Source organism: Hyaena hyaena, unplaced genomic scaffold (genome assembly GCF_003009895.1).
Source record: "Hyaena hyaena isolate Hyena2069 unplaced genomic scaffold, ASM300989v1 scaffold_187, whole genome shotgun sequence".
NCBI classification, from domain to species: domain Eukaryota; kingdom Metazoa; phylum Chordata; class Mammalia; order Carnivora; family Hyaenidae; genus Hyaena; species Hyaena hyaena.
In genome coordinates this window covers 1,059,912-1,188,885 of record NW_024080820.1, presented here as the reverse complement: position 1 = coordinate 1,188,885, position 128,974 = coordinate 1,059,912, and the positions used below count along the sequence as shown (strand labels likewise).

At 38.7% G+C, this 128,974-nt stretch overlaps 1 protein-coding gene across 3 annotated transcripts; it reads right to left on the bottom strand.

Moving 5' to 3' along the window:
• Nucleotides 1-48,224: 48,224 nt before the first annotated feature.
• Nucleotides 48,225-127,303, bottom strand: SLAIN2 (SLAIN motif family member 2). Of its 3 annotated transcripts, none has more exons than XM_039241079.1 (9): nucleotides 126,591-127,267; nucleotides 92,543-92,691; nucleotides 85,104-85,268; nucleotides 82,974-83,132; nucleotides 79,317-79,676; nucleotides 78,469-78,606; nucleotides 69,310-69,387; nucleotides 52,866-53,184; nucleotides 48,225-51,272 (listed from the first exon to the last, which is right to left on the bottom strand). In XM_039241079.1, the coding sequence occupies exons 1-9, from the start codon at nucleotides 126,977-126,979 to the stop codon at nucleotides 51,206-51,208; spliced, it is 1,824 nt and encodes a 607-aa protein (XP_039097010.1). In that variant the 5' UTR covers nucleotides 126,980-127,267; the 3' UTR covers nucleotides 48,225-51,205. The 3 variants fall into 3 exon arrangements, with proteins under 3 accessions (XP_039097010.1, XP_039097012.1, XP_039097011.1); XM_039241080.1 differs by lacking the exon at nucleotides 48,225-51,272 and adding an exon at nucleotides 51,909-52,077 and having other exon boundaries at nucleotides 126,591-127,303; XM_039241081.1 differs by lacking the exon at nucleotides 69,310-69,387 and having other exon boundaries at nucleotides 126,591-127,257.
• Between the last annotated feature and the right edge of the window lie 1,671 nt (nucleotides 127,304-128,974).

Genomic DNA, 128,974 nt, shown 5'->3' with positions numbered 1-128,974 from the left:
AAGTAAGAGCCCAGCACAGAGCCCATGTCAGGGCTTAAACTCACTATCCTGAAATTAAGATCTGAGCTGAGATCAAGAGTCGGTCACTTAACCATCTGAACCACCTAGGTGCCCCAGACTCCCTCTTAAGTAATCAAATATAAGTGACTGTTCTCCAAAATCTGGTATTTTAGAATATATATGATACACATAGGTATGCATGCAAAGTGTGCATATATATATATATAGTTTCTTCTATTTCTCTAGATCTTTCAGAGTTGGCTGTGATTAACAGGCATGAATCCATAAAGTTTCAGAGTTCTTTTCATAATATTGTGTTATAACAACTCAATTCAAACACTGTGTATTAATCTCCCAATGTTTTTCTAGACAGGAGAAGGATAGAGGTGGAAATGAGGTTTGTGTCGTGTTCTCAAGGACTTGGCAGCTCCATCAGACTGTACGGCTGAGGGTGCAAATGCAAGGCACATGGTCATGAACTTTATATATTCAGGCTCACGTGAGATGAGCGAGATGAGTTCTGGCTGTGGAGTCTAAGTCTAACTAACCAATGAGTACTAGGCTTTCACCATGTAAAGGAGGGCAAAGGATATTCTGGGGAAGGAGAACAACTTGAGCAAAGTCATGGGAGCACATTACTTCCCCTGGGATCACAGGGGAAATGGAGCAGGCACCCACAGTGAGGAGGTCAGGAAACAAGACTGGGCAGGGTGGGTAATGAAGGCAAGTTTTTTAGGGTCTCTATTGCCATGTAAAGAGCTCGAGCTTTATTCTGTGACCGCAGAAAGTTAGCTGAGTTTTCCATACAGGGAAGTGACATATCCAGATTCAAGACTCAGAAAGACAGATCTACAACCTCAGGGTAGATGGACAGGAACATCGTAAAGAATAGGGAGAGAGTCAAGCAGGAAGATGACTATGGACATGGTAAATAATGGCAGCTTATAGCACAGAATAAGCATGGAAATGGAGAGGAGAAGGTACATTCGTGGTGAGAGAGAGAGAGGATTCAAAGTAAACCTAGGCTCTAATTTGAAGATAGGTGGATGGTAATAATAGGAACTGAGATCTAGAACAAATCTAGAATAGGCAAAAGAGCAAATTTGAGACTCAAGTAGCAAAGTTTTAGATGTGTTGGGTATAGGATGTTTGGAATGTCCAGTTGGAATCTAATATGCAAATGAACTTCAGTTTGAAGCCCGTCGCAGAGATCTGGGGCACAGACATAAACAGTTCAGGTCATGATCTCGTGGTTCATGGGAATGAGCCCCACATTGAGCTCCATACTAAAGGGATTGAGCCTGTTTTGAATTCTCTCTCTCCCTCTCTCTACCCCTATCCTACCTGTGCAGGTGGCTATGCATGTCCTCTCTTTCAAATAAATAAATAAACTTTAAAAAAATGTTGCTCTTCCTAGGATTTCGTCATGGACTTTTTTTTTTTCCTTCTCCCTCTGCACTTTCCTAGGTTATTTCATTAACTCATCTGGCTTTAGCTATGAACTATAGATACTTACTCCCAAATCTCCATTTCTAGTCCCAAATCTCATCTGAGCTCTAAATCCACCACGGATACTGCAAATATTCCTAAAGCAGAATTCATTCCATCCAGCCCAACCCCGTATTTCCTTTTCTTTACCTTGGTTAATGGCACTGCCATCAGCAGCCTCCATGTTTCTCTGGGAATACATCTGTCCCTTTCCTTCACTGGAAATACCAATCCATCCCTTAGCATTTACCTCAAATCTTACCTGCCCTTGTAAGTCCCTTTCATTCATCTTTCATTTCCCTCTTAGAGTCAGGTGCTGTGTTCTTTGGTTTCCCAGATCATAATTTTGGACCTCACCCACGCCTGTACATATTTTTTGGAAGTCTACCTTCTCCAGTGCACCACAGGGATGTCCGTAGCAGGAGCGGTGCTCGCGCTGTTGTGTGTCCTATGCATTCATTGCCTTTGCATACTTCCTATCTTTCAATAGGCCCACTTTGCATATAGTTGAATGAACGGCAGATGGATTAATGAATGGGTCTTAGCCAACCAAGGCAGAGGGAATCAAGAGGGTGACTTTAGTGTCGAATTGTCATCTGGTGACAGCATTCCCTTCCATTAAATTGGCTCTGATTTGTAGTCTGGTAAAGAACGTGGAATTACTGCACTTAGCCCACCAGCTGGTTTTCTGCGGTCTGGGTCGCAGCAGCGGGGGGTTGCCAATCATTGTCATAAAGCTGTCTCAACAGCCCTGCTCCAAATGACCTGATGTGAAGCTGTCTGGGCTGCGGGTTGGCATATTAAGTGACGCGGTGTTTCTGCATCTAGCTGAGCCGCTTGAGTCACAGCCACAGTACAAACATTTTAACGAAATTAAAATCTCTGTGGAGGAGAGAAAGCAGAGGATAAACAAGGCTGGAGAACACACTGAGATGGGAGTGAAGGCAAGAGACAGACACAGTGGAATATGGCGTAAATCACACTCTCCGCTGTAGTAGGAAAATAGAGACTAAGTCAGAGGTCTACACGTGTGATTTAAAGTAGTCTAAATTTTCCTCCCTGTTGAACTGCAAAAACAAAATAAAATAATAAAATAAAGGAAACTTTTCTAGAAAATACATACAGTAAATTGAAAGGGGCCCCGGGGCAAATAAATAAAGGCTATCTCCCGTGAGAGCAAATTGAAATAGATCAATTACCTCTTGTCACTTCCTATTCCCAAATGAATGAATTACTTTCTAAAAAGCCTGTGCACTGCTGGGTTTGACACAAAGAAGGAGATTCCTGTTGTGCATCTCACGCAAATGGAAAATGATTGGGGTGATAAAGTACCTCTGCGTCTTGAGGAAATTGACATAAATAATTCTTGCTAATATAGGAAAACTAGAACTTCAAAAATCTCTATGTGTAGTTAGAGCCCTGAGTAGCACATTGTATTTTGCTTTGACTTAAAGAAGTATTGCCAGTGTCACCTGGAGCAAGGGAAAGAAAAGGGGATCTAAAAGCCCTAAAATGTAAGACAGCTTTCTTTTCCTGGTTGGCTCTACTTAGAAAGGCAGAGTGAACTTGTCCCACTGCCTTCCTGACTCTGCGGGTACAGAGGTAGTAAGAGCAGATCTCTGCATCTCACAGACAAATGTAGAAGGACCAGATAGACCCGACGATGTCAGGGTATCAAAGAGCCCAAAGGCAGAAGAACAGCTGGACCCCAGGAGGGACTAGAGGCAGGCTCCGAAGGTCAGGAATTTGCTTTTCTCTCTGTTCCTTTTCCTACTTCCACTGACAGCAGAGGGAAGAGGACCTGTGTGGACGGAGATTCCTGGAAGGTCTAGTTTAGGATGAGGGACTGGAGTCCTGGAGGGGTTGAGGGAGGAACGACAAGAGGTGACAGAGGTAAACAGAGGTTGGTAGATTGATCTCAATTCTGTAGGCTGAGCTGATAAGCAAAGAGGGTGATACCAGGCTCTGAGTTATCAGCACAGAGCTTGATGTGGGGCTCGAACTCACCAATCGTGAGATCAGACGTGAGCTGAAGTTGGACCCTTAACCGCCTGAGCCACTCAGGTGCCCCCAAAGAGGGTGATACTTTTAAGGAAACTCTCTGCCAGCAACATGGAGGCTAACCAAAATCCATGACTCTTAGTCATTTTCCACTATGGCATCTGTGTTCATGTCTTCCTATCTCCCCATGTGTAACTACAGAGGTTTCCATCCTCGAGAAAACAGAATGACCTCAAGACAGAGCATGACTTGAATCCACTCCAAGTTCTTGTAAACTAAATTTATCACAAACTTCGGTCCTTGAGTTATTACTAAATTATGTGCAGTGCACCTCATAATTGATCATGAAAGAGTCATGATGCCATGGTTGAAAACCACTAGAGCAAAGATGGTCATCGGTGCTCCATGGACAGCTGGGGGTTCATGGGAGGTACCTTGGGGACTAGGGGAAAGATAAAAGGATAGAGCTCTAACAACCTCCCCTCCTGCAAGATCCCACACTTCAACTGGAGAAGCTTCACTTTTATCTTATCATTGTAGGCCTTTTGCCAAAGTTTTATTTCAATAAGGTATCCCACTACTTGAAAAACATGTCTTGCAATGGATAGAAGATAGGAGAGATGGGAGGCAGATAAATCAAATAGGAGATCGTTGTAATAGTTCGGGTGAGAAATGATAAAATTAGTTCCGCTAAATCTAGTTGAATGGATAAATTAAAGCTCATAACTCAACATGAATCACAATGTACAAGATGTAAGGGATTTCTGGGGTGCCTGGGGGCTCAGTCAGTTAAGCATCCGGCTCTTGATCTCAGCTCAAGTCTTGATCTTAGCTCAGGTCTTGATCTCAGAGTCGTGAGTTCAAGCCCCACATTGGGCTCAAGATCAGAAGGCATTTCCATAATATATATACAATAGGAAACTATATTGCTAATTTATTTTGGCATGTAATGGGGTACAAAGAAATAAATAAGTAAAATATATTATAACAGTACTTCCCAGACTTTAATGGATAAGAACTTTACTTGGTAGTCTTGTTAATATGTAGATACTTATTCACAGGGTCTGGGGCAGGGCCTGAGTTTCTTTCTACATTTCTAGCAAGTTCCCAGGAGATGTGTGCTCCAAGGAGACACTGAGTAGCAAGGTATCAGAGAATCCTACAAATAATTGTAAGATTTCAAAAAATATCCCTAACCCAATGAAAGAGCAGGGGATCTAAAGTCAGAGACCCTTAGATTTAAATTCAGGGTTTACCACTTACACATCACAGCTGATCTCTCAGCCTATTTCCACATCTAATGATAGTGCTTGATTAACTGCTGAGCTGTTGTGAGGATTAAGAACTAACACAACATAGGGCGACCTGGGTAGTTCAGTCGGTTAAGCGTCTAACTCTTGATTTTGGCTCAGGTGATGATCTCACGGTTGTTGAGATCGAGCCTGGAGTCAGGCTCTGAGCTGGGCATACAGCCTTCTTGAAATTCTCTCTCTTCCTCTCTCTCTGCCCCTCCCCCACTCATGCACACACTTGTGCATGCATGCTCTCTCTCTCTCTCTCAAAAAAAGAAAAGAAATAATACAACATAAAGTATTAGTACAGTGCCTGGCTCCTAGCAAAAACTTAGTAAATAGTAGCTTATTATTATTTTCTAAAAGCCAATTTTATAAGAGTGATCCACAAACTGCCTTTAGCGGAACCACTGTGGCACTAGTTTGCAACATACTCCTGGACCCTGTGTCAAACCTGCTGACCCAGAAATTCTGAGGAGGATGGGGATTTTTAACCAACCCCTTCGTACACTAGGCTGAGGGACTGCTGTCTTCTCCCTCATCGATAGTCCCATGCAGCTAGCCTGGCCAAACCACTTCCAAAGAGCATTTATTTAGCCTGCAGAGCCAAACCTTGGCTCACACCATGACCTGACTTCCTGTAGCAGGCGGAAGGTGAAGGGCAGTGTGGTCACTGGGCTATAGAGATTATAACATCTTTAGAATCGAAGAAGATATCAATGTCCTGTCTCACTGTACTCTTTATCCAGTAAGAAGCTCAGGTCCTAGGACAGAGAAGTACCATCCTGAGCCTCCTTCCTTCCCCCACTGTCACACAGGTTTCTTACTTATGAGGAACTGTATCTTTTCAGACCAATTCTGGGCAACGCTGACCCTGGACTGAGTATCAAAGTTGGTCTAAGTTATTTCTGAGAGCTTTTTACTCTGATTCCTGCCCCCACCCAACACCCCATCGTATCCCACATTTTAGGCCTCCCTTCTCTTCTAACTCTTGGTACCCTGTGCCATCTAGTTCTTCCAAATCTTTACTTAGAGGTGTCTTCTCCCTCATCGATAGTCCCATACTCCCTTCCTACCTAGCCAACTACTTTGGTAGAGGTGAGCATCCTTTAGAAGAAAATGGTCGGCTGAAGCGAAATCCCGTCTGGAAGAATTTGACCCATGTCCATGACAAGTGGGACCAAAACCAGCACTACCTACAGACAAAGCCAGGACCTTAGCTAGGAAGCGAGATTCAATCTGCTCTAATACAGGATTACATGACCATTGGGGTCCCCAGAATTACAGAGTATAACTTAGAGAACTTCAGCCCTAGAAAAAGACAGATGGGACTAGGTGTCTGCCATATCTGCCAATCTCAAAAATGATCCACAGGAGGGGCACCTGGATGGCTCAGTTGCTTAAGCATCTGACTTTGGCTCAGGCCATGAGACTTTTGCTCAGGTCGTGATCTTGTGGTTCCTGGGTTCAAACCCTGCATCAGGTTCTGTGCTGACAGCTCAGAGCCTGGAGCCAGCTTTGAATTCTGTGTCTCCCTCTCTCTCTGCCCCTCCCTGACTTGTGCTCTGTTTCTCCAAGATACATAAACATTTAAAAAAAAATGGTCCACGGGAATATCTATTTTTGATCTAATGAACTTTTCAATGAACCTGTAAGGGCCAATTATTCATTTAAAAAAAAATAAATGTTTGTTTTTGATAGAGAGAAAGCATGAGTAGGGGAGGGGCAGAGAGAGGGAGACAGAGGATCTGAAGGGGGCTCTGTTTCTGACAGTGGAGAACCCGATGCGGAGCTCAAACTCACAACCCCATAAGATCATGACCTGAGCCAAAGTTGAACGCTTAGCCAACTGAGCCACCTAGATGGCTCCCAATTATTCGTTTCTAAAATCTATTGCACTTGTACATATTAGGCAGTCAATCAACAAATTACTTATTGGATACCTATCATGTGACAGGCTTAATTTAGGTTCTGGGGAAGCTACCGCATAGATTTCACTTATATGTTTTTTTAAAAAACACATAAATAAGTTAATTTTAGGTGATTATACAGTCATATGCTGTAATACATGCTATGAAGAAGAGAAAATAGAATAATGTGGAATGCAGGTGGGGTGGTTAGGGGAGCCTTCTCCCTGGAAGTAGCATTCACGTTGAGATCTACATAAGGGAAAGGTGGTAGCCATGCAAACGTCCAGGGTAACAGCATTCCAAGAAGGACAGCAATGCAAAGACCTTCAGCTAGGAAAAACTTGACAGGTTTTCAGGGACAGAATGAAGGCAGCAATACATGTTTACATTAAATATGTGGACAAATATCTCCTAACAGATATGATTGGGAGCTTCAGCAGAATCTGAACTATGGCATTAGCACATTATCGGTTACTTTTCTTTGAATCCAATAAGCATTAACACCCCCACCCCCAGCTGGCAGGCTTTCTGCTAGATGCAGAAGATAAGAGAGGCATCTAGAAGTGTCTGCCCTGAGTCTGAGTAGCTCAGAACTGGTGGTGGAGACAGATATGTAGGTACACCGTTAAAGCCACCTTCCAAGTGAGTTATAGCAATGGAGTAGGAGGGTCATGAGGGGCTGTGAAGGCTTAAAGAAGAAGGTCTCACTCCTCCAGAAATACAGAAAGCTTTTATATAAGACGTGACCTTTGAGTTGAGCCCTTAAAAATGAATAGGATTTAATAAGATGAATCGTTCCCAGCAATATTCTGCTAGATATCCTGAAAAATCCTCCAGTTACAAAACACAGAAACCACTGAATTAATTACAGTAAATATCCTTTGAAAACCAGGAATATATCATGGTGAACTAATGCCAAAACCCCATGTGGCCCTGAGGGCAGTTGCCAGTATGAGGAACCCAGAGTTCTCGGGCGGAGGGGAGGCATGCGGGAGACAGGACACAAGACACGGAGCATCAGACGCCAATGCCTGGGACACTGGAAGTGAGACACCCCACAGAAAGTCAGGAATCCTGAAGAGCCACGCCCTCTTCGGAAAGGCAGGGAAGGAAGCTATCTGCCCCTGAGTAAAGGTGAAGCATGTAAAGATTAACTTGTTTATTTCAGCCTGGTGCCGGGGCCAGAAAAAAAAGAAAAGATAGGTCTCCTGAGAGAATTAATGACCACAGTTGGCCCTCTCTCACTCCTACTGATTATACTACTAACTCCATTTACACCACAGAATTCCCCAAGGCTCAAGAATGGGCTGTGCCACGTACTTCAGGAAGTTAGTGTGAAGGATGGGCTAAAATTAGGATTTTTTAAAAAATGTTTATTTGTTTGTTTATTTTATTTATTTTGAAAGAGAGACAGAGACAGAGTGTGAGTGGGGGAGGGGCAGAGGCGAGACACAGAATTCGAAGCAGGTTCCAGGTTCTGAGCTGTCAGTACCAGAGCCTGACAAGGGGCTCGAACTCACAAACTGAGATCACGACCTGAGCTGAAATTAGACGCTTAACTTACTGAGCCGTTCAGGCGCCCCTAAAATTAAGGTTGTTTAAAATTAAAGTTGGGTCCACCCTGGAAGTCTGTACATTTCTTGGTATGTAAATTACATTTCAATAAAATGTTTTTCAAAGAAGATGAGAAGGAGGAGCAGGATGAAGAGAAGGAGAAGGAGCAGGAGTTAAATGTCCAGATCTACTCCCTAGTTTATGTCTGGACAACCTCCCCTAGGCCGCAGATTTCCTCCCTGGAGAGGCTAAAAGGTTCTGTGTACTGGAGAACACCAGATGTAGTTGAGGGTACATATAAAATAAGCAAAGATAATAGGTGAATGTGGGCACACAAGATACTGCGACTGACTGCCCTAGCCTTCTTCCCCCGACTTGGCTCTAGAACTTGGCATATAGGGTAAAAAGAGCACAGTGGAGTCTCCCTAATAAAATTGCCCATCATGAAGGGTGTTCAGATCTTCCAGCCAGCATTTTAGCCTCCTTAAGAATGAACACACCACCGAAGATCACTAGGCACCAATGGAAAACTCCCTCTGTGGACTATAAAGACCCATACACACACAAAAAAACAAACAAGCAGGCAACCTATAGAAAGAGAGACCAAGCCAGGGAAGTAAAAGCCTTTTAAAGTTAAAAAAGCCCCTTTCAGACATGGGTATTCCAATCGCAAAATGAGAACGGATGCCACCAAAAGACCATTTAGAAAACAACAAAAAGAAGAGGTCTTAATGTTCCATATGAAAGCAGGAGTGAAACACTCAGTCACAGAATTAGACCCTAGAGTAACATTTTCTATAAAATAAAGCAAAACACCAGAGGCAGAACATAGGAGAGAAAGATTACAAAAATTAAAGGGCGTCTTAGTCAGTTCAAGAACTATAAACAAGTGCCATAGACAGGGGGCTTTTCAACAACAGAAACGTGCCTCTCACAGCTCTGGAGGCTGGAAGTCTGAGATCACAGTACAAGCAGGGTCAGCTTTGAAGAGCTCTCTTTAGGGTTGCACGCTTCTATTTGCATCCTCACGTGGGTGGAGCAGCTGGCTCTCTGGTCTCCTCTGCTAGGGACACTGATCCCATTCATGAAGGCCCCACCCTCCTGACCTAATTACCTTCCAAGGATTCCAACCTCCTAATACCATTGCATTGGATTAGATGGGATGTTGGCCTATGAGTCGTGTGGGGACACAAACATTCAGTCTGTAACAGAGGGCCGGTCCCCAAGGTACAATATCCAATACACGTTCCTGGAGAGATGGAGAAAACTGAGCAAAGTGAATCTTCAGTGCAGGGTTTTGAGGACATTGCTCAGAATCTAAGGATGGGATTTCAGACTGAAGGGACGCACTGACAGGGCCCCGTACAGTGGATAAAACAGGCTCCCACCGAAGCACCCATTTCTCAGTGTGGTCTCCCACCGGGGCATGGCTTCCTTTTGGTTTGGCTTTTATAACCACGTGAACGTCACCTTGTCCCGCCCTCTGTGTCCTTTTCTGTTCCCCAATGTCCACTGCACTTCTGAGACTGTGAAATGTTAAGCTAATTTTAAACAAAACTAGCATCCAGGTTTATTAGCTTCAGAGAAAGTAAAACCAACAACCACCCTGATTGTATATAAAGGATGGCTTTGGATTTTGGATTACTTCACAGTAATACTGGAAACAAGCAAGAAATCAACAAGGCACTTGGGTTTCCAGTAAAGGCAGGCTAGAAAATTTAGTAATCCTCCTGCTGAAAACAGTGAAAAACACCGGATAAAATAACTTAATGAAGATAAAAATACCTCAAAGCATTAAAGACATAGACACTTAGGAAATTCAGGGCTAGAGCTTGTGACCAGAGAGGCAAGTGGAACAGTAATGGCAAACCCGAGGTAGACTGGCCCTCCTTCCCCTGCACTGCGGGAAACCCTTGGGGGGAGGGGGGGAGGGGGAACCGCCTTGGTGGTACCCTGGGGAACAGGAAGGAAAAAGAGGAAAAGAAGCTGATGTAGGGGGGTTGTGCCCACGGATGGTCCTGACACGAAACTGCATTCTGAGCACACACAACCCGGGTGGGTCAGGAGCTCCCACACCTTGATGTGGCCCTTCGGCACCTGAAAGAAACAAAGGGAAAGTTTTGCAGAAAGGCACATCCAACCTGGACCTCAGGGAACCACCACAATCATTTTTCAAAGGTCATACCTAGCAGACAGCAGAAGCACACAGGGAAATAAAACCTGAATCTGAAGGACAACAGATATTGGAATGATCAGACATGAACTTTAAACAACCAGGCTTACCAAGTTCAAAGAACTAAGGAATTGAACTTAAAAATATCTTCACCAACAAAGTAATTGTGAGAATGACATAGCAGTTGTCTTTTTTTTTTTTTTTAATTTTAGAGAGCGGGTGAGCAGGGGAGAAGGCAAAGAGAGAAAAAGAGAGAGAGAATCTTAAGCCCAACAGAGGTCTCAATCCCAAACCCTGAGATCATGACCTGAGCCGAAATCAAGAGACAGATGCTCAATAGACTGAGCCAGCCAGGTGCCCCTGACATGGCAGTTTTGAAAAAGAACCAAAGAACATTTCCAGAAATGAAAAATACATGAAATTAAAAAACAAAACATTACAGCTCGATGCTTTCACAATCTAGAAGGAAAAGGATTGCTGATCTGAAATTCTATACCCCGCTAAACTATTAATAAATCACCAGGTTTGGATAAGAGAGTTTTTATTGACAATCTTTTGAAAACCTTACCTCCCAGGTGCCCCTTCTGGTGACGTTACTGTAGGATGTGCCCATCAACAGCAAACAGTAAGCCAAGCAGACGTGGAAAACAGGAGATCCAACAGAGAGAGGCGGAGGGAATTTCAAGGAGGAAATTGGAAAAGAGGTACCAGAATGATAGCTGTGCACAAATACAGGGGACACCTATAGTGGAGCAGTGTGATTCAAGGACACACTGAGAGCTGTCATTACCAAGAGCCCTGCCATCATTCTCTGTCTCTTTTTCTTTACCTGAAGACAGAATACCTGCTCATATTCTTTCATGGGCTCAACTTTTCTTTGCTGTTGCCATGAAAATCTATGTTTCTCCCTCTATATCCTGTTGCTTGGATCAACCTTAAGAAGCTCATTTATGCCAAGATATTTTGATATACTCCTGAGGGCTGAAGTCAGGTCATGTGATTATAGAAACAAGAAACACAGGGCTTTCAGCTCCCTTTGATACTATTGATACTATTTTTTTTAGGACAAACTCTATGTTCCACCCAAGCAGCCCGCCGGCTGCTCTGCCTGTGGTCAATCAGCTGTCTGGTTTCCAGAACTCATTCTTTTCCTGCAAGTTTCCAAAAAATCAGTTTCCTAACATAAAACTTAGTAAATCACTGACACACTTACATGTAGTAACGAACTCCCATATTAGGATGTGGCATGATTAAAATACCACTTACTGGGCACCCTTAAATGAATAAGACTGTTACAAACAGCTAACGGGTGGGATCTGGCAACACTGAAGCCTGCACGCTTGGCGCCCCTTTCAACCAGCCTCTCGTCATTCTGACATCTCCTACTTTGGGACGTAACTTGAGACTTTACCCATGTATCGCTTTGTTTAAAATGTTGGATTTGAGGGGCCTGGGAGGCTCAGTCGGTTAAGCGTCCGACTTCGGCTCAGGTCATGATCACACGGTTCGTGGGTTCAAGCCCCGTGGTGGGCTCTGTGCTGACGGCTAGCTCAGGGCCTGGAGCCTGTTTCAGATTCTGTGTCTCTCTCTCTCTCTCTGACACTCTCCTGCTCACGCTGTCTCTCTCAGAAATAAAATGTTGGATTCGAGGACATAAATCTTAAAAATTTCTCTATAAACTTCAGCTGCACTGTGTGAAGATGGGGGTTAAAAACCAAGGGGTCAGGGCGTCTGGGGGGCTCAGTCAGTTAAGGGGCCGACTCTTGATTTTGGCTCAGACCATGATCTCAGTTCGTGAGTTCCAGCCCTGCACTGGGTTTTGCACAGACAGCATGGAGCCTGTTTGAGATTCTCTCTCTCTCTCTCTCTCTCTCTCTCTCTCTCTGCCCCACCCCTACTCACACATGTGCTTTCTCAAAATAAATAAATAAACATTAAAAAAAAAAGGGGGGGCTCCTGGGTGGCTCAGTAAGTTAGGTGTCCAACTTCAGCTCAGGTCATGACCTAGCAGTTTGTGGGATCAAACCCCGTGTCCAGTTCTATGCTGACAGCTCAGAGCCTAGAGCCTGCTTCTTATTCTGTGTCTTCCTCTCGCTCCATCTCCTGCTCACGCTCTGTCCCTTGTTCTCAAAAATAAACATTAAAGATTTTTTTTTTAAGTCAAAGGATCTTCTAACAAGAACATATCACTAGAGAAATGTTCTGCTAGTCTCCCCATAGCCTGGAAATCTTTCTCTCAGTGGTGCCACCCCCGAGCTGAATGCCAAGTGAGCCATGGAAGCCCCACTGTCTACTTTGTTCATGGGAATTTCCACCATTCAAACTAATGAGGGAGAGGGGACGCTTAGTAAGTTGTGCAGGATAGCCATCTGTTGTTGAAAATTATACGCTAAAAGGATGGTCTCCCCCTCTTGTCTGATTGGTCCCTTAGAATTTGATGATTCAAGTAGCTCCAGGAAACAGGATTCATGACGTCAGCCCGTGCTAACTTTCGTCTTCCCCATTCCATTCTTCTCTGGTAACGGACTGTACTTAGCAGCGTTACAAAGCCAGGTGGCGTCAATTACAGCATAAATTTCACTAGATACTTCTTTAGAGCCTATTCCATTAGAAGAAATTCTGCCGAGAAATTGTCCTGCAGCCTTCGATGGATTAATAGGACCCTGACATGTGCGGTTGGCACACCATTATTATGCCTCAGGTTGGGAGGAGTTTGCCAAGAAAATAGTTCAAGGCATATCTGTTTGTAGCTATACTCTCAAGGGTGAAACTGAATTGAATGGTCATTTACTAATTGATACCAAGCTATTAAAAGGATTGAAATGATTGGGCTATTATTTCAGGCTTTTTAATTTGAAACTCAATAAAATGTATCTTACTGATGTTTTCCTTAAAGTCATTTATTACAATTATGAAGCATTCACTTTGCTATCTATTAAAAACCTACGATAATGGTTATTTAAATGTGAAAACTTCTTTTCTTTATGTTTTTTCATTTTTATTTTATGAGAGAGAGAGAAAGAAGCAAAGGGGGAGAAAGAAAGAGAGACTCCCAAGCAGGCTCCACACTCAGCATAGAGCCCGCAAGAGGGCCAGCATGGGGCTCAATCCCACAAGTCCGGGATCATGAACTGAGCTAAAATCAGGAGTCAGATGCTCAACTGACTGAACCACCCAGGCACCCTAAGACTTCTTTTCTTAAAGCAAGATCAACAATTGTAGGTGATGATATTGATTACCACTTCTGAGATGGTGGTGGGTTTACACACCTCCAAGCAGTTCTCCAACACCAGCTGAGCGGTCTACAACTCCACCCAGTTCTGACACTGTCTACTTGCAAAGCATCAAATTCCACAGATTAAGGGCTCATTACTGTGAGACTGCACCCTCACCTCCTCCACCTTGGTTACTTTGTTAGATCAGTTCACAGAACTCAGAAAAAAACCAGTACTTACTAACTAGATGATTGGCTTGTTATAAATGGATATAACTCAGGAACAGCCAGATGGAAGAGCTGCATGAAGTGAGGTGTGGGGAAAGGATCCCGAGTTTCCATGCCTTTTCCAAGTGCGCCATTCTCCAGAATCTCCATGTGTTCATCATCCAGGAAGCTCTCCTACCCCCATCCCCTTGTGTTCTGATGGAGGCTTCATTACATAGGCACGATTGATTGAATCATTGGCTGCTGGTGACAGAATTTAAACTCCAACCTCTCCTCCCTCCTCAGAGGTCAGGTGTCAGACTTTTAGTCTGATTACGTGGTTGGTTCTCCAGGCATCCAACCCTCAACCTTAGGTGACCCTGGAGCAGGTGCAAAAATCACCTCGCTAAGGTAACAATAGACACTTTTATCACTCAGTCAATTAGGGAGTTCCAACAGTTTTAAGAGGTCCTTGTCCTATTTAAGAGGAATAGGACAAGACCAGGGGCGCCTGGGTGGCTTAGTCGGTTAAGCGTCCGACTTTCGTTTAGGTCATGATCTCGCGGTTCGTGGGTTCGAGCCCCGCGTCGGGCTCTGTGCTGATCTGCCAGCTCAGAGCCTGGAGCCTGTTTCGGAGTCTGTGTCTCCCCCTCTCTCTGACCCTCCCCTGTTCACACTGTCTATATCTCTCTCTTCTAGAAATAAATAAAAAAAAAATAAGAGGAATAGGACAAGACCAAATATATATTTCTTATTATAAATCACAATATCACATAAGGTATATAACTTAAATGATTGTATCCTTGGTTAGAGTTCGAGTTGAAGGAAGACATAAAATTGATAAAAATGAGATATTAGTAGTTGCAGTTTCTCTAAAGGCAATATATTAGTTAGGAGAGGCTAATTGCTTTAACAGTTTTTAAGATATCTTCATCATTTTTCCATCATAAAAACGTAAGTGCTCTTTGGTCTCTTTGAAACTTCTTTTTTTTTTTAAGTTTTAAATGTTTTTATTTATTTTTGAGAGAGAGACAGAGCATGAGCAGGGGAGGAACAGAGAGAGAGGGAGACATGGAATCCGAAGCAAGTTCCAGGCTACGAGCTGTCAGCACAGAGCCCTGATGAACCGTGAGATCATGACCTGAGTTGAAGTTGGCTGTTTAACTGACTAAGCCACCCAGGCACCCCGGCCTCTTTGAAACTTCTGACCAACTTTGAATATGTGATCAACATCTGCCGCTATGAGAGACCATTTGTCTATTTCTCCTTGTAATGTGTCCAAGTTTGCTTTATGTATTTTGCGGCTATGTTTTCAGGTGCCTAAATTTAAAATTTTCATATTTGTATGATGACTTGCTTTGTCATCATGAAGTGATGCATTTGTCTGATATTAATACAGCTACTCCAGCACTCTTCTGATTAATACAATTTTTTTAATCGTTTTACCCCAATCTTTAAATATCTTTATATTTTATTTTTTAAGTGTTTATTTTTGAGAGACAGAGAGGGACAGAGCATGAGTAGGGGAAGGGTAGAGAGAGAGAGGTAGGGAGACACAGAATCTGAAGCAGGCTCCAGGGTCTGAGCTGTCAGCACAGAGCCTGATGTGGGGCTTGAACTCATGAACTGTGAGATCATGACCTGAGGTGAAGGATGCTTAACTGACTGAGCCATCCAGATGCCCCTGAATATCTTTATATTTAGATGTGCCTCTTAGAAAAGCCACACTTGGTTTTTTTTCTCAGTCAAAAATTTACTGTTGCCCTTTTTTTTTTTTTTTTTTTTTGGAGTATATTGTCTCTCTCTCTCTCTATGTAATATGATTATTAACATATTTGGGTTTAAACCTGTCATCTTGTTTTACGCCTGATTTTCTCTGGTTCTGTGTCCATCTGTTCTCTTCTTCTTCTTCTTCTTTTTTTTTTTTTTGTCCTTTCCATTTTCCTGCCTTCCTTTGAATGAACTTTTCTAAATCATTCAATTCTCAGATTCCTTAGTGTAACTCACAGCTTCCACCTGGGATGATTTTCCTTTTGCCTGAAATATATCCTTTAGAAATTCTGTTAGTGATAAATTCTGTTTCTGTTTGTCTAAAAGTATCTTTGGGAAGCCTGGCTGGTTCAGTCGTGGGAGTGTGCAGCTCTTGATCATGAGTTACAGCCCCATGTTAGGTATAAAGATTACTGAAACAAATATATGTTAATAGATAAAAGATGACAAATAAATAAATACATAAATAAATCTTTGTTTGGCTCTCATTTTTTTATAAGTAAACTCTACCTGATTAGGGAGGCTAAGCACAACTACAAAACACCTTCACAGCAACCCCTAGATTATTATTTCTACCCTCAATATGGGACTGGAGCCCTTGACCTTGAGATCAAGACTTGGATGCTTTATGGACTGAGCCAGCCAGGTACTCCTATTTGGCTCTAATTCTTTTTTTTTTTTTTTAATTTAATTTTTAAAAATTTAAGTCCAAGTTAGTTAACATATAGTGTAATAATGGTTTCAGGAATAGAATTTTAGTGATTCATCACTTCCATATAATATCCAGTGCTCATTCCAACACATGTCCTCCTTAATCTGCATGGCCCACTTATCCCATCCTCACACCCAACACCCCCCAGCAACCATTTGTTCTCTGTATTTAAGAGTCTCTTATGGTTTGCCTCCCTTTCTGGTTTTGTATTATTTTTGTTTCTCTTTCCCTATGTTCACATGTTTTGTTGCTTAAATCCCACATATGAGTGAAGTCATATGATATTTGTCTTTCTCTGACTTATTTTGCTTAGCATAATATACTCTTGTTCCATCCACAGTGCTGCAAATGGCAAGATTTCATTCTTCTTGATCACCGAGTAATACTCCATTGCATATAAATAACACATCTTCTTTATTCATTCCAGCTGATTGATATTTGGGCTCTTTCCATACTTTAGCTATTGTCGATAGCACCACTATAAACACTGGCGTGCATGTATGGGCCCCTTCAAATCAGCGTTTGGATAAATACCTAGTAGTGCAATTGCTGCGTTGTAGGGTAGTTCAATTTTGAATTTTTTGAGGAACCTAGCTCTCCTTCTTGAAAGAGATTTTCACTGAGTATAAAATTCCAGGTTGCAGGGCTCCTGGGTGGCTCAGTCAGTTAAGTGTACAACTTCGGCTCAGGTCATAGTCTCGTGGTTTGTGAGTCCAAGCCCCATGTCGGGCTCTGTGCTGACAGCTCAGAGCCTGGTCCCTCCTTCAGATTCTGTGTCTCCTCCTCTCTCTGCCTCTCCCATGTTCATGCTCTGTCTCTCTCTATCTCTCAATAATAAATAAAAACGTTAAGAATTTTTTTTAAATTTCAGGTTGGCAGTTGTGATGTTCTTTGGATGTATCAACCTGTCTAGTTCACAGTTACTGATGAAACAGTAATCTAGGAGTTGTGTTCTGTAGTTGTTCTTAGCCTCCCTAATTGGTGAACTTTAAGTAAGGAAAAGTATCCTATGACGTGAGTGGCCTAATCCAACAATAGAAAGGCCTTATAGAGCAGAGCTGAGGCGTCACAGAATGGAATAGGAATCCTACCTGTGGCTTGTAGCTCCAGCCTGTGCCATTTGAGTTCCAGTCTGCCCTCCAGATTTCGGACCTGCTTTGCCAGCCCCCAGAATGTCATAGCTGATTCTTCGCAACAAGTCTCTTCATATGTATCTCTTCCTGATTCCATTTCTCTGCTTGAACTCTGACTGAGGCACATTTTCTTTCCGCTTATCTAAGACACCACAGTATTGTCTTCTGGCTTCTCTTCTTTCTTTTGAGAACTCAGTTGTGTGTCTAGCTGCTTACTTTGAAAATACCCTCTTCCTCTCACTCTCTGGCTGCTTTCAAGGCTCTGCCTTTGGTCTTTGTCTTTCCGAAGTTTCACTGTGATGCATTTAGGTGTGAAAATCCTAAGCAACATAAATTCCTCTGGAATCTGTGAATTGGTGTGTTTCATATTTTCCTCAAAAGTGCTCTGCCGTTATCTCTGCAGACACTGTGTCTGCTCCATTCTCTCTCTCCTCTCCTTCTGGGATTCGATTTCCAAGAGTTGCTCAGGTAGTCTTTCTGCCTGTCTCCTGCCTGCCTCCCGTATTACACGTTGTGAGTAATTTCTTTTGATTGATCTTTCAGCCCACTGATTCTTCTGTTACCAGACATGTTTTTCAAGTTTTCATTTTGGTTGTTATAATATCCGTTTCTAGAATCTCTATTTCGTTCTTTCCAAAATCTGCTTTGTTACTTTTAATGGTTCTACAGATATTTTCAAGCTTGTCATTTATATATTTCGCTCCTGATAATTCAAATATCTAAAATTTAGATGGGTCTGTTTTAGCTTTTTATGTTTTTCTACTGGTTTTTATTCATGTTGTCTTACTTTCTTGTGTATTTTTATTTGCTGATTATTGCCCTTCGGAACAGTTTGGTGGTTTGCTGGTGCCCAGGATAAATGAGCCCTATTTCATAGAGGTGTTGCATTTGTTTCCGCCAAGTGCAAGGTCATACCAGTTGTCAGCTATCTCACTTTGAGGTTCTCTGGTTCACCCAGGCTTTGCTTCTCTCTTTTTTCTTTCTTAAGAAAAAAAAGTTTATTTACTTATTTATTTTGAGAGAGGGAGAGCGCATGCATGGGGGGGGGGGAGGGGACGGTGCAGGGGAAGGGTGGAAGCAGGAAGAGGGAGAGAGCGAATCCCAAGCAGGCTCTGTGCTGTCAGCACAACCCTGATGGGGGGTTCAATCCCACAAATCATGAGACCATGACCTGAGCCAAAACCGAGAGTTTGTTGCTTAACCGACTGAGCCACACAGGCACCCTGAGTCCAAATGCTTTTAAACACAAATGTACAGCCATAACTTCTTAGAGACTTTTCCCTTCTTAGCTTTCTGTTTTTGTTTGCTTGTTTTCTCCCGTTCTGTTACTGCAGGGAGGTAGGGGGAGTCTCGTGCTGGTTTACCATTTCTTTTTTAGTGTAGCTAATATTCTGCCTCCAATTACAATGTGTGGGTTCCCTCCACCCCCTTGCACCAACTCAGTTGGACACTCCTCCCCCAGAGATAGCATTAGATCCACAGGCTAAGCACTCAGTTCCACAAAACTGATCCCATTTCAGATGCCAACTCCAAGTCCAGGTTGTTACCTGTGCTTCTGATCGACTGGCTAAAATTAGAGGTTCCCACAACTTCCTCTTTGGGTTTGATTAATTTGCTAAGCAGCTCATAGAACTCAGGAAACCAGTTTATTCACTAGATTACCGGTTTATTAAAAAGGATTTGAAGGGTTCCTGGGTGGCTCAGTCAGTTGACTGTCTGACTCTTGGTTTCAGCTCTGGTCATGATCTCATGGTTCGTGAGTTCAAACCCCGAGTTGGGCTCTGGGCTGATGGTGTAGAGCCTGATTGGGATTCTCTGTCTCCCTCTCTCTATGTGTCTCCCCGACTTGTGCTCTCTGTCTCCCCCAAATAAATAAACAAACTTTAAAAAAAAAAAACTATGTGAATCAACAGCCAGATGAAAAGATGCACAGGGCCAGACACAGGGAAAGGGTGAAAAGCATTCAGCCCCTAATCTTGTGTTCACAAACCCAGAAGCCCTCCAAACCCATACTTTTGCTTTTTTTTTTTTTTTCTTTTAATGGAGGCTTTAATAGGTGTGGTTGATTAAATCCCTGGCCATTAGTGATTGCTTGACCCCCCAGCTCCTCTCCCCTCCCCAGATCACAGTTGGTGGGACTGAAAGTTCCAGCCCTCTATTCCTGCTTGGTTCTCCTGGCAACAAATCACAATCTCACAGCAGCCTTTGGGGGTCCCTATGATGTAAGGAATGTTATTCCCTCAGTTTCCCCTTTTTGGGTGCGTTCTTGGCTTTGACTCTGTCTCCTCTTAGCGAGGAGGCTGGAGACCTCAGGATGAAGTGTTCAGCATCAGCATTTTTAGCATGAGATGGTTCTGGTGCTCAGATGCTTTCCCCTGACTTCAAGGTTCAGGCCTTCCCCCAAATTCAGATGGCAGGTCCCACTACCTTTTCACTTCCTTACTGTTTTTACCAAACTTTTTGGGGGTGGGGAGAGGCAGAGAGACAGGGAGTAAGAGAGAATCCCAAGCAGGCTCCATACTCAACACAGAGCCTGATGCGGGTCTCAACCCTGGGATCATGGCCTGAGCTGAAATCAAGAGTCAGACGCTAACTGAGCCACCCAGGTGTCCCATCAATACTTCATATGTTTCATTTTAGAGGATAGGTCGGTCCTTATTATCTAGCTCAACATTAACGGAAGCTGAATCTCTGTATAGAATGTTCCAACATACACACACACTGTCTTTCTACTTCCTCTTATGACTCTAGTCAGCTGGTGTGGTGGTGCAGATTCCCAGACCTGCTTGCGGCATGTGGACTTCATCACATCTTGTCCAACAGGCAATACATCTTCTAAAATTAGCTCCCAGGTGCCCAAACCCTGACCATGAAAATAAACAAGGGCAGTTGTGAGCTAATCCGCAAGGATGTTCTGTCAGAAAGACACCACACGGGGTGGGGTTTCCCTGACAGCTGCACTCTGAGGTGGTGTGGGGCTTGCAGAGAAATTTAAAGGGGGAGAAGCAGGGATAGGACCTTGTCCTGAGGGTCAAGACATGTGGGTTAGCCGGCCAAACGGTCAGATGAAGGGGTCTAGGTGTCCAGTGTTTGAAGAAGTTAGCTCACTTCAGTCAAAATTAAGGATATTGGTTTCTTGGGGGCACCTGGGTGGCTCAGTCAGTTAAGCGTCTGACTTCGGCTCAGGTTATGATCTCGCAGTCTGTGGGTTCAAGCCCCATGTTGGGCTCTGTGCTGACAGCTTGGAACCTGAAGCCTGTTTCAGATTCTATGTCTCCCTCTCTCTCTCTGCCCCTTCCCTTCTCACACTGTGTCTCTGTCTCTCAAAAATAAATAAACATTAAAAAAAAAAAAAAGGATATTGGTTTCAGGGTCACCTGGGTGGCTCAGTGGGTTAAGCATCCGACTTCAGCTCAGGTTGTGATCTTGCACTTGTCGGGTTTGAGGCCTACATTGGGCTCTGCACTAACAGTGCAGAGCCTGCTTGGGATTCTCCCTCTCTCTCTCTCTCTTTTCCCCTCCCCCACTTGTGCTTTCTCTCTCTTTCAAAATAAATAATTTTTTTTAAATGTAAAAAAAAAGATATTGGTTTCAGGGGTGCCTGGGTGGCTCATCTGGTTACATGACCAACTCTTGATCTCGGCTCAGGTCTGATCTCACTGTTCGTGAGATTGAGCCCTGTGTCATGCTCTGCACTGACAGCACAGAGCCTGCTTGGGATTCTCTCTCTGCCCCTCCTCCCTCCCCCACGCCCACCTCATGTGTGCACTCTCTCTCACAAAACAGACAAACATTTAAAGAAACAAAGGATATTGGTTTCAGTTCAAGACAGACTTAATAGCAGGAGACTTGAGCCTTCTTTTTGGGGACATGAGTGTGGGTCAGGCCCAGAAGCTAGGCCTGCGAGAAGTATTTGCTTACGGCAGGGGTGGAGCACTGGGGGCTACGTGAGGGGAGTGTGCAGCAGTGTGTAACGTTTTCAGGAGCAGAGGACCTGGGAACAAGAGTCTGAATAGCTGAGGGGAGACTGAGGGCTTGGTGGGTCAATTTCTCTTCTGGTCCCTTTTCTTACCTCTCAACGGCTTTTCTTCTCTCCCACTTCTGTTTCCTGCCCATGTGGGTCTCCTTCTCTCTGCCTCTCTGATGCATGAAGAGGTGGGTTGTGATGGCAGACCCTATAATTAGGGTGACCTAGTCCCATGCTTCTCAAAGAATCTACAGAATTCTGGTAAGAGGTACAGAAACCTACAGGATGAGGGAACATCTTTCTCAAGTTTTACTTGTCTTTGGAAGATTTAGGAAACAAAGTATTTTTTCCTATTCAAAGAAAAATAAGTTTTCTCCTTACACGTTTCCAAGGGCTCGTTTCATGACCAGGGAGGGCTTCGCTTACCAAATATATGCACATTACTCCCTGGTCTATACTTACAACCTTGATGTCTTTCTTGGATTCCAGCCTCCTACATACAACTTATGCCTCAAGGTTTACATGTCTAAAACTCAGCTCAATAGCTTCCCCCCAAAGCATACGCGTTCTTCTGTATTCATTCATTTGCTCATTCAAACAGCTGTGGGATTCTAAGTCCTGTGCTACACTAGGCATCATACATGAATCAATGAACAAGATATTTATGGTCCTGCCTTCCTTCACAAAGCTTCTTGTCCAATGAAGTATATTTATAGGTAAAGAAGAAAATTTCCCAGAATAGAAGAACATGAATCTCTGTGTTGGAAAGTCCCATACTGGGGCCTAGCACAACATGTTTTTAAGGCCCTAAACAAATAAAATCAAACCAAACCAAAAGAAGTAGAAAATATTAAAGACAAAGAAAAGGACAAAGAAAATACTTTTTTTTTTTTTTTTAAAGAGAAGTGAGACAAGTCCACCTTCAAAGGAACAGGAATAGAATGAATATAAGACTTTCAGTAGCAGCTCTAACCATCTGAGGCTGTAGAACAGTATCTTCAGTGTTCTGAGGAACTGTTGTTTCCAAGGGAGAATACGGTATCATTCAAACTATCAATTATATATGAACGATTTAGTCAGTTTCCCCAGAGAAACGAGACCAATAGGATGTGTATCCATGGGGAAAAGTATTTATGTTAAGGAACTGGTTCATCTGATTATGGATTCTGGCAAATCCAAAATGTGCAGGCTGGGCCGGCAGGCTGGCGACCCTGGGAAGAGCCAGTGTTGGAGTTCAAATCTGAAAGCCATCTGCTGGCCGCATTCCCTCTTGCTCTGGGGAGGTGAGTCTTTGGTTCTGTTTAGGCCTTCAGCTGATTGGATGAACCTCTAGAACGTGGGAGTCATAAATCTTGCTCTTCGAAGTTCTACCATGGTTTTTCACTTATGTGCATCTTCTGATCATAAGAACCACAAGAGCCCGGCCGACCATAGCAGTGGCGCCAGCCAAGGGAATGTCCGTGGGAGGTTGTCACAGCGGTACAGCCCCAGCCTAGTGTCTTGAGCATTCCCAGCCAAGAGTATCAGCATCTGCTGAGACCGACGGAACATCCACCTATGTGAACGCTAATCTCACGCAAAGACACTCTCATAGGAGCATCCAGAATAATGTTTGACACGTATCTGGGCACCGTGGCCCAGCCAAGTTGACATGTAAAATTAACCATTCCAGGGGCGCCTGGTGGCTCCATCAGTTAAGTGTCTGACTCTGGGTTTCAGCTCAGGTTGTGATCTCCCAGTCTGTGAGTTCGAGCCCCGTATCAGGTTCTGCGCTGACAGCACGGAAGCTGCCTGGGATTCTCTCTCTCCCTCTGTATCTCTGCCCCTCCTCTGCTCTCTCTGTCTCTCAAAATAAATAAACTTAAATTTAAAAAAATTAACCATCCCAATGAGGGAAGCATAAAATGTTTTCAAAAATTCAAGGCCTCCCGATGTTAACCTTCCATGTGCTTTTCCTGTGAGCCTCTTAGAAAGCTTCAGCAGAACAAGAGAGTAAACTAAGAAAGAAAATCCAGGGGCGCCTGGGTGGCTCAGTCAGTTAAGCGTCCGACTTCAGCTCAGGTCATGATCTTGTGGTTTGCGAGTTCGAACCCCGCGTCGTGCTCTGTGCTGACAGCTGGCTCAGAGCCTGGAGGCTGTTTCAGATTCTGTGTCTCCCTCTCTCTCTGATCCTCCTCCACTCATATTCTGTCATCTCTGTCTCAACAATAAATAAACTATAAAAATTAAAAAAAAAAGAAAGAAAGAAAATCCATAGATCTAGGAAAAGGCTCTAACACAGGCCAATCTAAGGACAACAGCTATGCAGCAGGGTGAGGAAACCACCTGGGCTGGATGGAGAAAGGAAAGGAAAACAGATGTTTTCTTGTATTATATCTCTGGGCATCACTAAGGGTGGTTATGAAGGGCACATATACTGGAGCCATAATTCCTGGTTTGTTTTTTTTTTAATGTTGATTTATTTTTGAGGAAGCGTGAGTGGGGGAGGTACAAACAGAGAACAGAGAAGGGACAGAGGTTCCGAAGTGGGCTCCTTGCTGACAGCGGACAGCCAGATGCGGGGCTCGAACTCACAAATTGTGTCTGACTTCGGATCAGGTCATGCTCTCAAGCAGCCGACTGAGCCACCCAGGTGCCCCACTTCCTGGGTTTAAATCCCAGTTTACTCCTTTGGAGCTAGGTGACATTAATCTGCCAGTGCTCCAGCTCCCGCTCATGTAACATGGGGAAGATTATAGTATGTTTGCTTGGAGCGATGATGGATGGTCAGGGCACTCTACCCTATGTTGCTCAAAAACCCTAACATCTCAGTGGTTAAAACCACAGAGAGATTTTTCTTTCTTATGTTGTATGACCCCGAGTTTAAGCTGGGGGCTCCACACTCTCCTCGCTTAAGTGTGCAAGCCGAGGGAGACTCCATCGCCTGGGATGATGGTGTTTCTGGTAGGAGGAAGAAGAAGCGGGGAGTTACAACTCTTACAGGCTGGAATATTCCTTTGGCTGAAGCAAGGGAACGGGCAGGGACATGCAATTCGACCTTATGCCCAGGAGGAGGAGAAACAGAATGTTGACAGACCCCTCATGTCTACCGCAGAGCCCCACGCCTTCCCACCACTGGGAAAGAATCCACGGCTCTGGTCAAGGAGTGGAGCCACCAGAAGGGAGCAGCAACTTGAGGAGTAAATGGGTCCTCAAGGAGCGGATAAGGGGGAGTTCAGAGAAGGGAAGGGAGCCAGGAGCCCAGGAACTGTGGGTTTGAATTGTGAGGGAGAGAAGAGGAAGGAGAGAGAGCTCCCATGAGAGGTAGAATCTTGGAGAGCCCGAGAGAGGTCCCAGGAGCTCCTGTGAGGTGGTGTGCCACATAAAACCACACGCCTTCTCTGCTAGCTCCTCAGGAACTTTTAGCGGACTTTTGTTATGTTTCTTTGAGATGGAACATCAGGCTGAAGCAGGCCTCAAGGGCGCCGTGTATGGGAGTTAGAAAGCGAACACAAGGAACTTCTCGGACACTTGACTCTTGAAGCAGGGTTGCCTCTGCTTGGTCCTGGGAGACCCTCCTCCTTCATCTCTGCTGGCAGGGGTGCTTTGCTAGGAATTTGCTCAGATAACAGATATTTTTTTTATATTTCAGTATTTTAAATGTATCTAATCCTATTTAATTATATCTTTCTATACTTAAAGCTCATTTAGCAAAGTTCTTCTTTCTAATATTCAAATTATCCTGCCAATATATTGTTTTAAAACTGTTTTCCATGGTTCCAAAGAGAAAAAGAATGGAAACTATGTTCTGGATTCACTTTTTTTAAAGCTTATTTATTTTGAGAGAGAGTGAGCTGGGGAGGGGCAGGCAGAGAGAGAGAGGCGGAGGGTGGGGGAAGAGTGGGTCCCAAGCAGGCTCCACATGGTCAGCGCAGAGCCCAACCTGGACTTGAACTCACAAACTGTGAGATCATGGCCTGAGCCTAAATCAAGAGTTAGATGCTTCACTGACTGAGCCACCCAGGTTCCCCTGGACTCACTTTATACATGAAATTTTTTAATAAAAATAATTTTATTTTTATATTGGCAGTTTAGACTTGTAGAAAACTTGCAAAGATAGTTAAGGACAGAGTTCCCACATTCCTTATGCCCAGTTTCCCTATTGTTAACATCTTACCTTAGTATGGTATAGTTGACAAACCAATATTGATACGTTATTATTAGCTAACATCCGTGCTTAATTCAGATTTCCTTAGTTTTTGCCTAATGTCCTTTTTCTGTCCCAGGATCCCACGCACGTTACATTTAGTCACCATGTCTACTCATTTTACTTTGATAAATATGAAAAATCTCATACTGATTCACTTACACTGAGTGAATTCAGAGCCAGCGGAGGGCGAGTTGGGATTGAAAAACACTCCAAGAGAAAACAAGATTTCCCCCTAGTGTTCAGAATAGAAAATTGCATCTTGACTTTCCAAGGAGGTGCCAACGTAGAACTCCTCTTTCTAAAAAAGTTCATTGTGGAAAGGATAATAAATATCATAGTTTAAATAGCATCAAAAGAAAGAGAAGTAACGTCAGTAACTAACAAATACAGCAAACAACCTCAACAACAAAATGTCCTTGAAGACAGGGGAGGCCTCGGGTATGGTAGGTGTTAATATCCAAAGCCTGTGGAGTTGCCACGTGACCATCATAAGAACCTAAAAGGTAAGGCATTCAATGCATATGTACGTTAGTATCCTAACTGGTTGTCTGTCTACTGCACTAGTCTTGATGAGCACTGTCTTTGGAAGCACTTTTTCCCACTCCCTCCTGCCCCTCCCTAATTACTGGGTATTTCAAACATTTGAACATAGTGAAAAATCAAGAAGCATGCCCCAAGAGGCCTGTGAAATAACTATCCCGAAGACAGATAAACAGAAAGTAGGCATCCATGTAGAAGCAGATACAGTTAAGAACTTAGAACTTCCTGACTATTCTCCTACATAATTCTAGTAATTTGGATTATTTGATTCGGGTCAGCAGAAAAAGAGGCACTGCATTTGTAAGGATGGCTTCAAAGTTAGGTCTCTGGCAGTAAGACTGAAAACTGGTAGCCAGAGAAGAAACAAATCTACTGGACACAGAGTATAGCACCGACTTTATCGATGAGCTGAAATCGTTAAGCAACATTCACATCATAATCAGCATCTTCTCTTTATGAAAGTATCAGAAAAAGATTTTCATTAAAAATGACTAAAATTTTAAAAAGTCTTTAGAACTTAGCAAAATTTCTAATATTTATAAAATGTATTTATTTGTGGCAACCCCTGTTAGTTGCTAATCCAATATCCATTTTCCTTCTTTTTCCAGTAACAGGATTCATTTATTTGGGAAGGCAATATACTCAACTAAACACTCACTTTCCCAGCTTCCTTTAGCTGGGGGTTGCTTTGTGACAGTTTTGGCCAATGAGATGCAAGAAGAAATTTGCTTTCTTGGGGAAAGAGAAAGGATGTTCCTAGCACTGCCCCTTTCCCCCATATTCCTGCCTGGAGTAAAAATGTGATGGTTGGATCTGCAGCAATCATATAGAACCATGAGGCAGTAAGAATGAAGACAAAATTCAACCCTAAGGAAGGCAGGGCCTAAAGTTAGAAAGAACCAGGATCCTTGAAGTTGTTGTTGAATACGAACCCACACTACAATCACCTAATTTGCGCTACTTGCATACTTACGTATGTTCCTGAAAATCAGGTTTGCTGTTATGTGAAGCTAAATTTATTTTATACTGACCAAGTAATATTCTCCTAACTATTGTTTTTAGTATTAATAACTATAATAGTTAATGTTCACTGAAGCCCAGGCACTATGTAAAGCTCTTCTTATGCTTTGTTCCTTTTAATCCGCACAGCAAATTCATAGGATAGATCTTATGATCAAGCCCCTTTGTTGAGGGGTGGAGGGAGATTCTGAAATGTAATGAAGTGACCCACTAAGGGTCACACAGCTACTAAGTGGCAGAACAAGGACTCGGCTCAGGCCTGATCCCAGATGCCCTCATCCTCTCTGCCATGCACCTAGTATCGTTTTCCACAACAGTGCTGAAGACCATCATTTATAATTTGTGTACATGTATTTTATCTTTGGGATGCAGTTTTCTGTGTCTTTTGTCTCATAGCTTCCCAGATATTGGCTAAAAAAGGAAAATTAGAGGGGCGCCTGGTTGACTCAGTTGGTTAATCGTCTGACTTTGGCTCAGGTCATGATCTCACGGTTTGTGGGTTTGAGCCCTAAGTCAGGCTCTGTGCTGACAGCCTGCTCAGAGCCTGGAGCCTGTTTCAGATTCTGTGTCTCCCTCTCTGTCTGACCCTCCCCTGCTCACGCTGTCTCTCTCTCTCTCTCTCTCTCTCTCAGAAATAAATAAAACATTAAAAAAATTAAAAATTAAAAATTAAAAGTAAATTAAAAATAAAAAAGGAAAATTACAGTACCAGATTTTAACAGACCAGGCTAATCCGACAGCTCTTGTGATTTCCCTGCGATTTCCTGCATGGGTAAACAATTTTTTTCATCACTCTATTTACCATTTTCCTGTCTTAGTTCATTATATTTCACCCTGAGGCTCTTGCTGTCATGCAATGTTTATGCTCAAGTTAGAAATTTGTAGATCAGCAATTAATATCTCAATGATAGTAGACTTATAATTACTACCATGAAATATTAATGAATTATAACAATCTTTTCACCCCTGAAATCCTGGGTGTTTCTATAACATATTTAGGTCTCACAAATGTACCAACGACTGCCTTTATCAACTCTGTTGGAATATCAATGACTTAAACATAATGGTTTTGTTTGTTTCCAGTTCTATCTTAGCATCTACCCACTGCCTCAAAGTCAACGGCCACCTTATTTCATCAATTCTCTGCTTGCTTGGAACTTGCAACTATAAAGGAAAGTAGCTTGACTTGTACAAGCTAAAGTTTTCTAGTAATAAAAGTGGGAAAAATAATAATATCTACCTCATCAGGTTTTGAGGAAATGCGATGATGCAGATACATGCCCAGCATGCATGTGGTAAGCACTTAAGACACGGCTGCCATTGTTAGTATGTTCATCCCAGTTACCCACATCCGCGCTCTTTAAGGACTTTGCTTTGCTTTCTTTTGGACAATGAAGCCTAAAAAGCTGAATTGTATAAGACCAAACTGCTTCAACAAAATGAAAACGACTATTTAAAACCAGGCATTTTGTCTATCCCTGCCACTTCTGATGATTTGATCTTGTCTACTCTATTACCAGGTCTTTTTTCAGTCCTGTAATATAACAACAATTGCTGCTTTATAAGGGCTTGACTGTTCTAAACATTTAAAATAGATTTGTGAAACCACTGTGTTATTAACTTTGTTGAGACTTTACACTCACCTTATTGATTTCTGGTTAAACTATTTATTCTTACATTTAATTAGGGAGTCGATCAAATTGACAATGAGATAACTTATTCAAAGGATATTGCGCTTAACATTTCTGTGAACAAGGATGCCCTGCTAGTCAATTTTCAGAGAAGCTGTATTGTAAAGGCTTGAGGATATGGTTGGAGTTTTGATGTTGTTACCCTACGAAGTGATCCCCTTGTATAAAACATGTCTAAAAAGTGGCTCATTTCTCTGTTTAGGTAGAGTGTCATTGGGAGTCGCTGATAGATTACATAGTAGGCTTAGTTGCAATTAATTCCTTAGTGAGACGGTAGCATTTTAGAAGGTTTGGGAAAAATGGAAATAGGTTATGTTGTGAACTTAGTAATTTTAAGAGCTCCTGACTCTATGGAAGTTGCACAAAGCATAGGTCCCGGCACATGGAAGATGCTGAATAATTTGTTGAATGAAGAGCTACTTCTCTTGTAATTCTTTCCTGACTCTGAGATTTAGAAATTTCAAAATTATAGTTTTTCTATCTCACAAATGTTAATAACTTTTATCTTCTCATAGATACTCACAGATCTTTTTCTGAAGTTTTGTGGGAAAGAACCTAAAATTCAATGAAAATGTGTTGTTGTGCTTCAGATTATGGTGGAAACATCTTGGATTTAGAAGAGAAACTTTGAACATCCATGAAAAACTCTCCACTAAGTGGGTGTAGAGGGAACATACCTCAATACAATAAAGGCCATATATGACAAGCTCTTAGCTAGTATCATATCCCATGGTGAAAAGCTGAAAGCTATTCCCCTAAGGTCACAGACAAGACATGGATGCCTCACCACTTATACTCAATATAGATTAGAAGTCCTAGCCATAGTAATTAGGCAAGAAAAAGTCATAAAGGCATCCAAATTGGAAAGGAAAAAGTAAAGCTGTCTCTATTTGCCAATGACACGATATTATATAGAGAAACCCTAAAGATTCCACCACAAAAATGTTAGAAATAATAAATGGATTCAGTAAAGAGGTGGGAGACAAAATTACCATACAAGAATCAGTAACGTATCTATATACTAACAATGAACTATTGGAAAGACAAATAATCCCATTTACAATAGCACCAAAATAATAAAATAATTAGGAATAAGTTTAACTAAGGAGGTGAAAGATTTCTATCCAAACTATAAGCCATTGATAAAAGAAGTAAAAGAAGATGCAAATATGGAGAGTTATCCCATGATCATGGATTGGAAGAATTAATATTGTTGAAATGTTAATACTACCAAAGGCCATCTACAGATTCAATACAATCCCTATCAAGATTCCAGTGTTATTGTTTTTTTTTTTACAGAAGTAGGAAAAATACTTTTAAAACTTATGTGGAACCACAAAAGACTCCCAAAGCCAAAGAAATCTTGATAAAGAAGAACAAAGCTGGAGGCATCATACTACCTTCTTTTAAACTATATTCTGATACTACAGTCATCAAAACAGTATGGTAATAGCACAAAACAGGCAAACAGACCAATGGAACAGAAACAAGAATGCATAAATAAACCCAAGCATATATGGTCAAATAATATTTGACCAAGAATACTTAATGAGAAAACACAATCTCTTCAATAAATGATGTTGGGAAAACTGGACAGCTACATGCAAAAGAATAAAATTGGACCACTGTCTTATAGCTTACACAGAAATTCACTCAAAATGGGTCAAAGATTTGAACATGATGTGAAACCTTAAAACTTCTAGAAGAACACATTAAGAATCAACTTCTTTGACATTGGTCTTGGCAAGGACTTTTTGGATTTGATGCCAAAAGCAAAGGCAGCAAAAGTAAAAATAAGCAAGAGAGACTACATCACACTAAAAAGTTCCACACAGGGGCGCCTGGGTGGCTCAGTCGGTTAAGTGTCTGACTTTGGCTCAGGTCATGATCTTGTGGTTCGTGGGTTCGAGCCCTGCGTTGGGCTCTGTGCTGACAGCCAACTCAGAGCCTGGAGTCTGTTTCAGATTCTGTATCTCCCTCTCTCTCTGACCCTCCCCTGCTCACACTGTCTCTCTCTCTCTCTCTCTCCCTCTCTCTCTCTCAGAAATAATTAAAACATTAAAAAAAAAAAAAGGTCCACACAGAGAGAGAACCATAAAAAAAACCCCAAAAGGCAACCTACAGAATGAAAGAAAATATTTTCAAATCATATATCTGATAAGGGATTAATATCCAAAACATATAAAGAACTCATACAACTCAATAGCTAACAAACAAAGAGGCAAACCAGGAATCCAATTTATATATGGGCAGAGGACTTGAATAGACATTTTCCCAAAGAAGACATATGAAATCCATCAGATATGTGAAATGTGCTAACATTACTAATCATCAGGGAAATGGAAATGAAAACAACAGTGAGATATCAGCTCATACCTGTTAGAATGGCCATCACCGAAAAGACAAAAAATAACAAGTGTTGGCAAGGATGTGGAAGAAAGGAAACACATGTGCACTAGTGGGAATGTAAATTGGGGTAGCCACTATGGAAAACAGTATGGAGGCTCAAAAAATTAAAAACAGAACTATTGGGGCATCTGGGTGGCTCATTTGGTTGGGGGTCCGACTTTGGCTCAGGTCATGATCTCATGGTTCATGAGTTCAAGCCTGTGTCAGGCTCTGGGCAGACAGCTTGGTGCCTGGAGCCTGTTTCAGATTCTTTCTCTCTCTCTCTCTCTCTCTCTGTCTGCCCCGCCTCTGTTCATGCTGTCTCTCTCTCTCTCTCTCTCAAAAATAAATAATCATTAAAAAATTAAAACAAAACAAAACAAAATAGAATTACCATTGATCCTGCAAATTCCACTTCTGAGTATTTATCTGAAGAAAAGGAAAACACTAACTTGAAAACATACATGCACCCTCATGTTCATGGCAATATTATTTACAGCAGCCAGACACAGAAATATCCTAAGTGTCCATCCACAGATGAAAGGATAGAAAAGTCATGATAACAAAGAATGAAAACCAGAGGGGAGGGCGTGTGGGGGTTGGGTGAAGGGGAGTGAGAGATACAGGCTTCCAGTTCCAGAATGGGTAATTGACAAGAGTAAAAGACAGCGTAAGGAACATAGTCAATGATACTGTAATAGTGATGTAAGGGGGCAGGTGGCAGATACACTTGTGAACACAGTGTAACATGTAAAGTTATAGAATCACTATGTTGTACGCCTGAAACTAATGTAATACTGTGTGTCATCTAGACTCAACAAAAGTTATAATTTTATATGTAGACAGACAGACAGACAGATAGACACACACACACACACACACACACACACACACTATGAACTATTTCTCAGCCATAAAATGCAAGGAAATCCTACCTTTCATGGCAACATGAATGGACCTTGAAGGCATGAGTCTAAGTGAAGTAAGGCAGACAGAAACAAATACTGTATGATCTCAGGGATACGTGAAATCTAACAAAGAAAACCAAAACTTATAGAAAAAGAGGTTAGACTTACAGTTACCACAGGTGGAGGGTGGGGAGAGGGGAAGCTAGAGGAAGATGGCCGGAAGTTACAAACTCCCAGTTATAAATAAGCACTGGGGATGCCAAGTATAACAAGATGACCATAGCTAACACTGCTGCACAACGTATAGGACAGTTGTTAAGAGAGTAAATCCTGTTCTCATCACAAGGGGAAATTTGTCCCCCTTTATTTCTCTTTTCCTTTCTTTTTATTGTATCTGTGTGAAGAGATGGATGTTGGCTGAACCTATTACGGTCATCATTTCATAATCAAACCATCATGTCATACACCTTAAACATATACGGTGATATATGTCAACTATTTCTCAATGAAACTGGAAAAGCCCCAATATTTATAACTTGTTCAGCTTTTCTTGCTTGCTGAAGAATAAAAATGGGTAGAAAAATTTAGTACTGAGATTAAAAATGTAAATGTGGATTCTTCACTTATGTTCACTTTACTTCTTTCTAAGAGAATATTTATATTATAGAATAAAAATACAATCTGGACTCTGGAAAGGAGGAGGAAGTAAGCATGCCACACGAGGTTTCTTGTGTTCTCTTCAGCTTCACAATGTTTTCCTGTCTAATTAAAAACATCTTATATTTGTGTAAACCACCTTAAATTTTTTTAGATCAAGGCAAGCTGTAAAGAAATAAATTCGGTTACTACAACTGAGCGGCATATATAGATCTGAACTCTCTGGCAGCAGGGACAATAATGGAAATGCAATAAAGCACATTGGTCTTGTATTGAAGACAGGGAGCCCCAGTTCAAGAGAGACAATGATTTTCCAGGCACTGCATTCTAGAATAAATGCAGTGGGGGTGTTGAAAAATGCAATGAGCAGTGCTCTTGATAATTTTATACCAGAGACAGAAGCAGCATTAAAAAAAACAACATGATGAAGCATAACATTAAAGATTTATGAACATGCATTTTGTGGCCCAAATACATCAGATGACATAAATGAGAAGACTAGAAAAGAAAAAAAAAAAAAAAGAAGAAGAAGAACATGTCGCACAGGCCAGATTCTACTTGCTTAAAACTAAGTCACATAGGTTTGGGGGAATGGTTAGGAGAAGAGTTAAATTTCTCTTTTACTTTGAAGAAAACCAGTGGGTGTGTATATGCACATCATAAAGAATTCAAACAGTACAACAAAAATTACCAGGTGAAAGAAGTCTTCTTACCACTCTTAACCTTGTCCCCAGCTCCCCTCTCGACAAGCAACTAGTCACCAGTTTCTTTTTTATTCTTCTAGAAGCGGTCATTGCTAATCAAAGAAACAACCACATGCAAACCTTTTTATCCCGCAAATGGTATGGTTTGCCACCTTGCTTTTACTTTTAACAACGGATCAAGTGTCGTTCTACATCATTACTTATAAAACAATTGCATCTTGATCTTCTCTGCGGCTACATATTTTAGCGAATAATGTGTCGTAATTTAACCAGTTTCCTATTGACTGTCATGTAAGTTCAGCCTTTGCCACAAACAATCCCGTAATACACAGCCTTGGAGGGCACAGTTTAGAAGACAGCAGGGTAGGAGGACCCAAAGCTTGTCTTGTCCCCTGGATGCACCTAAATAATAGCCACATCGGTGCCACCAACCCAGAAAACGAAAGGAAGCCTGGCAGAAGACTTTCCACGGTTCATCGTCGAGAGGAGGCCACATTGAAAATAGGAGGAGGGGCAGAGATGCGGTCGGGAACCAAATTGCCAGGGAGACCATTGCCTGGAGAAGGGAGAGCAGCCAATCCGTACGAGGTGCCCCAAGACCTGAGAGGGCTGCTCTGGCTTTGAAAACCAGTGGGGCTTAATTATGTGAGTTTTGAAAAAAATAATCAATGGCGCTGAACTCCAGGTAGTTTATTTTTTAGTGTTTATTTATTTTAGGAGAGAGAGAAAGAGAGAGAGAGACCACAAGGGGCGGGGGGGGGGGTGTTGGGGTGGGGAGAGAATCCCAAGCAGGCTCCACACTCAGCATGGAGCCTGATGTGGGGCTGATCTCACGACCATGAGATCATGACCTGAGCTGAAATCAAGAGTCAGATGTTTAACCAACAGAGCCACCCGGGTGCCCCTTAACTCCGGGTACTTTAAAAATCAGCAGGCTTGGCTCTGGGAGAGCCAGAAGGTGAGAGGGCACGGAGCCCCAGCCCTTAAACAAAGAGCATGATAAACAACGCCACTGAAGTTTGAACAGCACTTGAAGAAGATTTACTAATCTCAGAATGCATGCTGGAGGGGCGGGGGTCCTTAGGAAATGGCTCTAAGAACAAAAGAGCTGGTCAGTACCGTTTCTCTGCCCCCAACTCTACCCCAGATAGCTGGACGCATGCAGGAACCAGCCCCTTCACCTAGCTTGCTAACACCATGCATCCCACTCTTGCATTTTCTTATGAATCCACCCCATCCAATCCGTCCTATGCAGCAGGAATCCCTTCAAAGTCGCTCCTCCCGCATTTCAACCTATAAGCAGCCCGGACAAGGGATCAGGAAACTCCCAAAGTGACTCTTTCCCTGGGGAGACGGGAAGATAACCACACACGCACCAGTTTGACCGCAGTCTCAGCAGCGGAACCTTATAACTGGTAATGCAGAGTGAGTGCCCTGCCAATCAATCAAGGCATCCGCAGCCCCTGGCAGACGGACGGGGGGCAAACATCTGATCTGACTGCTGGCTCCACCCGCCGGCAAAAACGTCGCAGGGCAGCACAAGGAGAAAGCCCTGCAGTTCAGCGTCATTGCATCCCTGACAAATGGATTGGGGGAAGGCGTCTGGTCTGGCGGCCAGCCCTGTCTGCCAGCAAGAGCCTCTAAGGGGACACTGCGGGAACAGCCCCCTCTATTTCAGCACATTGGCTGAGGGCAGGCACATGTTCAAACTGCTGATACCACCCAACTACAAGCCCAGGGAGGCCCCACGCTGGCTTCTTAATCTCATAGAGTTCAAACCCTCCCCACAACAAGCAAAGTGGGCCACCGCAGCCAATTGGACTAAAGACCAGTGAGGCTCAGGCACAACATAGGGCAAACACAACCTACAGAGGAGACAGCCCTGAAGTGTGTGGTTCTGTTGAATGGGCAACAATGCTTTCCAGGGCATCACAGGACCTTCATGTTGGTTTCAGCTCAGGTCATCATCTTGTGGTTTGGAGTTTGAGCCCCACATCTGGCTCTGCACTGCCAGGGCAGAGCCTGCTTGGGACTCTCTCTCTCCCTCCCTCTCTCTCTCTCTCTGCCCCACCCCTGATTGTGCTCTCTCTGTCTCTCCCAAAATAAATAAGTACAAGTTAAAAATATTTCTCTAAAGTTACGATCATCAAGAATGACTCCAAAGTTTTCAGCCTGTTGCCATCAGCCAAGAAAGATGAAACAGATTTGCCAACTTGGAAGTTTGGCTTTGCACAGGTACACCCTGGGATGTCCATGAATGGCCGAGTAAAGACGCTAATTCAGCAGCTGCATATGGGAAAATGGGTCTGAATTCCAGACATAATAGAGGAATTCTAAGCCATGAATCATTGAGTGAGTATAGACAAGTAGGTCAAGGACTGGCCGAATTAATAGCTGCAAGGATAAAATTGTGAAACTCACGGTGAAACTGATTAAAACTCATTAAAAGATAAGAATCACGAGACACTACTAAAAACTATATATACTTATTTATCCAGGATACATATAAAAGAACTACATTATTAAGAGGAGACAACTCAGTAGAAAATCAAGCAAGCTATTTGAACAGACTTCAACAAGAGAATATCCAAATTGTTAATAAGATATGAAAATGTACTCAACCAGCTTAAGTTCTCAAGGAGCGGCACGTGGGTGGCTCAGTAGGTTGAATGTCCGACTCTTGATTTCAGCTCAGGTCATGATCCCTGGGTCATGGGATTGAGCTCTGAGTTGGGTTCCAAGCTGAGCACAGAGCCTGCCTAAGATTCTCTCTCTCTCTCTCTCTCTCTCTCTCTCTCGCTCTCGCTCTCGCTCTCGCTCTCTCTCCCCCTGCCTTTCTCCCCAGCTCACATGCTCCCTCTCTCTCTCTAAAAATACATACATAAATAAGTTATCAAGGAAATGAGAATTAAATTCACAAAGATACCACAACGTACTCAGCATGTCTAAAATTAAAAGGACTGTTACTACCAAACATTGGCAAGGATGTGGAGCAATGGGAATATTCATATATTGCCGTAGGAATATAAACGGGTACAACCAGCTTGGAAAACAGTTCAGTACACACATCATTTTCCCCAGCAATCTCACTGTTACGTGTATACCTAGCAGAAATGCCGGGGTGTATACCAGAAAGCTCATAGCAGCATTACTGTGGCCTCGTGGATTTTCTTAATTATTTTTGTCGTCAGTTTCACTGATTTCTGCTCTTTATTTTTCCTTCTGCTTCTTTTCTCATTTCTTAAGGCAGAAGCTTAGATCACTGATTTAGACCACTTTCTCTTATTCGTTTCCTACTGCTGCTGTAACCGAGTGCCACAAACCGAGTGGCTGACAGCAACATGAATGTATTCTTTCACAGTTGTGGAGGCCACAAGTCTGACATTTTCTCACCGGATTAAAACCATGGCATTGGCACCGCTTTATTCCTTCTGGAGCCTCAAGGCAGAATCCGTTTCCTTGCCTTTTCTAGCTTCTGGGGATGGCCTGCATCCCCGGTCCATGGCCACTTTCCTTCAGCGATGTGAGGGTAAGTCCCTCTCATGCTGTGATCTCTCTGCTTCTCCCTTTGTTGCTTCCCTCCTCCACGCGTAAGGAGCCTTGTGTTTCCATTGGACACACCCGGGCAATCTCTCAAAGTCAGATGATTAGCAAACTGAATTCCTTCTGCAACTTGAATTCTCCTTTGCCGCGTAAACATATTCACAGGTTCTCAGGATTAGGATGTGGTCATCTTGGAGGGCTTTAATTTTGCCAAACACATTTTTTTTTCCTAATAAGCACTTAATACTATAAATCTTCTAGAAGTTACTTTAGCTGTTTCCCTCAAATTTCAATATTTTGTACCTACATTTTCATTCAACTAAAAATGTTTTCTAATCTTTAATAAATGTTTTAAAATTTCCAAATTGGTGTATTTTCCAGATATCAATCTTGCTATAATTGATTTCTGCTTGAAATCAAAGTAAAATTTGTTCTTTTTGTTTTGTGACCTGGCATGTAATGTTTTGGTGAATATTCCATGTGTACCTAAAGCGAGTTTTATGCCGTGATTGGACTGAGTTTTCTTTAAATGTCAGTTCAGTCAAGTTGGTTGATAGTGTCTGAGTCTTCTATATCCTATTTTAATATTTGTTTTCTGTTTGTCCTTTGTTTTTGTTCTTCTATCCTGCCTTTCCGGCCTTCTTTTGGATTATTTGAATATATTTATTATTATAAATTACCTACTCTTTCTTTCAATTGCAGTTGTAATATACACATGCTAGGAATTACAATATATATACCTAACCTTTTAGTCTATTTAGAGTTAATATTTTACCATTACAAGTAAAATATGGAAGCCTCACAGCTACATATATATCCCCTTATTCTTCTAATTGTCATATGTATTGTTCCTAAATGCACTGAAAACTTCTCTTAGCAATGTTATAGTTTTTGCTTTTAACAGTCATAATATTTTAAAGAACTTAGAAAAAATGTCTCTTCTATGTACCCATATCCATATATTTTACATTTATGTTGTTTTTCTTTCATTCTTGGAAGTTCTAAATTTCACTCTGGCTCATTTCCTTTATTTACTTAGTTATTATTTTACTTTTTATTTAAATTTTATTTAATATACAGTTCAGTTTTGGTTTCAGGAGTCGAATCTAGTGATTTATCACTTACATACAACACTCAGTGCACATCCTTAATGCCATCACCCATTTAGCCCACCTACCCACCTCTCTCTATCAACGTTTGTTCTCTATCATCAAATGTCTCTCTCTCCTTCCTCCCCAATGTTCATCTGTTTTGTTTCTTAAATTCCATATATTACTGAAATCACATGGTATTTGTTTTTCTCTGATTGACTTATTTTGCTTAGCATAATACACTCCAGCTCCATCCACGTTGTCGCAAATTGGCAAGATTTTATTCTTTTTGTTGGCAGAGCAATATTCTATTACACACACACACACACACACACACACACACACACACACCACATCTTCTTTATCCATTCATCAGTCAGTGGACATTTGGGCTCTCTTCGTAGTTTGGCTATTGTTGATAATGCTGCTCTAAACATTGGGGTGCATATGCCCCATCGAATATTTTTCTATCTTTTGGGTAAATACCTAACAGTGCAATTGCTGCATCATAGGGTAGTTCCACTTTTAACTTTCTGAGGAAACTCCACGCTGTTTTCCAGAGCTGCTGCACCAGTTTGCATTCCCACCAACAGTGCAAGAGGGTGCCCCTTCGCATCCTCGCCAACACCTGTTCTTTCTTATGTTGTTAATTTTAGCCATTCTGACAGGTGCGAGGGGGGTATCTTGTTGTGGTTTGGATTTGTATTTCCTTGACGATGAGTTGTTGAGCATCTTTTCATGACATAATTTCCTTTAAGTAAGCCTGTAGACAACAAATTCTGTTTTCCTTCACCTGAAAATGTCTTTATTTTGCCTTGATTTTTTTTTTTTTTTGGGGAAAAAGATCATGTCTTTATTTTTTTTTTACAAATAGTTTATTGTCAAATTAGTTTCTACATAACACTCAGTGCTCATCCCCAAAGTGCCCTCCTCCATGCCCATCCCCCCCTCCCCCCCACATCCATCAGTCCTCAGTTTTTGTCAGCATTCAAGAGTCTCTCATGGTTTGCCTCTCTCCCTTTCCCCCACCATTTCCGCCCTTCTTCTCCCGCTTGTTCCTCCGTCAAGTTCCTCCTAATCCTCCTATACGTGCAAACATATGATATTTGTCCTTCTCTGCCTGACTTATTTCGCTCAGCATAACACCCTCAAGGTCCATCCATGTTGCTACACATGGCCAGATTTCATTGTTTCTCATTGCCATGTAGTATTCCATGGTATAGATAAACCACATCTTCTTGATCCATTCGTCTGTTGATGGACACTTAGGCTCTTTCCATGTTTTAGCTATTGTGGAGAGTGCTGCTATGAACATTGGGGTACATGTGCTCCTATGCCTCAGCATTTCTGTATCCCTTGGGTAAATTCCTAGCAGTGCTATTGCTGGGTCATATGGGAGTTCTATTGTTAGTTTCCTGAGGAACCTCCACACTGTTTTCCAGAGGGGCTGTACCAGTTTACATTCCCACCAACAGTGTAGGAGGGTGCCCGTTTCTCCACATCCTCGCCAGCATCTAGAGTTCTCTGATTGGCTCATTTTAGCCACTCTGACTGGCGTGAGGTGGTATCTCAGTGTGGTTTTCATTTGTATTTCCCTGATGAGGAGGGATGCTGAGCATCGTTTCATGTGTCTGTTGGCCATCTGGATGTCCTCTTTGGAGAAGGGTCTGTTCATGTCTTCTGCCCATTTCTTCACTGGGTTGTTTGTTTTTCGGGCGTGTAGTTTGGTGAGTTCCTTATAGATTCTGGATATTAACCCTTTATCTGATGTCATTTGCAACTATCTTTTCCCATTCCGTTGGTTGCCTATTAATTTTCTGGGTGGTTTCCTTGGCTGTGCAGAAGCTTTTAATCTTGATGAGGTCCCAACAGTTTATTTTTGCTCTCGATTCCCTTGCTTTTGGGGATGTGTCAAGTAAGAAGTTGCTGCGGTGGAGGTCAAGGAGGTTGTTTCCTGCTTTCTCCTCTAGGGTGTTGATAGTTTCCTGTCTCACGTTCAGGTCCTTTATCCATTTTGAGTTGATTTTTGTGCATGGTGTGAGAAAATGATCTAGTTTCATTCTTCTGCATGTTGCTGTCCATTTCTCCCAACACCATCTGTTAAAAAGGCTGTCTTTTTTCCATTGGATATTCTTTCCTGCTTTGTCAAAGATCAGTTGGCTGTATACTTTTGGGTCCACTTCTGAGTTCTCAATTCTGTTCCATTGGTCTATGTGTCTGTTTTTGTGCCAATACCATACTGTCTTGAGGATGACAGCTTTGTAGTAGAGGCTGAAGTCTGGGATGGTGATTCCTCCCGTTTTGGTTTTATTTTTCAGTATTACTTTGGCTATTCGGGGTCTTTTGTGGTTCCATACAAATTTTTGGATAGTTTGTTCTAGTTTTGAGAAGTATGCTGGTGCAATTTTGATTGGAATTGCATTGAATGTGTAGAGTGCTTTAGGCAGTAATGACATCTTAACTATATTTATTCTTCCTATCCATGAGCATGGAATGTTTTTCCATTTCTTTGTGTCTTCTTCAATTTCCTTCATAAGTTTTCTATAGTTTTCATCATACAGATCTCTTGTGTCCTTGGTTAGGTGTATTCCGAGGTATTTTATGGTTTTTTGTGCAATTGTGAATGGGATCAGTTTCTTGATTTCTCTTTCTGTTGCTTCATTATTGGTGTATAAAAATGCAACCGATTTCTGTACGTTGATTTTGTACCCTGCAACTTGGCTGAATTCTTGGATCAGTTCTAGTAGGCTTCTGGTGGAGTCTGTCGGGTTTTCTATGTAGAGTATCATGTCATCTGCGAAGAGTGAAAGTTTGACTTCCTCTTTGCCAATTCTGATGCCTTTGATTTCCTTTTGTTGTCTGATGGCTGATGCTAGGACTTCCAGCACTATGTTAAACAACAGTGGTGAGAGTGGACATCCCTGTCGTGTTCCTGATCTCAGGGGGAAAGCTCTCAGTTTTTCCCCATTGAGGATGATGTTCGCTGAAGGCTTCTCATAGATGGCTTTGATGATGTTTAAGTAGGTTCCTTCTATCCCAACTTTCTCGAGAGTCTTTATTAAGAAGGGATGCTGTATTTTGTCAAATGCTTTTTCTGCATCTATTGACAGGATCATATGGTTTTTATCTTTTCTTTTATTGATATGATGGATCACATTGATTGATTTGCGAATGTTGAACCAGCCCTGTAACCCAGGAATGAATCCCACTTGATCTTGGTGGATGATTCTTTTGATATGCTGCTGGATTCGATTTGCAAGGATCTTGTTGAGAATTTTTGCATCCGTATTCATCAAGGATATTGGCCTATAGTTCTCTTTTTTTGCTGGATCTCTTTCTGGCTTGGGAATCAGAGTGATGGTGGCTTCATAAAATGAGTCTGGGAGTTTTCCTTCGACTTCTATTTTTTGGTATTTTGCCTTGATTTTTTAAGAAAATTTTCAGTAGATAGAAAATTGAGTCGATAATTCTTTTCTTCCCCCAGCATTTTAAAGTTACTGTTCACTATTTTCTTGCCTCCAGGGTTTCCAATCAGAAATCTGATCATTGAATTGTTGTTCCACTACATATAATGTGTTTTATTTCGATGCTTTCAATATTTATTTTAATTGCTGGTTTTCAGCAGTTTAATTATTATGTGACTCGGTGTGTGTTTGAGTTTTCTTTGAGTTAAACAGTTTCTATTTTTAAATAGATTTTATTTTTAGGTAATCTCTACACTCAGCGTGGGGCTTGAACTTACAACCCTGAGATCAAGAGTGGCATGCTCCCCTGACCACGCAGGCGCCTCTGAGTTAAAGTTTAATTGTGATGTGTCTGGCTGTGGTTTTCTTTGAGTTTATCCATTTATCAACCCAGATAGGTATGGGTCACTGAGATTCTTGAATCTGTAAATTCATGCCTATCAAATTTGGGAATTTTTTTTATTTATTTATTTATTTATTTTTAAATATTTTTATTTATTTTTTTATTTCTAGGAGAGAGAGAGAGACAGCATGAGCAGGGGAGGGTCAGAGAGAGAGGGAGATACAGACTATGAAATAAGCTCCAGGCTCTGAGCTGGCAGTCAGCACAGAGCCCGACGTGGGGCTCGAACCCACGAACCGTGAGATCATGACCTAAGCGAAAGTAGGACGCCCAACCGACTAAGCCACCCAGGTGCCCCCAAATTTGTGAATTTTAACCATTGTTTCCTCAAATAAGTTTTCTGTGTCTATTTCTTTCTCTGCTTTTGTGTAAAGCATTGGTGTAAAGCCGGCTTGTTGATTCTGTACATCACTTCCCAACTCCATGTTCAGTGATATCATGTTGACAGCTTGAAAATGGCCATGCTGGGGATATTTACACCTGGACTTTGGAGAGCTGTTTTTTTTTTTTTTTTTCTGAGAGTCCGTTTACTATTAGACTCCAATGACACAAACGTTAGTCTTTTTGATATTGGTTTTCAGGTTCCTGAGGCTCTGCTCTTTTTTTTTTTTCTTTTTTGGTCTTTTGTTACTGCTTCTCTATTAGATAAATTCTACTGATTTCTCTTCAACATCACTGACTCTTCTGTCATCCTCAGTCAGCTATTGAACCCATCTGACAAATTTTTAAAATTTCAGATTTTTTTTTCAGTTCTAAACTTTCCGTTTGGTTCTTAAAAAAAAATACTACTCAGGGACACCTGAGTGGCTCGGTTGGTTAAGTGTCCGACTTCAGCTCAGGTCATGATCTCACACCCTGTACTGGGCTCTGTGCTGACAGCTCGGAGCCTGGAGACGGCTTTGGATTCGGTGTCTCCCTCTGTCTCTGCCCCTCCCCTGCTTGGGCTCTGTGTCTCTCAAAATTAAAGATGTTTAAAAAAATTTTAAAAAATACTTCTCTCTTGAGAACTTCCACAGTTCCATTCATTGCAAGTGTTTTCCATTATCTCATAACAGCTGCTTTAGAGTCTGAGTTCGAACATCTGGATCATCTTGTATTGACATTTGTTGTCCTTCCTGAGAATTGATCACCCTTTCCTGGTTCTTTACATGTTAAGTAACTTTAGAGTATAAGCCGGGCATATTTAATATTATAGATTCTAGGTCTTGTTAAATTATTTGGAGCAATACTGATTTTTGTTTAACAATCCACCCAAATAGGATCAGACAGCAAATTCTGATATGTCTTGTGCAGGCTGTGATTCCAGTGTCAGTTCAGTTTACAAAGGTTTTGTTACGCTATCTGTATTGGGTGGATCTCACACGTGCACTACTCACTAGTCAGTGTGTGCCTTATTCAGTGCTCTAAATTGTAGTTCAGCTCTCAAAGACTTTGCTGTGCTGTTTTGCGTCTCAGTTTGTGTAGCTCAAGGGGAAGCTTGGAGCTTGCGCCGATTACAACAGAGTAAGAGGAGTCCCTTCTCCGGCTCTCTTCTCTCTGGTTTCCTCCTTGCTCACAGGGCCCCTCTGCCGTGTCCTTTGACCAGATATACGGGGCCACGATTTTAGTTCCACCACTATTACTGTGCAGTTTCCACAGCTCAGGCCACATTCTGGACAGAGAGAGTAAGTAGAGAAAAATGAGGATTATCCTCACATTCTTCAGACTGTGAGTGCCCTTTTCTCATCTCCTCAGTCCAGAAAGACCAGGATTTACGTCCATTTTAACGGTTAGCTCTACAGTTACTGGGGCTTACCTGGGCGGGGGGCGCTTACCAGTGACATACCATGAGAGGAAAGAGAGAAAAGAAACCCCTCTACATGCTCTAGCTTCCAGCTCATGTTTTTTCTTTTGGAATTTTTCTTTCACAGGTTTTTCCTCAGTTTCCTCTGTCAGAGGAGCTGCCATTACAGCTCTATTGGGTACCCCTTTCCTGGCTCAGGCCCAAGAGAGAAAAGAGGGGAACATGGGAAACTCACCTTTGTAGGTATGACTCTCCCCAATCCATCTGCTTTCGTATATTTTTCAGTGCTCTCAGGTAGTTGCCTTTTGCATTTCACCAAAATTTTTAATTTTAAATTTTTAGTTTTAGTGGGAGGCTTTTGAGGGCTTACTTCATCTTGACTAGGCCCGAAGTGCAAAGCTGCATTATTTTTAAGAGACTCACACTGGAAACACTCCAACTGTCCCTCAACATTAGAATGGGCAAATCGTGATATATTTATACAATGGCATATACTATGGGAATGAGAAGGAACTATGTGACATCAGTGGTATGGGTGAATCTCACATCACTTTTGTTGTTTGGTGCCTGAGTCTGAGAGAAACCCCATTTTTTACCTTTAATTAAAATAGGCAGAAAAAAGGTAGAGGAAAATTACAAAGGGAATGATTCCATTCCTATAAACTTCAAAAATAGGTAAAACTAAATTATGTTAGAAGTCAGGGTAGCTGTTATCCTGAAGAGAAGGAAGGAGTGATTGGCAGGTAGCATTAGGAGAGCTTCTGGGGTGCTAACAGTCTATTTCTTGCCTACGTGCAGTCACTTAGTAATTCATTGAGCTGAACATTTGCTTCTTATACTTTTTTGTATTTTATCAATTGTATATATATATATTTATAGATATAGATCAATAGATATTTCCAACTGGCTTCTCCGATGGGACTACAGTCCAGCATTTCCAAAATTTTATATTTATTTTATATTTAATTTTTATTGCTTATATTTATTTTTACATTTTTAAATGTTTATTAATTTTTGAGAAAGAGCAGGGGTGGGGTAGAGAGAGAGGGGGGACACAGATTCAAAGCAGGCTCCAGGCTCTGAGCTGTCAGCACAGAGCCTGACGCGGGTCTCAAACTCATGAACTGTGAGATCATGACCTGAGCTGAAGTTGGACACTTAACCGACTGAGCCACCCAGGCACTCTTGTGTTTTATCAGCTTTAAAAAACATTTGAAAAATTAACCCTTCTTTCTAGGAGCAACTGACAAAATTGACTTGTGTACCAAGGGGAATTTATAGTAAGGACTGAGGTGTTGCATAGAATTCAAATACAGGAATGATACTGGGCCTCAAGAACACCTGTGCCAAGGGCTCAAATACTCTCAGAACCCTCTCTCTCATTACAGATGTTCCCTCTAGGAAAATATGACCATTGGTTTGAAACATCTTATGGGATATGCGCTGAGACATTTGTGGTGCATCTATTGTTTTGTTTGCCCAAGACCAGGCCCACTCACTGGGGATAGCACCACTTTTAGGGAAAGTGGTCTTCCCTCATTCCGTCTATGCTCTCATAGGAGCTGCGTGGCTTGTAATTAACCCTGATCACCTGACCACAGTCAGTCCAGGAATGGGCACTTAACTGTGCTGGGGAATCCTACTGCCAGAAGTTTTGTTCTCGGGACCAGAGCTCTATTTTTGAATGGGCATGCTTGGGGTAGGGTGCAGAAAGCTGTGTTTAAACAGCCAATCAGGTGATCCCACTGAATACAATGAAATTGTATTCAACCAGTACTGTCAATTCAGTTTGGTAGACGGTTGAGGGGGTGGCAGTTCAATAAAAGATACTAAATGAAGGAGCTATAATAACACAGGTTTGGTGAAGTTTTGGAATTAGTATTTGTATATTCTTTCTGGAACTCCTCCCCCAGCAGGATGCATCTGAATGATGGCAGTGACCGTAGCCTTAAGAAACAGTTACAGTATCGGGGCGCCTGGGTGGCTCAGTCGGTTAAGTGTCCGACTTCGGCTCGGGTCATGATCTCACAGTTCGTGGGTTCGAGCCCCACGTCGGGCTCTGTGCTGACAGCTCAGAGCCTGGAGCCTGTTTCAGATTCTGTGTCTCTCTCTCTGACCCTCTCTCTCTGACCCTCTCCTGCTCACGCTGCCTGTCAGAAATAAAACATTAAAAAAAAAAAGAAAGTTACAGTATCAACCATGAATATGATCCCAATATCGTAGGAAGAAAAAAGAAAAAGACAACATCCTCAAAATTTAAGTGGTTGCGTACCTATGGAATTAAGTGCTTTTTCTTTCATAATTTAACTAGATTTCTCTAGTTTTCTATAGTACACACTTTTCATAAGAAAAACCAATGTTATAAACATACAAAATACACATGATGGATTTTTTTTTTTTTTACCATCAAGGAATATCTACAATCAGGAATGGAGAATTGTGGGTCAAGCTTTCAATACCGGTTAATGTACACCTCTGTTCAAAAGCAAACTCACATTAAAGTATTTTCTCATTCTAACTTAACAGGAGACCATGGGGGAAGGAAAGGGGGAAAAACAGTTACATACAGAGAAGGAGGGAGGCAAACCATAAGAGACTCTTAAATACAGAGAACGGAGGGTTGATAGGGGCTGGGGGAGAGGGGAAAATGGGTGATGGGCATGGAGAAGGGCACACTTGTTGGATGAGCACTGGGTGTTGTATCTAAGTGATGAGCCACGGGAATCTACCCCGAAAACCAAGAGCAGACTTTACACACTGTATGTTAGTCAATTTAGCAATAAACTATATTTAAAAAATAAAAAATATTTTCTCATCCTAAACGGAAGATTCCTACCCTTCCATTTAACATTTTTTTAAATGTTTATTTAGTTTTGAGAGAGGGGGAGAGAGTGAGTGTGTGCAGGGGAGTGGAAAGGAAAGGGAGAGGGAGAATCCCAAGCAGGCTCTGTGCTGTCCGTGCAGAGCCCGATGCAGGGCTTGAACTCACAAACTGTGAGATAATGACCTGAGCTGAAAGCAAGAGTCAGACGCTCAACCGACTGAGCCACCCAGGTGCCTCCCTTTTAGGATTTTATAGCATGTTAGGTGAGCACTTGAATGCTTGTTTCTGGATGGTGGGATTGCAGGATCCCAAAGTGATATGTGGAATCATTTATATATGTATTTTTAAATGATTATTTTTGAGAGCAAGCGAGCAAGCACACACAAGCGGGGGAGGGGCAGAAAGAGGGAAAGAATCCCAAGCAGTCTTCTTGCTGTCAGTGCAGAGTCTGGGGTGGGGCTCAATCTCATGAATGTTGACAAGTGGGGAGATCATGACCTGAGCAGAATTCAAGAATCGGACACTTAACCGTCTGAGCTACCTATAGGTCCCACATCATTTATATTTCTTAATATTTTGGGGTTTTGAAGCAATGAGTCTCTATTACTTTCAAAATCAAATCTTTTCTTTTAAAGAGAAAACGTTAAGTTCACCCAGTTTAAAGATTTGGCTTAAGATGGGCATGCACTTAACATAGTTTTAAGCTGAGTTGTATTAAGTAAGGCCCATGAGTGAAATCTGTTCCATTTTCAGACTAGCAACCAGAGTACCATTTAGTCCACTCAGACTTATATTTAGGGTCATTAAAAATATTAGGGGTTACTAACTTTGGCTTCATGCTCATGTGAACACCCCGTTCACAACCTCTCCTCAAAGTTAATTTCTGTACCAGTTATTCTGCTTCTGTAACTCAAAGCTACACTTTGATGTAGCAAATATTTCATTAAAGAATCTCCGTGTGGGTTTTCCTGTTGCGCTGGGTATATAACAAGTTTACATAAACTTCTCACTCACTGATCTAAAAGTACACTGGCATTTCATTGTAAACAGCTCTTAGAAGTTCTTAGATTGGCTTGAGGAAAACTTCAAACATAGTATCATTTCTCTATGCTGTATTAATGAGGCTAATTGTAACAAAAAGGACAGTAAAAACTTCCAAAAGGGGTGTGGGGGAACTAATTAAACAGTGTATAATTCTTGATATTTTCCAATTTTCCATAAGAGAAAAAGGTACATGATTAACTAAACATATTTGGTTTGAAAATGTATTAATTTTTCCCTTTGGGAAACTCATATAATAATAGCTTTTTGCTGATTTTATATATGCTAGATTTTAAAAGTAGGTATCAATTCATAGCAGGTGACAAGGTTCTAAGAAGCTATCAATTTCGAGTCAACTTTATACTCCAAATAATCCAAATATAAAATAACTAGGACAAGGAGACTATAACATGATATATTCTATCTCAGGAAGATCAAGTTTGAAAGGGAAATATGACTTGGGTATATTTAAAAAAATCAGTTGAGAAATTTATTAAAACCAATTGTAGGCAACTGGGGGTGGGGAATCTTACCATATCCAGAAATTAATAAAACACTTGAAAAAACAATATAAATTTAATAATAAACATTATGGTCAGGCTGTTTATTAAGGAGGCAACCACACATACAAGTTCAGCTATAGAAATGTTTGCAAATCAAACTTCATGTGATCTAAAAGGACCATGCGTAATGTCAAAAATGGACGTCTGTACATTCAATAAAAATTTAAACATACATAGTCTAGATCATTCTAGAGTTATACAAATGTCTGGGGACAAATATGTATCTAATTTCCTTTCAAAAAAACTTTTTTTTTTTTTATAAAAGTGATGTATTGAGACAGTTTTAAAAAGTATCTGACAATTATGAATGGTCCCCAGTTTTACAAAATGTGATTTCCAGGGCATGAAAACTGAAAAAAGTCAACTCTTCAGAGAGTGTTTTATATTATACAAACAAGTTCTGTAGAAAAATGATCCAGCAAATGCTTGAGTTAAGAATATTTATATTTTTTCCAATTTTTTTACACTTTTATTAACACACTTACAAAAAAATAACACTCAAACACTGAGAAAATTAAATAACTTTGGAAGCAGAGCTCATAGCTTTCTGCTTACATATAAGTGACAATTCTGGGCTGTTGGCACAGAAAAATAATCAACATTCATAAAACCTTTACTACTATATATCAAACATAAGTTAAAATCATAGGCACTAGTTTATCAAATCCACATTTCTTCTGTAAGACTAACCACAGTGAATCCTTAGATTTTCCCAAACAGAAAAATTGGCAATACACAAAGGCTTTCTAGTAAAAAGGCAATTTTTCTCTTTAGGAACCTAAAAGCCAATAGTCTGTGGTAGTACAACAGCAGGTAAAATAATGTTTTACCCAACTCAGATCCAAATACATTTTTAACAAGTGATGAAATATTTTAATAAAAAAAAATAGACATTTTTTTTCTGATGCAGCCATTTAAAAACAAAGTTAAATAACCTGAATACTCCTTTTGAAACAGAGAATCTAACTTAATGTAATGGGTATTTCAAATAGAGTTAAAATTCCTTGTAATTATTAGATTGCAGCATATTTTTCTTTTGCAATGTTGCACTGTAACTGAGACCTATTTTGTTTTGTGTATATATGGTTTTCAAAAGAGACAGTGGCTAGTTCTTTTATGTTGATTTTTTTACATCAGATACCCCCCACCCGAAGCAGATGCTTGATTTATCTTCCTCTGAAAAGCAACATTTCTGAGTATATCATCATGTGGAATTCTGGTGCCATCCTTTCCTGACCCACACCCATCAACCCCATATTCAAGGATAAAGCTTGTCCCTTGCACTGCACACCAAAATACATCAGCGCTGGCAGTTTCCCTCTCCAGCTGCTGTGCTAGCTGAATGCCTCCCTGTTGGTCAAGCTGGTGAGAAATACCACGGTGTCATGGCAGAACGGGGGGTCTTGGTTTTAAAAGTTTTATCAATTCCTCAACCTATCAACCTCAATGTTATCCTGAATATCAAGTTTCTCATTTCTCTCTCAATATCTTTTGCCAACTTACAGAATGTCTTTGACTAACAGGAAATGAACTTATGTTCGGATCTCTCAAATCCTTTAGGTTGACCTGACTGCCAGTATTTCAGAGCCATTTAAATTAAATATTTTAAAACAGACCTCATCGCGAAAAATGAGAAGCCTGCTAAAGAAAGTTTTAGTCTGGTAATTGTCTAGTAAAACCAAAATAAGTGATTTCCAGGATATAGCTATGGGCCACTAGACAGCAAGTATTTAACAGGTTAGAGTCATATATCGTGGGTTTCCTTTGTTACCAAAAATGCAAAAATTAATGTAAGGCAGAATCTAAGTCAAAAGGGACAGGATTTTCAAAGCATGTTTTATACAGTTACCTAGTTTAAAGTGGATCGATGTAAGTAGGATTCAGCAGACTATATTCTCCTGCCACATAATAGACCGTTGTGTCCAGAGTAACAATACAACTGTCATTACCAGAGATTTTGTAAGTTAAGTGCATAGATTTTTCCCCCTCTCTCTCTTTGTATGGTTTTGTTCCAGGTTGTAAGCACTGAGGCGGTGGTGTTTATATCAAGAATAAAGACACACACTACTTGCTCTTTCCTATCATGGAAACCTGCTAATAAAAACACGATCTCTCAGTCCTCTAACAGATATAACAGCATGTGAAGAAGGTGGCTTCAACAGCAAAGGCTATCTTTCCTGAGCCAGGAGCTATAAAGTTAAGAAAGATTGTACAACTGATATTGAGCCCTTTTGGCAATCAAAACAAACACACAAGTCTGATGTGTCAATGCAACATGGCGGATGCACGGTGTAACGCTAGCTGGTGGTGGTGACACGTGAGCTACATCCAAAACTGAAGGTTAAGGAAAATGAGTTTTTCTAGTGAATCCGCAAAAATAATTTATGGAATTCTCACAAATTTAGGTATCATATTTGAAATTCCTAGCCTAGATTTCTTCCTACCCCCACCCTCCCTTCCATCTCAATCTGGTTTCTCAGAGTACTAGTGAAACACTAGTGAAACGTTTTAGATAATTAGTCAGGATATTAGTTCTCATTAACACAAATATTTATTGATGCTATTTATACAGTAAATTAGGTTGAATGTGAAGTCTTGGATAGCTTGAATTCACCATTTTCTTGTGCACAAAGGTATTCTCTCATTTACAAATGGGCATTTCTCTTTGGCATCCGTTAGTTTTTTGCCCAGATATTGGCCTCTGTCAAATATTAAAAAATCAACTTAGTTTCTATTAAACAAAACTAAATGTGATTTCATGGAGAGTGATTGTATGATTACCAAACACATCTGATGTTAAATGTCATTAAAGTGCTGCTTGATCATCTCCGTCAGTTTGTGCTAATTAAGACAGAGAGGGCTGGGGGTTATCACCCCAAGAGTCTTGTCGGAACAGTCTGCATATAAAAGTTGTCTCTTAGCCTGGTGAAGGGGTATCCATGAAGCTGGGACCTCTGCTTTCTTATCGCTGCTGGTCAGTAACAGCCATCTTTCCAACTGTCATCTTTCATGCCACTGTAGGTTTTAGGAGCTGGCAAGGATCTGAAACAAAGCAGTTTTATAAAGTGACTTAAAAGGCTTTACGAAACGTTACCATATATGTTAATTACTACGTATGTGGCACCCCGATTCATGAGGGCTGTTCCAGGGACCACTGAGACCCAAGGTCTAAACAGCCTATTTGTGTAACTGTCCCATCCTTGGCATTTCTACAGCTTTCACATATTACTGGGTCTCAGGGGACCTCACTATCAGCTTTTTGTTATCAAAGCTACTACAGTAAAAGAAAGGAAGACTCTCATTTCTTCCAACAGCACGGGTCACCAAACTTTTAATTAATGAATTAATTGAGTCGGGGGCAGAGTAATAAATGTGCCAGTAGAGACTTAGTGTCACAGCCACTAGGAAGGCAAAATGGCACAGGGCTTAAATGGACTTTTCAGTCAGATATACTTAGAATGTCTTATTAGTTGTGTGTAGTCTTAGGCAAATTACTTCACCTCATTAAATTTCAATATTCTCCTCTGAAAAATAGGGATAATAACAGTTCAATGTTTATGTTACTGTAAAAATGCAATATGGTACATAGAAGTTATTCAGCAGAGTGCACAGCTGCTGCACTCCACTACTGAATTCAGAAATGTAATTCGTTTATCTTAGGATGAAAGAGATACAGGTAATTCAGTTCAAATGCTTACAAGAGGAAAGCCTTTTTCATGCAAATAAGTATTTAAAGTTTAATTATATTTGGACTCCTAAGTTTATTGAAGGCGGTGATCACATTTCTGAAAGGCAGATAACGATTATACAGATGCATGGTTCCCAAACTGGCTGGCCTCAGAATCACCTGGAGATTCAACAAACAAACAAACAAACAAATTACCCACCGATTTTGGCCTTCATCCCAGATCTACTCTCTGGGGTAAAACTCAGGACTCCATATTTAAATCCGTTTTACAGAAGATTCCGAATTTTTTTTTTAATTTTTTAAAATGTTTTTTATTTGTTTCCAAGAGAGAGAGAGACACAGCACGAGCAGGGTAGGGTCAGAGAGAGAGGGAGGCACAGAATCTGAAACAGGCTCCAGGCTCTGAGCTAGCTGTCAGCACAGAGCCTGATGCAGGGCTTGAACTCACAAACCATGAGATCACGACCTGAGCCGAAGTTGGATGCTTAACTGACTGAGCCACCCAGGCACCCCCAAAAGATTCCGAATTGTATCAAAGTTTGAAAACCACCCTCCTGGATTATACTCAGATTTGGGAGCTAGGAGTTTTGCCCTAAGTCTTGCTCTACGCTCTAATATGCTTCTTTAAGTTTACTGAATAACATTATATTTAAAATGAACAAATATCACAGCCAAATTGAGTGGTCCTTACATTTTTTTCCTAGGATTTCTTGGAGACGCCTAATCATGTTAGGTATATGAGCAAATGTAATGGGAACCAAGTGGTATAATACCCCACATCTTAAGTGATGATTTCTTTAAAACAATAAAGTAACGTTTTATTCAAATTCTAGTAAGACTCTTAACGGGAAGCTAGTAGGACCTTACATTTGCTACCACCAGCAGTAATTCCAGCCTACCCACTTTCATATGCTCAAGAGCACTGGCATAGAATGTATGCCACTTACCTGCGCACGGGCTGTGCAAGTTTGCTGCGAGGCACTGGTATACCCCCAGCAGAAGGGGCACTGGGTCTGGGCAAGCCGCTTCTCATCGCTGTTGTCCCTGCAGGTCTGGTTAGAGTAGTGCTGTTGATATTGTTGGGAGGGTTTGCTGGGACTGTGTTCTGAACCATGGGAGGCCCAGGTGAGGAGGTGGTCTGTGTGAGCTGTGTTGTTTCTTGGCCACCAGGAGAACCAGAGCCATGGTTACTAAATGCTTTTACTGGTTGCCGGAGAGCCAAAGGAGACGGTGCTGCAGGGGAGCGGAATTTGCCCGGAGAAGGTACTGCAAAGTGGCAAAGACAAATCAATGTTTTTAGCAGAAATCAAGTGTATGTGAAATCAGTGCTTTATGTTACACTTGATAACATCAGTACATCTGTATTCAGGAAAACTCACTCCACAGAAATACAAGGAATAAAGAATATTCGTGGACTAACAAAACAAAACAAAACAAAACAACTGGTAAGTCGTACACAACCACGGCCTTACTCAGAGGACTGAAACTGTCCTTCACGACCATGCTTTAACTATGCCAGCTAGGAATACACAATACCGAAGAGAAAAGGCACTGAAGGATTCAATTTCACTATAGCAACTAACCGGGGCCATATTCTGGAAATGAAGAAAAAGTTGACTACCACATGGCTGCTAGAATTTGAAACATACTCTCCCTTCAAAAAAACATCCATGTAAACATGTATCAAGTAACTGGTGGCTGTACCTCAAAGTCCTATGTCACCTACAGTGTAACTTAAGATTAGGAAATAAAATATTAAAAGCAAAACAAAACTGCCTCTATTGCTGTGCTTCACCAAAGTAGAGAAGTTCTAAATCTAGGGGCATACCAAGATGTGTATGAAGTTGCAGGATAAAGATAGTACATTCTTCTGGAATGTTAATTCTACTAAGTAATAAGTTAATACACCTATATATCCCTCTCCCCAAAAATGAATATTTAACAAATACGTTTTCAGCAGACACATTAAAAAAATAACTATTACAGATATATATAAGGATATAAAGAGAAATATAAACATAAAGAGAAGTAAAAGATTTTTAAAATAATTCACAGAACTTTTAAAGATAAAAAGCTTACATCCAATAAGTTTGTTAGATGGGAATTAACAGCATTTTAGATTGTACAGAAGAGGCGCCTGAAGATACAATTAAGAATTATCTATACAAAAGTCTACAGAAAATAAAAAGACTCAGAAAAACCCCCAAAAAGCAAACAAACCATGAACCTTCAGTATATGACAGGTCAAGATCAGATAGTCTAACATATCCAACTGGGGTTCCATATAGAAGGAGATATGAGAGGGCGGAAAGTATTTGAAGAAAGGATGGCTGAAAATCTTTCCAATTTAATGGAAACTATAATCTGACGTATTTAAATGTGTTCGAAAACACTCCAAACATAGTAAACAGAGAGGACCACATCAAGGAACATTGTTGCCAAGTTTCTAAGATGAATAATAAATTTAAAAATATTAAAATGTTTTTAAAACACAGAGAAACCAAGATAAAATAACACAGAGTTCTCTCAAAAGAAATGAAATAAGCCAAAACAATAGAATAACATTGTTTAAAGTGCTTAAACAATTTCGAGTGTCAATTTGGAGTTCTATATCCAGAAAAATTATTTTTTTTTAATTTAAATTCTAGTTAGTTAACATACAGCATAATATTAGTTTCAGGTGTACAATATAGGAATTCAACACTTCCATACAATAAAGTGCCCTCCTTAATCTCCATCTCCTATTTAACTCATCCCCCCACCCACCTCCCCTCTGGTAACCATCAGTTTTGTTCTCTATAGTTAAGAGTCTATATCTTGGTTTGCCTTTCTCTTTTTTCCTCCTTTATTCATTTGTTTTGTTTCTTAAATTCCACCTATAAATGAAATCATATGGTATTTGTCTTTGTCTGACTGGCTTATTTTGTTTAGCATAATACTCTCCAGCTCCATCTACGCCATTGCAAATGGCAAGATTTCATCCTTTTTCATGGTCGAATAATATCCCACCGTGTGTGTGTGTGTGTGTGTGTGTGTGTGTGTGTGTACATAAACCTCTTTATCTATTCATCACTTGGACACTTGGACTGTTTCCATAATTTGGCTACTGTAGATAATGCTGTTACAAACATTGGGGTGCATATATTCAAAACTAGTTTTCAAAACTAAAGTCTAACTACAGCCTTTTAAAGATAAACAAAAGTTGAGAAAAGTTATTGCCAGCAATCTTTTACTAAAAGACATGTTAAAGGAAGTTCTTCTGTACGAGGAAAAGGATACCAAATGGTAACCCTGATCTGTATAAAGCCGTAGTGCCAGGAATGGCAAATACATTGGGAAATATAAAGATCTTTAAAAAAAAATCATTTTTTAAGTTTCACTAAAAGATAACAATTTAAAATAAAAATAAAAACATACTCTGGGATTTAATATATACACAGAATAAAAATAAATGATAAAAGTGGCAAAAGGAATGGGAAGGAATGGAAATATACTGTTATAAAGTACATTATGGGGAGCCAGTTGGCTAAACATCTGACTCAGGTCATGACATCATGGTTTGTGAGTAGGGAGCCTTGTGTCAGGCTCTGCGCTGACAGTGCTAAGCCTGCTTGGGATTCTCTCTCTCTCTTTCTGCTCTGTGGTCTTTCTGTCTCTCAAAATAAACAAACTTAAAAAGAAAAAAGACTCTTACATTATAAGGAAGTGGCATACTACTTGAAAATAAACTGTAATAAACTGAATATGCAAAAAAGTGATGAAAAGTAAACCAACAATAAAAATAAAATGTAATCTTACAAGGTACTCAGCTATTCCAAAAAAATTACAAAGTAGGGAAGGAAAAAAGATCTGAAGGGACAAAGAGAAAACAAATTGTGAGATGATAGATTTTATTTTTATATTATTTTTTTAAATGTTTATTTTCTGAGAGACAGTGTGTGAATGGGGGAGGGGCAGAGAAACAGGGCAGAGAAACAGGAGACACAGAATCTGAGCTGTCAGCACTCTAACCTGAGCCAAAGTCGGATGTTTAACCGACTTAGCCACCAAGGCACCCCAGCAGATTTTTAAACAACCATACTGATAGCTGCATTAAATATGAATAGTAACCACTCCAATGAAAAAGTAATGCTTGTTGGTACGCACAGAAAAGCAAGGGCAACATGCTCTCTAAAAGAAACACATTTTCGACATAAAAACATAAGTTACATGACAAAGGACAAAGATAACAACATACAAAATTGATCATGAAAAAGCTGGAATGTTTATAATATCAGAAAAAAGATCATCATCAGAGAGAGAGTTCGTATGTTAAAGGGGTTGATTCAGAAGACAGCGTAAAAATTCTGTGTATATCCCAAACCAGATGTACTTTAAAACACAGGAAACAAACGGACATAACTGAAAGGTGGGGTCGGGGGGAGTCTATGGTTAGATATTTCAACACTACTCTCTCTCAGTAATTGATTAAACAAATAGAAAATCAGAAAGGACACAGAAGATGAATCAGCTTGACTGCGACAGAAGACTCCACTCAACTGATCACAGTTCAAATATTCATCAGCAGGTGAATGAGTTTACAAATGGTGGTATATCCACACAGTAAAATACTACTCAGAAATAAAAAGGAGTAGACCGCTGATCCAAAGGAAGACTGAAAAATTACGCTGAGTGAATTAAGTGCCTGACACAAAACAGAACATACTGAAGGACTCCATTCATATAAAATTCTAGAAAAGGCAAATATAGTTTATGGTAACAGCAGATCAGATGTCTGCTTGAGGCTGGGAGGACTTACTGGGAAGGAGTACAAGGAAACTTGATGACGGAAATGTTCTAGGACTTTACGTGAATGTGTATTTTTGCTGAAATTCAAATGTTGTGTTTAAAATTTCACCTGAATACATCTGACTTTACAAAAACTCCCTAAGGGACCCTGCAGTAGAGCACAGCTGAGAAAAAGGTCTCTCGAATCAATCACATGCTGGCCCCCAGCAACTGTTACAGTCTCCTGTGGTACACAACTGAAGATGTCCACAGGGACATCCGAGTACCTGTGAATTGCAAATTCCAGGATCATCATAGAAGATTTTTTTTTTTACCTTACATAATCATATTCCCCTTTCTATATAGATAGTGACTCTAAAAATGTTTTCGCAGTTCCATTCTCTACCATCCCACTTTGTCTCCCTTGCCAGACCAGTCTCTACCCAAGTTGTTTTGGTGTTTTCCTGGAGGGTAACCAAGCTCCAAGGCTCTCGTTCATCTAGCCACTATCTAAGGATAGGGCCTAGACCTGCTCCCCAGTACCAACTCCAGAAAAGCCACCTGTAGTCCCAGCTTTTCCTAGTTGGGAGTCTTTCAACCATGGCTTTGTTTTGGTGAGGACACAGGTTTCAAATAGGAACACGAATAGTAAAGTTCAGAGGACCACAGGTTTCAAAGAGTATTTGGGAAAAGTCTGAGCAGTTGGGAAAGGATGGCAAGGAGGTCAGAGATGCACTAAGACACTGCGAATGACAATCTGTTAAATGAGGGCTGACGGAAGAGTTCAAGGCTTCTTTCTTAATGGCGACTGATATAATGAAGCTAAGAGTGTTCATTTCTACAGGACAGCCTTACACACACTGGAATAGATCTATAATACTTTGAATGTCTTACCCAAACCTTAAATTGAAAATAGGCTTTGTGGAAAGTATCTTTTCCTCTGAAAAAACTTCTATTAATAGTTATACCAGAGAAATGGTTATCTCCTGAAGTTTTTTAAAAATGTGAATCTCAGACTTCTACTTGGGAAAAACGGGATAGATGTATTTTTCCCTATTTCTCCCATTTAAGTATAATTTAAAACACTGGGCATGATATATAGAACAGCCATAAGAAAACTGTGTTGTGGAGAGTCTGAAAAAGGAAGATTGTCTAGGGACCTCGGGATGTGAGGAATGACATGGTAATGAGTTGTGAGGATTTTCTTTTTGCTACATATATCCCAGATTGGAGCTGAAGAAGATGGCAATCTGGAAAAGCCATCAGATGTGACAGACAAAATAAAAGTCTACTGTCTCCAGCTAAAGAACTGGGAAAGAAAACTTTCAGATGATAACTGTTCTACTCCAGCCAAACACCACAAACTGTACCCCTATTATTACCCACATCAGCAAAGGCCAGTGAGGTATCTAGATTTCTATCCTTGTGAGGTTTAACAAGGTGCCACAACACCTTCTCCAGGAAGGCATCAGACAAGATAGTAATCAGATGTTCACTCCTCTCCTTATGGGTAGGTGTCAGAGGAAGTCCAGTGGAGAGTCAGGATTCTGATGATTGCTCAGTGGTAACGAGACCACCCCCTCCACAGTGTGAGTGGAGACCAAGTGGGGACCAAGAACTCCAACTTCCACCCACTTGGCCTCTCTCAGTTGGATGCCAATAAACACTGAGTAGAAAACCTGGGCTTCTATTCCCACCCACCAGTAATGAAATGCCCCCCAGCCTCATCCACCAATGCATGAGTGGTGTCAGAGAAAGAGATATAAAACCAGAAACGTGGTGACAAAAAAGAAAACCAGACACAATATCCCTCATGAATGTAGATGTAAAACTCCTTAACAAGTTATTAGCAAATAGAACTCAGTGATATATATATATATATCATGATCATATATCATGATCAAGTGTTTATTCCAGAATGCAAAATTGGTTCAATATTTGAAAATCAATCAATACAATCCACCACAATAACAGGCTAAAGGAAAGTCACATGATCATGTCTACTGATGCAAAAAAGCATCTGACAAAATTCAACACATATATCATGATAAAAATTCTGAGAAAAACACGAATAGGGGGAACCTGAACTTGATAAAGAGCATTTACAAAAAATCTACAAATACCATTATAGTTAATGGTGAAAGACTGCTTCCCTTCTAAGATCAGGAGCAAAGCAAAAACATATGCTTTTTGCCACTCTTATTCCTAGTGCTAGAAGTTCTAGCCAGTGCAATAAGCAAGAAAATAAAAGGCATACAGATTAGAAAGAAACATTCTTTATGACTGTTACATCAAAACCCTAAGGAATATACAAAAAAACAATCTCTAGAAATACTGAGTTCAGTAAAGTCATAAGATGGAAAATTAACATTAAATAATTGACTGTATTTGTATATAGCAGTAATGAATTAGAAACCAAAATAAAAAATGCAATGACACTTGCATTGCTCCCCCCAAAAAGAAAGATGTAAATCTAATAAAACAAAACTCAGCAAATATCACAGGTTAGCTATGAAAATCAAATGAGCAATATGTAGATAAATAGTTGGTAAAATGTAAAATATTACACAAATTGTAAGGCGTACTACATCTGTGCCTTCCTTATCTAAGGAATATTACTGCCTTTCAGCCTGTTGCATCTGAGTTCTCTGGAAAGAGCTTCAACAATGTCACTCAAGACAGTTTCCTGGGCCATCCTTCTAAATTAACTAAAACACAGGGATTAAGTTAGTCTCTGCCGCCCAAATTAATTATGACAATAGGTTATAATTTCTCTTTATTAATTTTGGATACTTAAAGCATAAGATGCAGGCATGTTATCTACGCAGAGCAAGAATTAGAACTCTATTTATAAAACTGACATATGACTGAGAATGCTAACTTTGGTATCAAGTTAAGTCACCTCTAAAATGAAATGGTGGGTGACATGAGGATTCTTATTTTTAAAACATTCATTTTTGTCTTTTAATAAGCATTTAATAAAAATGGTAAGTTTTCTAACTGAGATTTAGGAACTACAACAGGCACTTTAGAATGGGAGAAACTCCCAGCAATAGCACTGCTAGGAATTTACCCAAGGGATACAGAAATGCTGAGGCATAGGAGCACATGTACCCCAATGTTCATAGCAGCACTCTCCACAATAGCTAAAACATGGAAAGAGCCTAAGTGTCCATCAACAGATGAATGGATCAAGAAGATGTGGTTTATCTATACCATGGAATACTCCATGGCAATGAGAAACAATGAAATCTGGCCATGTGTAGCAACATGGATGGACCTTGAGGGTGTTATGCTGAGCGAAATAAGTCAGGCAGAGAAGGACAAATATATGTTTGCACGTATAGGAGGATTAGGAGGAACTTGACGGAGGACCATGGGGGAGAATAAGGGGGGAAATGGTGGGGGAAAGGAAGAGAGGCAAACCACGAGAGACTCTTGAATGCTGACAAAAACTGAGGACTGATGGATGTGGGGGAGAGGAGGGATGAGCATGGAGGAGGACACTTGTGGGGATGAGCACTGAGTGTTATGTGGAAACTAATTTGACAATAAACTATTTGTAAAAAAAAAAAAAAAAAGAATGGGAGAAACTGAGTAAGCTATGTACTGTTTTTAGCTTCTTGATAAATATTCAGAGAATGTTTTATAAATTATATATCTCAAATGTATATGGCAATATTAGACACTCCAAATGGTTGTCTTCACAGTGATGTGTCCTAACTATAAATTCCATTAATTGTATTATTGTTAAAAATACATAAATATCAACTATATAGTTTATAATAAAAATACACACATTACCAAGCACTGGGCACTATGACTACTGGGGGGTAAAACATTGATTAGAATATATATGCTATCCAACTATCTAACAAAGATTTAGAACAAAAATACTTGTCAACTCTCCCTCACTACATTAATTTATGGCATGACAGTTGCTCAGTGGTCTATGCACCATCAATGATCATAATAGGTTTTTGATATAATAAAGACTTAAAATTAAGTTCTGGTTATTAAAGACTGCAGAGATTATGTAAATATGATTCTCTCATTATAGAGTCAAAGAATCCTTGCTACAAGAGTTTCTAGGAACTACTCCAACCATCTCACTGTGCAGAGAAGAAAATTGCCACAACCACAGAGATCAATTGAGCAAATAAACAGGAAAGTCAGGACTTGGACCCAGGTCTCCTCATTCCCAGATTGGTATTCTTTATTGAGAACCAAAGGAGAAGCACTTCTGGGAGTAGAGATTAAAATGTTATTTTCACCATTTTTATTTTCAACTAGACTCAGAAAGTTTATTTGTGGGGCTACTACTATCCCAGGCAGGTTTCATAAGACATGAAACCAAGGCCTATTAAATTTGTAATGACTGACAAGCAATCATTAAAAAATAAATAACAACAATGCATAGAACCCTCTGATTTCTTCTTCCATTACAATACATGACTCACTATTATTTCTGTAAGCACACAGGTATCCTGCCAACATTTATTAAACACATATAAGAGGCAGAAGACACCTCTGGGAAGGGCTTCATTAGTCTTTCTTCCATACAATACAAAGAGATTGACAGATATGAATAAATAGGCTACTGGCAAATACTTGCAGCATTCGCAGCATTTTCAAAATAGGTAAAAAGTAGAAACAACTCAAGTGTTTGCAACTGATAATGGGTAAACAAAATTCCATATATCCATACAATGGGATATTATATCATACAATAAAAAGGAACAAAGTACTAATATATGCTGAAACATGATGAACTTGGGAAACATTATGCTAAGCCAGTCACAAAACTACATATTATACGGTTCCATTGATATGAAATGGCATAGGCGTAGGCAAATCCACAGAGACAGAAATTTTAGTGGTTGTGAGAGGCTGGAAGGAGTGGGAAATAGGGAATGACTGTTAATGGGTATGCTGTTTCTTATGGGGGTGATGAAAACCTCTAAAGTCAAAATAATTGCTCAACTCTGTAAATATATTAGGTAACACTTTAAAAGGATTAATTTTATAAGGGGGGAAGAAGAGTAAAGGTAAATAATCTCAGAAAATAAGCAGCCATTTTTTAAGTTTCCCAAAACAGAAGAAGGATCTCTATAGTCACAAAATTAGAAAATCTTAAATCAAGCTCTCTTTCTAAATATTTAGAAAAACCAATTTCAAAGAGAAATGAGAAACTGAAAAAGCCTGAGGCTTAGTCCCATGTGAAGTCACTATAAAAAAAACAGAAAAGAACAGAATAACATTTCTACTAATGGTAGAACCTTGCCAGAAATCATGTCCACTTGCACACATAAAGATGCAAATTATAATCTAATATTTCAAATTCTAAAAACATTTAAGAAAATGATAAGATATATGAAAGAACATCATAAATCAGAATGGGAAACACTCAAAAATGAGGTGATGGAACACAGAAAAGAACCAGACATAAAACATTCCAAAATGAAGTCTTAGAAAGAAAGAACACGCGTCACTGTACGTGATAGATTATGCTTTAAGAGAAATAGGCAATGAAAATCAACTTTTATAGAACAAGAAGAAATAAAGAAAGCTGGAAAAGGATTCAAGGGAAGGCAGCAGATACAGAAGACAGGCAAAGAACAACATATGTCCATTAGGAGTGCCCACAAAAAATCAAGCCAAAGAGAACAGAATATTAAAAACTATAATTTGAAAGACTTTGTTTGAAATTTAGAAATATGTACAATATCATACTGAAATAATATACCACATATCTGGGGAAATCAACTCAGAAGGACCAAATGCACGTAACAGAAACAACTTTTATTCCTGACAAAAATGGAGTAATATATTTAAGACATTCAAGGAAAGAAATTATGAATCAAAGATTTCATATCTAGCTAATTAATTTCAAATAAAAAGAGCAGACAAACTGTCATCAACACACAAAAACTGAGGGAATGGATATTGTTCCTATAACTTCTTTTTAAGGAATCTACTAGAGAATGAGCTTCAAACAAGAAAAATGATTGGTGGAATAATAATGTACAGACTAGCAGTAAGCATCAAATATGTATTTAAAAGTAGAGCTAAGACTAAATGAGGTACCTAAGAGTACAAATAACTAATTTGATAATGTATATAGTGTATCCATTTAAAAAAAGGAGCAAGCATATGCAAAAGGTTTTATAAACTATTTTCAGTAATTCCACTGTATGGTACTACGCTAATATTTCCTCAAGATTTTGTGTATGATATAGGATATTACAAATTGTTAAATGATATTCTAGGGGCACCTGGGTGGCTCAGTCGGTTGAGCCTCCAACTCTTGATTTTGGCTCAGGTCATGGTCCCAGGGTTGTGGGACTGAGCCCCGCATCAGGCGCTGTGATAAGGGCAGAGCCTGCTTAAGATTCTCTCTTACTGCCCTTTTCCTCTCCCTATGTGTTCTCTCTCTAAAATGAATGCATGGATCAATAAATGATATTCTATGTGTTGGTGGTGAGAGACAGGATTCTCAGAGCAAGATAAAGATACGGATGTATATTAAGAGATTAAGTAATTACCCTTAAACCCTGAATTTGAATAGGAAGTATCAGCACGAACTCATTAAGGTATTCAATCTTTTTTAAAAAAATTTTTTTAATGTTTTATTTATTTTTGAGAGAGAGAGAGATAGGGAGAGCGTGAGCAGGGAAGGGTCAGAGAGAGAGGGAGTTACAGATTCTGAAGACAGGCTCCAGGCTCTGAGTTGGCTGTCAGATGCGAGGCTTGAACCCACGAACCGTGAGATCATGACCTGAGCCGAAGTTGGACGTTTAACCAACTGAGCCACCCAGGCGCCCCAAGGTATTCAATCTTTAAAACTATGTAAACACAAATAAACACATACATTTACTAGTTCTAGTAACTGAATAGATCTAGAAACAATGACCAAGCTAGTAGTAATTAGTACAGCTAAAGACTCAAATTTTGGGGGTGCTTAGGTGGCTCAGTCGGTTAAGAGTCTGATTTCAGTTCAGGTTGTGATCTCAACTATTCATGAGTTTGAGCCCCGCATCGAGCTCTGTGCTGCTGACAGCTCAGAGCCTGGAGCCTGCTTTGGATTCTGTGTCTCCCTCTCTCTCTGCCCCTCCCCTGCTTGCACTCTGTCTCTCTCAAAAAATAAACACTGAAAAAATTTTTTAAAAACTAAAATTCTGGTTTTGAAATACTATTTCCTACAAAGGAAATCAGATTTTTTCGAAAAACAACTAAATCCAGGTCTGTGGCAGGAAATGTACAAATGTCCCATATCAGTTGGCAAGAAGTTATCAAAGAACTAGAGTTGTGTCAAAAAAGGCTTGAGGGCCAACTTGAAGAACCAGTTGGGAAAATACCCAGAATGAATAAAAACACATAAAAATGTTTAAATCTGTAAGTTCATAATTATATATATTTAATAAAAATAGGGGCGTCTGGGTGGCTCAGTTGGTTGAGTGTCCAACTTCAGCTCAGGTCATGATCTCACGGTCAATGAGTTCAAGCTCCACGTCGGGCTCTGTGCTGACAGCTCAGAGCGTGGAGCCTGCTTCAGATTCTGTCTCCCTCTTTCTTTACCCCTCCCCCGCTCAGCTCTGTTCTCGCTCTTTCAAAAATGAATAAACATTAAAAAAATATATTGGTCACCTTTGGAGGATGGAAAGTTGCCAATTTATTTTGTAACAGGTAAAACAGTGAGAAAGAACAAGCATTTATTAAGAATTTTCTTGTGAAAGTATATTGCTGGGTGCCTAAAGAAAAAATTCTCTCTCAACCTCTGTGTATGTACATATATGTATATATATAATGTTAGAACTGAAATAAGCCAACTCTACAATACCTAATAAAGTAAGGATATCAGCATTAAATATCAATGACTGCTAATCACAAAAAAGAGGCGACTCTGCTTTATGTACCTGTAGCTAAAGAAGCACCAACACCTATCAGTCTTGCCCCAAATAGCAAAACTGAATGCAGTTAAGCATCTAGATCCAATTAGCAATTTATGGGAAATACAGAAAAATCTCCTAAATGACAACATGGAAAAGAGATCAGCAAAATCCAGCCTGTGTGTCTCTACATCCACATCTCCAGAATATGATCTGGCAGTTTCTTCAAATTAACTTAACAAGGGGGAATAAAGAGTTGGAGGAAAACTATAAGAGATACTTAAAAAGACATATATTAAAGGAGCAAAACTACAGTTTCATTACTGGATGATAAAAATCATAGAGAGAAATAAGGAAGTGATTGCTATAAACATTCAGAAGAAAGTTTACTCAGGGGGCATGGGTCATGGGACGACTGTTCGGAAGCAGCAAGTTAGTCTCCTAGTATGAATGGTGGTCACAAGGGGGTTGCCTTATAAGAATTCATTAAACTCTGTATATATTATATGGCTTTCTAAATTTGAGTTATACTTTAAAATAACACAAATTTAAATAACAGATTTATAAATTAGAAATCCTTTTAAATTTATTAATCTTAAGTTCTTAGAGAAATGTACTGGAGTATATGCAAGGACAAGTCAAAAAGTTCTATAATCTCAGAATATGGAGAGAAATATTTTTAAAAGATCAACGTAGGGGCGCCTGGGTGGCTTAGTCGGTTAAGCGTCCGACTTTCGCTTAGGTCATGATCTTGCGGTTCGTGGGTTCGAGCCTCGCGTCGAGCCCTGTGCTGACTGCCAGCTCAGAGCCTGGAGCCTGTTTCAGTCTGTGACTCCCTCTCTCTCTGACCCTCCCCTGCTCACGCTGTCTCTCTCTCTCTCTCTCTCCTAGAAATAAATAAAACATTAAAAAAAAAAAATTAAAAAAAAAAAAAAGATCAATGTATAACTTGAGGGAGAACTAGAAAGTAGACCAAAAAAGTATACTAAGCTATAGTTTTACTATTATAAAAGGTGTTTCCTCTAACGGTGGCAGCATTTTTGCTTTATCTATAAACTTGGGGGCTAGGAGGAAAAATATAATGAGGTTAACTGGAATTGGGTGATCTTTGAAGGCATGATAGCTGGAACTTTAATATGCTAAACTGCACAGTTGGTATTTAACGAAAAAACAAAGGCACAAACTTCAGAGAAGAGAAAATTCTGACCTAGGACTTTCTCAGCAAAAGAAACATGTAGGCAAGACATAACTAAAGAAGAAAAAATGATCTTGAAAAATCACAAAAAACTTATCAACTCTAAATATAAGTGAAGTTTATTCAATTATCATTCCAAAAATAGCATGAAATGGCTAACAGGAATTTGTATGTTTGGAGGGAGCCCTACACCCTCTCCTTTCCCATTCTCTCAGTTTTACATAGCAAAATCATGGGAAGGGGGGGCAACTCCTATCATTTTAATTGCATTTAAAAATTCTATTTGGCAGAGGCTGGCTTTGACCACAAGTATGATTGGCGAAAAAGTAAAGGACTGGGGGGGGAGGGGAAAAGAAGCATATAATGAATATATCTTGTTTATCATACAGATTCAATAAATAATTGTGAATTGATGAGAGGGAAAACAAGAAATTTTAGATTTTGTATCCAAGATAATGGCAAAATTCCTAGGTTCTCCATTTTCAGACAGTCTGATAAGAAACAGCATTTTAAACTCCTATCAATATGGCCACTGTTTATTTCACTTTGAATATTCAAAATATGGTGAATTAAAGCAGTACTGGACAACCACTATTGCAACCTTAGTTGCCTCTTTCCTTCTAAAGCACATTTCTACATTTTAATTTGTCCTGATCTAAGCATTCACTTTTTCCAACTAGTCTTCATTTTTTCCCTCTGACTTGGTGAGGTCTCTACTTTGTTTACTTCCTCTTCACTGAGTTCCCAACAAGGAGGGATGAATAATATCTCTTTGTCAAAGCAGTTTAAGCAGTCATGCCTAGGAAGCCTTAACAATACACAATGGATTTTTTTCTTTTCTTCAGAGAGAGATGGGCTAAAGAAACATACACACAAAAAACCTTGCAAGAAAATGAAGAGGAATGTGTCCAGGCTTCCTTGAGTTAGTGACATGACTGTGTTTATTCAACAAATGTTTATGGTGTGTCCCTTTGTGCCAAGCAACACAGTTCTTACTTCCCTTCCCAACTTCAAACTCCAGCTACTATTAAATGCAATTAAAATCAAAGTGATCAAATTTCCAGTTGTCAAGGGAACCATCTTCTCCCTCTTCCCATGATCCTGTGAGTCCTTAAAATAAGTACAGCAACTTTCTAGAAGATGTTATAGGCTCATCACCAGGATGGATCAACTTATTTATGTGTCAGTTTACTATCTAGTCCATGTTTCTTTAGTCCAAGTTTAGTGTGCCAAAGGTACCTATGAACACATGGTATCTGAATCTCATCTGCCTCACATCCCTTACTAGAATAGAGAATACCACAGTCCAATGCAGACTCCTCTTTTTCAAAATCTAGGTATGGTATGAGAAATTAGAAAATCCACTTGGCTTTGGATCCAGGAGGTATTCTCCAATTCAACTTTACCAGTAATTAACCTAACATTTTCTTTTTCATAGGGCTTATACTCAAGACCCCAAATCAAGAGTCACATGCTCTACCAACTGAACCAGCCAGACACCATTAACCTAATATTCCAAATCCTACTGTATATCTGTGCCCATTTTTTAATTGGTTCAGAACTTCTAGTAGTATAAAATGATCATCCCCAACCCATAATACTCACCAAAAAATATAAGCCTGGATTAAGTTAAATAAGAGATGAAACAAAATGAAACAAAACAACAAAACTGAACACACACACACAACTTGCCCTTTACTAAGTCAACTAGGTAGCTAGAGGTACCAGGAATTATGAGATAGGGTTTTCCTGTCATCATAGAGGGTGAGGGTTTGGTGGCTTAGAGTCACAAAAATATGTAACCTCCACAGACAAAAAAAGAAAAAAAGAAAAAAAATCTGGCCAGAAATTCTGATCTTTTTGATCTAATAAATAGCAAAAAATCCTTAAGTAAAAACTGAAAATTATTTAAACCTATCTGGTCCCCCTCATAATTATAAAGCAGCTTACAGAGGCATACAACAAATAAAATTTATATAAATTTAAATCCTCTTTTTTATTATGGTATAGTAATCATTTGTGCTGTTTTGTTTAATTTTTTATTTAAAAAATTTTTAATGTTTTATTTATTTCTGAGAGAGACAGCGTGAGCAGGGAAGGGTCAGAGAGAGAGAGAGGGAGACACAGAATCTGAAACAGGCTCGTCCTATGCGAGGCTTGAACCCGCAAACCGTGAGATCATGATCTGAGATGAAGTCGGATGCTTAGCCTACTGAACCACCCAGGCGCCCCCATCTGTGCTGTTTTAGACACCACAATCCTTTCATGCTCCTCTTTTCACCTACTTCTCACCCCCCAAGAAATACTCAAAAATATGTATCTAGTAGTCTCAAAAAAAAAAAAAAGAAGTATAAGATCCTCAAATAATTTCTATAAAGACGCTTTTCTATAATGATTCCTAGTAAGTCACCCTTTCCACCAAAAGAACATATAATATCCAGTCTGTTGTATCTGACAGTGGCACCAAAGGTATCTATCTATATTGGAGGGCTGTGATCAACTTCTGGTATTCAAAACACAAACATTCATATATCCAACATTTCCATTTGACTATTCTCTTTCCTTTAGCTTTTATTATCTGAAACTATTTCCTTAAGTCATATTTAATCCAAGTCGTTGCCAAAACATTTACACATTAATGAACTTGCAAAAATATTTCAGTACTTCAGTATCCATATTAACCAAATTTTTTCTTTAACAAATCAAATCTCAAATTTCATCTTTCCACATAATGTCCTTTAATACTGTATCCTCCTCATATATCTTTATTATTTATTGAATTCTGAAGTTGTCAGGAAATCTACATGTCCTGGATAGGGAATATTTTTCCTCACTGCTTACATCTGTTATGACCCATTTCCTCTGAGGCTTCTGTTCATTCTTATTACTGCTGGTCTATGCAATTCCATGGTATTTCCCCAATTCTACTTCTTTCTAGCTGCCCACACATCCAATCTCTTCAAACCAGTATGATAGCTTTGGTGTCCAACCTCCATATATTTCTTCAACTCTCAGTTCTGAAAAAAAAAAAAGCTATCACTCCCATAAATGGTCCAAACATTATCAGTTCACTGCAACAACTTGTGATTTAACATTTATCAACTTCTAATGTGAAAGCATTCCTGTTTCATCCTACAGATAGGTATATCCAAAACTCAAAACTCAGAAGAAAGAAATTTACATATAAAATATCTGGCATTTGGTTCGTTTTTTAAAGCACTTATTAATTCATCTACATCAAGTTAAAACAATGGCCTTCAGTTTTAGGTTGGTAAGAAAAATGATAAATTCTCTAACAGAAAATGTTACATATCATTTATTCCTTTCAGAAGAGCAACCCAATACATACCTCCGGAGAAAATGAGTTTCTTCTGGATTTATCCAAGTAACGGAGAACGAATCCACATTAGTTGATTTAAAAAAAAAAAAAAGACTAAAACGTGCCCTATAGGCATCACTGACTGACTATGCCAAACGATATGAGATTTAACTGTTAAACCATTTGCTCAAATGTAAAACTCAGTAAGAGGCTGTAGTTACCTCTTTTTGTAGATGAAGTTTGAAGCAACTGTTTGGCTTTGAGGGAAGTACGAGGCAAATTTTTCAGCCTTTGCGAAGCTGTTGAAAAATAAGGAACTGTAATATTTGCCTGGAAGGACAAGATAAAGGCTATAGCTTCTGCAAACTTGAATATTTTAATACATACTTGAAAATTTATAAAGGAACAGAAACCATAAGGTGAAAATATGTTAGACTTCTAGAAGCAGAGGAATCTGAAAGTGATGCTTAGTGCATTAAGTTGGAAAGGAATAAGGATGGAAATCTTAGTGCAAAGTGCATACTTTCAGAAACAGTTTCTTATAGATGAGAAAACCTAAAATATGTAAGCCAATCAAAATACCAAAGAGAAAACAAACCACCGGCAAACATGCTACAGAATGCAAAGAATATAAAGCTAATTAAGTAAAAGTGATGAACACAAGCACACAGTATAGAATAAAATAAAAGTAGTACTTGTGCAATGCAAAAAAGCAGACTTTGGCGAAGCAGTTATTGTTAGATGAACTGCCCTAACATAATACAGTAATCTCCATACTCAAAAAGGAGAAGAAAACTCAGAACCAGGCAGGTCCTCAAGGAAGTCAAAATCCAGTGGCTTTAATACACTTAATATCATCTTGCTGTAGAATAAAACTAATTTGTACTTAAGACTTTGAGTAGCAACATATCTGGTCTGTGCACATATTATGTGGGATGGGGAGGATGTGCGGAGGGGTGCACAGTGTGTGTTGGTCGGGTTGACAGGTTTGGAGGAGTCAAAGTATCCGCTTCTTAAAGTGATCAGTGAGGTGTTCTAAGCTTTCTTAGAAACTCCTAATCTATTAACTGCAATGTAATTCTCAAAATTGGCATATAAGTAGCAGCTTAGAGCTATCCAGAGTTAAAGCTCATTATAGTTTCACTGAAGTAAAAAGTCCCAAACCTACCAGTACATTTAAGTGGTTCTAAAATGTCACTCTACTGACTTGAAAGTTGGACTTCATATACCTCTAGGATTTATATGACAAAAGAGAGAGAAAGAAAGAGAAAGAGAGAGAGAGAGATCTCACAACCATAAATATTGCCAGCATTTAAACAATCATTGGTTGATGAGGGAATACTTGATAATACCATCAAAGAGAATTAAGGAGAATTTCTCTTTTGCTCTACTGCTTAACCCTATCATGCAGAAAAACTATTGTTTCCCTACCATGTGAGAGTAAATATTTTTAAAGAGTACTAAATGTATGTGATTCCAAATTTACAGCACTCCATATGTTACTGTAGTTAAATAATATGCCAAGTTAGCTTAAATATTCCCAGGAAGACTAGTAAAAACTTCTCCAAACCTAAAAAACATCCATTTTATAATTACCTTATATCTACCCCACAGAAATACAGGATGCTATCATCATTGAATATTCTTCACTTACATGTTTATTCATATATCCTTTCAACCATTCACAAAGCCATTCATTTACTCATTCATTCACTGCTGTTTTTCATTCTTTCAAATAGTTAATTATCTACTTTGTTTTAGGTACAATGGATTTGTTTAATAGTCAACTAGACAGACAAAATTCCAACTTTCATGGAACTAACATTCTGAAAGAAAAGGGGAAGTAAACAATAAACAGAGTCAAATAGTCAGATAATGATAGCAGCTAAGGAGAAAACTAAGTAGGGAAGACTAACTAAGAAAGGAAATGGGAGATTTAAGTTGCAGTTATAAATAGGGTGATCAGGAAAGAGTTCCCTGAGATGACATTTGCACAAAGATCTCAAGGAAGACAGGAAGCAAGCCATACAGATATCTGGGGAAAACACTGGAGATAGAAGGAAAGGCAATGGTAGAGAACCTGAGGTAAGAGTGTGCCCAGGAAGAGCAAGCAGGCCACTATGATTGGAATAGAGTAACTGAGGGCAAAAGGTAACCAACTCTATGTACCCTGGCAATCCACAATACCTTTTAACAACTGAAATTTTTTTACTAAGGGCTTAACATCAAATATCTTCTATAATTTGTTTTGGAAAGGTCCTACTTAAATTAATAGTTATGATAACTCCAAGGAACTTTATCCCTCAAGTTTCATGGGTCACAACATGAAAACTATCTAATAGGAATCTGAAGAATCAGATTGCAACCAGAATCAGGCAGTGTACGCTAAATTTGTCTGATGTAAATCTGACAGAATGAAATGAGTGATTTTCATAAGATACTACACAGCCTCGTATTACCCTTAAACAAGAAAACTAAATTTTTATTTGAATAATTAATCTTAACTTGATTAGTCTTCTAAAGACAAAAATCATATTTAAATGACAAAGTGCAGTAGTTAAACTGAAAGTCTCCAAATCTTTCTAAAATAATAGAATTCAGTGTGTTAGCTGTTTAAGAATTCTTACGGTTTCCCTGGTTTCCCTCTCAATATTTATATAAATCAAGACTCCACCATGAAAAGTAAAGATGGTACAGTAAAAATACCATTCTCTCATGCTACCATTATTTAAGTTAATGTCTTCCTCCACAGACCAGTTCCAAAAACCTCTGTATTTCTGCTAAACATATACCACCATTTTCCAAGTCATTCTAGCTCAAAGTTTTCTTACTTTAACTCTATTTAGTCATCCATGCAGTTCTGTAGATCTCTTCCTTTACATCCCTATTGTCTCCTAAAGACCTAATTCAGACCTTCATCACCTATTTTTGAATGAGAACAGGGTCTTTCTGAGTCTCCCTACATCCAATCCTTCTACTTGGTGTGTGTGCATTATGGGATGGACAGTGAAAGTGCTGTCCCACACCCCAGTCCAGTGTAGGCAGTGAGTGAACGGTCTGTAAGGAACGCAAAACAAAAACCACATCCCAGCTTGGTCTGTTTTTTATTATCATCATGTCCCAGGATTAATAATCAATGTCAGTGATAAAATACTCCTCCCCGAAGAAAACAGTTTGTTGGCTTAAGTTATAAACACTTGCTGCAGGTACTGTTGCCTTTTAATAGCATATACGTAAGATTTAAATGAACATATTTTAATATTTATCTTTTAATATATATTGCATTTCACATGAAAATAATTACGAGAACTCCCAATTATATAGTCTCCCTTAAAACAGGTGGATTCAACTACACGTTTCTTTTAAGAGTAAGTTCATAGATATTTGAAATCAGGTTCACTTAGCACAGAATGTGCCTCCAACTCCCTGTGTCCCAATAATACATTCCTATATTTAGACAGATTAGAACTAAACAATGATGTTACAGTGATTATTAATAGTCAATGAAACAGAATATGAGTTTCTTCAATTCTGTCATTGTATGTGACTGGGTATTATTTAAAATATTTCAACTGTGAAGGCATTATGATTTGATCCCCAAAGGAACTAAGACACAGATGAGAGAACAATTTCTGTAATTTGTTATAAAATGGAATTTTGTGAATTTCTGCCAAACTTATCATTATGTCGAATATTTCCATACTTGTATAACAGTTGTTTTGTGGGGGGAGGGGAACCTTTTCAGATTTAAAAACTGAAGACTATTCTTCAGTCAATATGAGTGATGATAAATTGATAAATCTGACGATAGTGTTTTTTTGAGCTTTAATATACAAAGATCATTTCTGAAAAATTATTGACAAATTTCCAGAAACTAAAGCTGTAATATTCATTACTATGAAAGACTAATATGTGAAAACAAACTTCGTTTAAAATGATTAACTTAAAAATACTAACCCATTATCTTTTTTCTACTATAATGTTGATATTATTTTTAACTGACAGTTATAAAATAAAGTTCAATAAAAGAATATTTTCACTGCCTGCATTTCCCCCGCCATTATTATTACAGCTCATTCTATTTCATTATTATTGAAGATAATTTTGTCATATGGGGAGATGCTAAAAATAATCTCCAAGTACAAAATATTAAGTAAACATAAGCCACTAAAAAAGAATGTTAAAGACTGCTAAGTAAAATGACCCCTGTTCCCCCTAACCCTGCAATGACATTTCGTTTTGAAACGTTTATTGCTTACAAATTCTCAGAGTAACCCTTCAATCCTCTCTTACTTCTTACCTCCCATCTTCTCAGTGTTACCAAATCACATATCTTCTACTTCATTTTTTAAAATTCATCCAGATCTTGTCACCTCCAGCACCACTGCCTTTGTTCAGATACTCATTTCTTGTGAGGTTTATGCAATAAATAGCTTTCTAAATGTTTCTTGTCTCTCCTCAACTTTAATCCATTCTTCACACTGCTACCAGAATGGATTTTCTAAGAAGCAATAACCTTGATTAAAAGCCTGTCATGGCTGCCACACTTATGGGCGAAATCCAAATTCCTTATTACAAACCTCCCAATCTGTCCCCTAGGTATCTCTCCCATTGTCCACCACTGCAGCCACTAACCATCTTGCACTCTACACTTCAGTCCTACAATACTACTATAATCAAGATGCTATTTTTAAGACTTCATTACCAATCCTACTGTCAGGCAAACCTGTCTTTCCTTTCTTCATGTGGTCTCATAAGTTCTTCCTGAGCTAGCTGAAAGAGATCGTCAATCTTTCCTGAAAACCTCCTCACATTGCTGAGTTTAATGCCTCTCTTCTGTTCCCACAGAAGTTCCTGCCAATCACTTCCTACTACTGAAGGGCATGTGCTGTCTCATTTATATGTATAACCTCAGGGCTTGGAACATAATGTATATCCAATAAGTATCTGTTGAATTATTAAGGAACATATGAGTGGATAAAATCCAGAGATCTTTAAGCATTCTAGATCCTCCGAATCTAGTGGCTCTCAAACTTGCATATGCCCCAGCGTCAGATGAGACACTTTTAAGACTATAGATTCCAGGTACCCACCCAGACGTATTCAGTCAACATTTACATAAGTGCCAGCGACACTACATTTATAAAACCTCTCTGGAATTATGTAATTGACCCATCATTATGTTGATTATTAAGAAGAAATTTTACAAGTATTTCATTCATTCTTACATTAGGCCATTACACAGATTTACCAAGACTTACTTCTTTGAATTTATGTTTCATAATTAATGTAAAATTCAGTGTAATCTTTCAGTGTTTGCTTCCAAGTAATATCTGGATGGGAATTACTTCCCCATGGGCCTCAGGGCAGTCTGGTTATGCATAAGCTGACAACTACCCTGGATACCCTCCCAGTGATAAGTCCAGAGTAAAATACTGATGCTACATCTCTTCTCTGGGGAAGGACTCTCTATCCTATGCAAAATTATTCCTCCATTTGACTAAATGTAAGTAAGTGGATAAATATTATACTGGGTTATTTTACTCTTTTGTAGTACTTCACAAAGTATTTATAGTTCAATTATGTTCCAACAGAGTCATCCAAGAATATTTTCCAAGATGCCTACTCAATTGCAGTTAGGTCACATGATGTAATCCAAACAAATATTGAGAGGAAATCGGGGGACTCAGAGAGGAGTTGGAAGGAGGGAAAAATTTGGCGTAGTTTTGTACTTTTCTAGTTATATGCCACTGCACATATAATATATATGTATCTTTGCTTCCTCTCTATAAAAAATAAGAAATGGGTTTTTGTGAGGTTCAAAGGAGATAATACATGTGAAAGTAAACATTTAAAAATACTAACCAGAGTTTGAGTATTATTTTAATTTTTTTAAATGAGCAGATTGTCTTGGGTTTTTCTCCCTTCTCTTATTCCTGAACCAATATTCCTACAGCTTTATGAAAACTAAACATTCTACTGAACCTTTAGTAGTCTTAGAAAGCAAGGCCGCGAAACTGTGTCCCTGACAAACATTCCTTCCTGTAACTGGAGAAACTGAGAAAATGACATATATCCATGACCTCTGCAATGCTCTGGTTTTCTTAAACTTTTTAAGTTACTCACATTTTCCAAACATAAAAATCAGAAATTGGTAACAGCTATAAAAATGAAAATACATTAGAACTCTCATAATATTCACATTTGAATGCCAGCATCCACAATAATGCAGCCACAGCAAATAAGCATATAAAAACAGTGATCGGCATAGTACAAGGCAAAAGAAGTGGTCCCGTAGGTGGAAGTAACGGCAACCTTGCAAAGTTAGGTTCATGCAGACCAGCAAGTAAGAACCAAAGCTTTACCACTTAAGGGCTGGAAAATTAAATACTCAAAAGAAAATAAAATGCAACATCTATTATACTGATTTATAAAAAAAATAAAGAATTCTAATTTATGTACAAAATGTATAAAATATTATATTTATATATAATTCTATAGCAAAATAAAAAGGCTATCATGAAAACAGTATATATATGTATATACATACATATATACACACAAGTAATTAAAAGAACTTTACATACATACATTTCTATGGATCAAAGACATGTAAAATTTTAAGAAAACAGATAATGTATTATAAAGTAAATATGTTAATTTAAACAAAATGCTTCAAAGTACTTTTATAAAATAAACTTTACTAAGTTTTAAACTTGATAATACTCTGGACTTACCATTTTCCAAAACTTTTTTTGTGACAAGTGTGATTTTACTCTAAAATGAATGTTTGTGGCATTTTAATTGTAAATAAGCTTCACTATAGCTACAAATATAAAAATAAACAAGTATATGCAATTGAAAATAATAAGGACTGTCTCTTACTTTCTCTTTTGCCTATATACTGTTCAGATATTGAAACATACCACTATGAAACTGCATACATGTTTTCTACTTAAAAGTAAATTAGTGGTTAGAATCTCAACCGATTTCCCTAAATATTTTCCTTAATTATCAATTTCTGGGGAAAAAGAAAAAAAAAATTCACCTATAGAAAAATTTCTAGGGGATCAGCAGGTGATTATAACGTTAATTCTATCACTAGCGAAGACAAGTAATTATTACAAAGTTTAAGATATGGTCAATATATTTCTCTATTAACATTTTTATCATAGGTTCTCAACCTTTTCTTTTTTTCTTCTGTTTTTGTCAAGAGTCTTTTTCATTTCCATACAGTTTGGAGGTACTAGAAACGTTCAAATAAAGAGCATATATGAGGACATGAGGAAATAGCCCTGAATAAAAAGTTGGTACCTATAATAATGATGGATTAAAGTAAAAAGAATATAGATATAGTTGGTTTTAATAAAGAGCAGGGAAGATGTCTGAGGATATAATCATATAAAGTTTTGAGAAATTCAGAACTTATTTCAAACTAAGCATAAAAGCACAAGTACAAATAATGTTTTGGGTTATCTGTGCATGGGCTATAAAAATGTAGCTTACAATATGCCTGATTTTTATTACTTAATCTTCTTAACGCTATAAAATTTTATTTCCTATTGTATTAACATTGTGGATTGCTTTTTCTTTCAGGCAAAAATATACTAAGGAAGAAAAAAACCCAGAAACATGATATTTTCAAGGGTCAAATTAACTTGCAGATTGAAAAGTACAAAAGTTATCATTCACCATTTCAAGATAGCTTAGAGTTCAAATTATAACTGTATTTTTAAAGTCTTGTGATTCCCTACTTTATATAGCATTTATGAATACACCATATGAGTATCATAATGGCACTGTTAATTACATGGCTTGCAAGACTTTGAATTCTAAGTTTAAAATTTAACTTGGCTCAAAAACATGTTGTAGCATATATATAGCTGAATAAATGAGGTACACAAATCTCTAGGCAACAATATTCAACAGTGCCTTAAATTTTAGGGTTCATCTTAATAATAATATTTCTGATTATTTCTGTGTCTTAGTACTAAACCATAAATGTGACAGGTCTCTCGAGGTGGACTTGGGTTCTCGAGCAGAATCAACTTGGGCTGAATCCTAACTTGCCACCTATAAGCTATATGATCGTAGGTAAGTTACTCAAAGCTTCAATTTCCTAATTTGCAGGATGTGTTATAATTGTACCTACTTTATAGAATTGTTCTGAAGATTAAACAGGATTATGCATGTACAGTATAGCACAATATGAATCTGTAATATACATAATATCACATACAACTAGAAAGTAAGGAAAATTTATCAATGTTATCACAAAAGTCATTTGGGTTAAAGTGTATTTTTTCTTGGTCTTTTTGAGCTACCAAGTAACAGCAGCTTAACAATAAATACACAAAGTCAGCTAAACACAACAGAGCTAAGGAAGAGGGCAAGGGAATTAAGAAATAATCAATGTTTTCAAAGTTGTATCACTCAATAAGTTATAAACGACTAATCAGTAACCTTGTGTTTGTGGCAGTTCTTCATAGCTTTGAGGAAATGAAAAAACACTTCACAGCCACCATTCTAACTGGTGATGTAATATGCTCAAAGAAACTGAGTCGATCAGACCACAGGACTGATGTGAGCCATGGGTACCAGGGGTGCATACTGAGCACTTCTAAAATTACAGAAGTAACTGTGACAGTTTTGCAATTGGTTTGATTACATGTTTGCATCTACTCTAGTTAATAGGTAATACTCTTTGGAAAGTGTTCAATTCCTTTTCAATCACCTTGTAGTCTAAGGGACACAGTACCCATCTATTCCCACATCACTACTTGGCTTAGTTGGCTACTCTGTCTTAGAAATTCTTTCTGTATGATTCTCTCTGATCTTTGTTTACATTACCTTTGTCTCTCCTTCATTTAACACACTCAACCCTTCCTTTCGATCATGTTAACTTCTACTGTTTTTCTTTTCTAGATTTGCTGGAATATTTATTTTTTCATTGAAAATTTAACATGGTTTTAATTATGCTAGCATTTTTTGCAATATCATTATTATTTTTTCTAATGTCCTACGAAGATAGCTGCTTGGATTTTAAGTTGTCTGTTTCAGGACTATTTCCCACAAAATAGTTTTAATGTATAGTAGTACTGCAGAATGCGTGGTTTTTAATTAATAAATATCTATATTTTAACAGGTAGACTGCTTTTTTAAAAATTCTGGAGAGACCAGAGTTTCATACAGAAACAAGTATTGATACAATTGGGTATCCTATAGGAACAAATTTTAAATTTTAATATAGCTATGATTATATTATAGCAAGTAATAATCACTACATTTTAGTATATATAGCTTAATATAGCTATTCAGCACAAAATTACTATCTATAATTTTCATTTTCCTTTAAATAACTGATACATAAAAATACTTACTGGCTGAAGCCTGAGGTTGCATGCGAGGTATTCCTCCATTTGGCACTTGGAAATTTGAGTCACTTCTGCTGCTTTTCACTGAGTCAACTTGTGTGTTAGATGTTCGGGACAGGTTTGGAAGACTGCGTCTTAGTTTTTCTATGACAACAGAATTTAATGAAAAAAATAAAATAAAATAAAAAAATAATCAAAACATTCTTTTAGACAAAGAATTAAAATATCAACTGGCATTCACAAATCAAATTATTTATTTAAGCATTCAGCATATTTTAGAGGAGTTAACAGGAAGTACATGTCTTATAAGAAATAAATAACTAAGGGGCGCCTGGGTGGCTTAGTCGGTTAAGCGTCCGACTTTCGCTTAGGTCATGATCTCGCGGTTCGTGGGTTCGAGCCCCGCATAGGGCTCTGTGGTGACAGCTAACTCAGAGCCTGGAGCCTGTTTCAGAGTCTGTATCTCCCTCTCTCTCTGACCCTCCCCTGCTCACGCTGTCTCTCTCTCTCTCTCCTAGAAATAAATAAAAATATTAAGAAAAAAAGAAAGAAGGAAATAACTCAGCCAGGTCCTAGAAATCAGTACAAGAGAACCTTTATAAAGAACCATAAATTAATTAAATCAAAATCTACATACGGACCACTTCATGAGTAGGACAAAGCAATACTAACATATTCACGTAAAATTAAATTCACTCTCTCCTTTAGTTTTGTATTGATGCACTAGTAATAAAAGAGTAAACTACCTAAATTCTTGATCTACTTATCTGAAACACAAAACTTTGGTAAAAAATTGTGTTACTTTCATATTGAAATATTAAGGACAACTGTTTTGCCAGAAACATCCTAATTACCTTCATTTTTAACATTGCTTGTCTGTAAATCCGTGGGATGACCTTGAAGTGAAAGGCGAGGTTGTTGTAAGCGGCTAATCATTGGCTGTGGGGACACTCTACTATATTCTATTCCCCGAGCAGGAGACCGTGAACGAGGTGAATTTCTGGGTGACTGCTTAGGTGATGGTCGAGGTGAATTGCGTGGTGATGGTGAAAACCTGTTAACAGCAGGGTATACTGCATGATGCATATTGTCATCTTCATCATCTAAACTTTGCGCATCAAGTTCCTGATCACTAAAAGTACCCCGTCTTGTAGAATTGCAAGATGAACCAGAACTGCGCCGAGATGTGGTGGCTGCGTATTCTTGCCGGAGACCTGACAATAAGGAATGTGTTATTTCATTTCTTCAGTTATATTTTTAAACATTTAAATATTTTTGAGGCTTAAAAGCAAAAGAGTATCATTGAGAAATTCCAATAGGGTATAAAGTATAAAGGAAAACTCCTTTTCCACTTGAATTATTTTAGACATCCTCCCATATAATGATGTCTAAAATATTTAAAAGATTATTTTTAAATTGAATGAAATCCTATAAACCTTCACACAATCTAACATTTTCTTGATTCTGAAATCTGTATTAGAAGTAGAACCATGCATTTAAAAATATTTCTACTCCTAAAGACAAAAATCCAAATTTGAGATCAACATTTCAAAAATATTGAGGGCAAACAATTACTGTCCAACCAAAGAAAAGAATACACCAGTGAATAAATAGACTCTCTGGATACTGAATTCTTGGAATTGATTTATTTGTGAAGGAAACTTCTATCCCACCCTCAGGAATTCAATACTTGGGCATAAATGAAATTTTAATTTCTTTATGACCCAACAGACTTCATCAGCAAAACAAGCTTAAATTCTAAGACATCAATAAAAAGTTTCAAAGGAGTCCCCTATGTATCTTGACACCTCCAGAAACACCCAAGCAAACTTAGGCCCTTCAAGTAGTATAAAAACTTCTAGAACAAAAACAAATGTTGGTATATATTTAAGGAAGAAAAAATTACTATTCAAGTACAGAATTTAGCCAATATTCTGAGGAAGTCCTATTAATTACTGACAATCTAGTTTAAAAATTCTCTACTATTGGAACACCAAGGTGGCTCAGTCACTTAAGCATCCGACTTCAGCTCAGGTCATGATCTCACAGTTTATGGGTTTGAGCCCTCCGTAGGGCTCTGTGTTGATAGCTCAGAGCCTGAAGCCTGCTTCAGATTCTGTGTCTTCCTCTCTCTGCCCCTTCCCTGCTTGTACTCTTGTTTTTCTCAAAAATAAGTAAACCTTAAAAAGTTTAAAAAAAAAGTTTCTACTATTAGAGTGGTATTCACACTTTTAAGATGAATACTCATACACAATAGTGCTGTTGATATGGTCCCCAAAGTAATGGGTGAGAATCATAGCAGGATATCTATAAAACTACAGATTTCTGGAGCCTATCTAACCCTTCAGTCAAGTTTGGGAAGCACTCTAGTAACCAACAAGAACTCAGTGTCTCATTATAGAAAACACAGTACCATAGTCACTTACCTAACAAAAGGCAAAAGACCAGTGAACACCACTGTTTTAGCAAAGAAAAACACAGGTCCCACTGTAGGCCCTCTGGTACTAGGGGATCCTAAGGAAGCAACAATCACTGGGGACTGTGTCTTTCTCATATGAAAAATAAGGAGGCTTAACCAGGCAACAGCCCAAATTTGTAATTTTACATTTCTTTCAAAAACAAAGAAAAACAAAGGAACAAGGTTTTAAAACAAAAATCATTCTCTTAAAAAAACTGGCATTTTCAAGGAGGCTTCAGACATATTTTTAGCATCTTTTTCTTTTATTCACTAGAAAGACACTCTGTGCATGTGAATGGCTTAAAAAGAATTATTGAAGCCAGGCTAGAATTTCTTTTACTTGTTACCAAAACATAGTATGAAAATGACAGCAAATAGCTGGTTGATTTTTTTTTTTTAAGCTGGTTGATTTTCTAACAAAATACTAGAGTCTGTAAAGTCACAGTTCAAAGACGAAATGAGAGAATTTACTCTAAGTTATAGTGAGGAAGCACTCTTTATTCTCCTTTCACATCCCTGAGCAGTGACAACAGCCCCTCACTGGCTGACAAATACCACAGTCTCAATGAGGAGTTACACAAAATTACAGAAAAAAGGGTACCATATTATTAGTTCTGTGGGCTAAAGATAAATAAAGCAAGCACCACATCTTTCTGTTTTTCTATGAGAAGTTATGTGAAAATGGGGAAATGAATCAGCAGAACAACATTCTGCAGTTTCTTAATTAATGTTATTGCTAATAAAACCTCCCATATATCCACATAAAAGAGCCTAAAACGTTTTTAAACTAAATTATTGCAATGCTCCATTACCCTCAATTGACTGTCAAGACTCTGAAACTTGTGCTTCAAGAATATTTTCATCTTAATGTTTAAAGGGGTCACTTTAGAGAGATTGCTTACTTCACAAGTTAAGTTGTGGTATATCTTATGATAAAATGTATAGGCAAACCATAGTACTCTACTAAATACATAACAAAACACTTTCATCCTCTCTATACACCTTTTACAAATATGTACCATTCAGTACAGTTAAGTGAGGATACTTCCATGTTCAAGTTTTCCTGTTTCGTCTGGTTGAGAATCAATCCTTTTATGATCTTCTGAGGATGACACTGCCTTTTTTAGCCTGATTATTTTCACTTACTCTTTTCATTCCTTTTTATGTACTTATGTTTTGTATGCTAAAATGTTTTTTCAAATATTTTATGTACAAATGTGGAAAGCACAATATAAATGAGAATAAATTGCCATTTATGTTAAAAAAAAAAAAAGTATAGGCAAGAATTATACTATTGCCACCATCTTACTATAAGAGCCAGAACATCCATAAACCTTTGAATAGTATGACAAATGTTGTGCGTATGTGTATTTTGGGGATATAATTTTTATTGCATTCTCAAAGGATCTGTGACCTAAAAAGTTGCAAGGATCATTCTGCAAAGCAATATTGCATGCTCACCTCATTTAATGTCATAATTCCAATTTTATCATAAAGGTCTTTTTTTTTTGTAGTCTATACCACATATTCTAAGAGTGGTGATATTTGCTCCCATGGCGGGGAAACTGGTTCTTGGGGTATGAAAAAATTCTACATATCATCATAATTTGTGATCCTCATAGTACATTAAGAGATATTAGGGTATATCCGTGGTATGAAAATTTCATGGTGAGGTGGTAGGCAAAAAAGGAAAAATAAAAGTCTAAAGAGGCTCTTGGTGAGGGATAATAATGGGAAAAAAGGTTGAGAAACACTGGCCTACTAAGAAAACACAGAGTAATAGAGTAATAACTACTCTAGCAAGTTCCAGTAACATGCAGGGCATGGTTACTAGTCATTGCCTGCCTTTCTTTGCTCCTCAAACAGCAAACTGTTCTACATAAAATGAACTCTGAAAACAAGTTAATGAACAAGTGAGTCTATAGGTTGAATAAGCCTCTAAAATTTAACATTTCTACTCGTACATTAGTATTCCATAAGGCCTTAAGATCTATTTAACACCTGCAACAAAATTATACAAAATTACACTCAACTTTAACAATAAAATACTTACTTTCTTCCTGCATCCGAGCTAGAATCTGTACATCGGTTACATCATTTAGCTTATAATTGGATCCAATTGAATCTTCATCTAATTCTGAAGCACTTAACTCACTGTCTATAGAGGACTGAGGACTGAGTGGAGGATTTCTGTCTGAACTTTTCAAATTACCTTAAAAAAAAAAAGATTTGAATTTTGGTAAAACAAAAACTGAACAATAATCTGTTGTAAATACTTGATATTAATTATTTGATTCAGTTCACCATTATTCTGTCTTTTCTGTTCATGAAATTCCAAAATGTTGAAAATAAAAATTAACGTAATTAAGAATAAAGAGGGCTATAGGGTTCTCAGGGCGCCTGGCTGGCTTAGTCGGTTGAGCATCGGACTTCGGCTCAGGTTATGATCTCATAGTCCGTGGGTTCAAGCCCCGCGTCAGGCTCTGTGCAGACAGCTAGCTCAGAGCCTGGAGCCGGTTTCAGATTCTGTATCTCCCTCTCTCTCTGACCCTCCCGCGCTCACTCTCTGTCTCTGTCTCTCAAAATAAAATAAAGACATAAAAAAAATTAAAAAAAGAAAAAAAAGAGGGCTATAGAGACTCCTTTGTATGTTATGGCATAAAAGCAAACCATATTTTCATTTTAACTTATATATCCTCTCATGAAACAATTAACGTTTTACCACAGTGCTTGGCAAGTAGGTGGTATTCAATAAATGTTAGACGATTCCAACTTTTACAAGACAGCCAATGAAACCCCTCATAAACAGATGAATTTATGATGTGTTTTCGCATTCCAAATTCAGTCATTAGCTAATACCGTCATCTTTCCCCCTAAATAAAAGCTTCTATTTTTCCTAAGCAAGAAAACTATAATTTGAGGAAAATCAAGATTCCTAAGAGATTTAGGAACAAACCAAAAAAAGAACACTAGGCTCATGTTTCCTACATTATGCCATGTTTACAAAATTCTTTGTCAAGCTAGTAACAGGGATCCAAGGAGTTCTCTGAAGTGTAACAGTGAAGCACTACTGGAATAGAGAAAGTAGAATAGAGTAAATAACGAGACAAAGTATTTCATTGCTCAAAACAGAAAGGGGATAGAAGACAGGTCAGAAGAATAAAGGGTATACATATCCAAGAGTCTAACTTGTTTCTAAGGAAATCCTTTCATCAGATCCTCAACTTCTAGTGAAGAATAAAATCCCAACACTGTCACTAATATTTCTAATACAGACTTATTTGAAATGTTTGTTTCCCAGAATTCTTTACCATAAAAGGCAGCTCCAATGTGAAAGGCACACAAGAAGAGCAAAATAGTTAATGTTTACATTATCAAGAAGAACATAGTGCATATGATAGGAAAAGTACTACAAGATCAGGTTCCAACAGTGCCCAAATGAAATTCTTGTTAAACAAATGCAGCAGATTAAACTTTTTAGTATGACAGTCACCGGTGAAATAAATAGCAAGTAACAACTTCTGCACAAAGCTAACAGCAGGAACAATAAAGTCATTAGACTAGGGAGTACACAGGTCAAACATGTGAGGTGATTAACAGTAACCTTAATTTTTAAGGAAGTTGTAATAATTAGCTATAACACAGCAACAATAAGAGTTAACAGTGAATATGAAGAACAGTGAGCTACAGAGTAACTGTCTGAGTCACAGAACCACAGCATAACATTCTTTCCCCAATTTACAGCAGTCTACCCTCCCGTATCATTTTGGACTCCACTTTTGGCACACACCCATACAGCTTATACTATTATTTGAGGGTAAAATCAAAGCTTATTAAATAGAGCTTAAGTTGTTTAATAAGAGCTTTTATTTTTAGCTCTTATAGCCTAATCAAACAGTAAAAGCATCTGTTAGTTAAAAGAATCTAGCTTGTTACTCTAATTTAGCCAGATCTAAAAACTTTTAAGTACATGCTGCGGGAAATGTTATAGATGTACTCTGATTTACCTGTATACCTGGTAGCTGGTAGAGCACCTGGTGCTGAATAGTTCCTCGTTGATATTTTCTCTAACCACTTAAAAGTTTCATAAGTAAAAGAACTTGAACTATTAATGACTAAGTTATTTTTTGAGATAGAGCATTAAAAACCATTCCTTAATAATTCCATTTTGAGTTCTCCTTACCTGAATTTCCAGGAAGTATTAGCTGTTTGACTATAGGAGGTCGCACTGGGGTTGAGGATGGAGAATTGAAACCACTACTGTATGGGCTACTTGCACTTGGACTGTAAGGACTTGTGTAACTCATGGAGTTGAAAGGGTTGTTATATAAATTCTGCCTCTTGAGAGCTGTGTTAATGAGAAGGGGAGAAATCAAATTTAACAACTGAGAAAAGTTAACATTTATACAAAATTTTTTCCTATTGGGAAATTTATTAAGTCATCATCTCAATTTAAATACAGAAGCATTCTTAGAGTACCAAGAGAAACTATATATTAATAATCCCAACCAAATATTTCCATTATCTTAAATTCTACTGTGCAAACAGTAACCACAAGAAACATCAAACATAATATCATAGGAAGAATATCTTCTTAACAAATTAGTAGCCATTAAATTAATTTACTTCTGTCTTATTGGGAAGTCTGTTCCAACTGTATCAACTCTGAATGGTCTTAAAAAATAAAATGAATGAAAAAGTATATTTGTGCTTTCTCATTTTTTTAATGTTTGTTTTTGAGAGAGAGGGAGAACAAGCAGGGGAGGGGCAGAGAGAGATGGGGGACACAGGATCCAAAGCAGAGATCTGACAGCAGAGAGCCTTGATGTGGGGCTCGAACTCAGGAACCTGAGATCATCACTTGAGCCGAAGTTAGGTGCTTAATTGACTGAACCATCAAGGCATCCCTGTGTTTGTTCACAATGTTTTCTATAACATTTTCTATAACATTTCTATAAATGTTTGTTTTCTATAACAAACATTTACTGCCAAGAAAAAGGAGGAGAAAGGTATGAAATAGTGAGTTTTAAAAGCGGTCTTTCCAAAGTTTGGGTTTTTGTAAAAGTAAAGTAATATTGATTACTTAGGCCGGGTGAAGGTCAAATGTGAGAATTCTCTTTCTAAAAAGAAAAATGCTTCCCTTCCTTTCCCACAGTTTTCTGGCCCAAGGAGAGAATACTTCTGCCAAAAAAGGAAAAAGAAATTGTGCTATGCATATAAGATTACAGAAACAATAAAAAAGTAGAACTAAGATACCAACTACAATTATATACAAGAAAAATTACTACTTAAAATAGTATTTTTCTTCTATTCTCTTCAAAAATTCACAGCTTGACTCAATATTTCTGACCATTGGCAAAGCACCGTGTAGAGCATACAGACAAATGTGTTACACAAATATGTTACAACCAAGTGGTGCAGGCAAAAAACAAGGATTTCAGGGCAAAATGAGATGAGTACCATCATAAAGGGCAAAGGGCTGTGGAAATGATGACACAGGATCATTCATTACAACTGAGAAAAACTAGGTAAGGCTTTTTAGAAAGAGGCACTGGAGCAGTCATGAGCGGCAATCTGACAGACCACTGAGAAAGAGGAGAGCGTGTGCTTTCATCTGTGTTTATCAGAAGAACAAAAGCCATGTCTTGAAAATGCATGTTAGGTTCAGAGAATAAGAGGGAGTAATATAGAAAGGTGAAGCACATGGGTGAGGGACTAAACAGGAAAACACAGCTGGGCCAGGTTGTGTAAGTCCTGGAAACTATGCTCAGGAGAATGAACTTTATCTTCACTATCAGTGAATTAGGAGTAAGAGTGATATAAACTTCCAATCAGTTTAGGAAGAAAACTGATGGACATTTTTATGTTGAATAGATTAGACTGAACTAGGCAGCAGAGGTGACAAATACAAAAAAGGACAGATATTAAAAACTAGAAGGATTACAAAAGAAAATAAATAAGGTGATTCTAAAGTTTCTGGTTTGCCTACTGGGCAGAGTAGTGGTTTGGAGAGGAAGAACATACATTTTTTGTTTAGTTTTTCTATTTAGTTTGATGATGCAGTAAGTTGGACAGTGTAGCTTTGTCCATATTCACCAAGAGAGAAGATGCCACAGTTTAAACATATTTAGAATGTAGTATCTCAGAAATATCAACCTGAGCAGAAACTGGGGTGCTAATTTCTTCCTCTTTACTTTTTGATCTCTGAAGCTTATTCTCTTCTAGATGGTTATTTAATCACTAGCATTTCAAGTCCTCACTCTACAGCATATTCCTTTTCCTAAGAAATCTCATTCATATCTACGACATCAGCTAGTATTTATAGTCTGAAAACTCCCCATTATTTATATCTAGAGTCCCAAGTGTTCCTGGGCTTCAGTCCCATATGTGCTGCCCATATAATGTCTCCCCTATGGATATAGCAAATGCACCTGAGAGCCAACCTTTCCAAATTCAAACCCATCATTTTCCTGCTAAAACTCAACTCTTTTCCTGGGGTTCTGACCTCAAAATGATTAATAACATTCATCCTGTCACACAAGCTGAACACCTAGATCATTACGGATACTTCTACCCCATTTCCTCAAATTTGGCTCATTCATTTTTCCTTCCACATCTTTCCAGCTCTATTACCCCCCTTTTCATCTCCACTACCATCAACACACACTGCCCAGCTATCAACTGCTCCCAACCCACTCAAAAGCACCCTATGTTCATTCACTTCCGGTCTTCTCCAGTCTACTTTCCATTACAGCTCCCTGTAGTATGCAAACACAAACCTAAAATGCAAACCTAATCATGTCTTCCTGCTCATACACACCTCATCCTTGAACAAAACCCTCCAATCTTTTCATTGCTTTTATTTTACATTTTTTTTTTAGTGAGAGAAAGCATGAGCAAGGGAGAGGGGCAGAGAGAGAGAGAGAGAGAGAGAGAGAGAGAGAATTTTAAGCAAGCTTCCATGCTCAGCATGGAATCTGTTGCGGGGCTTTATCCCACAATTGTAGGATCACGACTTGGGCCGAAATCAAGAGTCAGATGCTCAACCAACTGAGCTACCTGGATGCCCCTTTCCACTGCTTTTAGAATAAGGTCCAAAACCTTTTAAAAAATGTTTACATTTTTGAGAAAGAGAGAGAATGGGGAGGGGGAGGAGAGAGAGAAAGAGAGAGAGAAAGAGAGAGAATCCCAAGCAGTCTCTACCCTGTCAGCACCGAGCTGACACAAGCTCAACACAGGGCCTGACACCACGAACCATTATTAGATCATGGCCTGAGTTGAAACCAAGAGTCAGAGGCTCAACCGACTGAGTCATCCAGGTGCCCCAAGTCCAAAACCTTTAGCACAACCTATAAGGGCTTGCAGAGACTGGCTCCTACATGTCTTTCTCACATCTCTCCCTTCCTTACTCTTCTCCAGCCACCAACGTGGCTTGCTCCAGGTCTCATGTGCGCCTTGGTCTCCCCACAAGCTTGCACAGGCCTCCCACAGAGCCTCTGTACATGCTGTGTTCTCTGCCTGGAACACCTTATTCCCACTTTCGCCTTCCCTCTTAAGCCACTCTAACTTTTCTAAATCTTTAGGACTCAGGTCAAACATTGTTTCCTGAAGTAAAATTCCTATTTCTCAAAGTCCAAAGCATGTTTTACTCTTCTTTTATTATGTATCACCAGTTATAGAAATTATGTTTTTTTAATGTTTTATTTATTTCTGAGAGAGAGAGAGAGAGAGAGAGATTGAGAGACAGCATGGTCAGGGGAGGGCCAGAGAGAGAGGGAGACAGAATCTGAAGCAGACTCCAGGCTCTGAGCTAGCCATCAACACACAGCCCAACATGGGGCTCGAACCCACGAACTGTGAAATCGTGACCTGAGCTAAAGTCGGACACTTAGCCAACTGAGCCACCCAGGAATCCCAAAAATTATTTGTATAGTACATTTCCACTAGTAGATGATAAACTCCATGAGCACAGGTAACTGTTAGTTTTTCTTCACATGTATCCTCTCCCCTCTTTCCAAAGCCTGAAATATACTCTCAGTAAATATTAACTGAATATATGTATGAATGAGATTAAGTTGAAAAGAGGTCACTGGATACCATATGAATGGACGAAATAATGAAAACAGAGGGAAGCCAGGCAAGAGAGACCTGGGTCACCCCAAACTTAAAAGGTGGACAGATGGGGGAGAAGGGAAATAGGGCATTTAATGGATACGGAATTGTAGTATGGGATGATGAAAAAGTTCTGGAGATGGACAGTGGTGATGGCCGTACAACAATGTGACTATACTTAATGCCACTGAACTGTAGATTTTAAAAATGGTTAAAAAATAAAAATAAAAAATGGTTGGGGCACCTGGGTGGGTCAGTTAATTAAGTGCCTGACTCTTGATTTTGGCTCAGGTCATGATCTCACAGTTCATGGGATCAAGAGGATTCTCTCCCTCTCTCTCTGTCCCTCCCCCACCCCTGCAGCACATTCTCTCTCTCAAATATATACACTTTAAAAAACAATTTTTAAAAATGGTTGAAGTGGTAAATTTTATGCTATGTAAATTTTCCAATTAAAAAAAATGGACAAAGAAGGAAGAACCTTCAAAGAAGACTTCAAATAAAACAGTAGGGAGGGTGAGACAGGGTCAAAAATACAACGGACTCTCATAAGCAATCAGAGAAGAACATCCTAGGGACAAGTGGTAGAGCACTGCAGTGAAGCCTGGGTATGACAGAGCAGAAACCATTCTCTTAGAATACAATAGCTGTATTCCAAGGAAGCTCTGCCTTGTCAAAGAAATATATCTGTATCTCCTCACCAACCTGTAAAAAGGGGGGATTTAGGACTAAGGCTTAAACTTGCAATAGCCAAGTTGTTTTTCCTTTATTTTTTTATTTTTTAAGGTTTATCCACTAAGGGGTAGGGAGGAGAAGAGGAGAGAGGCAGAGAGAGAAGGAGAGGACCCCAAGTAGGCTCCACACTGGCAGCACAGAGCTCACAGTGGGGCTCAAACTCACAAACCCGTGAGATCATGACCTGAGCAAAAAATCAAGCATCAGAGGCTTAACCAACTGAGCTACCCAGGTGCCCCTTTTCCTTTGAATATATATTACATTTCTAACTGTAGCTACTGCTGTGTGCATATAGCTACAAAATCTAAACACTGTTAAACAATCCAGTACTTGATGACACCTAGTTTTACTTCAAGAGTAACAGTTTCTTTTACATATTGCTACTACCTTTATACCTTGTTATAAAGCAAAAGCCACTTCACTCAAATTGCTATTTTTGAGGTGCTATTTCGGTTTTCTCCCTCTAAGTCCAATTTACTAATTACCAATTGCTAATAGTTCCTATTTCTTAGGCTGCCATAAGCCAGGGTTCAATAAACCACAGCCTGTAGCCAATCAATCCCAGCCCACCACTTCTTTTTGAAAATAAAGCTGCACAGGAACACAGCCATGCCCATTCATTTACATATTATGGAGGGCCTGCTTGCATCAAAGGCAAAGGTGAGTAACTGCAACGGAGACCTCGCCCACAAAGCCTGAGACGTTTACTATCTGACTAATTACAGAAAAAGTTTGCCAACGCGCTTATATGTTTATTTATCCATTGTCTGCCACTCCCATCAGAATATAAGCTCTGAGAAGTAAAGGACTTTTTCATCTATCTTATTCACTGCAATATCCTCAGAGTTGAGAACAATACCTAGCACATCATAAGTTATGCACATATACTGCTAAATAATGACAACTCTTACTGTAAAATATACTTACATTATTTCTAAGGTGAGATAGAGTACCGGAAAGTTGTCCCTAAAAACATTTTTAATAAATATCTAAATAATATCACCTCACTGGAATGAGTTAGAAATTTTCCGGTTATTTTGAATTGTCTACTACCTTGTCTACCTTATCTACTACCTGTCCCGAGTAGCTCAGTCGGTTAAGTGTCCGACTTTGGCTCAGGTCATAATCTCGTGGTTCGTGGGTTCAAGACCCATGTCAGGCTCTGTGCTGACAGCTCAGAGCCTGGAGCCTGCTTCAGATTCTGTGTTTCCCTCTCTGCCTGCCCCTTGCCTGCTGGCACTCTCTCTCTCTCACAAATAAACAAATATTAAAAAAACTCTTATGAATAACTTAAATCAAGCTCCAGGATTCAATTTTAAAAACAATAGTCAGAAAAAAAAAATTTTAATTGCATAAGGCTACTGCTTTTCCAAACAGGATCCTACATACACAAGGAAAAAGTAGCAATTTGGTGTCAAAACAGACTCAGAAGCTCTATAATCACATCTTATATGCTATTTTCATATAATAACCACTACTTCTTATAGCCAACCAAACTGCTTTATTGTATGCCAATTTATCTGTTTAGCCTCCCTTTTGTCTCCCCTGAACATTTTCAGCTTATACTCTAACAGGAGAGCACATATTTTAATAGTAAAGCCAAAATAAGTTATCTTATTTATTTAAAAAAATTTTTTTTAATGTTTACTTTTTGAGAGAGAGAGAGAGAGAGAGAGAGAGAGAGAGAGACAGAGCATGAGCAGGGGAAGGGCAGCCAGAGAGAAAGATACAAATTCTGAATCAGGCTCCAGGCTCTGAGCTGTTGACACAGAGCCCGATGCGGGGCTTGAACTCATGACCCGAGCTGTGAGATGATGACCCCAGCTGAAGTCGGATGCTCAACTTTGCTGCCCACATGCCCCTGAAATATGTGATTTAAATACATAGCTGTTAGGTAAACACAAAACAAAACAAAAACAAATCCAAAAAAACCTATTTAGGAGTAGTAATCACACATCATTTCTTCACTACATTAAGTATTCCAAAAAACAGTAACATTCTTAAGAGACTGAAAGAAATTCCAAGAACAAATCAATAATATTTTTCTTATATTTCTATTCATGTTGCCATGCTATATTAAATGTCATAAATAGTGACAGACATATTTTGTCAGCTTTGTGAGTGCTATTAAACAAAAGAGCATAAAAGCAATTTGAACCTAAAATGCCAGTTAAAAACAAAAAACAGTAACAAAACAGGAAAGTAAATATATTTTTAAGTCCCTATTATGAGCCAAAAAAACATGCTAGGCTCTTTCATTAACATGATCATCTAATCCTTAAATTAACCTTACAGATTTCTCATTCTTATGAGAAAATAGAGCTCACAGAAGTTAAATAATGCACAGAGTCACACAGTAACTAAGAGCTAGAGTGAGAATGGGGGCTCTTTGCATCTCAGCCTGCATACCTCCACCACATCAGAATTTCCCAAGGGCAGTGAGAGAACTTTAGATGATACCAAACATATTCTTAATAGTTATTTAACTTATATTAGAAAAAAACCTATCATATAAAACCCATTATTTCAGGGATATTATTCTTTAGGTGAAATAAAGCAAAATAAAAATGAGAAGATTGGGGAAAAAAGCTATTAAATAATAACACAAGGTTATGCACATATGGCAAAAACTCATGAAGGCAGGCACAATGAGATTAAAAAGTACCATCAAGCAAAGAACTGGGTTCCTAAAAACACACCAACTCAACATTTGTTTTTTGATTAAAGAAAGCAGAGAGATGAACTACAAGTAAAATTATAAAATTATAGACATACCTGACATAGTTTGATCAAGTTTGTGGATAAGAGACTTTTTAGCACACTCGACATCAGGACTTGGGTAATCCAAAACTTGCCTGCACCAAACTAGTGGACTGACTGATTTCTGCATTGGTGTAAGTTTTTTCTTTGGTGATGAATATAACCTAGAAGAAAATGAAAAACAAAAGGGTAACATTATTAAGCACGAGGTTATAAAACAGGGATCCTTTTGGACAGGTTTAAATTAGGAGGGGGATACTGTAGGTGTCATGGAGTATCTTTAAAATCACCTACGTTTTACTTTGTGTACAAAAAGAAAATGACACTACAACCATCAATATTAACCCAAATTTCAAATATTAAACCTAAATGAAGCCAACTGTCCAATTCTAAAATAGGTCTTATTTTTCTTTTAGTCTCATTACAAAAACCATGAAAAAACATCTGTCTTTACAACAGTTCGTTCTGTTTTCAGTAGTACTTGGATCAAATCCCTGATATAACCATATCATTAAATATTGTCCTGGAGACAGATGAGGAGATAAATACCTTGTTTTCCACCTGCCAGTTCACTTCCCACAACAGACCACACAAAAACCTACCATTGGCAATTCTTTCCCTTTAGTTAAGCAGTGCCCACTCTTGTAGCCTTCTTTTCAAACCATGACACATCAGAGAAAAGCAATACTTTAAATCCTTAATAACTTAATATGAATGTATTTATGAAATTGACTTCAGTCTCAGGAAAAAGAATAGGACAGTACTTTATAAGGTTCTGGGGACGGTATACAAAAAGACAACGTAAGCAGAAGATAGGAGAGTGTTACACTTGAACTTCCTACTTCATAGTTTTTTCCTCAGATTGATCCAGCTTTGTCAATTGATATTAATTTATTTCGAATGTGATACCATATGAAAAATGTGAAATTACTTAAATTGTAATCAGAATGGTTTCCAAATTAAGACAGTTGAAGTGGAATTTACGAAGTAAACAAAAGTATACTTTATTTACGTAGTTAAATGTCTCCATAAGACCAGGAGTTAGTAATTTCACATGTTATATTAATCAAGTTAGTGCAGTAAAATAAAATGTGCTCTGGCATAAATATTTAAATGCACCTCTATAGTACCTGAATTGACAAACTCCTTTCTAGTGATCATATGTACATTTTCCATCCCTTTTCTTAACTTCCCTATCTATAACTTAGCTCACTCACATCAAGTATTTAGCTCTGATCAAGATAATCAAGACTAATAGGGTAAATAATCATTTCTCTAGTCAACACTCCATGTTTATTTGGATAAAAATGAAATGAAATCTCAATTTATGAAATAACTTATTAAACAGTTCAAAAAGAAAATGAAACTAATGGGGTAATCATTCTCTTTCCATCTTAAATACTACAAATGTTTCATAATAAATCTCTACCTCAGGATTCCCATTTTAATTGTGATAACACCCACATGATTCATGTGTACTTATTGTGTTCCTCTATTGTTAGCTATAAAACTAATTTTAAAAAGTGCAAGGATCATGAATGAGCCTCGAAAACATGCTCAAAGAAACTAAACAAAGAAAACACACATATTGTATGATTCCATTTATATGAAACATCTAGAAAAGGACATAGCAGAAAGTAGATTAGTCATTGCCTAGGACGGGAAGAGGTAGGAATGTGGAAGAGATTTCTTTTAGAGTGATATAAATGTTTTAAAATTACATGGTGATGATGGCTGTGGTAACAATATCATAACTGTAAATATACTAAATTCTTGAATTATATAGTGAATTTTATTATATATATTATACAGGTATGGGTATATTTTATGTTATATAAATTATATCCTGATAAAGCCTTTATTAAAAAATTATAAGGTGCTTTTAGAATCTTTAAAAATACAGAATGTAATATAAACGAAATGAATAAAACAAAAATTCAAAACCAATTACACTAACCCACCATCGTCTCTCCTATACCCCATGAGTGGTAGCTTTCTTGTTTTTGTCAACGGCACCATAATTCTTTCAGTTACAAAAGCTAAAAGCTTAAATTTTGGACTCCACCATCTGTTTTATTTTCTACCTTCACCAAAAATCTATCACCAAGTCTTGCTGATCCTACACGTACAAACCTACCTTTCCCTCCACTATTCCTATATTTACTTCACTAACCGGCAACAGAGAATGTGCCTTCCTTTCATTAACAGATAAAAGTTAATGTAGTAACCTGTACATCCCTAGAGTGATGAAAACAGAGAGACTGATTCAATAACCTGAGTATGCCAACTGTCTCCTATCACTCTATCCTCTTATTTCAGTGCCTCATTACTATCCCCAAGTCTAAAAATGGAGGACTATGGACCAAATGGTATTGGCACAAAATTATTCTTTGGTAAAGGAACCTTTGGTTGAGGTTTCAAAGTATTTATAAACCTGACAGAGGACACATGAACTGGGTTGTAGTATCTAACTGGATCCTCTTTTAGCAAGACCAAGATGTTTCAGACCCTGAATTTAAAGAAAATCCCAAATAAAAATCCTTGAATACCTATCATCTCTGTTTGTTTCTTACAAACACATAGACTCCTTCAAAATGACTATTTTGCGAGCTGAAAACATTTTTCTCACTCTGGTGCTTTTAAAATTTTAAAATAGTAGTATTTAATAATTTAATAATCATGTTGAATCAAAAGGCACTTTATTTCTGATGGACACAGCCAGTACATAGATGGCTAATACAACTTACAATAGGTTGGAACTTGTCAAGTTTTCACCTGCCAAGAAAACTGGAAACATAACTTCATTACCTTGATTCGACTAAAATCAAGTCATAGAGGCCCAGTGGGGAGCTGAGCCTCCACCCTTACGCAGCATCAACAAGGCAGGAAGCAATGTGAAGTGAGTATCTAATCTCCCTTTACCAGTTCTCTACATGTTAGTAGGACCCAGTATAGAGTTGATTTTACACCCCATCCATCTGGAAGAAGACAGTATGAGCCAGGGTTCCACTCTTGCTGACATAACATCAGCATGGCCTGGAAGAGCTGAACATCTATCCTATACACTACACCTAAACAAAGCTGCTTACTAAAAAAGAAGAAATATGATTAGGAGTTTCACAATATAACACACAGAATATCCAGGATATAACTGGGAATTACTCATCATACCAAGAAAACAGTTAAAGTTGGGACAAAGAACAGAAACAATGGAGTCAAACTGAAAACAAAAGGCAAAATGGCAGACATAAATCCAACCACACCTAATTATAATAAATTGAATACACTAAAGCAATCTATTCAAAAGGAGGAAAAAAAAAAGACCTGGGAGTTTGGATGGCTCAGTCATTAAGCGTCCAACTTCAAGCTCAGGTCATGATCTCATGGCTCGTGAGTTTTAAACCCATATCAGGGTCTGCACTTTCTCTCTTCCTCTCCCCCACCCCCAAATAAATAAATTTTGAAAAAATAAACAAACAAAAAAAAGACCTAACTGTATGTTATCTGTAGAAGAAATACCTTAGATTCAAAGCAGGTTGAAACTAAAAGATAGGAAGATATACCTGGATAATAGTAACCATACAGAACTGGAGTTTAAGATAAGAAATATCACTGGAGACAAAGAGAGATCAATACATCAGGAAGATATAACAATCAAAAAGATACCTAATAACAGTAGAATAAGAGGAAAAAGAAACAACTGAGAAATTTTATTTGGAGTTTTCAACAGCACCCTCTTAATAACCGAAAAAAGAGCTACATGGAAAAATCAGTAAGAGTTTAGAAGTCTTGAACATTATCAGTTTTACTTAACTGACAATTTTGGGGCACTCCACCCATCAATGAAAGAATACATTGTTCTTTTTAAGTGCACATTCTTCAGGTCAGATCAATTTGACCATGATAAGGTCTTTCTGAATTTAAAATAACTGAAATTCTTCAAAGTTTGTTCTCTGACTACAATGGAATTACATTAGAAATCAACAGAAAGAAATTTAGTAAATTCTAAATATTTGGAAATTAAACAACACACTTAAAAATAACCACAGGTCACCCCTCAGAAATACAAGCAATTATCAGGGAATACTATGAAAAATTATATGCCAACAAATTGGACAACTTAGAAGAAATGGACAAATTCCTAAACACACACTCACTACCAAAATTCACACGGGAAGAAATAGAAAACCTGAACAGACCCATAACGAGTGAAGAAATCGAATCAGTGATCAAAAATCTCCCAACAAATAAGAGCCCTGGACCTGATGGTTTCCCTGGGGAATTCTACCAGACATTTAAAACAGAATTAATCCCAATTCTTCTCAAGCTATTCCAAAAAATAGAAGTCGAAGGAAAACTCCCGGACTCATTTTATGAAGCCAGCATCACTCTGATTCCCAAGCCAGACAGAGATCCAACAAAAAAAGAGAACTATAGGCCAATATCCTTGATGAATACGGATGCAAAAATTCTCAACAAGATCCTTGCAAATCGAATCCAGCAGCATATCAAAAGAATCATCCACCAAGATCAAGTGGGATTCATTCCTGGGTTACAGGGCTGGTTCAACATTCGCAAATCAATCAATGTGATCCATCATATCAATAAAAGAAAAGATAAAAACCATATGATCCTGTCAATAGATGCAGAAAAAGCATTTGACAAAATACAGCATCCCTTCTTAATAAAGACTCTCGAGAAAGTTGGGATAGAAGGAACCTACTTAAACATCATCAAAGCCATCTATGAGAAGCCTTCAGCTAACATCATCCTCAACGGGGAAAAACTGAGAGCTTTCCCCCTGAGATCAGGAACACGACAGGGATGTCCACTCTCACCACTGTTGTTTAACATAGTGCTGGAAGTCCTAGCATCAGCCATCAGACAACAAAAGGAAATCAAAGGCATCAGAATTGGCAAAGAGGAAGTCAAACTTTCACTCTTCGCAGATGACATGATACTCTACATAGAAAACCCGACAGACTCCACCAGAAGCCTACTAGAACTGATCCAAGAATTCAGCCAAGTTGCAGGGTACAAAATCAACGTACAGAAATCGGTTGCATTTTTATACACCAATAATGAAGCAACAGAAAGAGAAATCAAGAAACTGATCCCATTCACAATTGCACAAAAAACCATAAAATACCTCGGAATAAACCTAACCAAGGATACAAGAGATCTGTATGATGAAAACTATAGAAAACTTATGAAGGAAATTGAAGAAGACACAAAGAAATGGAAAAACATTCCATGCTCATGGATAGGAAGAATAAATATAGTTAAGATGTCATTACTACCTAAAGCACTCTACACATTCAATGCAATTCCAATCAAAATTGCACCAGCATACTTCTCAAAACTAGAACAAACTATCCAAAAATTTGTATGGAACCACAAAAGACCCCGAATAGCCAAAGTAATACTGAAAAATAAAACCAAAACGGGAGGTATCACCATCCCAGACTTCAGCCTCTACTACAAAGCTGTCATCCTCAAGACAGTATGGTATTGGCACAAAAACAGACCCATAGACCAATGGAACAGAATTGAGAACTCAGAAGTGGACCCAAAAGTATACAGCCAACTGATCTTTGACAAAGCAGGAAAGAATATCCAATGGAAAAAAGACAGCCTTTTTAACAGATGGTGTTGGGAGAACTGGACAGCAACATGCAGAAGAATGAAACTAGATCATTTTCTCACACCATGCACAAAAATCAACTCAAAATGGATAAAGGACCTGAACGTGAGACAGGAAACTATCAACACCCTAGAGGAGAAAGCAGGAAACAACCTCCTTGACCTCCACCGCAGCAACTTCTTACTTGACACATCCCCAAAAGCAAGGGAATCAAGAGCAAAAATAAACTGTTGGGACCTCATCAAGATTAAAAGCTTCTGCACAGCCAAGGAAACAACCCAGAAAATTAATAGGCAACCAACGGAATGGGAAAAGATAGTTGCAAATGACATATCAGATAAAGGGTTAATATCCAGAATCTATAAGGAACTCACCAAACTCCACGCCCGAAAAACAAACAACCCAGTGAAGAAATGGGCAGAAGACATGAACAGACACTTCTCCAAAGAGGACATCCAGATGGCCAACAGACACATGAAACGATGCTCAGCATCCCTCCTCATCAGGGAAATACAAATCAAAACCACACTGAGATACCACCTCACGCCAGTCAGAGTGGCTAAAATGAGCAAATCAGAGAACTCTAGATGCTGGCGAGGATGTGGAGAAACGGGCACCCTCCTACACTGTTGGTGGGAATGTAAACTGGTACAGCCCCTCTGGAAAACAGTGTGGAGGTTCCTCAGGAAACTAACAATAGAACTCCCTTATGACCCAGCAATAGCACTGCTAGGAATTTACCCAAGGGATACAGAAATGCTGAGGCATAGGAGCACATGTACCCCAATGTTCATAGCAGCACTCTCCACAATAGCTAAAACATGGAAAGAGCCTAAGTGTCCATCAACAGATGAATGGATCAAGAAGATGTGGTTTATCTATACCATGGAATACTACATGGCAATGAGAAACAATGAAATCTGGCCATGTGTAGCAACATGGATGGACCTTGAGGGTGTTATGCTGAGCGAAATAAGTCAGGCAGAGAAGGACAAATATCATATGTTTGCACGTATAGGAGGATTAGGAGGAACTTGACGGAGGAACAAGCGGGAGAAGAAGGGCGGAAATGGTGGGGGAAAGGGAGAGAGGCAAACCATGAGAGACTCTTGAATGCTGACAAAAACTGAGGACTGATGGATGTGGGGGGGAGGGGGGGATGGGCATGGAGGAGGGCACTTTGGGGATGAGCACTGAGTGTTATGTAGAAACTAATTTGACAATAAACTATTTGTAAAAAAAAAAAAAAATAACCACAGGTCAAATAATATATCACAAGAGAAATTAGAAAATAGATTTAACTGAAAAAATTAAAAAATGTAACATATCAATAATTATGTGATAAAGGCAGTGAAGTACTTAGAGGAAATTCATAATTTTTAGCTCATATTAGGAAAGAAAAGAGGCCTCAAATCAACAATCTAAGCATAAAAAAATAAGAACAAATTAAAACCAAGGTAGTCAGAAGGGAGGAAAATATAAATATTAGTAGTAATCAGTGAAATAGAAAAATAGAGGGGAAAAAAAGGAACCATATTTAGGTCTTTAAAAAGATTCTAAAAATGGTGTATCTTTAGATTTACTCCCCCCAAAAAAGTGAGAAAACACTAATTACCAAAATTAGAAATAAAGAGTGAACACTGCTACAAACAGGATTATAAAGTAATATTATAAACAGTTTTATGCTAAGAGGTTACTTAGATAGTATATACAGATTCCTAGAAAAATACAAGTTACCAAATTGGACTCACAGAAACAGAATCTGAAGAGATTCACAAAAAGAAATTGAATTAGTAATTAGAAATCTTCCTGCAAAGAAAAACCCATGCCCAGATGCCTCTACTTATTAATGCTATGAACACTAAGGAAAAAATAATACCAAATCCTACACAAACTCTTTCAGAAAAGTAGATTTAGCAGCACCTGAGTGGCTCAGTCGGTTAGGCACCTGACTTCGGCTCAGGTCACGATCTCGCGGTTCGTGGGTTCGAGCCCCAGTCAGGTCTGTGCTGACAGCTGGGAGCCTAGAGCCTGCTTTGGATTCTGTGTCTCCCTCTCTCTGCCCCTCCCCTGCTTGCATGCTCTCTCTCTCTCAAAAGTAAATAAACATTAAAAAATTTTTTTTAAAAAAGGAAAATAGATCTAATGGTGAAGAATGAATTCTTCTGCTAGGACTAGGAATAAAGTTAATGATGCAAGCTCTCATCATTTCTATACAATGCTACACTGGACTGTCTAGTCAGTATCATAAGGCAAGAAAAAGAAATTAAAGACATCACCTTGAAAAGAAAGAAGCAAAACAGTCTTTATTCACAGACAACATGATCCTGTATATAGAAATGCCTTTCAGGGGCGCCTGTGTGGCTCAGTCGGTTAAGCATCTGACTTTGGCTCAGGTCATGATCTCATGGTTCGTGGGTTCCAGCCCCGCATTGGGCTCTGTGCTGACAGCTCAGAGCCTGCAGCCTGCTTCACATTCTGTGTCTCCCTCTCTCTCTGACCCTCCCCAGCTCACACTGTCTCTCTCTCTCTCTCTTTCTCTCTCAGAAATAAATAAAACATTAAAAAAGAAAAAAAAAAAGAAAAAAGAAATGCCTTTCAGGAATCTACCAAAACCAAAAACACCCAACTAGAATAAATGTTTAGTAAAGTTGTGGGATTCAGGATTGATAGGCCAAAAAACCAATTGTATATCTATGTATTATCAATGAACAATTCAAATATGAAATAACAAATTAAGTAGAACTGTACACTAAAAACAATAAAACACTGCTGAGATAAAGAAGACTTAAATGGAAAGATGTACTATGTTCATAGACCTGAAGACTCAATATTGTCAAGATGTTGGTTTTTCCAAACTGATCTACACAACAAAATCTCTAAAAAAAAACAAAAAACAAAAAAAACCCAAAAAACTCAGCAGGCATTTTTATAGATATTTACAAGCTAATTATATAAGTTATATGAAAATGTGAAGAGCAAAGAATGGCCAAACAATTTTGAAAAAGAAAAACCCTTAAAAAAACAAACCCTGAAAACCTCTGGTCTTGCTTTCTTCTGATCCCTTCTGTAGAATAAAGCTTACTTGTTCTCTAAAATATGAATCTGAGTGTATTAACGCATTCTGTGCCAGTTTTCTTTTTCCCTCATGACAAAGTCTTATCCAAAAAAAGTGACCCCTACAGCCCTTTCAGGCATCAGCATTGATCTGTTTCAATACTTTTTTTTAAAGCTACATTTCTCACCCTCATCCACCACCCAAATTTTAATAGCAACCATAGGGTACTCATTTCTATTCCTGGGGAGCCCAACACTTTTGCTTCCAGGTTACACATGCATGTTGCTCCCTTTGCCTAAAACAAGCTCAATCCTACTTTTTGCTTATTTTACCCTCCTTTGCCCAACCTTAGTCAGACCATTCCTACTTTTGACTGTGTCTCAGCTTAAATGTCACTTAATCAGGGAAACCTTCCTAACTACCTCTCATAAGACTAGTACTATAGGGGTGTCTGGGTGGCTCAGTCAGTTAAGTGACTGACTCTTGATTTTAGCTCAGGTTGCAATCTCATGATTTATAAGTTCGAGCTCCTCAATGTCAGTGCAGAGCCTGCTTGGGATTCTCTCTCTCTCCCTCAAAATAAGTAAAAGAAATTAAAAAAAAAAAAAAAAAAAGACTAGTAAATAGTGAACCAAGGTGTTTTAACAAAGCATCTTTGCAGCCACCTAAATATGCCCTATTAAAAGGAAATTCCACTTCTAACATCCATCCTTACTTTATACTTTGTTCATTTTTGTCCTCTGAGGTTTTTAAGTTGGTATTTATAAGTTGGAAAAAGACATATAAAAAATGTATTTGAGACAAAAATGCTAAAACACTGGGTGAACCTCAAAAACATTATACTAAGTAGTAGCCAGCCACAAAGACCATGTCCTATATGAGGTCATCTACATGGAATGTCTGGATAGGCCAACTTGGAGACAAAAAGTAGATTGATGGTTGCCTGGGGACAGGAGAGGGGGTAGGGAAAAGAGAAATGGGAAGTGACTGCTAATGGGTACGTGGTTTCTTTGGGGGACGTTAAAAATATTCTGAACAAGACTATGATGATGGTTGTACTATTTTGTAAATATACTAGAAATCACTGAATAGTTACTAAAAACCACAGTACACTTTAAACAGGTGAATTTTATACTACGTAAATTATAGTTTATAAATTAATTGGCCCTTCGGGCACCTGGGTGGCTTAACTGGTTAAATGTCTGACCCTTGATTTCAGCTTAGACCATGATCTCATGATTCGTGGGATACAGCCGTATATCAGGCTCTGCACTGACAGCACAGAGCCTACTTTGGGATTCTCACTCTCCCTCTCTCTGTAACCTTACCTAACTTGTACACCCTCTCTCAAAATAAATAAACTTAAAATATAAAAAGAACATTAAAAAAAAGAAATTGGCCCTCAAAATATTACTTTTTTCTTAGATCTTTACAAAGAATTAAAAATCATTAAATATAATTTATGTATATTGTTAAATACTGAGGGAACTAGTAAAAGTATAAGAATATTAATGTTATGAAACTGACAGTAATAAATCACATTTTGGCCCATATGCTACACATGCCTGTATAATATGATTGATGATAAGAACAACTAAGAATATAACTTTGTTATTTTTTGAAAGGTGTAACGACTTTCAGTCATATAGAGGAATGTATAAATGTAAACAGTGGTAACAACCTCCCTCCCCCTTCCAATTCCATCCCCTCAAATTATTTACAGTTTGGAGTATGTCTCTCCTGACTTTTCAATGAACATATAGTAGACATATAATTAAATGATGGCTAGGAAGGGAGACTGGAGTTACTTTGCCGAATTTATGGTAACCACAGTAACCACTTTTCATACGAGTCAGCTGAAAGCAAGCTAGTAAAGCTAAGAACAACAAAGATTTAATTTCAAGGTAAAAATAAAAATTATATTACAATTGTTATTGAAATAAATTTCTTCACTGTGTAAATTTTTTACAGGCCAAGGAAAATAATCAGATTTGAATACCTCAAAATCAAACTTCTCTATTATGGCATACTCAAGGCAAAAAAACCAGAGCCTCTGTCTTCAGTTTCAATGCATAATAATCCCTGGCACAGTAACTGACATTTAAAGATGATCAAATATTTGCATCTGAATGAAGACTGAATAAAACAACCATGATTACAATATTTAAAAATGCATATGGAAAAAGATAAAACATACCAAAGTAAATAAGATCAAAGTGACTATTTTGAGATAGTAATTTGTTCTATTTTTATAATTTTATGATTTTGTAAAACTTTGATTAATAGAAGTATCTTTGGTTTTACCCACAACTAAAAATAATTTAGTAATTCTAAACTCTTAGGATACAATGCTTTATAATGATTTACTATGCTTTCTCAATCAATAAGGTAATAAGAAGTGCTATTATTATTTGTATTTTAGCAAATGTTTATTACATTCCAGGCATGATTTCAATATTTTAAATATACTAACTCAATCTTCGCAACAAACCCATGAATAGGTTATAATCTCCATTTTACAGATAAGGTCACTGAGGCACAGTGAGATCAATGAATGAGATATAAATGTCCAAAGTGACATAGTTCTTAGGTGACAAAACTAGGATTACTCCAGAACCTGCTCTGTTAAGTATAATGCTTTAGTGCCTAATGAGGCCCCTGGCTGCCTCAGTCAGTAAAGCATGGAACTCTTTCTTTATCTCAGGGTCCTGAGTTCAACCTCTCACATTAGGGGGTAGAATTTACTTTAAAAAAAAAAAGACTCTAATGTAGTAATCATTCTAATGGTTCCTGCTGTTCCCTGTTCTCTTCTCCTAAACCCTACCAACCATAAAGAATAAAGTTGTAATCAATCCCACTATCACAATTAAAAAATCACAACTCAACTGAAGAAAAATATCTTCATTTCATATATATATAAGGGACTTTTTAAAATTTTTGATTGATCATGCCATTAACTATTATATTTAGTCCATTAGCTGACTTGGAGGCATATACTACCTTTATATGAATAAATATAAAATACTCTTCTGGTTTTCAGAGGACTATCATCAGTATTACAATAATGGTAATTATTAGCAAGGCAAATTCATTAAGAAATTCTTACAACAGTTTATAAGCACTGAAGTGACATTAGCTGCAGGGTAGAATACATATATAAACAGAAGGTATGACAGAACACGGTTACCAAAAAATAAGGCAGAGCAAGCAAGCAGAAAAGAAAAAAAGCTTTAAAATAGTGAATTCTAATGTTTTAGATAGTGAAATTCTATGTTTCCATTTTCATTTCACTATTCTCTTCATTCTAATTCCAGTACAGCAAGAGTTTTTAATTTTAAGAATATGAAAACAATTCTGATATTCCCTGGAATTCCACAAAAGTGAGGTTGGAAATTACTTCTTTAAAAAGACAATTTTTGGGTCGCCTGGGTGGCTTAGTTGGTTGAGCGTCCGACTTCATCTCAGGTCATGATCTCGCGGTCTGTGGGTTCCAGCCTCGTGCTGGGCTCTGTGCTGACAGCTCAGAGCCTGGGGCCTGCTTTGGATTCTGTCTCTCCCTCTCTCTGCCACTCCCCTGCTCACACTCTGTCTCTATCAAAAATAAACACTGAAGGGGCGCCTGGGTGGCTTAGTCTGTTAAGCGTCCGACTTTCGCTTGGGTCATGATCTCACGGTTCGTGGGTTCGAGCCCTGCGTCGGGCTCTGTGCTGACTGCCAGCTCAGAGCCTGGAGCCTGTTTCAGAGTCTGTTTCTCCCTCTCTCTCTGATCCTCCCCTGCTCACGCTGTCTCTCTCTCTCTCTCCTAGAAATAAATAAAAACATTTAAAAAAAAAACATTGAAAAAAAATTAAAAGAAAAAAGACAATTTTCTACTGTTGAGGCACAGCCGCATACTGCTGGGAAACAACAGTTACAGTGAGACCAGCCTACAGTGCAGCAATCAAAAACGGAGTTGTTTGGGTTTTGGAGCTTTTGTGGCTTTGTTTTTTTTATTTTGTTTTTTGACAAAAGAGATCAGGAAGGTGGGGAGTCTCAAACGATACCACAAGACTGAAAATTTTGACAGTAGCTGCAAAGCAAGACAATCCTTATGTATACTGACTAAACATAGATTTTCAGCCACTATCACGTACATAGATAACAATTACTACTCATAGCGGAATTTTTTAGTCCACAGAGAACATACATGATTATAAGTATATACATATTTACATACAGATATGTAGGTTCCATGTATATGAAGTGTGTGTGTGTGTGTGTGTGTGTGTGTGTGTGTGTAATCCAGACTGATTTTTTTTTTTTTTTTAAGTTTTATTTATGTATTTTGAGAGAAAATTCCGGGAGGGGCAGAGAGAGAGAGAGAGGGCAACAGAGGATCTGAAGTGGGCTCTGTGCTGACAGAAGAGTGTGATGCGGGGCTGGAACTCACCAACCATAAGATCATGACCTGAGCTGAAACCAAGAGTCGGAAGCTTAACTGAATGAGCCACCCAGGCACCCCAACAGGGATTCTTTTAGAGTACCTTGCTTAATAGCTAACTTTATTGGTGAAACGCCTTAACAGGATTTTTATCTGTAGAAGCCATAGGTACCTATGGCTGACAAGTCATAACTTTTAGCAAATGATGTATCTTTCAAATCCCAGATAATAATGCATGCTACTACTAGAATGACTTTTAACAGTTTGCCTGTTAAGATTTGGTTTTAAAAATTAATAGGCGTGCCTGGGTGGCTCAGTCATTTAAGCGTCCAACTCTTGATTTCGGCTCACATCGTGGTCTCATAGTTCATGAGTTCGACCCCCACATCGGGCTCTCTGCTGTCATCACTAAGCCTGCTTCAGATCTTCTGTCCTCCTCTCTCTGTGACCCTCCCCCACTCATGCTCACTCTCTCACTGTCTCAAAATAAAAAAAAATTTTAATTAATATATTCTTCTTATTAAGAAAGTTTTTGCACAAGTATCTGAGAAAAGATATGAGAGCATCAAGTTAGAATCCACAAAAACCTGGAAACAAAGGTTTATTAATACAATAAAGATTAGACAACTGTTCTATCAGAGAATTTTCTATTTGCAGTATTCTTACAGGTTCTAAACTTAGTTTCTAAAATTATAAAACTAAAATATTTTATCCACTTTGTGAAATATGAAGAATAGAAGGAATCTAAATACATGTTTTAGATACATACATGTGCTTAAATATCTGTATTTAAATATATGTGTTTATCTTCAATACTAGGTTAGCATAAAATTACAGGTAATTGAAGTGCTAAAGAAAATTTGGGCATATTTTTATGTTACATTCCAGAGCACAGGTAAGAGAGAATGGTACACTGTACTCTGCTTATAGAACTAAAGTTAATGTTAAGACCAACTCAGACATTCTCTTCTGTTTTTCTTTTGAGTTATATAAAAAGCAAGATAAGAGTGGGTATGTGAGAATTCCTGACATATACTAGATACTGAAATGGTTAGAATGCATAAAATACTTCTGAGAGGCAAGAGGGATAGTATTTTTAGAACTGGCATTGTCCTAGAAAAAAACCCAATCTCATCCTCCATTGTTAAAATTTGTAGTTGTGTGTCTATACAATTTATATATAATTATATAACTATCTTTCATATGGGACTTCAAGTACCTCAAGGGCAAGAATAATAATATTTCCCATCATCTCTTATGCTCCACCTTCAACCCCAAAGAAACCTGTCTGGCACACAGTAGAAAAGGAATTCAATACTGCAGAATAAAAAAAGGAAATAACAATAATGAATCCATAAGTGTATAAAAAGAATGCACTTTTTTCTTGAAAAGTTGTATATGGAATCTATAGTTATTCTTGATCATACCACTTAGTAGCTCCAGTTGTTGGATAAGCACAACTAAGTTTTTTCTATTTCAATTAATATCCATTCCACCTCATTTGTTCCTTTCAAAATACTAATCAGGATCTCTCTCAAGTGACAGCAATCAAATATCCCCAGGTCTTTAAGAGGCTAAATTTAACCTATTCCCCAGTCCCTTAACTTTTTCCTTTTTTCCCATCTCACTTATTAAAGTTTAATTACCAAAGCCAGAAGTGATGACATGAGGGTCTGAAAATATTTATATTAGAAATGCAAAAACTGAGCTCTTCTATTACTTCACATGTTTCCTACATCACAGGATTTTTATTATCCTATCAACAGCTGTCTCACAGGATACAACTATAAATTTGTTCCTACTATTTTATTCCATATTTATCAGAAACTTTTTTACTTTTAAGAAGTCTTATGTTTCATCACAACCATCTATTATTCTTTGGACATATATGATTCTCAAATAATTCTAGTCCTAATTTTTTTCCTCGGTGTCACAGAGCTCAAGCGGTTTACTACAGACATCCCCCAAAACCAAATACCTCCAAACAAACATAAAAATGGCACCACTATTTTTTCCAGTCAATGAATGAAAAATTTTATGCTAACCTTGACTGTTCTCTCTCTCCCCATATTCAATGTGTTCAATCAACACATCCAATCCATTCATTAATGTCCCTGAAATGCATCCCTTCCTTTTCATTTCTACTAACTTCACTCAAACCTAAACCCAACATAAGCAATTATAATAATCTCAAGTGGTTTCCCCATACCTACCAGACTTTCACTCTTCCAAGCTATCCTCTACCCACTACCATTTAGCTAAAATACACATCAGTATAACAATTGTTTCACAGCTCAGTCCCCAGCTTAATTTTCAAGAACCTGTTATCTGATCTAAAACTACATCCTCTGATCTTCTCTCCCATGTACTCCAATAAAAAAACAAATCAAAACAAAACCTCCTGTCCAGCCACACTGGCCAAATAAATGTTCATTTCATTATCTTGGATAGTTAAACCATTGATGTCTCTGTTCACAGTTCTTTTTACTATGGGGGTGAGGGGATGCAGAATTTCTTTCCATTTTCCTTGTCTAATCCAAGCCTTACTTCAAGACTTGCCTCTTTCATGAGGCTTTCCAGCAACTACAGTTCTTATGTCTACTTCTTATCACCTTAACATAGTACTGTACTCATAGTAAGTATACAATGTATGTTTGGTGATTAACTTGTAAGGTGACTATTTATTGACTTTGTCCAGGGAAGTCCTCAAGCCTGTTGTTCTGGCATCCCAGCACTCAAAGTGTCCAGGCTTGTACAATAAATTAGTTTTGTTAATTTTCAGAACATTACTATTTTATGACTTAGAAATGTAAATGGACTACAGTTATTAGAATGCAATACTTATTCCTGCAATATTGCACTAAATATTTCTGGCTAAGTTGGCCCTATATCACAAGTATGCCGTAAGCGGTGATTTTGCCCCAAGGAGACATGTGGCAATGTCTGAAAGCATTTTTGTCTGCTAGACACCCTACAATGCACAGGACAGGCTCCACAACAAAGAATTATCTGGCCCAAAATGTCGATATCCTCATACAAGAAAGCTAGTAAGACCAAACTACTGTTTTTAAACAATGAAGATATCTCTTTTTAAAATTTATTTAAATGTTTTTATTGTATTTTTGAGAGAGAGAGGGAGTGAGCAAGCACGAGAGAGCGAGCGAGCACTAGTGGGGGAGGGGCAGAGACAGAGGGAGATACAGAATCCAAAGCTCTAGACTCTGAGCTGTCAGCACAGAGCCCAACACGGGGCTCAAAGTCACAAACTGTGAGATCATGACCTGAACTAGTCGGACGCTTAACCGACTAGGCCATCCAGGTGGCCCTAAACAATGTAGATATCTTATAAGAGGAACAAATCTGATCTTTAATCATTTAGTTTGATATGGTGGTTTTTACGAAATTATAAATAGTTGGGGTGAAATGGAAAGAATATTAGTCACCTCAATACTTCAGGTTTGAAGTTTTACCATGTGCATCTGGGCACAAGAGGTTGATAAAACTCAGGCTCAGTTTTCTAGCTCTTAAGTATAGCTATGCCTTCTATTCCAACCTATATACTATCTCTATACTAATCTTTCTGAAACACCATTTTGCTAAGAATATTCCAACACTCAAAAAATCTCCTCCTACATTTCAGAGGACACCCACAATACGGTCTCTAACCCAATGATTCAACTTTACTTCTCACTTGTTCCCCAACAAACTTCACTGAAGTATCTTCACAGGCTTTCTCTTTACCCTTATACTCAAATATAGCACTCATCTTTTTCCCTGCACTTTTTCATTCTGACAGAATAGCAAGAAATACCCTTCCACCTGTACCTAAATCCTATGTCCCAGCTGTCACACTGAAGTCCATAATAAGCCTTTCTTCTATGAACTCTCATTGTTGGTTTCAGAGCAAACCAAATTTCATATGCATTCTGTCTCCAAGCTAAACTGTAAGTACCTTGAAGGTTTAGTATCAAGTTACAACCCGTCATTTAAACAAATATTAATGTAGCAGCCACCACTGGCCAGGCAGGATGCTAGTCAGGAAATCATGTTTTTGTTTTTTAATTTTTTTAAAACATTTTTATTATTGAGAGACACAGAGAGACAGAGCATTAGCATGGGAAGCGCAGAGAGAGGGGGAGACACAGAATCTGAAGGAGGCTCCAGGCTCTAAGCTGTCAGCACAGAGCCCAAAGCAAGGCTCGAACTCACAAACCTCGAGATCATGATCTGAGCCAAAGTCTGATGCTTAACTGACTGAGCCACCCAGGTGGTCCCAGACAGGAATTCAAAGATGAATTAGGACAAAACTAAATTATACATAGTGCTGTTTGTTAGCCTCTCTCACTCATTTGTTGTATACCATTGAGGCCTATAATGTGTCTGCTTGTCAAGTTCCAAACCTCTAGACTCAGGTTTCTAGGATTCTTCATCAATTTTTTAAAAATTTTGTTTTTTAATCCTCTCCAGAGAAGCCCTGGCTAAGAATAACCAGTGGCAAACAAGAATTTTACTATGACAAGTTAACACAGGACCCATTATCTCCTTAGAGAGGAAATTAGCAGGACTACTCAAAAGATACTCACATCCTAAAATTACTAAATTCTTTCTATATCTAATATTAATAAAGACAAACATTCTAATTGCATTATACTTACAAAATACAGTCATAACTACGCACTAAATACATACTTAAAACTTCCTCACTAACTCAATGACATCTATTAAATTTCATTCCTCAGTGTTATCAGATTTACAGGCCACTCAAACTTAGCCTGGCCCACCCCTGCTCCTTACTCATACCTTTCAATTCAGAGAGGCAGAGAAGGTGGGTACATTTTTACTCTCTAACAGAGAAATGAGCAAAAGCTCTTGAATGGAGGGCTCTATGTGGGAGGGGTTTCTTTCTAGTAAACTACAGAAGTGGGAGATGGTTTGATTCATCCTCATGAATTCTAAACCTCTAATTTTTAACTAAGCACTATTTCCCTCTTTACCTATCTTTCCAAGTATTTTCACAAATTTCAAATCTAATATTATGGTATTATCTTGTTTTTATTATTTTTCACATTTCAGGGAGGTACAGTTACTTTTTCTTATCCTCCCTACAGTCCTTTAACACTTTTAAGAAATTTCACTTTTATTCTAGCATTTGAGCCTTTTCAAAGTCAAAGCAAATTGTATGTTTTGCATTTTTTGTGCCACACCTAATTTAAAGGCCTAGTTTCAGAAATCTTTCCTGTTAAATAAGCTAGTTTGTTCCTAATGGTGTCCATTTCCTCCATAATTTAGACTTCTAAATGAAAGACCCCAGAGGATGTGATTTTTGAGTAAATGGATCAGGCAAAAGAACTTATATTATGTAAAGTCTCAAAACTTACATACTTTTACAAGTTCATGTTGCTGCTAAACTAGCACAAGGGCCAGCATGCAGTGTGCTTTGGCTCGTAGACTCCTTACCATAAGGAGCAGTACATTACTGTAACTCAATCCATTTCCATTAAAACACGTATTTTAAAAATCATGTCAGTATTAACTTACAGATACAGTTCTAGATATGTTCCTAGTAAAAGGGTAAGGAGGCAAGAGTCTTAGTAAGTGGAGGGAGAAGGGAAGAAGCCCTTTTGGGCCACAAGGGCATCAGTACCAGGTTCCCTGAAAGTTTGGCATACGATGTCTTCAACCAGAGGGCTCACAAGATGTGAGCTACACACAGCCTTGGGGTTCCTTTTCTGATATTCCTGGACAATAAAAAAGTATCAGAGTTTCCCCACCTCAACAAAAACAGATTGTATAATTTATTCAGATAAATCTGATAAATATTAGTATTTACACTCAGGTAATTTCATTTTTAAAATGCAAAGTTAAAGACATGAGTAATAGATAAAGTCATATACATCAGCTGACTTGGGCTCCAGTTTTATCAAAAACACATGTCTACACTTACTGGAACTGGGTCACCTGGGAGGCTCCATTGGTAAGCGTCTGACTCGATTTCAGCTCAGGTCATGATCTTAGGGTTCATGAGACTGAGCTCTGCGAACCCCACCATCAGGCTCTGTGATGATGGTGTACAGCCTGCTTGGTGTTCTCTTTCTTCCTCCCTCTCTCTGTCCCTCCCTGATTCTCAAAATAAAGACATAAACATTAAAAAAAAAATAAACTAATTGGAACCAAAATTTCTTCATCAGTGATGTATAATCTTACTACCATTAAGTAGTAATAAGAAAAGCATCAATGGCTTTTTAATGAATGTTATAATATGATCCCTACCTATGTGACCATAAAGTAATGAAATGGACTTAAATCTTATAAATAGAATTTTTTAAATTATAAAAGCAATTTGTGTTTATAACAGGAAATTTAGAAATCACAAGAAGTACAAACAAGTTTAAAACAAGGTGCATTTGTTATCCTACTAAAGAGACATCACTATTTTGATTAATTTTAAAAATGATTTTTAACAATCAGACACTGTATCTAGACTGTATTTTCTTCTTTAATTCATCATGGGAGATTACAGATTCAATACTGCCAGTATTCAGGATGTGTGTGAAACTGGCATAGAGTCATGAAAGTCAGGCAAGAAATCTGGTCTCATTATTTTATAGCTGCACCACACTTCAAACTACCACTGACAATCAGATTGATTCAATTTAATTGAATGTAACTGAACTCTTACTACACACAATATACTGAAATCCTGTTCAGGCACTCAAAGATGAATATGATATAGGTCTTCTGGGTAAACTGCTTACAACCTAGACTAGAGAGACCAAAGTACAAGGCTGTTGTGTTCCACATACTCCAAGAAGGATATATAAACAGTGATAGGTAACACTGAAGAGGATGCAAACCAAGTAGGATATTTAGAATTTCACAAAGAAAAGAAAAACGTGCTCTGCTGTGGAATGGACATCAGAACATGCCACCAGGCATGAATGTCCATGAAGTTTGCTGCCAACAGTAAGTAAACATGGGGAAAAGGTGAACTGGAATTGGGCTGCTGAGGACTTTAAATACCTTGCTAACCCATTTTTATTCACTAGCACAATAATGACTTTCGACAGTTTTCAAAACTCATACCTACCTTCAAGAGGAAAAGAATCTTCCATTACTGAGGATATTCAGAGAAAGTGCCATAGAGTTAGGAGAGAAAAAAAAAAATCTGGGGCGCCTGGGTGGCTCACTCAGTTAAGCGTCCAACTTCAGCTCAGGTCATGATCTCACGGTTCATGGGTTCGAGCCCCATGTAGGGCCCTGTGCGGATAGCTAGCTCAGAGCCTGGAGCCTGCTTCAGATTCTGTATCTCCCTCTCTCTCTTACCCTCCCCTGCTCATGCTCTCTCTCTCTCTCTCTCTCAGAAATAAAACATTAAAAAAAAAAGAACTTAAAAAAAATCTATGATGCTTCCATTGCTAAAGATCTTTCCACATTTACACACTTAGCACTTTGTCTTGAAGGTATCTTATGCTCCCAAATAGATTGCAGTATTTTAAGCACAGAAACAGAGTTAAAAGAAGTTAGAAGTAACATAATTCAACTAATTTTTGCCTTTTTGTAACATCCCTTGTCACAGGACCATTCAGCAGTCTTCACCACTGAAGGTTATTTATACCATTTTTGTTTTTTAAAGATTTTATGTTTAAAAATGTACTCTTCACCCTCAACGTGGGGCTCAGATTCACAACGCTGAGATCAAGAGTCTCATGCTCCACCGACTGAGCCAGCCAGGTGCCCCTTAAGGCTACCTACACTTTCTAAAGATAGTCCATACCATCTAAAAACAGTTCTATTTGAAAATTCTACCTTCTATTAAATAAAAATTTGCCCCTCTCTAACTTATACCTATTGTTCTATTAATGATCTCCAGAGTTATAAAGAATAAATCTAGTAATACTCATTACAGTCCTTCAAGTATTTAAAAAAACCATTCTCTTCTCAAAGCTAAATACCTATAGGTTAAATAAGCCAAGATAAAATGTTTCTCCCTAGACGTGATTTTCAGGCTTAGCATGAATCTCAATTCATTCTATTAGCTATGTGACTTTGAGTTTAACTGCTTTATGTGCAAATATATGGACACAGAGAGTTGAATGATAGTTGTCAAGGGCTGAGGGCATAGAGAATAGGGAAATGGGGGAGTTATTGTTTATACAGAATGTCAATGTGGAAAGATAAAAAACTTCCAGATATGAATGTTGGTGATGGTTGCATAACAATGTATATGCCACTGAACTGTACACTTAAAATGGTTAAAATGGTAAATTTTTTGTTTTGTATATTTTACCACAATAAAAAATGGAGATAACTCAAAATTGTATAGATTAAATGATATGCCATGCATAAAATGCCTTATACAGTAATTTGTAGAATATAATTCAACAACAGTGACTGTAATATAGTTTACCAATCATTTGGCCCTTCTTGGCTAAATTCTATTTTTTAAGAAATTAAGAACCTGCATTATCTTGTCTCTCAGTGTCCCCAACATTGTGCTATTCATACATGGGACTCTATTTATTCTATTAATAAAAAAATATCTAGGGGAGCCTGGGTGGCTCAGTCAGTTAAGTGTCTTGACTATTAACTTTGGCTCAGGTCATGATCTCACAATTAGTGGATTGAGACCCGAACTGGGCTTTGTGCAGGCACCTCAGAGCTTGTTTGGGATTCTTTCTCTCAGCCCCTCCTCCTCTCATGCTTTTTTTCTCTCTCTCTCAAAATAAATGAATAAACTTTTGAAAAAAAATTAGTCACATTAGAATCACTGGAAAATCACTAAACATAACTTAATTCATTTAAAACACATACACGAGCTGCATTACTTTAACATCTTCATGGTATTTAGATACTAGAAAACAAACTTCAAAGATGTTAATTAGCAAATAACTGCCAAACTATTTAGATAAGTAATGATACTTATCTATTACAGGCAGATTGTACCAATCGTCTTCCATAAAAAGTATACATAAAACAAAGAGGTCATATAATAAAGTCCATTCTTGGATGTGAAGGACTATGAGAAAAAAAATATAGTAAGTAAAAACCACCTACTAAGTTGGGGAAGTTTATCAATACACCTTATCGATGAGCAGTCTGAGTTTAAAATGTCTTCACAAACTTAAGGGTAAATTGATTTAAAGTAAAATGGATTTAACAGAATATGAAAGAACTTATTCAATTTCTAATCTCAAACATTTTTATTTTTTTAAAATATTTTTATTTATTTCTAGGAGAGGGAGGGAGGGAGAGAGAGAGAGAGAGAGAGAGAGAGAGAGAGAGACAGACTCTGAAATAGGCTCCAGGCTCCGAGCTGGCAGTCAGCACAGAGCCCGACGCAGGGCTCGAACCCACGAACCACGAGATCATGACCTAAGCGAAAGTCGGACGCTTAACCGACTAAGCCACCCAGGTGCCCCTCAAACATTTTTAAGAATAACCATTTGCCCTCACCAGTTTGAATATTAAACAGCTTAAAAACAAGAGGCAAGACCACCTGATCTCAACGTTCATTTTTAATTTCATCTTCTATGATTACATGTACATTACATTACATCTGCAAAAGTTCCTAGGGGCCCTGCAAAGAGCCTGGCAACTTTATCAATTTTCCCTATCATCTCTGTTCTCAATCTGTTCTCTCCACTACCGATGCAGGGACTTTATGTCAATAATAAAAGATCTCTCAAAGGAAAGAAAAAAGGGGAAAATAATACAATGACAAACTTCTAGATGCCAAGAACTAACTTTTAACTCACAAATACCAAATAGGTAATGCAGTCACTATGAATATATACGTAATATTAAACTCTGTTCTACAAAAGTGCAGCAGAGTAGGTAAATGAAAAGTCTAAAGCTTATTTAAGAAAGTGTTTCACACCTACACTCCCCTTTTGCCCACATATAAATTCCTTTTCACTCAGCAAAATTCACAGCAGGGATGGAGAAAACAATCTTAAGAAAATTGAAGTGCTGGAAAAGTCAGTTCCTAACTTCCCTCCTCCACAGTAAATATTTTTTAAAAAATTTTAATGTTTTTTAAGAGGGCGAGAGAAAATGCACAGGTGCACGTGAGTAGGGGAAGGGCAGAGAGAGAGGGAAACAGAATCTGAAACAGGCTCAGCACTATCAGTCCGGAGTCTGACGTGGGGCTTGAACTCATGAACCATGAGATCATGATCTAAACTGAAATTGGCCGCTCAACTGACTGAGTCACCCAGGCGCCCCAACAATAAATATTTTAAATAGTAATGTAAAGATTTTTATGTATTACATGTACTTGTTCATTCTTTTATTTGAGGCCCTTAAAAAATTCTAATAAAAACTGTTAGTAAAGAAGATTCCTTTCTTTGAGATCCATGGCTGTTTCTTTCCTCAATAAAGGTGTGTCGCTCTAGGTAAATTTAATGAAGAAAATGTGGATTTTTGGAAAATTAGACTGAAATTATTTTGTTTTATAAAAATGTGGGAGCCTAAGAGTACAAGTACATGGAATTAAGACACAGAAACACTAAAACTAAAGTTAACTAAAAATGTTACATAGGAGCGCCTGGGTGGCTCAAGTCAGTTGAGAGTCTGACTCTTGATTTTGGCTCAGACCATGATCCCAGGGTTGTGGGATCAAGGCCCACAACCTTAAGGTTCTCTCTCTCTCTCTTCCTCTGTCCCCTCCCCAGCTTGCACACACTCTCTCTAAAATAAAATACATAAAAATGTTAAATAACTGTCCATATAAAATAGGGATAATATTATGGGAGTTGATTATAGGCCAAAAGACCATGAGAAGATTTGAATAATGTTACTTAACACAAATTTCAATTCTAGTACAAAGAAATAAAAGATATGACACCACTTCAAGTATTTATACATCTGCTGAAAACTTCACCCTGCACACAGCAGAAAACCTAAGAAATTCTTGATTTGCCTCAACAATTTAATTTCTCAAAGGGCTGGGAAAGAAACAAGAACTGTTATCTGTTCTGACCATCACCAACAAATTAACTGGGGATATAAAAATGATCAAAATGCTTGAAGAAAGAGAACATTTCATTTTAGACTTTATAATAGAATAAAAAGAAAATTCTAAACATAGATATACAAATTACTTTTTTAAAAATTTGATCTAAAAACAGACCACATCTGAAAATGCTAAAGAATTATTTTTAATGAGAGGGAGTGAAAGTGGTGTTGTGCTTATGTTTGAAGAAGTCCTTATCTTCTATTGTGATATTCAGTAACTGAATGATATGATATCTGGATGGAATTTGCTTCAAAACAGTCCAGGATGTTGCGGTTTCAGAGGCATTGATGAAACAAGAATGACATGAGTTGGTAAGTGTTAAAAATGGATGATAAGCTGAGATTCATTTTACTGTTCACTCTATTTTTCTACATGTTTGAAATGTTCCAAAATAAAAAGTTGTTTTTTTTAAAGTTCAATGCAAAGATAGGTAAATCTGAAACTAAAATAATAAAACAGCGATGAGGAGGACAATGATGAACGTTAACACTAATTTCTTTAACTTGTTCCAGGAACTGTTCTTCACATTTTATATATATTACATTAAATTCTACATGGTTGCTATAATAATTATCTGTATTTTGAAGAAAATGAAGAGGTTCACATACTGAGTAAGTGGTTTGCTCAAGGTCCCACAGCTAAGAAGGCTGAGAGCAGGGATTTCAACTCAGGCTATTTAGTTTGAGTCATAACTCTTAGCTACCATGTCATCTGACTCCCAAAAGCTCCAAAGGCCAATTCAACACAAGAATAATGAGTATAAAAAGTTTCTCATATAAAGCAATTCAAAATGTATACAGAGCTCAAGCTATTAACGACAAATGATCAAAAGACAAAACAGGAGGACATATAATACCCCAAACTAAATAACAGTATAAATAAAAAATAACATAAAAAATCCAGATAATCAGAATTGGGTAAGGATTGAAAATTTTTAAATACAGAGTCAGACTGAGTTCCTATCCTATCTCTCAGCCATATACTTGAGTGACTATAAGCAGATTAGTTAGGTTTTAATTTCCCCATCTTTAAAAAGGGGGTTTAATAGTCTGACCATATTGGATTATTAGGAAAGATAAAATATAAGGTATTTAACATAGTATCTGTCACATGTTAATACAATAAATAACGTTAGCTAGAATTAAAAATAAAAGAGCAAGGGGTACCTGGGTGGCTCAGTTGGTTAAGTGTCCAACTCTTGATTTTGGCACAGGTCATGATCTCATGGTTCATGGGATTGAGCCCCACGTCCAGCTCTGTGACAATGGAGCCTGCTTGGGATTCTCTCTGACCCTCCCATCCCAATCATGCACATATGCATGTACGCATGCTCTCTTGCTCTCAAAATAAATAAGCATTTTGAAAAAGAGCAGCAAAAATCACATTGAAGGGGTGCCTGGGTGTCTCAGATGGTTAAGCATCTGACTCTTGATTTTGGTTCAAGTCATGATCTCATGGTTTGTGAGGTCAAGCCCCACATGGGGCTATGCGCTGATAGCACAGAACCTGCTCAGGATTCTCTCTCTCTCTGCCCCTCCCCTGCTCACGCTCTCTCAAAATAAGTAAATAAAAAATTTAAAAAATCACACTGAAAAATGTCTACTTTCACCCTCCTGTACCCAACATTACACTGGATGTCCTAGCCAGGGCAATTAAGCAAGAATACAAAAGGCACCCAGATTGGAAAAGAGGGAGTAAAGTTATCTCTGTTAGCAGATGACATGATCTTATGCATAAAAAATCCCAAGAAATCCACATACACACAAACTATTACAGCTAAGAAATGACTTCAGCAAGCTGAGGAATACAATGTCATCAATATATAAAATTCAACTGTATTTTGGACAATCCAAAAATGAAATCAAGAAAAACAATTCCATTTACAATGGTATCAAAAAGAATAAAATAACTAGGAATAAAATTAACAGGATAAATGCAAGACCTATAACCTGAAAATTACAAAATATAAGGTGAAAGAAATTAAACACTTAAGTGTGTGGAAAGACATCCAATGCCCATGGATTGAAAGAATAAACACTGTTAAGATCTCAATACAGATTGATTTACAGACTGTTCTACAAATTTATCTACAGACTCAATACAATCCCTATCAAAATTCCAGCTATTTTTTGCTGAAAATTTTAAGTTGATCCTAAAGCTCATATAGAAATATAAGAGACCCTGAATAGCCAAAACAATCTTGAAAAGGCACAAAATTGGAGGACTCACACTTCCAACTTTAAAACTTACTAAAAAGCTACAGTAATCACAACCGTCTCTTCTGGCATAAGGAAAAAGACCAATAGAACTGAGAGTTCAGAAATAAATCCATACATTTATGGACACAACAATATAATAGGGACAGGAAAGTCTTCAAACAGTACAATGACAAAAAGAATGAAGCTGGACCCCTACACCTCCCGTTTTTAAAAACTCAAAGGGGATCAAAGCAAATGTTGGCAAGGAAGTAGAAAAACTGGAACCCTTTGGTAATGCTCATTAGAAAGTAAAATGGTGCAGCTACTATGGAAAACAGTATAGTGGCTCCTCAGAAAATTAAACACAGAATTACCATTTGATCCAGCAATTCCACCTCTGGGTATATACCCAAAAGAAGTGGAAGCAAGGACTTGAGCAGATATTTGTGCACTCATGTTCATTAGCAGCGTTATTCACAATGGCCAAGAGGTGGAGGTGACCCAAATGTTCATCGACATATGAACAGATAAAGAAAATATGGTACACGCAACAGAATATTATTCAGTCTTAAAAAAGGAAACCACATCACATGTTACAACCTGAATGAAACTTGAGGACATTATGCTAAGTGAAATAGCTGTAACAAAAAAGATAACTACTACATGATTCAACTTATGAAGCATCTAAACTCATAGAAACAATGTAAGATGGTGGTTGCCAGGAGGTGGGGAAAGAGGAGGTAAGGAGTTGCTCCTCTGCGGGTTTAGTGTCAGTCACGTAGGATGGAAGAATTCTGGAAATCTGTTGCACAACAATGTGAATGTGGTTGACAATAATGAACTAAATGCCTGGAAATTGTTTGAAGGCTGACTTTTAGATTTTGTTGGGGTTTTTTGTGTGCGGCCTTTTTTTTTTTTTTGCCACCAAATATAGCATATACATATAAACTCCATATTTAAATCTGAAAATCATATGCATCACACAAGTTCAGGTTTGGGATAGAAGGATTTAAGTATTGTTTTCTTTTGCCCATTGAGGATTGTAAGATTAAATAAAGCGTTAGAGACATCCTTCCTCCCCCAAAGGAAGGACATTCTGAGGCATTCTACAACAAATGAATCTTGAAGACATTGTGGTAAGTGAAATAAAAGTCACAAAGCACAAATATTGTATGATTGCACATGCATTAGTTACCTAGAATAGTCAAATTCATTGAGAAAGAAAAAAGAGTTGTCAGGGGCTGGGGAGGGAAGGGGAGTTATTGTTTAATCAGTATTTAATTCCAGTTTGGGAAAATAAAAAGTTCTGGAGATGGATGGTGGTGATGGTTACACAACAATAGATTCCAACAAATGCACTTAATACCACTGAATTATACAGTTAAAAACGCTTAACATGGTAAATTTGGTATTATGTATATTTTAAGACAATTAAAAATGGATTAAAGACATAAATGTAAGAGGTAAAATTATAAGCCTCTTAGGAGAAAAGATAGGAAAAATCCTGTGATATTCAATTAGGCACAATTTTCTTATAGATGACATTAAAAACACAAGCAACAAAACAATAAATAAGACTTCACATTAAAAATGTTATGCTTCAAAGGACTCATCAAAAAAGTAAAAAAACAGCACAGAATGAGAAAAAATATTCACAAATAATGTATCTCATGAAGGATTAGTATCCAGTATATATAAAGAATTCTTACAACTTAATATAAATTCAAGTCACCCAATTAGAAAATGGGTTAACAGTTTGAACAGACATCTCCAAAGACAGACAAGTGGCCAATAAATAGATAAAAAGATGCTCAACACCATTAGGCATTAGGATAATGCAAATCAGAACCACAATGAAATACTACTAGAATGGCTATATAACAAAAAAGACAGACAATAACAAGTGTTGGAGGGAATGTGGCAAAATTGGAACCCTTGGGTTCTGATGATGGAAATGTAAAATGGTACAACCATGGAAAACAGTCTGGCAGTTTCTCAAAAAGTTAACATGAAGTTACCATTTGACCTTGTAATTCTACTCCTAGGAATATACTCAAGAAAAAATGAAAACATGTCCATATAAAAATTTGGTCAGGGCACCTGGGTGGCTCAGTTGGTTACGCGTCTAACTTCAGCTCAGGTCATGATCTCGCAGCTTGTGGGTTAGAGCCCCACGTTGGTCTCTGTGCTGACAGCTCATGTGCTGACAGCTCAGAGCCTGGAGCCTGCTTCAGATTCTGTGTCTCCCTCTGTGCCCCTCCCCAGCTTGCTCTCCTGCAGGTGCGCTGCTCTTGCGCGAGTGCTCTCTCTCAAAAGTAAATAAACATTAAAAAAATTGGTCGTAGCAACACTTTTCATAAATACCATAAGGTGGAGACAACTCAAATTCTCATCAACTGATGAATTAAAAAAATGTGGTATTATTCAGACATAAAAAGGAATAAAAAAAAGGAAATGTTTTGATACATGTTACAATATGAACTCTGAAAACATGTTAAGTGAAAGAAACCAGACACAAACTGCTACATATTACATAATTTCATTTATATGAAATGACCAGAATAGACAATACCACAGACACAGAAAGTATGGAAGTGGAGCTGGCTTGAGGGGGAAATGAGAAGTGACTGATAATGGGTTTGGAGAGGTTTTATTTTTGGGGGTGGGGTGGGGGCAGGGTACTAATGAAAATGTTCTGAAATTAGTGGTAACAGTTGCACAATTTGTGAATATACTAAAAAAGTCATTAAATTACACACTTTTATAAGGGCAAGTTTTATTGCACATGAATTATAGTCAACAAACACTTATGGAGAATAAAAAGTGTATCAAGGACATTAATATTAAAAAATGGATAGCCTATAATACAAGAGCAAAATATGTAATGATATTACATGACAAAGAGGGGGCAGAAATATTCTTCCTTATGTTCTGTTTTTCTGCCAAGATGTGGTTCAAATGGACAGCCTGAATAAACATTCTTCAAAGGAAACTGAATTTTCAAATGAGGCAAGGTGACAGACAGTAAGTCAGAATGTAAGCCAGAATTGCAGCTTGAAAAAAGTTTAGGCCTAACCCTCCAAATAATGTAAAAGAATTGAACTTCTGTCACTGAATTATTATTAACTCAAAATATGTCAGTCTAAAATAACATACTGGGGTGCCTGGATGGCTGTGTCAGTTAAGCATCTGACTCTTGATTTCAGCACAGGTCATGATCTCATGATCGAGCCCCACATTGGGTTCTGGGCTGTCAGCACAGTGCCTGCTTGGGATTCACTCTCTCTGCCCCTCCTGCATAACCATGCACTCTCACTCTCTCTCAAAATAAACACACATTAAAAATTTAAAAATGGGTGGGCGGGGGGGGGGTGTCTGGGTGGCTCAGTTAAGCGTCTGACTTTGGTTTGTGGGCTTGAGGTCCACGTCAGGCTCTGTGTTTGACAGCTCAGAGCCTGGAGCCTGCTTTGGATTCCGTGACTCTATCTCTACCTCTGCCTCTCCTCTGCTGTGCTCGCTCGCTCTCTCTCTCTCTCAAAAATAAATGTTAAAAAATAAAAAAATAGAAATTCCAGGCCAAACGTATTCCTTGCAAAATTTAAAACTGAATCAAACAAAATGTTTATAAAGTTAGAAAAGGAAAAAGCCAGAGAATTCACCATGAACAATTCAAACCAAATAAAAAGTAATTTCTATTTTCATACATTTCCTTCACTGCAGGTAAGAACCCTGTAGGCATAGTATAGCTTAATTACAGCAAGCAATTTGGCAAAATGCTTCATAATATCCATACAACATGGCATATGGGCTTGATAACATACAAGTGGAACTAACAGTTATTGAACAACCACAGCATGTGCTGATTAATGGACTGATGTTACTCTGAAGAGATTCTTGTTGAGCAGCACTTTTCAGTGCCCCTTTTTTCTGTCATTTTATCATTTTTATCAACAACTTGAGGACCCAGTAAGTATGCCTACAAAATATGAAAATGACAATAGTAATAAATGCCTAAATCAAGACTAACAAAATGAAATATAAATGCCCAATTTAACTATAATATAAAAGCCTAATATACACACACACATACATACACGCCAAAAAAATTCAGTACACAAAAACAGGGCTAGGGAGATTCAGGTTAACAACTTATGTATTAAAGATACTGAGTGTAATTGACACTATTGGCTCATATTAACCATAAATAACAGAAACCAAAATAGTTAATGAAATATTTGGTTTCAAAATAATGGCATTTAGCTGAAGCAAGGTGTATCCACTACACACTCTCTGGTCAAATATCATCTAAAATACTGAGTACAGGGGAGCCTGGCTGGCTCAGTCAGTAGAGCATGCGACTCTCGAGCTCAGGGTTGTGAGTTCAAGCCCCGCATTGGGTATAAAGATTACTATAAAAAATAAAATCTTCAAATAAAATAAAATAAAATGCTGAGTTTCACGTTTAATGACAATGAGCAAGTAGAATTCATTAAGAGAGAAATGATCGTGGTTGAAGGATCAGAAAATTGTATTACCTTAAGAATGATTAAATACAATTGGGCTGTTTTGCTCTGCAGACGACAGGAGAGTGCTCAGAGTGAGTGGTGGGTAGAGGAGGTCAGCTGGACCATGATCATAGTCTTCAAATATGTTAAGGGGCTATCCGTGTGGAAAAGGTATTATACTTGGGAAAAGCAAAATACAATGGGAACAGAACAGGCTTTGATGTCATAAAGTCCTGGATACAAATCCCAACTCGAACATTTAAACTGTGTTATTTGATGAATCTTGACTCCAACATTTACTGTGTGTTATTTGATGTTTAGAAAGACTACATTTCCTTACCTAGAAAATGATACCTCACAAATGGATGAAAAATGCAAAAATGTCTTTAAGCTACCTGGCATAGCCTAATACACTGTGATGTATGATGATGTTAGTTCCCTTCTCTAGACTTTTCCAATCTGTTCTAGAACAGTGCTTTTCAAAGTGAGAAACAACCCGTTAATTAATGGGTCACAAAATCAGCTTAATGGATTGTAACTAGCATCTTTTTTCTAAAGAGACAGAATAGAAAATATTAGAGCTTGCCACTAACTACAGTTTTGTGAAACTTTTGTTTCAATTATTCATATATCCATGGACTAGGCTATGATGTAAAATGTTTTTCTTTATCATGAAAGTGGGTCCAAAAAAAAGAAAAAAAAGTCTGTGAAAGCCACAGCTCTGGAGCACTGTTTTCTAACTGTGTTCTTCGGGAGCTCAAAAAAATTTACCACTTAGAAATTTACTGTATTCAATATATATCAATGTATCAAACAAGTCCAGTATTAAAGAAATCTGTTTATTTTTGTTAAACCTTCTTTCCTTCACATATATTTAACCTCAGAGCTACCATTATTTTTTCACAGAGTATCTATTAGCACTTTCAGAACTAGCATTTTCTAGTATACATTTGAGGAAAAACATTCCTCTAGATGAAAAAAGAAGGTACAGTGGGTATAAGTTACAGAAAGTAACTTTTCAGTTTGCTAAGACTTGATTCTTTGAATCTTCCTCCCCCTGCCACTAACACCCACCCCCTTTCCCACTTACACTCCAAAAACATACTCTAAAGCACTTTACATATGACTTTAGGTAGAACTTATAAACCTTTCAGTTCACACAAATTTTTTCAATAAAAGGATAGGATCAAGATATGTAGCCAAGATCAAAGCGGTAAGCAGAAACCATCTAATCAAAAGAAAATTCTGGCATAGTATTTAAGATGACTTGCTTTACCTGAACAAACTCTGCTCAGCAGCAAGACTGTATTCAGCTTCTCCAAGAGGAGTCCATGTGTTCTAATAATACATAATCTAAAATGGGCTCATGAGTGCAGCTAACCCTCATTATTAAGAGCATCATTATCATCATCACTTGCAAGAGGCATGTGAGGATAGTTGGATGATTCTGGATTCTTTTAAAGTGTACACACACCCAGAATTCCTTTGGGAGGACGTGATCTCACACTAATATGAAAAACTGTCACTGCCATAATCAGTTCTAATAATATTTGGTATTACTTGGAAATAAAATAATGGCTTGATACATTATATTCAAGAGTTTCTTCATAATTCAAACCTTTCTAATTGGGAGTTACAAATATCTGACTCTGCTCTAGCAGTTGTCTGAGCATAAAAGGCCCTTCCCTCTCTTCCCCCCCCCCCAAGTTTGCCTCAACTACTTTGAACCATTATTTTCTTCCCAATTTCTGAGCAGTCTCAGTATTTTTGCTCCTCTCACTTTTTTTTTGGTTGTTGTTGCAACTCACTGTGTATATCCTAGTTTATTTAACTGCATAAAACTTGGCTCCCACCAAGACTGTTAACTGCCTTAATGAACAGGGATCACATGTTAAGAATCTTCAGACCTTCCCACAAGATCCTATAAGAGCTCACTGAATACTTTGTGATTTAAATAACTAGGCTTCAGAGGAATAGCTTTGGAGAGTTTTAATATATGCCAGACCCAGTGCTAAAAGTATACACGGATTAGCTCATGTAATCTTCGCTCCGCCACAGAAGTAAGAACTATTACTTTCTCCATCAAATAGAGGAAGAAAGTGAGACTCAGAGTAACTTGCCCAAGGTCATACAGCTAGTGTGGCAGCGCCAGGGCCTGAATCCAAGCAAAGCTCTTAACTAAGTAACTGTAAAGTGGCACCCCTGCAATATCAGAGTCCATGAAGAATTTCCACTTCACGGAGTTAAAAGTTTCAGTTTCACCCGGGTGGAGACATTTTAGCTACAGATCAAAACTTTAAACAGGGATAGTTAAGACAAAGAATTTCTTACAGACATCTTTATGGGGTTGCAATAAAATTAGGGAAAACGCCTCCGATGTCCTTTCTCTTTATGTAAGTGATATTATGGTGTGGGTCAGCATTCTATCACGAAGCGGCTTGTGAGAATACAGCTTTGGTTTAGATTTTTAAATAGGGCTCCTTTTCTCTGCTCCTAGGAGGACATGGAAATTAAGGAGGGATGTGATAACTGTCACCTCCCAGCTCCGAAAAACGCCAGACCCGATTCTTGTTTAAAACAGAAGAGCCGCCTCTTGTTCCACCCTTGACTTTTTCACACAAAGCAGTACCATCCGCTGCCCTCTTCACACAAAGCAAGCTTTACCCCACTACCCAAAGGGGAGTGCTGATTCACATGGTGTCCCCGTCGCCGCCAGAAACGTACCCAGCTCCCAGCGGTCCACAACACTGACCACCGCGCTCAACCCGCTTCGGCGTGTTCCCCGCACCCGGTGATACCTTAGCTCACGGACCCCTCCCCGACACCCAAATTGCTCAGGCCACCATCCGAAAGCCGGTATTTCACACAAAGCAAGATCCCCTCCTTACAAAGCAGTTTCCCTCCTCCGACTCCTCCCACGGCCAGCAGCCCTACCCCGGCTGTGTCAAGCCACAGACCCCCAACGGGCTCCAAAACGCGGAGAGTGCACAACCCGGGGGAGAACTAGCTTCAAACCCTGTTCCTCCAGCACGCCTCGAATCGCCCCCCCCCCCCCAACTCCAACTGACCTTCCCGCAGCCAGAGCAAGAAAAGCGCGAGTGCCCGTCCGAGAGCGGACCCGGCCACACAAAGCGAGGCGCCTCACCAGGGGGACCCTCGGAAGACGCTCTCCGCCCCCGGGCCCGTCCCCGCCCAGCCCCGGCCAGGCGGCCCGCGCTCACCAGCTCTCCTCCTCCTCCTCCCAGCCTGACAGGCGCTCCAGCTCCTCGGGCCGCAGCGGCTCCACCTCGTCCAGCAAGCCGCCCTCGCCCGCTGCCAGCAAGGAGGTGGCGTCCCGCAGCTCCTCGCCACTCGTCCGCCTCGGGCCCGAGCCCACCCCGCCGCCCGACTTGGCGCTGAGGCCCAAGGGGAAGCCCCGAGGGGACGCCGTGCCGGAGGAGGGGGTGGACGCGCCGGCCCGAACCGGGCTGCCGGGCCCGAGGGAGCCGACGCCCTGCACGGCCCCCGAGCGGCTCCTCAGCTGTTCGTTCTGCTTCTCCAGCTTCTTCACCAGCTCCTGCAGCTTCCGCACCTCCTGGTCCGCGTTCACGTTGGAGTTAACGTCCTCCATCCCGGCCCCGCCGCCTGTGCCGCCTGCCACCCGCTCAGACTCACAGCGACGGGGAGAGGGCCGGGGGAGAGAGGCGTCGCCGCCGCCGCCGCCGCTCACTCTAGCCGGAGCGCCGGCATACAGCAGGCCCCACCGCCAGGGTCCCCCCAGCTCCGGTTCCGAAGCGCCGCTGGCCCCAGCCAAGCCGCCTCATCTGCGCCGGCTCCAGGATTGGGGGAGGCGGCGCCAATATCCGGCCTCGGCAGCCATCTTCCCTCCGTCCCTCCGCCCCCCGCAGCCCGGCCCCGTCGGTGACCTCAGAGCGTCGGGGGTGGACGCGGCCGCAGGCGGGCGCTGAGAGGACCGCGCGCCGAGCTCGCGGAGGGGCGGGGCCGTGGGCGAAGTCGGTGGGCGGGGCCTCGGCCGGAAGGGGCGTGTCCGCGCGTCGGTGGAGGTGGAAGCTGCGGGGCTGGCTGGGGAAAGCGATTCCGGCCGCAGGCGGGGCCGGGGAGGGGAGATAAGCTGGCCGAGGCCGGAGTGGACTGAGGTCTTGACTGCGGGAGGGGCTAAGATCGAAAACTGACTCTCACTCAGCTCCGCCTATTGGTCTTGGATGAGGGGAGTGTGGTTTGCTCTCCACCCCTAAACACTGGCGTGTGGAACCAGCGCCCGAATGTGACCTGTGTCCTGGCTGGTTCTCTGGTGGGCGCTTGGCCGGGCCCCTGGAGAGATACTTTATTTTGTCTGTTTGTTCAGCAAATATTTATTCGATGCTGCTTGAAATAGGAGATTGTCAGGGCTGGCGGGAGCCTCAGGGACCGTCGGTGACCTGTTTCTTCCTCTGAAAATGAGAAAATAGAATCCCAAATCATTGAGAGGTCTAAGGTCAAAATAATAACCGTAAGTTGTTGAATACTTACTATGGGCCAGACACTGTGCTAAGCATTTTAAAGGCATCGTATCGATGTACAACACTTCCCGACTTAAAGTTTATTGCACACTGGCTTGGAAGTGGGGGATATAAAACCGCTCCTCTCCCCTGTTAAATGATGCATAATCTGCTCTTTGGAGCATTTTTTTGGGAAAAACTTTTTCATAGTGTGTCTTGACTTTATATTTTTTAAAGTGCATTTTTTTAAAGTTTATTTTTGAGAGAGATAGAAAGAGAGCAGGGGAGGGGCAAGAGAGAGAATCCTAAGCAGGCTGAGTTGTCAGCACAAGAGCCTGTTGAGGGACTTGAATCATGAAATGGAAGATCGTGACCTGAGCCCAAATCAAGAGTCCAGCAGTTAACCAACGGAGCCACCCAGGTGCCCTTAAAGAGTATATTAAAAGAATTTGGTAAGTTGACATATATGGATAAATGCTGAGAGCTGTATGAATATAAAAATGTTTTAGTGGCACGCGTTTATAATATGTACTACTAACAGCAAAACAAACCAAAACCCAGTTAAATATGCTCTCTTGACCACATTCATTATTTTTCAGATGTCAGCTGTGAACTACCTGGTTTCTGTTTGCAGCTTTCCTCTAATTGCCTCCTCCACCCTTAGCTAATAATGATCCAGTCCTATTCCACCTGGGTGTGGACTAAAATGCCAGGGCTTACTTGAATCTTTTAGCCTCTCTGTGCTGTATTTTCCTTGCCTAGAATATTCTACCTGCCAACTCTGATCCCCTTTCTTAAAATCCATGCTCACCTATCAGGAAAACTTCCTGACAGTTACACAAATATCTAGTTGTTCTCTAGCATTTCCTGATCAATAGTTTTCGGTAGGTGTTCACACTTTAAAATGTTTTCTTCTTTTTGGTTTGTTTTTGTCTATATACCTGGTGAAAAGGAACTATTTATTTTTGTTTTTCATGTCTACTGTCAGACAGTGATTTGCTGAAATATCTGGTTTGTTGAAAGTTGAGAAGAATGTAGATTCTGACAGGCCAAGGACTAGATGGATGTTTATTCACAGTAAAAAAAAAAAAGCAATTCAAAGTTTGCTGACTACCTATAAATACGTA

Bases quoted from the DNA above. Each gene is read 5' to 3' on its own strand.
- SLAIN2 (XM_039241079.1), bottom strand. From the start codon at position 126,979: ATGGAGGACGTTAACTCCAACGTGAACGCGGACCAGGAGGTGCGGAAG. The intron at 83,133-85,103 runs GTAAGGAGAACT...TTTTTTTTTAAG, and splicing joins AATACTTCCTGGAAATTCAG to GTAATTTGAAAAGTTCAGAC. The intron at 79,677-82,973 runs GTAAGTATTTTA...CCTTATTGTCAG, and splicing joins AGCTCGGATGCAGGAAGAAA to GTCTCCGGCAAGAATACGCA.